The 144,179-nt window shown below is 37.3% G+C and overlaps 3 protein-coding genes across 11 annotated transcripts; 2 read left to right on the top strand and 1 right to left on the bottom strand.

Annotated features, from left to right (window-relative positions):
* The first annotated feature begins 1,534 nt into the window (after positions 1 to 1,534).
* Positions 1,535 to 44,220, top strand: LOC127413372 (myocyte-specific enhancer factor 2A-like). Of its 4 annotated transcripts, none has more exons than XM_051650488.1 (11): positions 1,535 to 1,682; positions 13,677 to 13,862; positions 20,074 to 20,277; positions 34,279 to 34,413; positions 34,933 to 35,095; positions 35,547 to 35,606; positions 40,063 to 40,205; positions 40,555 to 40,578; positions 41,003 to 41,102; positions 41,203 to 41,320; positions 42,543 to 44,220. In XM_051650488.1, exons 2-11 carry the CDS (start codon positions 13,809 to 13,811, stop codon positions 42,868 to 42,870), a joined length of 1,329 nt encoding a protein of 442 aa, XP_051506448.1. In that variant the 5' UTR covers positions 1,535 to 1,682; positions 13,677 to 13,808; the 3' UTR covers positions 42,871 to 44,220. The 4 variants fall into 4 exon arrangements, with proteins under 4 accessions (XP_051506448.1, XP_051506467.1, XP_051506474.1 ...); XM_051650499.1 differs by lacking the exon at positions 1,535 to 1,682 and adding an exon at positions 12,885 to 13,023; XM_051650507.1 differs by lacking the exon at positions 40,555 to 40,578.
* Positions 44,221 to 46,396: 2,176 nt separating this feature from the next.
* Positions 46,397 to 84,550, top strand: mctp2b (multiple C2 domains, transmembrane 2b). Of its 6 annotated transcripts, XM_051650380.1 has the most exons (25): positions 46,397 to 46,584; positions 47,111 to 47,201; positions 47,504 to 47,690; positions 53,924 to 54,467; positions 55,880 to 55,942; positions 57,908 to 58,046; positions 63,457 to 63,599; positions 64,601 to 64,677; positions 64,758 to 64,869; positions 64,985 to 65,017; positions 66,422 to 66,589; positions 67,224 to 67,354; positions 67,445 to 67,631; positions 68,120 to 68,213; positions 68,318 to 68,420; positions 68,531 to 68,633; positions 68,760 to 68,861; positions 70,595 to 70,669; positions 75,397 to 75,516; positions 76,103 to 76,216; positions 77,698 to 77,739; positions 77,820 to 77,929; positions 80,081 to 80,190; positions 80,395 to 80,492; positions 83,416 to 84,550. In XM_051650380.1, the coding sequence occupies exons 4-25, from the start codon at positions 54,009 to 54,011 to the stop codon at positions 83,482 to 83,484; spliced, it is 2,652 nt and encodes an 883-aa protein (XP_051506340.1). In that variant the 5' UTR covers positions 46,397 to 46,584; positions 47,111 to 47,201; positions 47,504 to 47,690; positions 53,924 to 54,008; the 3' UTR covers positions 83,485 to 84,550. The 6 variants fall into 6 exon arrangements, with proteins under 6 accessions (XP_051506340.1, XP_051506331.1, XP_051506359.1 ...); XM_051650371.1 differs by lacking the exon at positions 47,111 to 47,201; XM_051650399.1 differs by lacking the exons at positions 47,111 to 47,201; positions 55,880 to 55,942.
* Positions 84,551 to 107,264: 22,714 nt separating this feature from the next.
* Positions 107,265 to 114,659, bottom strand: LOC127413403 (reticulocalbin-1-like). The gene is made up of 6 exons (XM_051650548.1): positions 114,181 to 114,659; positions 112,001 to 112,194; positions 111,561 to 111,739; positions 109,968 to 110,028; positions 108,927 to 109,126; positions 107,265 to 108,790 (listed from the first exon to the last, which is right to left on the bottom strand). The coding sequence occupies exons 1-6, from the start codon at positions 114,399 to 114,401 to the stop codon at positions 108,683 to 108,685; spliced, it is 963 nt and encodes a 320-aa protein (XP_051506508.1). The 5' UTR covers positions 114,402 to 114,659; the 3' UTR covers positions 107,265 to 108,682.
* Between the last annotated feature and the right edge of the window lie 29,520 nt (positions 114,660 to 144,179).

The following is a 144,179-nucleotide window of genomic DNA, read 5'->3' on the forward strand; positions in this document are numbered from 1 at the left end:
TTGTTATTTTTGCAGTATACACATAACTCTTCACTTATTTGTACAGCACTTTGAGTATGGAGGACCAAACCTGCAGATACATAAATAAATGGAGAAATATAGAATCAAATTCAATGATCAATATTGCATTTGATTTTTGCCATTGATTTTTTTCCACAACCATTTATTTATTTTATTACTTTTGATTGAGTGGCTACATTAATTTTCATTAAATTCTGTATTTATTTCTGAATGTGTTATATTTATTTATTTATGTATGGTTTTATTTTAGCATTATATATAAACAAACAAGAGTGCTGTTATACTGAATATCAGCATGGTTGTATGGCCTCGTATCTACGCCTGAATCACATATTCAGTACAGCAGCACATGATATTTCTAGTTTGATATTGCTGTTATAAAACAGTTCTTTAATCAAGGAGTTAATATCAGGTAACTTTCATTTGAAACACAATATAGCCAGTTGTTTTTTCTATTATTGCTCCACCAGCAAAAATACTGGCTGCATCCGAATTCCCATTCTGTCAAAATATGTACTGAATCAGATGAAGAACCTATTTCTCAACCTTTGATAAGGTACTTTCTGCAGGTGTGCAGGTATATAATATAAATATTACATCCACCATGTTGGCGTTGCCCTTTGAGCTGTTTGTTCTCTGACCTATGACAAACTACCAACAACCATGAAAAAAATTTACTCCAAGGAACAACTCGCTTGGTACAGTACTGATACTCATGCCCAGATGGAATTTTGTATTTTCTGCACTGATTTTTGAGCAAAATCTGTGGAATTCTGCTGAAGAGATATAAACATGCTAAAATATGTTATACAAAGATGAGTGCAGACCACTACACTCATTTGGTAGCTTAAAGCATCAAATTAGCCAATGAATAAATAATAATAATCAAGAAACATTCCGATTCTGCTTAAATCTACTGAGTTGTCTGCAGGGTTCTGCACACACAGATTCCCTCTGGGCCTGCATATGTTTTATAACACTTGAACATTTTTGTTTTCCTCCTAACGTTTCATTAACGTTTGATTACTTATTTTTTAGATTCCATGGCCTTAAGGGATAGGAAAGTGTCCACAAGTTGCACACTTCAGAATCCCAGCAGATGCAGTGGTCATCTGCTTTTTTGCATACTGTGGAATTATACATATTCATCACTTGGAACTTGCATCTCCGATCAGATTAGAGGACTGGAACTGTTTTAGATTTATTTATTTATTTAATTTTCCATATTTCAAATGGAATTTTTTCCATATTTAATTCCTCCATATTTCAGCTACTGCTGAAAAGAGCTCTACACATGCTCAAAAAACAAAATAATAACACCATCATTCTATTATAATTATGTTATTATTATGAATACACTCGAATGCATTAGGCCTGTGTAAAATGGCATGCTATCAGGTGGCTCCTTGACACAAGAGACAGAATCGATAAGTTTATTTGTGAAGTGGGCTGGAAGGTCTTTGAAGGACACTGATATATGAGAGGGAGGAGCTGTGAGCGCTGGCTGGATGATCCTCCTCAGATCTCAGCAGCCCGCACTTAGGAGCCCAGAAATGACACGGGAAAACACGTCATTCCCGTTATTTTAAATCTATTCCTTCAGGTTTACGTTGCTATTTGCGTTTCTGTTTTTCATTTACTCGGAAAGCAAAAGTATGAAGGTAAGTGATGAATTGGTCTGCTCCAGTATAATGTGGTAATACATTTAATGTAACAGTGATACGCTTTTATGAGAATTATATTCTTTCTGGACTTGTTGCAAATATTTTCCAGAGTGTTGATAATCTCACTTAAATTACGCGCAATAGTTTGACGTCATAAAGATACGGCGTTAAATGCTTTAGCTTAGTTAATTATTTCTGTCAGTGATGTAATCCCTATTTTGAAATCACAATGTTGAATGTTGTTGACACTTTGGTTCGAAAAATATACACTTTAGGTGACAATAGAGTGCCAATAAACAAATAAATATTCTTTATATCTTTCTCTGTCAGTGAGCTGGATATTCTGTTTATTGACAATATCACAGGCCAGTTGTCTACTTTTACTGGTTTTTAAACACTTTTAAACTTTTAAAGGGCTACACTTATTTATGCTGTATTTTGTTTAAAGGAATATTCCGGGTTCAATACAAGTTAGGCTCAGTTAACAGCTTTTGTGGCATAATGTTAATTATCACAAAAACAAATTTTGACTTGCCCCTCCTTTTGTTAAAAAAAAAGAAAGAAAAAAAAAAAAAACCTAGGTTCCAATGAGACACTTACAATGGAAGTGAATGGAGCCAATCTGTAAACATTAAAATACTATTTCAAAAGTATAGCCGTAAGACGTAAACAATATGCCTGTTAACATGATTTTAATGTGATAAAATCGCTTACTAAACTTTTCTGTGTAAAGTTATAGCAAATGTTACAACTTCGTTGCCATGATGATGTAATGTCAACAAACCCTAAAGCAACTGTAAAAATGACGATTTAAACGACTTTACAGCTCAAATAATAAGTTGCGTCCCAAACCGCACACTTCTGCACTATTTTACGTCATTTTGTAGTGTAAGTAGTGTGAGTAGTATGTTTACACTGGAAATGTAACAAAAAGAAGTGTACTACCAGTACCTGGATGATGCACTTTTTCAACCATCAAAATGGAGTGTGGACTTAGCGTACATAGCAGAAGGGGCGGAGTTAACGGCAGCGATCTGGCAAAACAATTGTAAATATTGGAGAATATGACAACTAGCGAAACTTCTGTGAAGACAGCACCTTATAAAAGTGAGTTAAACGCTTTACCATCATACCATGCTGTGTGAATATGTATATTATTGAGATATAAATGTTGAACTGAAGGTAAATAGCGCGTTAAGCTAGTGGCACAATGCTTGGGTTTGACACATCACTTCTGTCAGCTGTTAAATGACGAACACTTCCGTGTAGTAAAAAAATGTTAAGTATTCCATTTGGGACGATACTACACTTTGAAAATTCATACACTACATGGCTGAGTGCATGGTACATTTTGTAAGTGCATAGTGTATAGTGTTTCATATGGGACACAGCTATAGACCAATCCTATTGTTTACAAAAATTTCAGAACGTGTGCAGTAAGTGGTGGCAGAAAGCAGATAGACTGTTGTGTTAGATTTGACAGATTAGACGATTAAACGAAAGTACGACACAAAACCATCATAAATACACAAATATTCTTAGCTATACAATTATTGTAATGATTTAATGAGTTAATAAAATATCTGTAATAATGTTCTCTTTATATGTTTGCTGCAAAGAAGTAAGTTGAAATGATCTCCTCAGTCCAGTCAGCTCTGTTGATGGCTTGAAGCCACAGCCCTCCACGAGATCCCTCGAAATCATTTTTCAACAACGGAATCCGTTAAAAGTTTACTGTTTGCGGACGGTTTCTGCCACCACTTCCGTGTGTGACGTAAGCAGTGACGTTGCCAAAGGATTGGTCTATACATGAGTTTTAACAGAAGAATTAATGTAAGTGCTTTTATAAAATTATAAGCTTCACATTTCTGCTTTTAAACCCTCCAAACATTTGTCCCATTCACTTCCACTGTAAATGCCTCACTGAAACTTTGATATTTGCTTTTTTTTAAATAAAAGGACAGATGAGTCGAAGCAATTTTTTGTGGTAATCAACATTATGTCACAAATGCTGTTGATTGAGCTTAACTTGTCTTGAACATTGAATAATCCTTTAAGTCCTGTTGTTTATCTAAGCATTTTATCACTTATATGTTACATAAATAGTACACAATTATATTGAACTATATAGCCTACAATCCCAAAACAAAACATAAGTATACATGTTGCTTTTAAGTTTGTTATTTGAGGAATAACTATACAATACTCAACTTTAAGGTTGAACACTTTTTGCTGTTTCTTGATATTTAAATTTGGGACTTTATCTACTTTTTAATTAGATTTCAGAAAGCGCTTCTCAAAAAGACATGACTGGCTCGTTTAATCAATTGCATGCTCTGCCGTGATCCTGTGATTATTATTTAAACCAGTCCTGTTTTCATGTTCCTGGATGACAGTTTGTTTACCTGTTAAGCTGACCATAATAGCCCACTGTGGTCTGCACTCAGATGTCACATTTTACAGTAATAAGGGTTCATACAGTGAGTCAAAAGATGAGAGTATCAGTCTTGGCCTTCTTTCACAATTTAGTGCATATTTTATAGTCATAAAACTTTGAAAATAAGAAGAAATAATAAATATAACATTGGAGCTTACCAGAACATTCACAATTTGTCAGAAGAGAACAGTCCACTGTTTCATAAGCATGTTGTCCAGCTAAAGTAGGGCCATGTTCTCTTGTACATTGTTAAACCTCTAAGCCAAAGATTATTCAAGTTCTTCAAAGTTATGAAACATGACAAATTAACTTAGAAAGTAATGAGATCAAATTGAGACTTTTGCTTGCATCACATGCTTCTCAGATTCTCAGACCCCCATAATCTCACATGTATCTTCTCTAGAGTTTCAGGAGACAAACTCTCAACAAACTGTTTCGTCTGTGGCTAATTTGTGCTCAAATTTGCCATGATACACCAATCGGCAATCAAAAGTCAGAGTTTCAGTATGAACTAAATTTCTCATCGAACTCTTCCAAGATGAAATTATCTGAGCTATGATATACACATACATTTTACTGCTCTACACTCTTACTGTATTTCAACAATTGTCTCATTTGTGTCTCTTTTTATGTCTCCTAAGGAATTTTAGGAGAAACATCTGAGACATTATCGCATACATAAAACATAAATCTCATGAGCTGTGAAAGACCAACTTCTCAGTGATTAAAATTTTGCTTGTAGCAATACTGTATTGCAAACTAATGCATGATGTTTTCTGTTTTTGTTTTTTTCTGTTTACTGTACATGTAATTTGGCAAAATACCCACAAAGAGCTAAAACCCATTAAACAACCCATTAACAACCCATTACATTTCTTAAACTGTACATTTAACCTAAAGTATCCACTGTGTGTTTACATACTGTAGTTCTATCATAAATGGCCTCTATGGGATTTTTAAGTTCCCCTGCTTCAGAGGAATTAATTGCACACTGCTGTGGCCATCAGCTCTAACAACAGAACCATAAACCCCTGGCTGCCTTCTGTCTGACCACCGCTCTCGCACGTTTGAAACTGTAGATTCACCATCTTTCAAAAATTATACTTGATAAATGAAGAAATCAAATATAATTGTTTCTAAATATTACCTTCCCAATTTGCCCTCCTTCAGACACATTAAGCTTGCTCTTGTGGACTGTAAATGGAAACGTCTACACTTTGCCAAATCAAACTGTACATTAGATTTGAGGAAGGAGCATGAGTGTGCTTTATTAGACTCTCTGTTAAGATTCAGTGATCACGGCCAGACCTGAGGGCTTGAGGGCTGGCGCTCTGCCTCTGGCACTCAACTGCAAATGGCTCTCTGCTTTATTACTTGTAGCCTGTCTGGCAACCGTTAATACAGTTCAGTATAGTGCAGGATTGACTTTGATATAATTCTCTTGTGAACTTCTTGATGCGTATTATGTTAACATGCTGAACAAGATACAGTATAGTTTAGAATTACAAGTAATACGTTGCATTAATTCATGAATTTGATGCATTAAAATTAAGTAATAAACATAATTCTTTTCAGTCATTTGTGAGTATTTGGTTTACAAGCCCACCCAAGAGTCAACAGGAAATCAAGTTTGACATTATTAACTTTACTACATGCCCTGGTCTAACAGTGCATGATTAATCACAGAACATGATTCTAAAAAACAAAACAAAAAAAAACAAAAAATGTGTTCTCATAATCTTTAATCAAAATGTAATAAATGTTCCACCTCTAAAACAACTTCCCTTTTCGGTTGAAGTCACCAAGGTCATTTGGGTTATTGGTTAATGTTAACCAGTTCTCAAATAGCTATTTAGCCATTTGTGAGCAAACAACGTAAAAAATATGCCTTCCAGATGTAAACACACACATTAAATAGACACCAGGGTGATGTATGTGTGCTATCAGGGGTAAATTTTGTATTAGCATATCCATTTACCCCCCAGATAGCACATGTACAGTACATCTCTGAGATGTCTGTTTTAGATCTTTTCAATTCAGATTCTTTTTTCTTTTCTATGGGCCACGATATGTCGGTGCATTCGCCATATTGGATAGGTCAGACCCGTCAGTCAACACATTAATGTAAATTGACAGATACGGTCTGGAAAAGTCAATTGTCTTTTCCAGCCAACTTTCAGATTATCTGATTTTCCATAAACACTGGGCAATATTTTAGATAATATAAAAAATCCTGACTTCACTTCTACAACAGTTTTTTATTTCTTCGTAGCAAACTGCAAATAAAGTCCTCTACAAATTAATATATCATGGCAATACTGAAAATTAGCACCCAGTCAGTCAATTCATTACATTTTGATGAGGCCAATCGGGCTAATCAGCCGAGGAGAGGGATAAATGCAGCCGGATGCGGCAGTTCGAGAGAGAGAGAGCCACACGCAGCTGCCGTGTGTGCATGTGTGTTTGTGTCTTTTTGTTTCAATTAAATATTACTTTGACTGTTAAGCTGGTTCCCACCTCCCCCTTGCCCATTTTAACCCTCTTACATACAAGATGAACTGTTTCCACACAAAAGCAGTTTATGCAGTGGTTTGAGGCTTCTTCTCCATTCATTTACATTCAAACAGCTCTCCTTGCTGACAGTTCCAAGATGACACCGTGGTTGACGTATACAAACCAGCCAAATGAGGCATCTACAGTACATATGTATATCTGTAGCCTATATTATAGCAGGATAACTGAAACGTAGGGAATGCATAAAGGAATGCTAGCATAGCAGGCTATCCGGTTAGCTTGCTAACTGAAAACAGAGAGCAAAACATTTAATTTGACCATTTGTTGCTTTTGACCATTTGTATATCATATGATATGCCATATACTATAGCTTACACAACATAAATTTATGTATTTTTATGTTTACCCTTACAAAAAAATCTAGAATTCTGGCAAACTAGCCACACTTGCCGCAAATTTGGCACTCATTATTGTCACATGCAAATGAGCTTGTGATTCTCCACAAATGTTTGCCAGAAGTTCGCAGCTCTTCATCAGTAGTGACAACAATGGACAATTTGCCTCAAGTTTGCCGTAAAGTTAATTTGCATGTGAAAATGATCAGTGCCGAATTTGCGGCAAGTTTGCATCAAATTTGCCATTAACTAAATTTTTGTAATGGTAAGGATTTACTATCAGTGAATAGAACACCTAGAAAAACTTATTTTAGCCAGTAAAATTGCTTCGGGGACCTAAGGGGACAGAGGGGTGAATCAATTCTTCATGACACCAGTCAGCGTTAATGTAATAAAGGTTTCAGCAGTAATATACCTATAACATTAGTTTTGAAAATGAAACATTACCATTGGGATATGTCGAGGTGGTGTATTTCACCTGCATGGTCTACTTCCACTCTGGTATGGAATGGCTACTTTTGACAATCCAATCAATTCCCGAGGGATAAAATCAAGTCCCACCCTACATTTTTTTCTCATTGCACTTGGAAATACATCACAATGTTGAAGTAAAATGGGTTGTGAATGGCTTTTCATGTTGAGTTTTTTTATTCTGGGATTTTTTGAAGAATAAACTGTTAGAGTAGCAGCATAATTTTCTCTTATAAAATTTTTTCAACCTCTACAATAGTGACCATGTCGAATTAACTCTATCCCTCCATGTTGTTTCATTACTGTAACTGCTATGGGAATTAAATTCCAACATTTTTTAAATTTAGATGGAACTTCTGAAACACATAAAGTACTGTCAGACTGATGACCTTAGAATCTGGTTCACTTCAGTGTGAAAGCCATAGTTCCATTCATACAGAACTTTCACTCCACACAAGTGACAAAAACAGCTGTTCTTTTTACTGGCAGATCACTCTTTTTACCTTGTCCATAATGAGGATCACTGGAGGTATCCTGATCTAATTGCAATTGCCTAAGTCTTCTGCTAATCCTATTCCTCAAGCCAGTCCTCTTCTAGACTTGTTAAGGGTCTTTGGTGTAACTTTTGTCCCTGTAATGGTAGAATTACATAAATTATCACAAATTTGCTTGCGTAGGTTTATGTAGGTAAGAAAAGCATTATTGGTATTTGTGCAAGAAAAAGTGGTTTGAGTATAGGACATTTAATATTTTATATGAGAATGAATTAGTCTTATAGACTTTGCTTGTTCAGAGGGTTGGAGGTTTGTTGTCTTCACTGTTGTTTTATTTAGTGGGTTTAGGTTATTTTGTATGTAGCCTTTCCCATGTGAATGTGGTTCATCTAATTACATTTGTCTTTGTCTAAAATGTTGCTTGTTCAATGCTGATTCATTATTTGTTTTCTATGCAAACAGTGAATTGATATAAGGTCCATAATATACAGTGGTTTCAAGATGATTATAACTAATTCAAAGACAACATGAGAATATAGTGCATTAGTTCTCAGTGTTAGCTTTATGATATCATATGAATCAAACACAGCAGGATGGAGTCAATGGGAGCCATCAGTAGCTCTTAAGTCTGGAACTCAGGGCTCTTTGGTTCTGTGTGCTTTAGTCATAACATAAATAGGAATGCATGACTTGGGCAGAATATTAATGAAAGGAAAAGAAAAAACAAATCTAAAAAATAGATATTCTTGTAGAAATGCTTTAGGTGGGGGAAGCTTAAGATCTTATTAATGATGCTTTCTAAGTGTTCATACTTACCATTTTTAATAGATGATAAATCAAGTGAAAATATCCCATTGATTTACTTTGAAGGAGGGACCTAAACCAGAATTTCATTAGCCCTGTTCACACATGCAACCATGTCGCCTTTAACGTTGGGTTGCCTTTACTGGTAAATGTACCAAATGTGCTGTTCACACATACCATCAATAAGGAAATTTATAGGTAATGATACAACTTCGCATTAAGGAAAATTGCCAGAGCAAAATTTACCAGTATTTTCAAAAGGGTCATGTTCACACATGACCTCTAAACTGGAAATTGTAGGTAATTTTCTGGAAAAGGCTGTATGTGTGAACGCGACTATAGAGACTTCTAGGTGAGCTCTTTTGACTTGGATCAGATAGCAACCACCTAGCAACCAGTCAGAACACCCTAAGAACCACCTAGCACTGCCTAAGCAACCACCCAGATCACCCTAGCAGCCGCATAGCAAAGCCCTGGCAACCACCCACAAATCCTAGCATTGTGTTGGTAAGTTCTGCATGGGCAATCACCATTCACATTGCTTTCATATGTAAAATAAGAAAAAAAAATCTTCAATGTTACAAATAAATTAATTCCATTTAACAAATAAATTAATTTAATGAATAGTTTGTTGGGTTGCGATTTCATCTGAAAATGTATTTCATCTTTGTTGTTGACCACTCCAGTCTGATTGTTCACAGAAGTTTTTCAGGCAGTTGTCATGAATAATGAATAAACCAGTCCAGGATATTGTACAACGAAACCTGGATTATAGATTCAATATATTGATATTTTGTAAAACAAAATAAGCATTTCTGACAGTAATAGCATGAAACAATCTAGTTCAGTTACATCATAATAGAACAACTTATGACATATACAGGTCTCTGTTTGAACAGGAAAAACATGGGTATAATAAAATGGAATAACAACAAAGGAATACAATATAAGAGGCCCCTGAAGTCAGATGTTTTCCCAAACAGTCTTACAGAAAATGGATTTGATTGTGTCAGTCTGCATTTATTGTGGAAAAAATCACATAGCACTTAATTACCAGGCAAACCTAGAAGGTTAGATGCAGTCAGACTCAAGACCACAGGGTACAGTGTCATTGGTATGTTTTTTTTTATTTTATTTTTTATTATTATTTTTTAAATGATTTATGTAAGTGGGCCAGACATGCACTCAGCTCCAGAGCATGGCTATAAGAAAATTATGTCATGTCTATGCGCTATGCAACAATGCAAGTTGTGTTTCTAAGTGAATTGTATTGGTCTGTCTGTACATGTGTTGGAAACATTCATCCATTTGGGTAACTCATTGGAAATAACATTTAAAAAAAATTTTTTTTTTTTTTTTGTTCAGTGCATGGAACACTGCATCTTGTAGATTTTTATGAGAATTTAAATGGGTCAAACACAGTTCAGCTCAATTCAGTGACTTCCCATTTGTTTTTTGTTTTTTTGTTTTTTTAAATCTTTCTAATAATTCCTTTAAACCGATTTGCAAAATATGGAAATCTCTCAGAAATATTTTTACTTCAATTTTAAAAAAGTAGATGTGAAATGCTGCACATGGGACACTTGAGAAACTTGAGAGATAACTTAAATTAATCTATGAATGGAATATTGAAATGGACCATCTGAACAGAATGATTAACTAAAATGAATCAGAATTCTCAACGCAAACTCAAATGCAGCTCTACAGCTTCAACGGAATAGTTCCCAGTCATACACCAAAAATCATTACATTTTTGCATCTGGCAGACACTGAGACTACAGTAACTCAGACACCCACTCTTTACAATTGTAGTGAGCAGAATAGCATCTCAGAATGCACAACACGTCAAACCTTGAGGCGGATGGGCTACAACAGCAGAAGACCACGTTGGGCACTTTATTAGGACCAGTACCTTCATTAGGATAGTGTTCCTAATGAAGTGCTCAGTTAGCGTATGTTTGTCAGTGTATTCCCTGACAATTAAACCCATGACCCAGGTTTTGCTAACATTGCTCTCTACCAGTTGAGCTACTGGAACCATAAAACAGATAACCATCTGTGGCAGAAAACAGTAAAAATTGCATGATATTCATAGGATATAAAATATCGTCACTGTCTGATGAAAAACGGATCTCCAAAAAACTAATTTTTTCAAGAGCATTGAAAAAATATTTTTCTCATAAACAATCTTACATAATACTTGTTAAACAGACAGCCTGATTAAACATATTTTTATTGGTCATTTTGATTCAAACAGTAGGAAGAGGTCATTCGGCACATTCCATCTATGGTAAAAAGTGGAAATTGCCAAACGTGGAGATACGTATTTTTCATTGGATAGCGACGATATGTCAGATGGTTTAAACCATATTTCAGATTGAATATGAAAACAGCTTGCATGTACTGAAAATTATAGGTTTTTGAAGACAATTTGTGCTTTATTAACCTTAGATGCAAACCCTTCTTAACAACTAATGTACCACTATGTGAACTATAAAGATGCAAAACCTTGAAGGCAATAGTTATGTGCATCACGGTTGCTATGACATTCACTCATATATTTGCAAAATGAGTCCCTTGTCTTTTGAATGGTATGTAATTTGTTACACTACAAGGATGTTAATTATGGAAAATGTACAGTCAGTAGGTCATTATCGTAAAATAAACCCAAAATGGCTTACTGTACATTACCCTGCTTATTACAAGGCTACTCACCTGATAAATAAGTAAATGGACATAAAATATTGATTTGAGTTCAAATATGAAAAGAAAGAGGCTGCGGATTGTTTGACATTCAACTAGTACTGCTACAAACTGATCTGAATGTGAACTCAGCGACAGTAGTTCGAAAGTACTTCAGCTGAAATCGGTCTGTGCTGACTGAAATTCTAACCACAGCCCCCAGTGGCCAAAGTTGGAAGTGTTGTTAAACATATGGGAACATTTGAGCTCCAGTTTCCAGGTGAAATGTCCACAGAGTAGTGCCAAAAGCGAGTTATAGGGACCCACTTTATATTAGGTGGCCTTAACTACTATGTACGTAACCATTTGATATAATGTACTTATTATGTACATACATGTTGTTGCATTGTAATTACATTTAAAGTACTTGCATTTAATATAATTTGTAGTTAACTTTACCCCTAACCCAAACCTTACCCCAAAACCTAACTCTAACCCCTAATTCTAACCCTAACCCTACCCTTTCTCCTAAACCTACCCATACCTCAACCTCAATAGCAGCAAATGTGGGAATTTTGCAGGGGGAACTCTACCCCCTATCTCAAACCCCAACCTAAAACCTAACCATCAGTGGATTGAAAATGTAAATTTAGTATGAAAATGTCAGCTCTGGATCATGATTAACATTCGTTTCCATGGGACTAAAATCTGTGTCTTGGAGGTTGTTCATGCAATGTGCAATCTGTTGCGCAAGAGGGAAAGGTGATCACAATTTAAATGAAGCAAAAATGTCTGATGGGGATGGCCTTGGCAGTAATTCATCAGAATGGGGTCGATTTCAGGATACATTAGCTTTGGTAAGCAACATGTCGATTTCCCATGTGATCATGTTGTACAGCTAAGTAAAAAATTGGTTACCTGGGACATCAGTCAAATATATGTTTTTGTGGTCATACAAATATATTTCACCGCACATCACAGATTTTACTGCAGAATCAAGTATTTCAGAGAGCCATGAAATACAGTGTGTTGGTTTGTATGTAGTAGTTGTAGGCTACATATAGGATTGTAAAAATGGTTTAAATGTTGCTGAATTATCTCATACTTGGCAGATTGGACCCTCCCTTTAAACAGGCTTTCCTTTATACTTAGACAGAGTTGATAGATCATATGTAAAGGCATCTCCTTGGTTGCCCTGGTAACCGTGAAGATTAGCAGGAAGGTGTGAAAGTGCAGGAATGAGGGTGTTGTTCCTTTGTCTTCTATCACAGGCAGATATTAAGACTTGCTTCTTCACTGGGGACACCAGACAGGAATTCTGGGACACTTTTCTTTAGTTTTGCGTATAAGGTCCATGTATAGACTTTTATGTTCATTCTTTAGAAGTAGCTCCAAATATAGTTGGTTATAGTCTTACTTTTTCTGGGAAGCATTCCAAGCCAAGAATAAATGCAATCAAAGGAAGACAATTTAATTATTGGATTTTCTCTTGGATGGTTGTATGGTTCTGCTCTGAAAGGAAATGACAGCCTGTGATACAGGTATATATTGAAGTAAGCTCCGGCCTGCCATTGGATGGATTTTTGAAAGATATTATCATTTCATGGCATGTTTTTTTAATTTTTTTAAAGGCATTATGTTGGAGTTTAAGAGCTTTTTTTTTTCATGTTGGCATTTTACAGCACAATGTCAATACCTGATTTTTAGTTAATGTATAGCACACGTATAAGTGTGTTTATGTAGAATTTCCACAATTTAGACTATTTTTTATGATACTTTTGCCATGTATTCCCAGATTACATGTTGTAATTTCAGATTTAAGGATTATGATGGATTACATTCAATAGAAGCTGTATAATTTTGTATTGGGAAATAAGATGGCTTTAAAACATGTTAATGAGAAATAGTGTTACTTGGGAAATTCGCACAGTGACTTTTCCTGCCCCTGTAATCCAGTGGTTTTAGGATAATGCTGCTACTGTGTACACCAGACAGAAAATGAGATTACAAGAGACCTCTCTAAAATGGATGTGTTGAAAAATGTTTGTTTGATTATGCTGTTGTTGTGTCATCACTTACTCTTATTTTTTTTTCCATCTAGGCTGTTTATAATATTCTATTTTTTAAATATTTATGTAAATTCCATACATTTTCATAAGGAGTCTTGCTCAACAACTCCTTACATCTCTTGCAGGTTATGGTGTGGTGAAGAATAAAGAGAGAGAGAGAGTGTTTTGTTACATTGCAATAAAACCAAAACAAAATCTCCCGCAATCACTAAAGAATCAAGAGGATTTGTTTGTCAGAGAAACAAAAGGAAGTGACAATGGGGCGAAAGAAGATCCAGATAACCCGCATAATGGATGAGAGAAACAGACAGGTGAGATAAGGGCATCTGCTTAACTATATTTAAGTAGATGAAAGACCTTGTGATAATCTCACAATACCCAAATATTGGCCTATGAACTGGTCGTCTACCACTAGATATAGATGACATATCAGACGGACCAATTAATCATCTGATATTTGGCCATTGTGAGATTATTGGTTTTAGGAAATAATCATGCATGCTTGGCCAATTAACAGAAGTGTGTCAGTGCCAAAATCTACTGACTGTGCAGAGTGGTGGTGGTGGTAGTGAGCTAAAGCACATAACTGGTAATCAGAAGGTTGCTGGTTCAATCCCCACAGCCACCACCATTGTGTCCTTGAGCAAGGCACTTAACTCCAGGTTGCTCCAGGGGGATTGTCCCTGTAATAAGTAGGTCTGTATGTCGCTTTGGATAAAAGTGTCTGCCAAATGCGTAAATGTACTGACAATCTTGTCAATCAATAAAGCACTTCTTTTTAAAAGTGAATTATGAGTAAATATCATGTTAAATCAACAATATTCAAAATCCCATTGACTAGTATTTAATTTTATTACACAGCTCTCAGGAATACTTAATTCAAATCAGTCAATTGCGCCATCCACCACAGATTCATCAGATCAGTATTTCATCTAGTGCTGTAAGTCGATCAAAAATTTGAATTGCGATTAATCGTAGATTTTGAAAGTGCTGAAATTTGACACTATATATACTTCAAAATGCATTTATTTCCATTTTAGGAAAGAAAACAATATGTAACAATATTATGCTTTATTAACATTTTCCAAACAAAGTGTTCCACACAGTTAATCTAGTCAATGAAATCACTGACGAAAACATTCGTTGACGAAGGGTGTTTTGATTTCGTCAACGATAACGAAGACGAGACAAAAAATGTGCATCATGACGTTAATTAAGCGATTTTATTAAAGCATACTATTGATGAAAATATGAAGAGATAAAAATGATACTGCAAGATATTAACAGTGCAAGATATGAAAAGGAGAAGAAACATCTATAGAATCTGTATATATAAGAAGATATTAGATATAGATTCTCTAACTCATTAATAATTTGGGATTTCTCCACTTGAGCTGCGTGAGTCGAACACAGGCAAAATGAACTGCTTCAAAACGGGGTAAATACCTCATTCAAACGCATCTTATTATACATGATTTTAATCACTATAGTAGCCTCTATCCACAGCATATATGTAATATAATAACTTACATCTGCACAGTGAAGCGAATAAACAGGTGAACTTGAACTAAATGACGCGCTAGTCAGAATATGCGTAATTTGCATTGCATAACTTGCATTGTAAATACACTGTTTCCGTAAGAAATATGCTACACGCAATGTAATATCCTTTCACGGAAAATTAATAAGTCTCTAAAGCATGAAGAATTCAGAGTACAGTAGGCTAACTTCTAAAAAGTAGCTAATAATTCAGTCTGTTCATTATTAGTTTAGGAGCTTAGTATTTTTTCACAACAAGGACAGTAGGCTACAGGTATGTATAGTTACATGTTTGATACATTTTTAAATTAGAAAATGTTTATACATTTTTTCCTAAATGTTTGAATATTTTATTAAAGTTTGGTCTGTTACAGTTTGACACACTTTTCTGTCCATTTTGCACATTGTCATCAACTAAAAGACATTTTAAGACATTTTCATCAAAAGACTAAAATTATGACTAAAACAAAAAACTATGAATAAATTAACACTGCTTCCACAGAATAAAGATAGAAATAGTCAACTGATAAGCAATGCTGCAGCGCTAGCATTTGTGATACAGGTGTACGATTATCAAAAGAGATTATAATATTTTATACACCTGTTTCTCCAGGCATAGGTTAAACAAGCTTTAATATCATGTAATGTGGAAACAAATTCATTTATCGATATTAATTAATAAAGTGAATGTTTATCACTTACTTTGTATATCTCCCTGAGTGTCGACATGTTTGTGTGACATCATGCCCCTGCATCTCGGCGAAATCGGAGTTGAGAATTTCTGCATGAGCCTACAAGTTGTAATTCTGACTTAAAGATGCATTCCATTGCACTTTTCCTAGTAGGAAGTTGTAAAATCCGACTTTCTGAGTTAAATGAATTGCAGCACTACTTTTCAAAACTTGATCCGACACTGAATGCTCAAGCAGCCTAATTTACACTTAGAAAACTCCTGATGTTGCTATAACAATGCAAAAAGCACTTACCAATTGAAAATCAGTCCTCCTTTCCTGTTTAATTAATCAATCACATGGTCATGCAGAACATCTCGTGTTTTTAAATCCATAAGGATCTCTTTCTCAATGGTGATAACGGCAGTGATGACAATCTCACGCTCTTTGCTTTCAAATTATATCACTTAAAGCGTGATTGCGAGAAGGCCTCAACCGGGACATATCCTAAAGATCACACCCACCAAGAACAAATAAATCAATCTGATTGGCTGATGAATCTGACAGTCTGACTGTAGTTGCCCATTCATTTGCACTGCTGAGGGATTCTGTAGAAATTCTGAAGGCCTGATGGGGTGGAGCTCAGACTCACGTGCTGCTTCGGCTTCAGGCTTTGGGCATGTGATTTGTGAAACAGTTGTCACACTTTGTTTGTAAGCATCAAGGAATAAATTCTGACTGAATAAACTTTCTCTATTTGTTTGTAGATTAATTAAGAGTGGAAAGTGATTAAATATACATAGGCAAAAAGGTCAATGAGAATGAAAGGATGAAAAATATTTATTTATTTGGCATGTTAAGCCAGCAGAGAAGGCTTTGCTGACCCTGAGAATTCGCCACTGGTTGTATCTGAGTTTGCTGTCTGAATTGAATACGGCAAGCAAGAAGAAACCAAGAGTTATTGGTTTCACTCTCAATTGAATTGGTTTGTCACAACTGAAGCAACTTACTCTTTCAGTGAATTGGTTGGAGTGATTCTTGACCATCACTGAACCACAAGTCATTACTTTCAGAATGCTTCAGAATGCTTCAGCTAACGGAATTGTTATGTGGAATCAGAACCAATAAATTCCTTACAATTCCGATCTCTAATGTTTATTAAACAACTATATCGGTTTGCCTTTGGCTATCACCTAATGCATTACTATTAATGTAGTTTTTTGCAGTATGGTACTAATCAATTTGTGTGTACCAACTCAAATGCTTTTGCGTACAAAATTTAACTGTACTAGTATAAGAGACCTTTTCAAAGATTCTCTCAGCTTTGTAGATTGTTGGAGCAGTGGGAACAGCCCATACATAATTGACCTGTTCAAATGGTCTCTCAGGAGTTCCCCGTTTTCTTAAACTAGTTTAATGAGTATACAGGGCAGACTCTGGGTCTGTAGTAGTGGGACTAGACTGACCCACCTCCATGTGGCTGCACATAGGAGCTGTTGTTTGGGGCTCTCTCTGGACTACAGTCCCTGTGGTGTGGTCGCAGTAATTAGAGCAGCTCAGGGCTCCACATCTCTCATTAGTCGACTTGGTCAGTATGAGGGCCTGTACAGTCTCTCTCTCTGCCCATCACTCAAAGCAAAACCACAGAGGCAAGCCTGAATTTACCCAGTCTGTCCTGGGATCTAAATCTAAAACACCAACCAGGGCCATAAACCCTATCTTGTCTGGGCACTCTTGTTTGGCAGATTATTTTTGGTATACACAGCGTATTTTTATCAGTGATTTACTCTGATGGTGTTTAGTCATTGATAACCATATGTACATTTCTGGAAAGATTTGTAGTTCTTGTGTAGCTGTGATTTTGTTGGCGAATCATATTTGTACAGTATTTCAATGTCAGCCAAGCCTCTTGGTCACATCGAGCCACATGTATATGATTTCTTCTTTGCCTTCATTTTAAGTGAAAGGATAGGGATAGTATCAAAGGTAATACAGTACCATGGTACTATAATGTGCACTTATTGAGCACTTTATTAGAAGCACTATGGTCCTAATAAAGTGTCGGACGTGGTCTTCTGATGTTGTAGCCCATTCGCCTCAAAGTTCGATGTGTTGTGCATTCTGAGATGCTATTCTGCTCACTACAATTGTACAGAGTGGTTATCTTAGTTACCGTAGCCTTTCTGTCAGCTCGAACCAGTCTGGCCATTCTCCATTGACCTCTCTCACTCGATGTTTTTTGTTTTTGGCACCATTCTGAGTAAACTCTAGAGACTGTTGTGCATGAAATCCCAGGAGATCAACAGTTACAGAAATACTCAAACCAGCCCATCTGGCACCAACAATCATGCCACGGTCGAAATCATTGAGATCAAATTTTTTCCCCATTCTGATGGTTGATGTAAACATTAACTGAAGCTCCTGACCCGTATCTGCAAGATTTTATGCATTGCACTGCTGCCACACGATTGGCTGATTAGATAATTGCAAGAATAAGTAGATGTACAGGTGTTCCTAATAAAGTGCTCAGTTAGAGTACAGTATATATCATATTCACAGTATATCACCATATTCATAAATCATGGTCTTTACATAATATTTAAAGGTCTTACCATGTTACCATGTCTAAACAAACATGGTATTACCATGGTACAATGTAAAAAAAATAAAAACATGGGATATCATAACCATGCAATTGTTTTTTTGTTTTTTTACTTTTGTAGTGCAGGCTCCTCTGGGGAGCTGGTTTTAATGGATCCTAATGTTCATCCATTTAAATTTTTCATTCTTTTGTCCTTGAGCAACTCAGTCCACATCATGAATCACTTGCTTGCAGTATCGTTGAATGAATTGTTATGTTGTCCTGTCTTATTTTCTTATTTAATTATCAAGAAGCACTTATCATTCCTCAGCAGCCCCATGAAGAGTCTGAAACCTATGTTTAGGCTTTTAAAAGTTTTATTTAAAACTGTGACATTGACAACAAACACCAAAAGAGCTTGTTCTCAGTTAGTGTTACATGCACTGCTGTAAGAACCTGGCCCTCAGTGAAGTGCTCAGAATCTTGGGATTCCTCAGGGAGGGGTGATAATTGGCAGGAAACATGAGAAGATCTGGCAACCCTGACAGCTGGGCCCAGCCACACAGTGGAAAATCTAAAGTGTGTCATACTTTAAAGTGGAAAATCAGTTCTTCTGATTCCATTAATGAACAGAAACTTACAAAAAGTACCATTGATGTTTGAAAATGTACCATGGTAATACCATGGTATTCTTTGAAGTATCTTGGAGTACCATGTAAATACGATGTTATATAAATATGGAATATATATGCGCCCACTTGGCTGAATTAACAGAGGTAGTATTTCCCTCTTGTGTCGATTCAGCTTGTTAAATGGATACTGCACATTTTCTGTTTTCAAATATTTTAGTGAATTTGGAGTAAATAAAATTTTCATCAAATTGTATTATATATATATATATATATATATATATATACACTAAAAAAATTGTTTACCTAAAATGTGCTTCATGTGGTAATCATGGCCGTAACCAGTTATGAGTTCACCAAGGTCTGGATGTCGGTAATTTTTTCATATTCAAAAATAAAATTTGAAGCTATAAACAACTGAATGAAAAATCAGTGTTTAAAAACTTCTCCTTTGAGTATCTGCATGTATAATTCAGTTAAGTCAGTTGGATAAATTGTTTAGTGTCAGCTGTGTGTGAAAGAGTTGTGAGTGAGGGTGCGGGTGCAGCCCCTCCCACCCAATACTTAGCATTGTTGGCACTTAAAGCTGATGTTAATTTTTCTGTGTTAAAATGCTTTCTCCTATCTCAGCTTAATATGCAGAGACAACTATTAGTAAAGCATTCATAGGTTAATTTTCTCGAAAACTGTAAGCAGTTTTTCTGTGGCGCTATGAAAATAAACCCGCTTAGACGGACTATCTCTTTGTTTTACCAACGGCAGACCCCCTACTGGTCAAAACACTGCTTACAGTTTTAGAGAAAATTGACCTATGAATGCCTTACTAACAGTTGTCTCTGCATATTGAAAATCAGAAAGCTTTTTTGTAAAAAATTTTGAAATCCATTACTACCCAGCACTTGTTTGTTTTTTTTTTTGGGGGGGGGGGGGGGTTGTATCCCTTTATAATCAGAAGCTATGTCAGTCAACCCAATTTATATGCAATCAGATCTTTGTCAAGTTACTTGAATTCATTAACTGACAGCAATAAAAACAAGGAGAGTATATTCACCTTTAAAAAAGCTATTGTTTTTCTAATATTTTCCCATTTTTGGTTTCTTAGGTAACATTCACAAAGAGGAAGTTTGGTCTGATGAAGAAGGCGTATGAGCTTAGTGTTCTGTGTGACTGTGAAATAGCCCTGATAATCTTCAGCAGCTCTAATAAGCTTTTCCAGTATGCCAGCACGGACATGGACAAGGTCTTGCTCAAGTACACAGAATACAACGAGCCTCACGAGAGTAGAACCAACTCTGACATAGTGGAAGTAAGTGGCTGCACATTCAGGCAGTTTGTAAAGTTCAAAAGCAGAATAATGGATTATGCTTCTAACAAAGTTTTATTACAGCAAAGTTTCAGTTAAGATTCATGATTTGTTCTGATCTAAACATGAAGTGTACAATTTTGGCGCCACTTGCGGCACCAAATGGAATTGCAAATATAATGACTAGAGATTGACTGATATGGGTTTTGGCTGATGCTGATATCCATCGCAGGCTATCCATATGTTATCCAAATGAGAGCAGGGTGGCCGATACAATGCCAAAATATCACACCATTTAATGTAATAGTAAATAACATATACATAGATTGGCTAAAATATTAATTTACTTTTATTTAGCATTATATTTACTAAAATGTTTCACACAAAACTTGAACTTTGTAAAAATAAAAATATGGTTTTAAATGGTAGATAGAAGTTTCTCCTGGCTTATGTTTAGTCCTCCCATTTTAGTAATTGATTGATGCACATAAAGAAATTGTAATACAATAGGAAGAACAACAAATAACAACTGTGCACACAGAAGTCCAGCAATGGCATTTTCTCATAAAAAGACAAACTATTTGTACATACAATTCACAGTGAATATGACATTTACTTATAGCGCAAATTAAGCACTTTTACATTGAAGTTGCTCTATCGCTTTTTGTGGATCCAGCGAGCAGAAATCTCCCTGACAGCTTTTAGTTCCCTTACGACTCAGTACACTTGACATTGCTTATGGGGAGTACCTTCTTATACGACCTAGTTGAAACCTCTCTACAATAACACCAGTATTCTAATATTGGCTATGGTGTTTGAGCCCGCCCATTTTGGTGCGAAGCTGCCTGATGCACAAACACCATTTCCTCAGAATTTCTTCCTTCAAGACAGTAATCATCTCTTGTCTAGAAGCCCTCTACCTTCGCCATCGATCTTCGCGGGAAGACTCTCCGCCCACTCGCCTCTTCTGTTCTACCCGAGGAGCAGGATTACTTTGAGGTGGTCCTCGTGGCGGCACATGCCCCGCAAGCCCCTCGATCTCTCCGAAGCACGTTTTCCAATACACTATGTGCGAGACGAGCTCTAGTCTTCTGAAAGAGCGGCAGCATCCCGCAAATCTGCCCCTTTCTTCCCCGAAGTTCATAATGAACTGTCTAAGTCCCTCTCTGTGTGCTCGCGCATAATCTCTAATGTGGATCACGAGGAAGAAAACGGTTATGTCCAACTACCCCCTGTGGAGGAGGCGGTAGCGGCACACCTCTGTCCAGCGAGTAATAGGCCGTGGAAATCACGCCCCATACATCCTTCCAAACCATATCAACAAATGACCACACTGGCAGGAAAAGCTTACTCAGTGGCAGGACAAGCTGGATCCACACAATGGCGGTGCTCCTAGTATTTCAAGCCAAGCTCCTCAAGCAAATGGGCAAGCAAGGCTTTGATCCAGAGACATTCAAAGAGCTCTGCACCACTACAGACTTAGCGCTGCATACCATGAAAGTCACTGTTCATGGGCAACCTGGCAGTTCTGGATCAACATATATGGCTGACCCTCACAGAAATGAGTGATAGGAAAAAGCCACTCTGTTGGATGCTCCAGTGTCTCCAGCCAGCCTCTTTGGCGGCTCTGTGAATAAGATTTCTGAGTGTTACATCGCATCACAGCAGCAGTCACAGGCTATGAGACACTTTATGCCCAAACAGAGTACATCACAGCCGGCTTGCCCTCGCTCTGTTTTGAGCCAGCGCCCAACTAGAAGCCCCATACCTACTGCCTCACTGGCACCTACATATCAGCATGTGCAGCAAAAGCTCTCCTGATGGGCACAACCCTTTGAAGCGGAAAGCAGAGCCCGCAGTTCCCACCGGAACTGCTCCAAAATAGGCTCGATTAGAGACACAAAACACTGTTCTCCATCTCCCCACTACTGCAATATGCAATAATGCAATAAAAAATGCAGTAAGTGCAAAAAAGAATACAGCACTCGTCGCAAATGCACGAGATGCTCACACATTCTCAGAATGGTATATCAGAATGGTTGCAGAAAATGATTGAACATGGTTATACGATCCACTGTGTTTTACCAGTGAGGTGTTGTGCTGGGGCAAGTTGTCAGGTGGAAAGTGGTGACCACGGATGCTTCCAACACAGGTTGGGGGGCGGTGTGTGATGGACACCTGACTTTCGGCACCTGGACAGGGGCAAAGAAAGCATAGCACATCAACCGCCTAGAGCTATCAGCTGTATTTCTTGCCTTAAAGGCTTTTCAGTCAGAAATAGTGAACTGTCATGTCCTGGTTCGCTCAGACAACATGACAGTTGTGGCAAATATAAACCGCCAAAGCGGAATTCATTCACCGCCACTGTTGAGACTGACACGTCGCCTCCTTCTATGGAGTGAGTGTCATCTCCTCTCTCTGAGAGTGACATATGTCCCAGGCTGCCTGAATTATGGCATGGACCTACTTTCATGCCAAGGGGTGATACAGGGCAAATGGAGACTTCATCCTCAAACTGTATTGAGGATTTGGGAAATATTCGGCAAAGCAGATATCCATCTATTTGCCTCAGTGGAGAATACCCCCTCTGGTACTTGAAGTCCCAAGCCTCGCTGGGAGTGGACGCAATGGCACACAAATGGCCAGCGAAATGCAAATATGCATTTCCACCAGTATGCCTGATTCACTCTGTCATATGCAAAGTCTGAGAGGACAAGGAAACAGTTCTATTAGTTACGCTGCAGTGGACCAACCAGCCATGGTTTCCGGAAATGATAGAGATGCTGTACAGCTCGCCATGGGAAGTACCGCTGAGGAGGGATCTCCTCTCTAAGGCGCAAGGTACAATCTGGCATCCCCAGCCCCAGCTGTGAAATCTGCATGTGTGGGCCCTGGGCAAAGACACAGTAAGCTGCCCCATACACAAAATCAACGCTCAAAGTGTATGTGGCATCTATATGTGTATCACGCACATGAAGCCAGCGCCTCTATAGGCAAGCATGATTTAATCATAAAGTTCCTTAAGAGAGCAAGACGATTAAACCCACCTCAGCCGTCTACAGTACCGACTTGGGACTCCTAAAAGCTCTCGCAGGACCCCCCTTCAAGCCTTTGGACTCTGTTGATTTGCACATGCTCTCCGTTAAGACCGCACTACTGCTGGCTCTGGCCTCAGTAAAACGGGTATGTGAACTGAATGCATTATCAGTCAACAATTCATGTCTGGTGTTTGGCCCTGGTCTTTCAAGAGCCACTGTCAAACCCAGAAAAGGCTATGTACCTAAGATCCTAACCATGCCCTTCAAAGCGCAGGTGGTTCACCTTCAGGCCTGCTTCCCTCTTCCATTTAATTTGGATGAGGAACAATCATTGTATCTGTTATGCCCTGTGCGGGCACTACATGCATACATTGAGCGTACTCACCATTCCAGACTGTCTGATCAGCTCTTTGTATGCTATGGAGGACACACAAAAGGATTGTCCATCTCCAAGCAAAGGCTCTCTCACTGGATTGTCAATACAATTGCCCTGGCTTATGAGTCGCAGGGTAAGACTTGCCTAATTGGTGTTAAAGCACACTCAACTAGAGGCATGGCCTCCTCATGGGCATGGATGAATGGCATGTCCTTACAAGACATATGTTTTGCAGAAAGATGGTCCTCTCAAAACACATTTGCAAGGTTTTACAACCTAGACGTAATGTCTCTTTCTTCAGAAGTCCTCTCTGTTTAGAGCACTTGCTATTCATTGGCCAAATATATATACTTATGCTCCTCCTCTTTTGGAATGAGCTCCCCATCTTCTACACAAACGCCTGCATTAGGCCATTGTAATTTACCATAAGTCACAAGCACTTACATTATAAATAAACTCCCTTCCCGACTGGGTTCATAAGGAGTTAATTCATACTATATGACTATAGTTCATATATTCGATATATAAAGTGCTCCCTTTCTGGCCCAACACGAGGATCACTCACTCTGGCATACTCATGTCGGTTGCCGTCCCGCGAGACTGCGGTGTCATGTTTCCTTCTGGGAGGTTATGTTGTGTAGTGCGGTGTGATGGGATTCTGTTCCCCATATGCAATGTCAAGTGTACTGAGTTGTAAGGGAATGTCTTGGCTATGTACATAACCTCGGTTCCCTGAGATGAAGGGAACGAGACATTGCGAACACTAGCCGCACTACAAGACTTGTAGTTATTGAGGTTCTAGCGATGCGCTCTTTGTTCTCAGTCAGAAATTCTGAGGAAATGGTGTTTGTGCACCTGCTTTTATAGCAGGCAGATTCGCACTAAAACAGGCAGGGCTCAAACACCATAGCCAGTATTAGAATATTGGCGTTATTGTTGAGAGGTTTCAACTAGGTCATATGAGAAGGTAATCCCCATATGCAATGTCTTATTCCCTTCATCTCAGGGAACCGAGGTTATGTACGTTACCGAGGCGTTCACACTGCCTGCATTGGCTGCTTGAAGTTTCACAGACTGACCATCATGCAACATTCGTGGGTCAGAAGGACACAGTTTTGATCCAGGCTATTATAATAGGCACTTCAAAGGAAGATATATGAGCATTTTACAGGAAGACAAGGCTGGATATGTGCAAGTTTTAAGAGGTTTGTGAATTAAATAGTTTTAAACAAGATATCAACATATTTGCAGACGGTAGATGATAGAAGTTTTATTAATACATTATTTGATTTTATCATTAGACAAGACATTTAAAAAGTACAGGGAACTGTGATGAGAGAGGGAGAATGAAACTCGCGAGCACTTTACAGCTGATATGCCGGACGGTTTAAATGAGACTGTTGCACAATTTGTCTATTATTGTTGTATTAAAATGGCACGTAACAACAAAACTAATTGTGATTGGTCATTTACATGTCTCAAACAGCTCCTTCACATGCAAGCAGATGATTCTCGGCGCCGTCGACCAAATGGTAAAATTTATCGGCCAGTACTGATAATTTAAAAATATCAAATATCGGCCGATTTATTGGCCTCTGTGATATATTAGTTGAACACTAATAATGACTGTTTTGTTTTCCCAAAAACTGCCATTTGTCGGTTAGCCCTGCCGCAAAACCCACACCACTTGTTGAGCCAATAATCACATAGTGATCTGGATTCACTGTGAATCTTATGAAGAATGTCTGATTTTATAGGATATCACAGAGCAGCCTTAAATAGATTACACTAATGCATCTAGTACCAGTTGCATCTAGGTATGTAGTCCGCATTAACTATTGCTGTAATATAGTTTACAGCAGTTAACTGTTGTAATTATAGATCACTGTTTTCTCTGAGGCATGCACTCAAATTACATCTTCATCTTAACATACATTTGCTCCATTTACCAGTATATGAAGTCTTAGCCATTTTCATTTACAGTGATGGAAACTGGACATATCATCATAAAGCAATGCACACACAATGCAAAAAGTGTTAGGCATGATGCAAAGTGGATGTTATCACCACAAGGCAAACATTGAAATACAATGAAGCAATAAGGCTGTATAATAAATATAATATAATAAAAAAAAAAATTAAAAAAAATTATGTATTTTTTAACTGTATTTAATTTAACTGTAGGCTATTTACAGTTGTCAAGCAGCGTAGCAACTTGATCCATTCATTTAGAATATGTGGTCACAGGTGTGCGTTTTTGGCTTTTTACTACTTTGTGCAATATTTTCTCGAAATAATGAGATATTATCTCAAAATAATGACTTGTGTGCTGGATTTTTATGTGTGTGATCTTTAGCCATTAAAATGGTGCAGTATTGTTTGAGGGGACTAAACCATTTGGTACGTAATTTAAAACTACACCTTCACCTGTATTCACCCTAATTAACATGTGTTCTTACTTTACTGTGGCTGTAACAAACCTCAGTACTCAATAGAGAGATATTGGGGTATTTCTCGGCAAGCATGTGACATCATTGTCATGGTAACCAGATACATTATAAGCTGATTTGCTAAAAGACTATGATGAAAGTATTGGCAAATCAACATGCAATGGCAAAGAAACAGCTTTCCTTCTCTGTAAACAGAGATTATAAGTAAAAGGACACTGAAGATATTTAATTTCAGTAAGCCTACCAGCTGAAACTGGGACATAATTCAGCCTGATCACACATAAAATTCGGCAAGTGTCTGCCATTTTTTCTTTAGCCTAAATCAGTATACGTTGACTAGATTTGAAAACACTGCCTCCTGAGGCTAAAGCAGTAAGTGTTTCAGAGCATGTAAACAAATGTGACATTTATATCCAGGAGAGGTCACCAGAAGCCAGTTGTAAAATGAATTGTTTTTAGCTGTACAGGGTGTAAAACAGTGAAGAGAAATGCTTATTTTATTTTATCTACCCCCCAACCAAAACCCAAATCTAACCCTAACCATTAGTAGAGACAAAATGCAATGTTAGGGATAAAAATGCAATCACGCTTGTGATTGTATATACAAACATGATTACTTTCTCATTTGAATGGAGATTGAACTGTAGTTTCCCATACAACTGATGCAATGTGCTAACAGTCATGCCATGGGGGAAATTAATTGTTGCTGAGCCGTTCCAAATATGTCAGATGGGAGATTGGGCATGTTAGTGAGTCGGCATACCGTTGCTGATCCTAGGGTAACGGAATGTTCGAAAACAGCATGCTGACTTCCCGTGTGATCATGTTGCATAATTATATATTTTTTAGAGAATTGTCAGGACACCAGGACACACAACATGAAACTGGGGCTGTCCCAGGTCACCCTAGCTGAATGTGGATTGTCCCATTAGAATTTAGAGCCAGAATTATCCATTTTATAAAGGTAGTTAAACTATTCAGCAAAACTAGCTCTAAAGTCTACCAGCTTGTAATGTTGTTATGTTTGTATTTAGGCTATCTGTGGTGGCTACCATTGTTATGCCATACTAATCAAACAATGCAATCTATATGAGATTAACTGAGAATTTTAGTCTTGAAAGTCATATTAAAGGTGCGCTAAGTAACTTTTGTGTTTGTGTCATCTTGGACTTGGACACTGACACCTAGCGGCTTGGATGCATCATTTAAAATCAATAGATTTCAATTTCAGAGGCCATTTTATAAATGTACTAACAGTCTAAACAGTCCAAAACAATTTCAAAACAATATAAAATAAAATAAATATCATTTTCAAATAATAATAATAAAAGTATCGACGACTCCTCCACATGACGTGTGACCTTACCAATGAGCTTACGTCATCCCTCTCATGAGCGCACGTCACAGAGATGTACGGAAGCGAACATTTGTAGTTAAAAAGTATATAAGTATTGTTCCCTATCTGTCACTCACTCAACGTTGTGTCGATGTTGTGACACTAGAGGTCACTCTTGGGAGCCTTTCGTAAGAAAGCAAGCCACCACAGCGGCTCCCCACACTGGTTCTTCTACTTACGGGTTTGAGGCCACGTCGGTTAGCACTGGGGGCAATTTGGGGACATCAATGGGACCACCTCCGCCGGGTATCCCCCCACGGACCTCCCATTTCCCAGCACGCTCGCTTGCCCTGGTCAGGCGCTTGGATGAGACTGCCGGCTCGTCTCAGGGTGAGTTTGACCTCTTGTTCGGAGCCCGGGAAGACGATGAGTTATCGAGCGCAGCATCGGAAAGTGGGCTCGTCAAGTCAGATGCAGAGGCTTCGGCTGTGCTTCCTCCTTCGGGAATGGTTGTCCAGTCTCAGGCCGACGCGGAAATGACGGACATGCTTTCCCGGGCAGCCACGAGCGTCGGGCTAGAATGGAACCTTCCACTCTACCCTGAACCCTCTCGGCTCGACGATTGGTTCCTGGGCTCGGGGCACCGCCCACGGCCACACCCCGCCCCGGTTCCTTTCTTTCCAGAAGTGCATGAGGAGCTGACAAGATCATGGGAGGCACCTTTTACTGCCTGGTCCCGGTCTTTCAGCTCCCCCGCTCTCACTACCCTCGATGGTGGAGCGGCCAGGGGGTATTCGGTGATCCCCCAGGTGGATAAGGCGCTCGCGGTGCACTTGTGTCCACAGAGTACCGCCACCTGGTGCGGGCGCCCGAAGCTCCCATCCAGGGCCTGTAGGTTTATGTGCTGTCACGACAGGTTACCCTCAGGGAAGAGTGGAGACTCCACCCCCAGGTGGTCCAGCTGATTTGGAGTCGATTCGGTCAAGCACAGGTAGACTTGTTTGCTTCCCGGGAATCCTCCCACTGCCCACTTTGGTATGACCTGACCGAGGCACCCCTCGGTATAGATGCGCTGGCACACAGCTGGCCCGTGGACTATGCAAATATGCATTTCCCCCAGTGAGCCTACTTGCACAGGCCCTGTGCAAGGTCAGGGAGGACGAGGAGCAGATCGTCCTAGTAGCACCCTACTGGCCCACCCAGACATGATTCCCGGATCTCACGCTCCTCGCGACAGCCCCCCACCCCCCCAGCGAATTCCCCTGAGGAAGGACCTTCTTTCTCAGGGACGAGGCACCATCTGGCCATCTGGAATCTCCACGTCTGGCCCTTGGATGGGACTCGGAAGACCTAAGTGGCCTACCACCCGCGGGGGTAGACACGATCACTCAGGTTAGGGCTCCCTCTACGAGGCACCTGTATGCCTTGAAGTGGCATCTGTTCGCTAAGTGGTGTTCATCCCGACACGAAGACCCCCAGAGATGCGCAGTCGGATCGGTTATTTCCTTCCTGCAGGAGAGGCTGGAGGGGCAGCTGTCCCCCTCCACCTTGAAGGTGTATGAAGCCGCTATTTCGGCTCATCGTGATGCAGTAGATGGTAAGTACTTGGGGAAGCACGACATGATCATCAAGTTCCTGATAGGCGCTAGGAGGTTGAATCCCTCCAGACCGTGCCTCGTCCCCTCGTGGGACCTCTCTGTAGTCCTTCGGGGTCTACGGGGAGCTCCCTTTGAGCCCTTGGAGTCAGCTGAGCTTAAGGCACTCTCTTTGAAGACTGCCCTCCTGACTGTGCTCACTTCCGTCAAGAGGGTAGGGGACCTGCAGGCGTTCTCTGTCAGCGAATCATGCCTGGAGTTCAGTCCGGGTTACTCTCACGTGATCTTGAGACCCTGACCGGGCTATGTGCCCAAGGTTCCCACGACCCCTTTTAGGGATCAGGTGGTGAAGCTGCAAGTGCTGCCCCAGGAGGAGGCAGACCCAGCCTTGGCGTTGCTGTGTCTGGTGCGAGCTTTACGCATCTATTTGGATCGCACGCAGAGCTTTAGAAGCTCCGAACAACTCTTTGTCTGCTTTGATGGACAGCAGAAAGGAAGCACTGTCTCCAAACAGAGGATCGGCCACTGGGTCATTAGAAACTCCTCCCCCTTCGGGTAGGACCTACCATGGGACCTCTCCACATGACATACTTCCGACAAGACTCAGTAAGACCATGTGACGTATTCCACTCAAAATACCCCCCCCCCCTTAGGTGGGGTGTTGTCTCCGCGGTGTCTTCCCCTTGGGAGGGACACCCCCTGACGTAGACACTTATGGCTCCCAGTCGGTTAACAAGTTCTACTCTTTTTGGGGAGAAAAAAGAGGAAAAGAGGCCTCGGCTTGTCTAGCCTGTCCCTATTGTTGGGCAGTCGACTTGTTCCTGAAGGACCGTTCGACACTCATAAGAGCGTTGGGGGAGGTTACATGATGGCCTGGTGCACTGGCTACGAGGCACAGAGCGGTCTGCCCGTCACGCACCACCAATTCACGTAACACAGTTCATATAGTTGTGGCGTTTTTTATAGGGACCCCTAGTGTCACTACATTGACACAACATCGAGTGAGTGACAGATAGGGAACGTCATGGTTACTTTCGTAACCTCCGTACCCTGATGGAGGGAACGAGACGTTGTGTCCCTCTTGCCACAACGCTGAACTACCCGCTGAAATGGCCGGGACCTGGTCTCGGCTCCTCAGCACAAAACCCGAATGAGTGGTTGCATACCAGCTCCTTTTATACCCGTATGTCCGGGGGAGTGGCATGCAAATTCCACTCGCCAATTCCCATTGGCCTTTTTTTCAAAAAAGCAGAGGTGTTTGGGGCTCCCAAGAGTGACCCCTAGTGTAACTACGTCGACACAATGTCTCGTTCCCTCCATCAGGGAACGGAGTTTACGAAAGTAACCATGACATTTTGTTTCTCAAAATAATCAATCGTTTGCGGATTATTTTGATGCACCCTAAATATGCATTTTGAACCATCAAAAAATGGAGGACATTCACTTGTATTGTTTAGAGGAGGAGGCCTGAAATGAAATCCTAAAAGTCTTCAATTCTGTTTTGGTGAAGAAAGAAACTCAGATACATCTTGGATGGCCTGAGGGTGAGTAAATTATCAGCAAATTTTCATTTTTGGGTGAACTATTCCTTTAAGACAAAGAGCGAATGTGTGTATATTGTAAAGGAATTGAATTAATGTGGTTATCTAGCAAGATTTTGAAGTAGCTTTTTAAAAAATTCACTTGACATTGTCTAAGAAAATGATCTATAAAACACAAAGTAGAGCGTTATCACCTACAGATTAGAAATAGAACATGGTAAGACATATGACTTGTGACTTCTGTTGTGTTTCTAGGTTGTGGCAAGGACAGTGTAATATATTCTTAAAACAAATATTATTAGGTAATAATTTAAAATCAATCTAAATAATTTCTTTATGTCTTTAATTAATTCAGAATTTTGAACAGCATCTCCTAAGAGTCTTTTATAAAAAGACACATTTTTTTATATGTCCTTGTCAGGTCTGTGCTCAAAAAATGAGCCACCAGTTAAAGTTCACCACTAGTTCACCTAAAAATGGAAAATGTACTTTTACTCACTCATTCACTCACCCTTATGTTGTCCAAAACCCATATGCTGTTACTTTTTCTTAGAACATAAAAATAGATATTTTAAGAAGCTCTAGACCATAGAATAACAGTTTATAGTGAGCAGGAGCTTTCAGGATTCAAAAAAGAAAACAATATTAAGCACTATTAAAGGTTCAGTATAAAGACATCATAACAGTAGTTCATATGACTTGTGCACTATATTCCAAGGTTTCTAGGGCCAAACAACTGCTTTTTGTTGTATGGAATAATTTTATGGTATTTTAATAATTATTTTTTTCTGTATGGAAAAGAGCAGTGTTAGGGATCTTGAAGAAAAGATAGTGTTAAGATTCATCTGGTGGAAAAAACACAATGAGGGATGTTCAGCTTGAGGGTAGTAAATAATTGTATGTATTTTCTTTTTGCTAACCAGCTGACACAGTCATGTAATTTTACAGATACATCAATGATGAAAAGCAATTCAAATTATATTTGTCTTTTCTTTGAGACAGCACAAAAAAGAAAGAAAAGAGCACTGAAACAGACAAATTGCTAGCAATGCAGACACAGTGTTTGTCTTGTACTGTGTTAACTTAAAAAACATGTATCTTTCAAAACCAAAAATGATCACATTTTGTGCCTTTATCGCATTTAAAGCCTTTATTCAGAAAATTACTGCATTCAATGCCTTTACTATTTTAAGGGAACAAAGAGGACCATTAAATCTGTGACCTCAACACCCGCTATCCCCCACCCCCACAATGGTCCCCCCCCAATGTTCAAGACATGGTTACGGCCTTGATCAGTAGGACTGAACAATTAATCAAAATAAAATCTAAATCGTGATACGATGTGTGGCGATTATCAAACCGCAATGGCTGTGATTTAATTAAATAAATAAATAGTCTGCACGTGCTGCTTTGCTGTGCTTACTGTATGTGCATACCTCTGTTCTCTGTTGTGATATACTCAAAGCACGCGTGAGGCTAATGAGTCATTGTGTTATATTTATAGTGCTTTAGATTTACTAATTGCACATTTACATAATTCCAAATATGCTTGGCTGCTAAAAATTGCTATCCAAATCTGAATTAACCTCATAACACTGGGTTTTTGTGAACAGAAGAGTGGATGAGAGCATTTCTCTGCATTACAAGGCTAGTGTTAATTCAACCACGAACAGAAATGTCTTCCTTCAGTGTTCCACTAAAATAACTGAAACGCATGCAAGTTAAGAAATAATTACATAAATATGGTACTGTTTTATAAAAAATTAAAAATAAATAATAATGATAATAGTTGTTAATATTATGCAAAAATATATTTCTGTAAATATTCCTTAGGGTTCCAAAAAATAATGATGAAAAGTGGGCTGAGATCCTATTACAAAGTCGACAAAAATAGGTACAGAGTGAACAGACACAATGTGAACATGATGTGAATCTGTTTGGTTATTTTTGTTTGTTGTTGTTTTTTCCTCTCTATGTTTTGCTGTATTTTTTATTAATTTAGTTTGGCCCTTTCTTGAACAGTATTTCTATTAGTGCATCTTTGCTCATGACTTAATTTTTGACTTTTTTTTTTTTAATGTTAATGATCATATCTCAGTTCAAATTGCAATATATTTTTAAAAACAATCGCAATTAGATTTTTTATTTATTTTTTTGCCCCAAAGATCAGTCAAACATTTGGCTGTCTTGGCGAGCACTGCTTCCATTAGCTTACATGAATAAAAATCGCTTATGTGCATAAGGAACTAATGTTTTAATTAAATCTTTTATGCTCTGGTGCCAGGCTAACATACCTTCATATTACTGAATTACATGAATATATTACATGACCATATCACATGAATCTTATATTCTGTTCTACAATATTCTATTATTGCCATTTGATTATGATATCCTGCATTATACATATCCTCATAGGGGTTACTTTGAGATTGTTTGGGTGTGGCATCAGTTATGTCTTGGAAAGTAATGGGTACTAGAATTACTAAATGGCAGAGGCTATTTACACTAAGTGTAAATAGTAACCAAAAGCATCTTCTTTGTACTAAGTGCAAATAGTATTAGATGCTATTTGCACCCTAGTGAAAATAGTGGCAGATACTATTTATACAGCTAATTAAATACTAACATACAGTATAGTTGCATCACTGCAGCATGTTAATTGTATTTATTTATTTAGTGTTTACCTAACCCTCCCATAGACACCCTTCACCAACCCCTACCCCTAAACCTAACCCTAACCTTCCCTTACAAATATTAAACATGGTTTTACTAGAGTAACCTTCACCATGGTATTTTGTGGTAAAATAATAGTAACCATAAAATTAAACATACTAACTATATTAACACCATATTACTGTAGTACTTCCATGGTTAAGTGCATTATAACATGACTTTCGCAAAAACAAAAACAAAAAAACAAAACATGGTTACTACAATACTATTATAGTAAAACCATGGTTAATTTTACCCAGATCAAACCTTTCTCTTAACTCCCCGAACTTCACCGTGACCAAATCGCTGCAAGGAAATCAACCTTTATATTTATTTTTATAAGTAGTATCAAAAGAAAATATTAATAGTGGAGACAGGAAACAGGATGGGAAAAAGTGGGACAAAAGGCAGAATCGAACCTGGTTCGTCTGCACGAAAAAGCACATCCATTCCTTCATTACACTCCACGCCAATGCTGGGGGCACCATTTGTCTTCAGTTTCTGCAAACAGTGGTGCTATGTGGCAGGTGCAATTTACACCTAGTGCAAATAGTCACTCCATTACAGGATGTAATTGACTTGTAATAGTGTGTATAAAAGTGTCTTGTAGTCGTCTTGATGCCAAAATGCAATCTGCTTCAATCTATAGAGTTTATGGGGGCACACTGTGCTTATATACAGTACAAATGTCCCAAACCATTTGAAAGAAAAATCACAAATGTAACTGTTTTCTGCAGTGTTGACCAGTTACAGTACCTAAGCTACAAACTTTACCTTACACATCAAAATAACTTTTTACAAAAATGTTGATGTCGAAAAAACAAACAAAAAAAGTGTCAACTACCTATTAATTTAGTGCTAGTAGGCTACCTTTATATTTGCTGTGCTTGTAGAAATGTAATTCCTGAAGAATGTTATATTTTCATACCCTCATTCTTTGCTGCTCCCTACAGGTGTTGAATAAGAAGGAGCAAAGAGGCTGTGACAGCTCAGATCCAGAGACATCTTACATCCTCACCCCTCACACAGAGGAGAAATATCAGAAGATTAACGAAGAGTTCGACAATATGATGAAAAATCATAAAATTGTAAGCAAAGTGCAAGGCATCCTTTTCTTCTGGGCATCGATTTTTCACCTTAAAACCCTGTCACTCAAATGTTTTCATGTGACATTGCCATAGTTTGGCACAATGTTAATTTCCAGTGGCCTTGGGTAGGCTATTACTTTTCTAAACAATAAGACTCATGAATTTAATCTTACAGATATTAAAATGGGGGCAAAAAACCAAAACACACAAACATAGATTTACATTTACTGAAGAATTATATCCAAGCCATATCTAGACTTAGGGGTGAGCTCTTTTGACTTGGGCCAGTAAGCAACCAGCTAGCAATCACCGAGAAGATCCTAGAAATCACCCAGAACACCTTAGCATCATTGTAGCGAGTTTTGTACGGGAAAGCGACACTTGCATATTCATCATTAAATGTAAAAATCTAGTTTTATTTTTCTGCAACATTTGAAATGATGCTCCTGTTTAACCTCTATCTCTTGACATGTCTCTCATTTTCTTTCTCTCTTTCTCTCTCTTCACTTTCGCCACCAGCCGGTTGCTTTGGGTCAACAGAGTTTCTCTATACCTTTGACTTTGCCCGTCACCAACCCCACTCCTCTCTCCTACAGTACGGACAGTTCACTGGACATTCCAGCATGCCTCAGTGGGGCGAGCATACTGTCCCTCCAAAGCTCTGATAGCACTGGGGTCATGGGTTAGTATCCATACAAACAAAAGGTACCAAAACTTACCATGGTATTACTATAGGATTATATGAATTAACTTGGAGTAGAATATACATACATTACCATGTGAATTCTTATATAAATTTGGTAGTCATCATTATACAGTATATACTGGATCAAAGTACCACTATTTGTTACCGTACACCATAGTAAACCACAGTAATTTTTAGTTTGTACTTCTTATAATTTCCATGATTCCTTATTGTGCTAAAACCAACCAGAGAGTTTATTCTTGGTGAATTTCCCTCATAGTGTTTATGTCTTGGCTCAACTGATTTAGTAGTGTAAAACTATACAGCTTATTAATCAGTTTTATCCATTTTTATATGAAATGCTAATTCATATTAATCCTTGCAGTATGAAGTTCTTGTTTATATGAGTAATCTCTAATCTCATGATTTCATATTTTTTCATGATCAGATGGTTTGCCAAGTTCCTCTGATGTCACACTTCCAAATGGTGTCAATTCCAGTCATGTGGGTAGGTACTTACTGTGAAGATAGTGGGTTAACTTATACAATAAGACTATACAGTCCCTCCAGGATTTTGCGATCGCAAGAATTCTTACAAATTCAACCAATCTCTGATTTTTGGTGCTAGCTTGCAATTTTTTTTATAATTTTATAGATTTATAAAATCTGAGGGAATCCCATCGCTTACCTTCATGTTTGACAGTGGCAAAACAAAAGCTTGAAAAGCCTGAAGCAGCCTCGCAACATGTCCTTTGAAATGCAAAGCTGCCATTGTATAATCTCCATAGTAACAATGTAAGCATCTCCTCCACGTTTTGTGTTCACTATCAAAATGCTTGTCTAAATTTTCATGGGACCGCAGGCAGCACACATACATCACAGCTAGTGTTTAATCTTCACCCTGCATGCTGTGAAGGAGACATAAAACCTGCATTTATACACAGAATCCCTAACATTCACTTCAACTCCCCATTAGTTGTGTAGTAAAATGTGATTAGAATTTGAAGTAATTAATACAGTAGGCTACGAATCTGAAAATGGTAATTTATGCTGAACACTTACAGTATATGCTGAAAATAAATGTTTTTACTGATATACAAAGGTCACTTATACATAAAGTATATTTCATAATATGACAAAAATTGCCATTTTCATATATGTAACATATTTGTTTGAAACACTTGTGCAATTTAAATTTGTACATAAATGCTCAAATATATGAACTATAACGGTATTTGTTTGTATTTGATATATGGCCATATATCAGATTTCAGTATCAGACAATGTAATAATTGCAACAGGCCTAATGAATCCTTATTTGTGTTTTTAGTTTACAGATTTAGTGCACGTCTATTTTAAATTTGGACTAAGACTAAGAAACTAAGAGGCAGAAATTTTTAAAACAAAAATAATTAAGGGTCTTCCAATACCCACAGGTTTCACCTAAATGTATGGTAGCCTATTTTTGTGTAATTCTTTTTTTTTATTATTCTTGCTAACTGCATATTCAGTTATTGTGTGCTAAAATATTACATGTAATTGCATTTACAAAGTAATTAACACAATTACAAAGGTATATACTGATGATTTGTGAGTCTTCACTGCAAAACAACCCCAAAAAATGCTGAAAATTGCATCGCAAAATTTGAGAAAATCTGCAGCAAATTCAGTTATTTTGAGCCGCAAAAATCAGGAAAAGGTGCCGCAAAATCCTGGTGGGACTGCCTATAATGACAAAGTTCAACTAATTTGCCAGTCTATTTAAAGAACAAACATTACAAGTTTGAAAAATGTAAAAATTTACTTCTGTGCTTTCTGAATAGATCTATGAAAGAACATTTTATATTTGAGATAAGATTGCAAAACATCCACAAATCAGTAGAATGTAAATAAAGAGTAAAATGTGTACATTGCAGACAGATTCATGATGAAATAAATACACTTATTACTCATAAATCATCTACAGAATACCAGAGAATATAAGAGATCAAAATTGGGAGGAATCTATTGCCAAGACCTGAGTTAGTTCAGACTTCTCTTTTTAAGGTCTGCTAGTCCTCCGTGCTAATGTAGATAGTATCTCTCTGTGTTAAAGGAATATTCCAGGTTAAAAACAATTTACAGGAATAGTTCCCACAAACATCACAATCCTCTCACCATTTACTCAAAGAATTTTTCATAGATGTATTGTACAGTTGCAATCAAAATTATTCAACCCCCCTGACCAGCAATACATTCTGGTGATGTGAATTAAAACACATCAACTAAAACCTCAGTAAACAGTCAAAGTAAGTTTTTAATACACATTTAAGTGATTTTGAGAACAAAGAGTTCAGTTGACCCAAATTTTAAAATAACAAATAACTAATTCTCTCCACAAATTTCATGTAAAAAATATTCAACCCCCAAAGTCAGTCATTTGTGGAGCATCCTTTATCCTTAATAACAGCAAATGGTTTTTAAAAATGTTTCAGTTAAGTGTTCTCAGGCTTCGGACATCTCACTATTAGAGTTTTTACACATTTCTCATGAGCAAAAGCTTCCAGCTCATTGACATTCTTTGGTTTCTGTGCTGCCACTGCTTCCTTGAAATCCTAACAAAGGTTTGCAATGGGATTTTAATGATGGACTGAAAGGGCCATTTAAGGACATTCAACGACCTATCCCTGAACCAGATTTTGGACAACTTGGATGTATCCTTGGTGTTATTGTCTTGCTGGAAAGTCCAGTGATCACAAGCTTCAATTTACACACTGAAGGCATCACATTTTTCATGCCAAAATAGCCTGATACCTGAAAGAATCCATGGTGTCAGTCACATAGACAGGTTAGCAGTTTCCTGCAGCCGCAAATCTCCCCCATAACAGGACTGACCCACCTACTTGCTTGACTGTGGGGATGGTGTCGTTCTTGTCATCACCTTGTCATCTTACTCCAGACGTACTGCTGACCCATGGGTCTAAAACTCATTTTCAGTTTAGTGTCATATGTCTATAAAACCTTCTTCCAGGACTCCACAGGTCTTTCCTGCTTCTTTCCTATTACTTCTTGAATATTCAAGTCAACATTTCTCTTGGTGAAGTTTTGCTTTCTTCCTCACCACAAGAAGGTTGCTGTTGTACCGTATTTAAAAGATGTACATCGAATGGTGCTGCCAACTTTGTCTATTGGAAATTGAAGTGCCTTGGAAATGTACTTTTATCCATGACCTTTCTTGTGTAATGAAATAATCTTCTCTATTAGCTTTTGAGACAGTTTATTTTTAATTGCATTTTTTGCATAGAAATACATTTTTGCTTACAACGCTAAACTTAAATTTTAAAACTTAAATAAGTGCCACTGCAGACTGATGACTTAATTTTGTTTTAAAACAATTACTTGTGTAGCCTTACATATTTAAGAAACAGCTACATGCAATAGGGGTTGAATAATTATGACATGGCTGTATTTGTAAAAAACTCCTGCTATTTACAAATATTAGGTTATATATTCACACTATGACTTTGAATGTGTCACTCAACTGATATAGATGTAAAGTTTAAAAATTCTGGGTCATCAGAAAAGCTTACCTTTGTAAATCCTTACTGTCTTGGGGGGGTTGAATAATTTTGAATGCAACTGTATATTTATATCAATACAAGTCAATAGGGTCCAGCACTTCTAATCTCCATAAAGGACATAAAAAGGCAGCATAAAGGTAATCCATTTGACTCGTGTGGTTTAATCCATGTCTTCTGAAGAAATATGATCAGTATTGGGTGAGAACAGACCAAAATGTAACTCCTTTTTCACTTTAAATCATGCAATTTGCAGTCTCCTAGGTGCGATCATGATTTGAAGCTCGATTATACTTCCTTGCGCTTGACAAATAAGCAGAGCACGTATACAACTAACCTAGTCTCACAGAATGAACATTACTATAGCTAAATTTTTGCAAACTGACTTTTACGTGCCGAATTCTACATTTTGTTGCAGTTTTCCTCGTGAAATTAATATATGGGTATGTATGTGCATGTGTGTGTGTATGTATGTATATGTATGTATGTGTGTATGTGTGTATGTATGTATGTATGTATGTATGTGTGTGTGTGTGTGTGTGTGTATGTGTATATGTATGTATATGTGTGTGTGTATATATACAGGTATGTATGTATATATATGTATGTATGTATATATGTGTATTCTATATATACTTTTTTCTTTTCAATGTTTATTTTTTATTCAATTTTAATTATTTTTTAAAAGTCTTGTTGCTGTTTTTGTATTGTTGTGTACTGGAAGCTCCTGTCACCAAGACAAATTCCTTGTATGTGTAAGCATACTTGGCAATAAAGCTCATTCTGATTCCGATTCTGATTCTGATTCTGAAATGACGTGGATGCTTCAGAAAATGTGCTTTTCATTTCTCATTTTGTTTTTGTACATTATCGGTTAGGTTTAGGTGTTAGTTAAGAGAAAGGAAGTCTGTTTGTGTCTACCTCTCATTTAATTTTAGATCACTATTGGTTAGGTTTAGGTTAAAGTTTTAGGTTAGGGAGGAACATTTTACTCATTTAAACCTCCATCTAATATTCACCTTTAAAACCTCGTCTGATTACAACACCATACCATTGGTGCCCCCGCTGGACATTTCACTGGTAAACTGCAGCAAAACGTGTAATAAGGCACGTAATATAATTTTGCAAAAATGTTGCCACCACAATCATGTACTGTTCATGAGACCAGGCTGTGTACAGCACGTGTACATGCACAGATCACGAGTTTGCTCCATGTAATCAGTGTCATTAAGAGATTGCTTGAATTTAAATACATCACAAGAAAAATATTCAGTCTTTGAAAAGTCCTAACACCAAATAAAATCAGTAGGGTTACAAAAAGTTTGAACTTTTTGACTACAGCTCACAGTATAAACCCACATAGCTCCAAACATGTGGTAATCTCTACTTTTATTGTGCTTCATTCAGCCAATGGTTTTATCGGTGGGTCTGAAGGAAGCAGTATGGGAAGAGTCATGTCTGTGAAATCTCAAGCGTTGTCTACGGTGGGCCGCAAACCCGATCTGACAGTGCTCATTCCTCCTGTATGCAGGGACATTGTTTCTTCACTGGTGAGAGCTTGCCTGTTCTACCATTACCAACAGAGCTCCAATTTCAACAAAACATTCTGTTACACAAATATGTTGTACAAATTAACCACTTCAGTGAGAAGGATATAGCTGCAGGCAGAGCACCAAAAAGGGGCAGGAGCTCCAAACCGCTAGCAAAGATATAGGGACCCCCTAACCTAACCCTTTCCCTGACCTTAACTGTGAGTGGAAGTAATGCCCATATTTGGAGTAACCCCGCCCCTTCTGAAGTAACCCCACCCTCATTAGAAGATTCCACCCCCATTTGGAGATCTCCGGCCTGTAGCTATACCTACCTGACTTCAGTTTTAAATCTTTCTCTTGCAAGCAGCCAGAGGAAGGAGAGGAGCATTTGGTAAGGGACTTTGATAATGTTTTATTCAAAAGTCTTTTAAAAAATTACTCATTAGCTAAGTCATAAAGAATTTAAGAATATAATTTTATTTCAGTTGCCTAGTCTCTACATGTAAAACAATTAATCTCATCCACATGTTGTGAGGCCCTCTAGTGGTTCAATGACACATTACAGCCAAAGCAAAAACTAAAAGCTTTTATAAATTGCTCAGTTTTCAATAACGTCTATATTTAACTCAGAAGTCTAAAGTGGCAACAAAAGTATTTGGACACAAGTCACACTTAAAAATATATTAATGTCATTGCATTAGATAACAAAATATCAAACCAAGTAGCATGTGTAGGCTACATGCAAATTATGATAGACCTTTTGATGCTAGACCAAACTAACTTCACCTTTATACTTTCATTTTTTCAACTCCCAGTCCAGTCAATCACTGACCACACCGGTGGTTTCCATGGCAACCCCCAGTCTGCCTCCCCAGGACCTTGTGTACTCAGCAATGACCTCATCATTCAGTACAGGTATGTAGCCCACCACACACACATACACAGCACATAGACTTGGCAATTTTTCAGCTGGCAACATTATTCTTTTACAGCTGTGTTTTTCTATTTCTTACAGATTATGAGTTGAACAGTCCAGGCAGTCCCTTACATGGCTTTAGTTCACCAGTGGGTATCACATCAGGGCCTTCATGCCAACATCATCAGCATGGTCAGCCAGGGTTCAGTAATCAGAGGTGAGACAATGAGGAGATATAGAGGAGTGATGTCACATTATGATCTGTAATGAGCATGCATTTCCTTCTATATTTATACATTTACATTATTAAAGAATTAGAGGAATAGTTCACCCTTAAAATGAAAATTAGATCAGTTTACTCACCCTCATGTCATTCGAAAACTGCACATTTTTTCCATGAAACACAAATGGAGCTATTTAGCAGAATGTCCAGGCTGTTCTTTTGCATAGTGGATGGTGGTATATACTTTCAAGCTCCAAAAGTACAGAAATGCACCATATAAGTTGCCAATATGACTCGTGCACTATATTCCAATACCAATCTGAACCAGGAACAGACCAAAAAAGAGGTTTCTCAAATCTCGTTTAAGCACATTCTAACCAGGACATTCTGCTAAACATCTCCCTTTTTGTTCCACGGAGGAACAATAAACATATAGTTTTCCATCGACATGAGGTGTGTAAATTATCACAGAATTTTTATTTAGAAATGAACTATTCCTTTAAAGGAATAGTTCACCCAAAAATGAAAAATCTTAAATCATTTACTCACCCTCATGCCATTCAGATGTGTATGGCTTTCTTTCTTCTGCTGAATACAAACAAAGATTTTTAGAAGAATATCTCAGCTCTGTAAGTCCACACAATGCAAGTGAATGGTGGCCAGAACTTTGAAGGTCCAAAAAGCATAAGAAGGCAGCATAAAAGTAATCCATATGACTTCAGTGCTTAAATCCATATCTTCAGAAGCTATATAAGTGTGTATGAGAACAGATCAATGTTTAAGTCCTTTTTCACTATAAATCTCCACTTTCATATTCAGTTTCACATTCTTCTTCTTTTGTTTTTGGTGATTCGCATTCTTTGTGCATATCGACACCTACTGGGCTGGGAGATGAATTTATAGTAAAAAATTACTTTTTTCTCCATCTGTTATCATATCGCCTCTGAAGATATGGATTTAACCACTGGAGTCTTATGGATTACTTTTTATGCTGCTTTATGTGCTTTTTGGACCTTCAAAGTTCTGGTCACCATTCACATGCATTGTATGGAAAAACAGAGCTGAAAATCTTTGTTTGTATTCAGCAGCATAAAGAAAGTCATACACATATGGGATGGCTTGAGGGTGAGTAAAAGATGAGAGAATTTTCATTTTTGGGTGAACTATACCTTGAAGACACAAATTACATGGTAGTGATGGCCACCTCTTTTTCCAGAGCCACACAGGCCTATGACCCCTCCTGCAGCTCCATCAGCATAAAATCAGAACCCATCTCCCCACCCAGAGAACATGCTGCTCAGTCTGTTTACCCCCCCATCCACACCATGTCTGCGCCGAACTCCAGACATGAAGTGAGTCATTCTCCTACAGAGAGCTTTAGCTCTTCTGGTAGTTCATATGAGTGTAGCGACCGTGAAGACCAGCGGTTGGACTCTCAGTTGGTCACCGCTACCCCAGGACAAGGTAGTAAAACATCACCAGGGACTGTGGACCAGGACAATCCGTCAGTCAAACGCATGCGAACAGACAGCTGTGTGACTTAGGATCATGACCGGCTCAAAATAAAATCTCAAAAAGTCAAGTTTCTGTCAGCATGTGTTACAGATACAGACACTGCAGTTGAATAATGCTTTTTGCAGCAAACAATGTGAAGGTGCATCAATCACAGTGGTGTCTGTGAAAAGGAAATATGAAGTATAAAGAATGTGTGGAGCTATTAATTTGCTCATTGTTTTATTATTCACATTTTTATAGGGTTAAAAGTCTAAATAATGAAGTGTCTGAGGTGATAGCTGCATTATTTGCAGTATAATAGGTTTTGCAAACCAAATGTGTTATTTTTTATCTTTTTTGTCTTTATCTTGTGAGATTTCTCAATCAAAGCCATATAAATATTAAGTGAGACTCGCTATATCCTCTGTAATTCAGTGTAAGAGTGTTGATGCTCTAGTGATCACGTTTTATACCATTAACATTGTACAGAAAACACTTGTACTAAATTTGACAAATTTAACTCAATGAAATCAAGTTGTGACAAAATGTTCTAAAATTGTGTTGCTTTAGTTTTAATTAATTACACTGAACAAGCAGCAAAAGTCCTTTTTTTGTGTGTGTGTGTGTTCCCTTCTTCTACAACTTTGGTGATGTCACCTGAAAAGGAACATTGTTTTAAAAGCAAGTTATTACATTTTGCTGAAAGATTATGGACAACTTTTTCTCCATGGAATAATGCACAATATGAATCATGTACAATAACATCTGGAATGTGTACATATAGGGAAAACGATAGGGTCAGTTTTGAATTTATGTTGACTTTAAATCCCACAGTCTCATTATAAAAACAGACTATAAAAATGTCACATCTCCCTGATCAAAATTAATTTGTGAATTAGATGCCTGGTATAATTTAAACAATGTTAATATTGTAAATACTGTTGTTCTGTTGTTACACAAGCATTTAAAATATACATAGCTTATTTAAATGTCTTTTACAGTGTTTTTATCTTTTATTCAGACTGAATGTGATGGGGACATTGCAAAGGAACAGTGTTCACACCATTGTGTACACTTGGGTTTAAACACTGGCTTTATATTCACTGGTTGTTATGCGACCATGAAGAGCAAACATTGAGCCCACTGTATCCAATTAGAGGTTTTCCAGTACAATATTTTTTTCTTTTTTTTTTTTTCTGCTAATACCAAGTTTTATTTTGCAGCTCTGTTTCTAATGCCAATGTTCTCAAAGGTTTCTCATGCCAGATAAAATCTGTTTTCACAGATGCCAGTACAATATTTGCAACTTGAGAAGCACACAATATATGATGCTTATTGTCAAAGCCCTTTATTGTTTGTATGCCATAATAAGTGAAAATAAACACAATATTACTAACCTCTGTGAATGTCTTTGTCGTTTAGTTGCTTTGGAGTTATTTATTTAATGTAACAATTATCTAGGTCACTCATTTCTGTTGAAAAATGTTTATGGGTATTAAATAGGATGTGAATTGTTTGATGCTGAAAGAATACAGCTTGAGGTCTTTCCCTCATAACCACAGAAGTATGTAGAGCTGACATAGTTCCCCCCATTTTCTCATTCGTTTCACTCTGGTAAACATTACAGGAAAAGTTTTAACTGTATTTTGGTTTCTAGTACTATTCAGTTGTTTTAAACTTATTCAAATGGAATTTTTATGCTGTTTTTATGGTTAATATGATGTCACAATCTGAATAATAATAAAAAAAAATAAAAAAATAAAAAAATTTTTTTTGCAAAAGACAACGCTGTATTTAATTGCAATAATCAATGGATTATGTAAATGTTCCCCAAGAAATGTTTTGCATAATGATGTTGAATCCATTTCTGTCAAAATGCAGTATATACACTGGCGGCCAAAAGTTTGGAACAAATTTTGCTGTTTCTGAAGGAAATTGGTACTTTAATTCACCAAAATGACATTCAACTGATCACAAAGTATAGTCAGGACATTACTGATGTAAAAAACAGCACCATCACTATTTGAAAAAAGTCATTTTTGATCAAATCTAGACAGGCCCCATTTCCAGCAGCCATCACTCCAACACCTTATCCTTGAGTAATCATGCTAAATTGCTAATTTGGTACTAGAAAATCACTTGCCATTATATCAAACACAGTTGAAAGCTATTTGGTTCGTTAAATTAAGCTTAACATTGTCTTTGTGTTTGTTTTTGTGTTGCCACAGTATGCAATAGACTGTCATGTCTTAAGGTCAATATTAGTTCAAAAATGGCAAAAGAGTTTACGTCTTGGTTCCAGATACCACAGGACACCTTCAGAGGTCTTGTGGAGTCCATGCCTCAACGGGTCAGAGCTGTTTTTGCGGCACGAGGGGGACCTGCACGATATTAGGCAGGTGGTTTTTCTGTTGTGGCTGATCGTTGCACTTATTGAAAGTGCAAATCCCCTGGAGCAGCCTGTGCTTATGTGACTTGCTCAATGCACAATAGTGATCGTTCAGGATTTGCACCTTGCGGGATTCCAACCTGCAAACTTACAGTTACTACACTAGATATTTAACCACTTGATTACACCACCCCTATATTTGTCATTCAACCACCAGGGGTCATAAATAGATTGTCATCCTACAAAAAGATCAAATGTGTAATGTTGTGCCCATTGCGAAACTATCAATTAATAAAAAACAATAAAAATTATGTGATTCAGTTTCTTACTGGAGATCACTTCAGTGTGCTGATTTTTTATTTGAACACAGTTTTCCTATTATATGTGACTCTAAAACCTGTGGGACAAGACACACAGGGTTTATGCTCAGCAGAGAGAAAACACAAAGAGTCGGTTAATGAGCTAACCTGAACTGACAACTGGAAAAGAATGAAAAGCAGCCTCCTGATATGTGAAACTGATAATGGATTGCTATCTTTCCATATTACAGCAGCCTTGTCTAATGTTGGCCAAAAAGCGACCTCGCGTCATTGGGCGGCATATACTAACAACTATTTTCAATGAGACACTTAAACTTTCGTCCTCCAGGGGGCTCGTCGCGACTCAGAAAGCCTAATCCTCCATTGAATCGCATTCAAAATCAGGACGTTTTTGTATAATGTGTGAGGTCTATTCACTAAAATAATTTTTTATTTACTCTTTTAATTAGCACATAAAATCCAAATGAAAATCTGTTAATAAATCTCTCTCTCTCTCTCTCTCTCTCTCTCTCTCTCTCTCTCTCTCTCTCTCTCTCTCTCTCTCTATTATTATTATTGTTTTTAAATACCGCCCAATAATCACAAACGACTGTGATTGGTCCATCCTGACCAGAAATGATTAAAGTAACACATCAAAACGCCGTCTATGAGCTACTTCAAAAATACTTTACACCTGAATAGTGACACAGAGAAACTTTAAAAGTCACTAAACTAGAGAAAAAAAACAAAAAACAAATAAAACAAGAACAGGAGAATTATTATTTGTACCCATCCTATCAGACCAATTAAAAATAACTTCCTGGCGACTAAGTTCCGCCCATATATACATTACTAGCTCATAGTAATGCCATTCTACCCACACGCTCTATTTCAGTGACTAAATAGTCTCTGCTATAATTCATCACTCAGGTCTTTCGGCATTACTCGTATCACTCGTGGAGTAGGAAGTACATTACAAGCAGCACTGCTGTGTACACATGAGGTGTTTTCTCTTCGGTCCAAAACGTGAGCGCCACAAAGTACTTTTTGAAAATGGTTTAAACACTGGACTTCAGGTATGAATATTTCTGGTAATTCCTGATAAAGTGATTTATTTAAATAAATGTAATTCAAATGAATTTACTGTTTGATTGGCGACCTGTTGGGTCAGTCCCACAAAAAAATGTGAATGGCGTCGATATTTGTATTAACTTTTATGACACTAAAAGTGGATGGGAAATTAATCGTTGTTTTACCCTTAATCTCTCCATAATCTCCGTCACAGCATTTCATATGACAGACAGATACCCAGTCATATGCACGTGCTTGAATGTTTTTATTTTTCAGAACTGTTGCATTCAATACATTTTTGGTTGTCACTTTGTAGACACTCCTTCTTTGTGAAAGTGAATGGAGTTTCAATCCATTGTATAATGGGAGTGACAATATTTGGCAATTGTTTAAGTGTCACCAGTAAGATAAATTATGCTGGAATGTTGCTCAGTAACCAATATAATAATAATAATAATAATAATAATAATAAATCATAATAATAATAATAAAAAGGTTAAAAAAAATGTAATGTTATTGATCCTTTCACAGAGCAAGATTCCAATGTTCCCATGGTCATGGAAAAATCATGGAAATTCATTGGTCAAAAGTTGTGGGAACCAGATAGATAGATGGATTGAAAGTGAATATATACTATTTGCAAAATACACCATTTACACAATATGCACACTGAATCCACAATCTGTTGCACAAATGATTTTTTTATTGTGCACCATATGTACCCAGAACATTTGTAAACGAGAGAAATAGCTGTGGGTTCTGGCCTTGTTTGCAAAAAGTCAGCAGCTTTTTTTTTTTTTTTTACTGTTATGTTATTCTCTGTATATAAACATAACCATTTGGATAGGAAACCATACAATCTCAGGTGTAAACTGGGCTATGTATTGGTGGATTTGTATATATTGTACATCTTTGTATTGACAGCTGCATGTGGCTCTGGACTTCCTATACTGATGGGATGGAGTCTGACTCGAAATGAATGAAGTTGCAACAAGACTTATAGCCATAGTTTGAAAAAAAAAAAAAGAAAAAAAAAAAGGCTCAAGAAGGAAGTGTGGGAAGAGTGTTATTGAAGCTACTTGGATGCCATTTGGACAGCTCCACCTTAATGGTTAGTGCTAACCTTAACTTTACTGCCAGCTTTATTTGCTTTAAAGTTAATGATTAAATGCAGTTTGAGTAAGTGGTTGTATCAATCGCTTAATTTAGCTAATGTAGATGTGGCTATTGTGTTTTTACTGGTGTAGTCCCCAAGAGATCCTGTTTTCAAGATCCTGATTTTAAATGTTATTTGGTGTAAATTAATGTTAAAGGAATAGTTCACCCAAAAATGATAATTCTCTTATGATTTACCCACCCTTATGCCATCCCAGATGTGTAAGACTTTCTTTCTTCTGCTGAACACAAACAAGATTTTTAGAAAAATATCTCCGCTCTGTAGGTCCATACAATGCAAGTGAATGGTGGCCTGAGATTTGAAGCCCCAAAAATCCCATTAAGGAAACATAAAAGTAATCAATAAGACTCCAGTGGTTAAATCTACAAACAAGTTGTAGATAATTTTGGGGTGAACTATCCCTTTAAGTTCTGCTGCAAAGCCATCATGGCTTAGTTTTGACTTGACATGTGAGCTCATACTCTGTAGCTTTAAAACTCAAAAATTTACCCAAAAAAAACCACTTAATCTTGAGGTCATGTTCTCAGTTTTTAAACCCTTAAGAGGATTATGCAGCTATTGCCTTTCGGAAATAATAATAATAATAATAATAATAATAATAATAATAATTATAAGATTAATAAATAAATCATAAATAAATAACAATAATAGCAACAATAAGTTTTATTATTGTTATTTTACATAAAAATAAAAACAAATAAAAATAAATACTAAAATTATTTTAAACTAAATTATTTAATAATATAACAAAGTATTTACTGTATATAATTTTTGAATAATAATTGTATTAAATATGATGATTATAATAATAATAATAATAATAATAGTAATACAAACTTATTGTTATTGTTATCATTATTAAAAGTAATAATAATAATAATAATAAGAAACAAATAAGAAAAATTGCAAACAGCAATTGCAAGATTGCCAGAGATTGTTGTACGTAGTTGGCAGAGCTTCTCCTCTCATAAAACTAGATCTCTCTTTTTTTCCTCTTTTGTTTACACACACACACAGCTTAAAGTATTACTTTTCAACATGTTATACTCTCTATAGTTTCTCTCTGCATTTGTGCATTAAACATGTTCCACATTTGGTTCTTGGACTACAAATGTCATGGCTGTTTTCTGTGCTAACATTGATACTCTGAAAATGATCATTGGCTAGCTAGTTGTAATGATATTCATGACATTTGGTTTCCTTAACAACACAATTCTTTTGAGTGTGAAAGTGGTGGAAGTTTTCTGGACATGACATAAGAGAATGTGCAAGTACCAATTTAGCACATTCACCGCCATGATGTTAGTGTTTGTGGGTGGTTGGTTAGTGGTTGTTTACTGACCCAAGTCAAAAGAGCCAATCCCCAAGTCTATAATATTCTGTTTGCTAGATATGGCTTGGGTCCTGCCTTCAATATACGTCAATGGATTTTTTTCCCCCGCCACATTGAAAAAAGGGACAGCAGCTCTATTGAAAATAGTTCGCTAAACCAGTACACTTAAATTCAACTTAATACATTTATGTTTGAGATGAGAACATAATTATATTGTGTAAAGTCCAAGTGATATTCAACACAGTCATCAAAAAGTGATATGATCGCATTGCTATGAAGTGGATTCAGACTTCTAATGGATGGTGTTCACTCAACGTGAATTTAGCTTGCTCATTTTACTTATTTAAAATGAGCTAATGCAACACAATTCTTAAGCAATTGGTCTCAAATTTATTTCATTATGACAAATCCATCTATGTTCACTTAATCCAATTTTGTTGGGACTAAGTGAGTAATATGTGTCATCAATGTATGGCAGGGGATTTCCAGTTCCCAGCATGCTTTGCATGGGACTAGATTGGGAGAGTACATTTTAAAAATAAGTGTTATATTAATGTATTTGTATGCAAAATGAAACATGTAGGTGTTAAGGCCCAGATATACTTCATACGAAATCAAAGAATGAACGGGTGTGATGTCATTTAGAACAAAATCCAAAAAGGTGTTTCTTCGGTGGTTGTAACAGCTCATCTGAGCGAACTTTTAGGAAAACATCTAACTGGTTACTGAACACCTTCTTGACGTGGAGGCAACTGAGATTCATCCTCTGCCACCCGGATTGAGGCGATTCACTACGCCACCACGAGGACTTATATCGCATTGGCAATTGGGCATTCCAAATTGGGGAGAAAAAAAACACCTACTTTACAGTAGTATCAGTGTCATCATAAATGACAATATCAGAGTGTAACCAGCACATATTATAGCCGTGTATAGCATGTTAGCGCAGTAGCACCATGAATTCAGAATGTAAACAAGTCAAATGAAACATTTTCTACTGCATATATATATTACTTTAAATCACCATTGAGTGGTTAAAACTGCTTTTATGACCTCATGCTAATTCTACTCGTAGAATGAGGCATAAAGTCATTGATAACACATTTTTAAGGTTTTACATGTAGTGTTCTCATATTTAAATGCTCCTCTAAATGCCTCCCACAGCAGTGTGACTGGTGTCTGAATGTTAGGGATGGGGAGTCGACTCCAAAAGATTCGATTCCTCGACTCTTGAGTCGTCCTAGAATCTGTGTCGACTATGATACAGGAATCGATTCTTTTGTTCGACCCCGTAACTTTACGGACAGGACTTTGTGAGTGGCTCAAATTAATGAATTAGTGTTCTTAAAAACCAAGCACATCCTCTACAAATACCTGTTGGCTGGTGGGACACTCATTCATCATGTGCATTTGAGTGAGAGAGAATTGCGTGCGTGCAAAAGAGAGAGAGGATATTTGACAGTTTTGAAAACTTTTGATACTTTGTGTAGTATTATATCAATGCAATGGACAGTGTTTGGAGAAGTGGATTGACAAAGAAATAAATGATTTCTGACCGAGACTGTTTCTTTTTTATTTTCCCTCATAAAATTGGATATGAGCAGCAGCAGGTAATAACACTGTTACTGGTCATTTTAAGGTAAAGTTATGCAATGTCTCTAAATTAGAATAATGTAAAAAAAAAAAAAAATTTAGTTTATGTCTTCATGTCATACATTTGAAAAACTCTTAAGAGAAACTAAAAACTACATTTAGTGTGCGATAAAGACTGCACTCTTCACAGGGCCATCGCCAGAACATATGGAATAAGAAACACTATTATCTTAATGAATGGGTAAGCTAGTGATACTTTTCAAAGCAATAACCACACCAAAATATCTTAAGTAAACCCACTGCTAGTTAATGTGTTGAGGTCGAGACTGTTGAGTTTAAAAAATATTTTTCATGTACCATACTGTACTGTACATACTGAAATGGTCCAAATTAATAATTTTCTTATTTTATTACGTCTCCATACTATGCTTATAGATAATTATTGAAGTGAATCGGGCAAGAATATATGCGCAATTTGTTTAATCATCAGTATGGAAGCCATGTAGAGTCAGCTTCTCCTGTCCCACTAAAAGTTAGGGTTATGATTTGGGTAGGAGAAACTGACCAGGAGTTGTAGAACTTTATCATGGAGCAGTAAACGGATGCAATAAGAAGTGGATTGAGCGAGCTATTTACGAGTGAAAATTAATTATGATTTTTATAATTCCATTGATTGTTAGTTGGGAAGGCACTGCCAACTGCCCACTAATGGCCACCCCTGGGGATGGCCCTGAATTTTGACACACAATCTTCGTCTCCATCGGCTGCAGTCGGAAATCGGAGTTGACTCCAAAAGCTCAAAATCGAACACCCCTACTGAATGTTTGCAAGTTTAGAACTTCTTTTTTACCCCTGAACAAAGAATGAAGAAGAAAAATAATTTAATGTTCAGTTGTTTAGAAAAGTAACTGCAAACCATTCTCTTCATATCATTAATTTCTTTAAGAACAGTGTGGCATGATTTAAATGTCAAAGTTCAATACTATGGTTGGGTTTGTTCAAATCTCTAACCCTAATGAGCAGTGATGCTTGCCTTATCAAACACCACAAAATAATCTGTGCTGAATCCTTGTGTCTGTGTTCCGCAAATCAGCACTTGTGTGTAAAAAAGCCTTGGTGTGTAGCTGTTAAGCCAGGCTTTTCTGCCAAACAAATATAGGGGATAAACATGTAATCACCCAGAAGACATTTGAGGAGCACCTATGAATTACACCCATAATATGTTAGGCCTGTTTAAAACAAATTAATACATGAATTTGGAGAGAGTTCAGTCCTTAGATGACCCTGTAAACCTGGGGCTATGCTGCAGATTTAAAGGAGTCTCAACTTGTTTGTTCTTTAACTCAATACACAAATTCAATACATTAACTTAAGCACAGACAATGTTTTGCCACTGATTAATGATTATGTTTCTGTGCCATTGTTTTAGAGTACTCCAACAACCTATGTACTGTATCTTAAGGCAGTTTATTGTGCTGTATTTATGCAAAGAAATCTGGTGATGTCATAAAGTATACATTATATTTTCTTCTGGTTATAACACACTTGTCTCAATTGACTTTAACCTGTTTACACTAGCAAGCCATTGCATGTAATCCTGGAAAAATGTTCCTTCTTGTTTCACATAAACTGATTTTCATATGTACAGTACAAAAAATAAAAAAATAAAAAAAAGAAAGAGTTTTGGAACATGCTTACCCAAGCTGTAAATAGCTTGTCCAGGCTGGTTTAGATGGTTAAGCGTACCAGGGCTGGTAGAGCCCTGACTGAGCTGGTTTACCATCTTGGTCAAAGGCCCTGCAGGAAAAACCAAAAGTCATACCAACTTAAGGTGGTCAAGCAGGTTTTTTGGAATATGGAACTGGTTTGTTGCTGGTTTAAGATGGTCTGCCAGCATAGCTAGTAATTCAGTTTGTCAACCACTTAAACAATCTTGGCTATAAACCAATATTAAATTCCAAAACACACCTACCACCTTAAAGTCAACATGAAATGGGATTCACAATAAGGTTTCAGTTAGCCAGTAATAACAGTTTGTTTTACCGTTAAATTTGTCTTAACATCCAACAAATTCAAACATTGTCGGACACCATGTCTGGTGAAAATATTAACACAATGTGTCAGCAACCCTTTTAGCTGATTCCATAAATGTACACTGTGATGCCATGCCAATGGTAACAGTGCTTCGCTGGCACGGAGGTTTAAACTTTCTCAAGTCCTAATACACGACTATAGCGCGTTATGTACTGCACACTGGCAAAAGCAGCCTTTTGTAGGACAAGACTTGATTTAATCAATTGAAAATTGATTGGATTGTGAAAAGCAGTCTCAAAATGGTGGTTGGGCTTGGTGACATCAGCTAAAAAAGTCATTTCAGACATTAGCTATGAAGTTGTTTCAGAGGCTGCGCAAGTAACATTTTGATTACAAAGTCAAAAAGAGACGAATTCACTAAACAGTTGCGGCACTTTTGCATTTGGTATTTCTTCTCAAAAGTTTTCTATTCACTTACAACCCACAATCTGTTTTAAGCAGACGCAAACATGCCTCCATTCTTTGTAAATCAGTCTCGTCATAGATTGCACTTCATCTTCAAAATGACGTTTAATATTGTGCTATTATTGCCTGAGGAAAGCAGGCAGTACCTTAATTTTTTTTTTTTTTTAATTAATGTATATTATCTATCGATCATGGCAGCAGTAATTCATCAAATAATGATCAAATGATGTAGAAGATCATTATAACCTGGCAAGCAAACTTTTGATAATTAGTTAAAGAGATAATTTAGGTGTCTGAAGCACAGAGTGATCCTGTACAGTGCCAGTTTGTGATTATCTGCTGCATTCTCTGCTATATAGCGCTTTAAACTATCCCTGTTCTTGTTATCATTTCTTAAGCACAGATTTTGTGGGCACGTTTGCGCCATTGCCTGATCAGCATATTTCCTTTAATGAATCGGGTGCTAATCCAGCACAAAGAGCACATGCAAATAAACAGTGCTTTCACCAGGTGCAGTTCATTCTTAGTGAATTCCCCCCACAGTGTTTTTCTTTCAAAGTAGTGTGTACTGATTAATCATTTACATGACAATTACAATCATTCTTGGAAATACATGACCAGGAACATGTATTAAGAAAGTAAATTGTTGACTTAAGCTGATTTTAGCCTGCTTTCATCTTACCATTGCCATTTTTGTGTTCAAAAGTTTTTGTATTAATTTACTGTCTAAATGTCCTTGCAGGTCTTGGCCACAAGCCAGCTCTAGAGAGAGGCTTTTATGAGCGACTTATGAAATTCTCCTAAACGCACACTCATACGCACTTCTCATGGAAGACAAAAAATCGATGATTAGCACCCTGCGGCAAAAAGCCAAACTCTTTCGTTACTCGCGGGTGGGCAGTGACAAAAACCCCAACAAGCCAGAAGTGAGGGAGGAGCGCTTGCTGGACCAGCGAATGGGCGATTCTGTATTGGACGTCCTGCAGAGGACTCGGACATCCACCCTCAAAAGCCCCTCCCACAAGCAGCAAGCTGATGTCCGGCCTTCCTCTGCCTGCTACAGCAGCCCATCCACCCCCCTCAACCTAACACTGACAAAGAGGGGGGGCGGCACTGGGCTCGCTGATTCGCTGACCATGCTGGTGGACTCGACGGGCTGGCCGTCGCAGGACTCAGTCACAGATGGCCTGTATGAGAAGCAGAACTTCTCAGAGGCTACAGAAGAGATGGAGCAGGTGCTGCAGATGAGGGACACACAATTGCCTTCATCAGAGAGCTTGACAGAGGTAATGTGTGCTGGTGATGAGGTTTTAGTTGGGTTAATCATCAAAGCCGTTGAAGAGGAAGTGATCTGTTCTGTTGTTTTTTTATGGCCACTTTCTCTTAAGGTTGCATTACACAAACTTGTTTTGCATTGAATTTCTTTTTCTATTGGTATTGCAAATTTTTATTTCCTCCGTTATGTTGAATTCTTACATTTGTGTGTTGTCAAATGTCTTTCACAAGTTGAATGAAATGTCGAAATCACATAGTGTCACAACTGCATGCTTAGTTTCAACATTAATGCATTGTAATGTAAATCAGAGAAATAATTAATGTGAAGTTAGACTCAAACAATGCAAATTAGGTAGATAGTGCCAGCATTTTTGCAGTTTTTTCTTCTGTTTCGCCTGCTTGCTTCCAGGGAAGATAGCAAAGCATCACTCCTATTGTGTAATGCAGTTCCTCTGAACATTAGCAAGTCATCGCTGCAGGAACTTGTCATACCATTTCTAAAACCATAGAATTAGGTAATCCACATTTAGAGCAAGCTGGTGCTTCTCCATTTGTTTAAACTACAAATGATTGCTCGCGCTACCTGTACAGTACTCTAATTCCATACAAAAATAAACAGGCAAATATGGATCTTTCACACTTAGGTGGAGGTGGAAGTTTTGTTAGAGGTACTGTTATGTAAGGTTGCTTTCTTTTGCTTTGGTGATCTTCCTCTTTTATTTTAGAAGAGTATTTTATGATGTTTCAAATGGGTACTGCTTGTGGATGCTGTGTGTGAATATTTGAATATACTGTATATGGGGTGAGTAAACTACTAAGAATTTAAAGTGACTCAAACAATTTAATCACATTGGAAGTTTGACTTTGGGTTTGCAGTAAGGAAGAGAAAGCCTTACACCTCTCTGCTTACCTTTAATTGTCAAAGAAAATGATCCTTAAAAGCATTTTACACTAAATAGAGTACACAGTAAACACTTACAGTAGTTAAAGGCTTAACGGGTGCTAAACTGTATGCATAAGTTTGTAGCCACACCTTAGGTGAATAGTCATGTTAACCAGGGCTGTTTTTGTTTTTTGATGTTTCATAGCAGTGGAAAGTCAAATTCCTCAGGTTCTTTGTAATTAGTCATGTGGCTTTTTCTTCTTTCCTGAAGCGAAGGAATTTTTTAATAAAGATATTAAGGCCAGTGATCTTCAGTGCTATTCTAGAAATATGTAACATAAAATTAGAAGTAAAAATAGCAAAGTACAGCCATCCAGTATAATAAACAGTTCAAAGCTTATTGGCCCTATTAATTGCAAGTGACAAACTGTGGATACATGAGGAAATATGCCAGTCTAGTTGTTTGTGAATTATTGGCTTCTCTGATCATATCTAAAAGATAATTTCACGCTTCTCTTTGTGTTTGTTTCTGGACCGCAGAAGCCGCACTTCAACAGAAATGGTTCAGATATATTTGCCATACATGACAGTGACCATAATAATGTAAGTTTTAACATGTTAGATGTGTTTGTGTGTACTGTATATGTGTGTGCGTTCCAGTCTACTATTAAATGTGATCATAGGATTTTTAGAAGGGTACATGAAGCGGACATAGTACTTCAAATGCCCCTGAAATGGACCACTCTGTTCTCCATGGCATTTTTTGTCTTAATCTGACATTGAAGGCTCAAGGTTTGCTTCCAGAACATGCCACTTTCGAACAGAGAACATCATTTTCACAATAGACTTTACTTACAGAAAGGTCCTTCCATGGTTTATGGTGCTCCCTACTATTTGATGAAGTGCATGGTAGATGGGTAATAACATGTTTATTAATATTTTATTCATCCTCTGTATTTTCAGTTACAAATGTATATTTAAAATTATATAGAGTAGGGTAGTCTAAAACCACACTGAAAATCAGATCTTTTTTATTTAAATCTGGAAATAAACAAGAGTTTAGATACTGCACTATTTTTAGTCTCTAATCAAATTAGCAAATATGTGTCACTGGCCATGTTAACTCCTTTTTACAGATGTTCTTTAGAACATTTTTAAATCATGCTGGATTTAAATTACATTTTTCATTGCAGTTGTTATGCTGCTTGTATAATTATTAATGAAAACGTACATTAAATTTGTAAAGAATGCGAAAAATAAGCATTTTCAGTAGTGAACTTTTGGACCCCACTGAATGTATATACGAAATTGTATATTTTAGGTCCTGTATATCATCACCATTTCTTTTTTTGTCATATTTTTCACCATTTTTAATCAACTTTTTGCACCTGACTTAAAGGGAAAGTTAATCTAAAAAGGAAAATTATCTCATAATTTACTCACCCTCATGCCATTCCAGATGTGTATGACTTACTTTCTTCTGCAGAACACAAATTATAATTTTTAGAAGAATATCTCAGCTCTGTAGGTCCATACAATGCAAGCGAATGGGTGCCAAAATTTCTACGCTCCAAAAAGCACAAAGGCATCATAAAAGTAATCCATAAGACTAGTGGTTAAATCCATACCTTCAGAAGCGATTTTATAAGTGTGGGTGAGAAGCAGATCAGTATTATAGTCAATTTTTACAATAAATTCTCCTCCCTGCTCAGTCAGTCTCCACTTTCACTTTCATATTCTTTTTCTTGTGTTTTTGGTGATGCACATTCTTCATGCATACGCCTCCTACTGGGCAGGGAGAATAATTTCTAGCAAAAATAGTCTTAAATATTGATCTGTTTCTCACCCACACCTATAATATAACTTCTGAAGATATGGATTTAACCACTGGAGTCTTATGGATTACTTTTATGCTGCCTTTATGTGCTTTTTTGGACCTTCAAAGTTCTGGCCACCATTTACTTGCATTGTATGGACCTACAGAGCTAAAATATTGTTCTAAAAATATTTGTTTATGTTCTGCTGTTGAAAGAAAGTCATACACATCTGGGATGGCATAAGGGTGAGTAAATGATGAGAAAATTTTCATTTTTAGGTGAACTATCCCTTTAAAATAGTCCTGCAGTGTGACAGATTAATTTTTAAAAGTTCAGATAGTCCGAATAAAGATCTCATTTTATTCGCCAGTAACGTGAGGTACTGAAATTTACCTTGGTTGCATTTGGCATCTGCTCAAAGATGGACAAAGTAACAAAAAATACAAAGACGTGCAGACATTATAATGCATAGTATAACTATTACAATATACAATCTATATGTGTGCATGTGGTCTTTCGGTTAATATGAGGTCCTAAAATCTTCATGTTTAATAAATGTAAAAAAGCTTTTTGAAATAGATTGAGTAGCGCATGTCACACCACAGGACACTACTGTCATTGCTTGAAATTTTACACCATCTTCTTTCTGATGTAGTCTTCAGATGGCACAATCAAAAGCTCATCTGAAAGCTTGTATTGTGAGAAAGAAGGCAGAAAATGTATTTAACTTTTTTTTTTTTTTTTGGACCAGATTCTCCAAAATGAAGGGAGATCTCTGATGGGATCAGAGACACCTGGAGTGAGTGAGAATCAGAGGGAAGATCAGAAAATGTACCTGCTCACTATATGTCTAAAAGAGGGACGTGGACTGGTCATTAGAGACCGCTGTGGTAGGTGTCAAATGTTTGTATATAAACACGCCGCACCCTGAAGCTCTACACACATCCTAAATTATATTTACAATCAATAGTCATTATATTTTTGCTTATTTATCAATGTAAACTCATAAGGTAAATATTGAGCTGAAGCTATTGTAGCCCAGCCAAAACATATGATTATAGTACAGATGCATCAAGGTGAAGGGTGTAATTTTCTCTGTTATACTTGCTCATATCCCAGTATAATAAGACAACTACTGTATAAAGTAGGCCATAAGTAGGTTGACTTCCTGGAAAGCACTTTCATAACATTGTTCTGGGCTTTGTTTCCAGACAAAAATGGATCTTCACTTTTTAGAGCGTTTTCTATAGGTTACGGACGTTGCTTTTACCAAAATTCCACTTAACATGAATGCGCAAGAACGCACTTTAAGTGCTACTTTAGTGTTGTCTGTTTGTGAAGCGCTAAATTGTCACCTACAATCGCTTGCCATTGTAACTTCATTTGTAGTTTTTTGCATAAATATAAATACTTGGAATTTACCTCGCTAAATAAATATTTAAAGTTATTTATTTATTTATTCATTTATTTTTTCTCCCCTTTTTCTCCCCAATTTGGAATGCCCAATTCCCTATGCACTCTAAGTCCTCGTGGTGGCGTAGTGACTCGCCTCAATCTGGGTGTCTGAGACCGTCAACCCGCCATCTTATCACGTGGCTTGTTGAGCGCGTTACCGCGAGACATAGCGCGTGTGGAGGCTTCACGCCATCCACCGCGGCATCCACGCACAACTCACCATGTGCCCCACCGAGAGCGAACCACATTATAGCGACCACGAGGAGGTTACCCCATGTGATTCTACCCTCCCTAGCAACCGGGCCAGTTTGGTTGCTTAGGAGACCTGGCTGGAGTCACTCAGCTCGTCCTGGGATTCGAACTCGCGAACTCCAGGGGTGGTAGTCTTAAAGATATTTTCTTAAGTATTCATCCTAATTATCTACATAATTAAACATTATTTTGTGCAGAATGATCTATTACGTTTAGACAATACATTTTCACATTCATCTGCATTTGCAATGTTTAGTATTCGCCAAGCTAAAGTGCATGCTTCCAGGGTCAGTGGAAACATGAAGACAATAATTTATTTTTGATAATATACAGTATTTTCAAGTACCATTTAAGTTACGATACTTTTGGAAATGCAGCCCTGTTTTTTTTAAGTGTTGCGCATGTCAGCTTGACTCAACCAAAGACAACCAATGAGTTTGGTGGTTGGACTACCTGTTTGTCCAGACAAAAGAAGGGGGTTGCGGGGCAGAAGGGGCGGTAGGAGTATTTGAAAAACCTTTTTGGAAACAATCATTAGTGCTTGCTAAGAAACCTCTAACACTAAACTTCCATGCATATCTCGTCCAGACATGAATGATACCTCAAATCATGTGGCTTCTTGAGGAGAGGTGTGTTATTACTTTTCTAAGAAATCTGACATTTTATTTTCACCTGGCGAACGATAAAACAGGCGAAAAATACCATAGACTTACATTGAAAGAAGGACCCGAGCCATATCTAGGGACCAGAATATCATAGAGACTTGGAAGGGCTCTTTTGACTGCTCAGAAAACCCTTAAAAAAAAACATCTAGCAACCCCTTAAAACCCTAGCAACTGCATGGCAACATGTTAACAAACAGGTGCCACACTAGCTGAGTTTTCTGCCAATTTTTAGGTGTGAGCTTCATTTACATAATCACTGGCCAGGTGGAGGAAAACTAGTGGTGAGTACCTACCGACAGTGGTACGAGGAGAGACAAACCACAAACTGGCAACAGTATGTTTGGCACCCAAGGCTCATCGATGCACAAGGGCAACAAAGGCTATCCCGTCTAGTCTGAACTGACAGAAGGTTTACTGTGGCACAGGTCACAGAAATTTTTAATGATGGTTACGGTAGGAATGTGTCACAACACACAGTGCACCGCATCCTGCTGCGTATGGGGCTGCGTAGCCGCAGACTGGTCAGAGTTCCCATGATGACCCCTGTCCACCATTGAAAGTGCCTACAGTGGGCACGCGAGCATCGGAACTGGATCTTGGAGCAGTGGAAGAAGGTCGCCTGGTCCGATGAGTCCCGTTTTCTTTTACATCACGTGGACGGCAGTGTACGTGTGCGCCATTTACCTGGGGAAGTGATGGCACTAGGATGCACTGTGGGAAGACGACAAGCCGGTGGAGGGAGTGTGATGCTCTGGGCAATGTTCTGCTGGGAAACCCTGGGTCCGGTCATTGATGTGGACGTCAGTTTGACACGTGCCACCTACCTAAACATTGTTGCTGACCAGGTACACCCCTTCATAGCAATGGTATTCCCTGATCGTAGTGGCCACTTTCAGCAGGATAATGCACCCTGTGCCCGGGAATGGTTTGAGGAACATGATGAAGAGTTCAAGGTGTTTCCCTGGCCTCCAAATTCCCCAGACCTCAATCCGATTGACCATCTGTGGGATGTGCTAGATCAACAAGTTTGATCCACAGCGGCTCCACCTCGCAACTTACTGGACTTGAAGAATTTGCTGCTAATGTCTTGGTGCCAGATACCACAGGACACCTTCAGGGGTCTTGTAGAGTCCATGAATCGGCAGGTCAGCGCTGTTTTGGTGGCACGCAGATGACCAACAGCATTTTAGGCAGGCGGTCATAATGTTTTGGTTTATCTGTGTATATTAAAATTATTTAAAATATTTATAGATTTTTTAGAATTTTATTTATCATTTCTATTATAGATATAGCATTTTGAGAATTAACAATAAGAATTGCGTTACGTACTTAAATAATAATTAATTATGACTGGTCAATCACGTATTCTTGTATAAGATTGTTTATCTGTAATACATATTTACAGAAATATTTATTGTCTATCTATTTCATGTAAGAAGTTTAGTTAGCCAGTCATTATTGCAAAATAAACCCGTCCAAGGTGATTGTCCATTGTGTCTTATTTAACTGTCTATTAATATAGATTTATAAATGTTCACACGAGTAATAAGCAACTGTTATGAGTACGTTCTTACCCTACGATTCCTGCTCGAGAATTGCCAAGCCATATTGTCCGCAACCCCACAAATTTGGTCTCGTCCTTACCTTTCACCGCTACTACTTCTGCTTCTTTCCATGTTCAACCTCAAATGATAAGGCATCCACAACTGCTGCCATGAAATACTGATTGTTGTTCATTAGTATTGTCTATGTTTGCACGGTGCTCTTGCTCTTATTTCGGCGAGCTTTAGGTTGGGGCGTGATAGTTAAGCATTGAGAAATGTCTAAGGCAGTCATTTGACACGTATCCTCCGTTCTTAATCAGTGCGTGTGAAAGGCCCACCGACCGAGGAAGGCAAGATCAGCAACAACAGTCGCTAAGTGTGGCACTCCCTACCCAAATGAAGTTATTCCGAGTCTGTTGATGTTTTACTGGCTTTAACAACAGCAAATCAACACCCTAGAAACCACTCGGAACACCCTAGCATTGTTGCGGCGAGTTTTGTACAGGCACGCATCATACATTTTCTTCATAAAATGTAAAAATGAGTAAAATCAACCTTAAGCCAGTGTTTCTATCCTATAAATTAACTTAATCACTCTGTGATCACTCTTGTGTCAGTTAACACTGCAGTAACAGCAGAATGTGTTCATTGTTTTCATACTTTTGCCAACATTCCTCCCAGCACATTCAAACCTGTCTGTGGACACACCTGTACAAAAGCAAGACACACCTAGATCCTCTAAAGTGCACTATTTACTTTTACGTAAAACATGAGAGACTCATTTAAGACATGTTAAAATAGTCAGACAGGAAATAAGCAGATGGGATCTAGGATGTGCATTGGTAAATGTAATTGTCCTACGTTTTTGCTGTTTATTGTGTCTGTATTGCATCATTGCTACATGGCCCATTGAACATCCTCTTTTCCTGCTGACGAGTCTGAGCATTTTGTTGTTACTGAACTTCATGATTTGTGGTCCGGTACAGTCATACTGCTGGCCTGTTTAGTGTCTGGTTGTTCAGAGTAATCCTGCCACATGCTCTGATGTCCACTGTTCTTTCTGTTTTTATAGTTTAAAAAAATACAGTTATAAATACTGTATGAGGATACTGTTACGGATCTCTTTCATTCATTTGTTTATTGCTTGTTTTCATAGGTGTGTCTTTTATGTAATAAAGCATCTTGTGGTTTTACTGTCAACATTTGTGTAATACAGACAGCGTTTGCATACATGCCTTTTATTGTTGATCATTCAAATATTATTGTGGCATTTTAATATGTGAGTGACAAATGGTCAAATGAGGAAACAATTGAGGACAGGACTTGCTCTGACTTAAATTAAAACTAAATGCTGCACTCTGCTGGTGCAATGGGGTTATTTTGTAAATCCGAGCCATTTAAAAAAAAAAAGTTTTTATACATAAACACATTCTTTACTGAAAAAAATTTACTTGAGGCATAAATGATTTACACTGAAATTCCTTCTGCTCATGTTTCATGAGTAAGGCCCAATATTCCCAATAATACAGCTTAACTGAAGTCTCTTTTTTATGTTAAAGCAAATATAAACAGTAGCATGTTAAAACTTTTGTATTTTTTTTTTAAATAAAAGCGCTTTCAGGAAGCGTGCGGGTTTGCAGTCATGCATTGGTGCTGCATTGAAATATCAACCACATCCGTGTCAGGGATAAACCCACAAACATGACTAAAGTGACTGACTCAACAGCACATTTTTAGCATCTAAATAAAGGGTATTCAGAGTTCACTTAAGGGTTATCAGTTTTGTCCACTGTGCTTTATTTTAAAATCATCTCAAATCTGAATATTTACATATTTAGAGCATTTACGCCTTCATGGACTATACTATACTGAAGCTCAGAAATATTTGCAGGTGGTAAATTAAAAGAATATGTTGGGTTCAGTTCATTCCATTATCATTTTGTGGTATAATGTTGATTACCATAAGTTTACGCTCATTTTAAATGTTTTTAGAGTGTTTCAAGTTAATTTCTAAAAGATCATATATTAAATTTAGTCTTTCAATTAATATGAGCTCATAAAAAGTGCATGTATAATAATTATAAAGATGATGACTTAATTTAGACAACTTAACTGCTGAAATAATACACATTGTTTTAATTAAGAAAGAGTAAGGGCTTCACATTTTTACCATGTTTACTTCCATTGTAAGTGTATTACTGTAAATGCAATTATTTTTTTTATTTTTTTAATTACTGAGGGATGTTGAAATTATTTTCTGTGGTAATCAATTTATTTTCCACAAATGCTGACAATAGATATTTACTTGTGCAATTTACTTGTGTTTTGCATTGTAGATATTTACAATGCAAAACATTTCTTTAAAGATACTGTTATCTCCCTAGGCACAAGTGATCCATATGTGAAATTCAAACTGGATGGGAAGACTTTATATAAAAGTAAAGTGGTGTATAAGAATCTCAACCCTACATGGAATGAGTCCTTCTCCTTCCCAATCCGCAACCTGGACCAGAAACTCTTCATCAAGGTACACATATTTTTTTGTTATAGTTTAGATACTGTATGTATTAGATTTTACATTTGTTTTGATACCCTTTATACACCAGTCAGCCACAATATTAAAACCACTTGCCTAATATTGTGTAGGTCCCCCTCGTGCTGCCAAAACAGCACCAACCCACATCTCAGAATAGCATTCTGAAATGCTATTTTTCTTACCACAATTGTACAGAGCGGTAATCTGAGTTACTGTAGACTTTGTCAGTTTGAACCAGTCTGGCCATTCTCTGTTGTCATCTCACAACAACAAGGTATTTCCATCCACAAAACTGCCACTCACTGGATGTTTTTTATTTCTGGCACCAGTCGGAGTCAATTCTAGAGACTGCTGTGTGTGAAAATCCCAGGAGATCAGCAGTTACAGAAATACTCAAACCAGCTCATCTGGCACCAACAATAATTCCACACTCCAAATCACTGAGATCACATTTTTTCCCCATTCTGATGGTTGATGTGAACATTATCTGAAGATTCTGATCCGTCTCTGCATGATTTTATGCATTGCACTGCTACCTCATGATTGGCTGATTAGATAATCACATAGATGATTGTTGGTGCCATTCGGGCTGGTTTGAGTATTTCTGTAACTGCTGATCTTCTGGGATTTTCATGCACAACAGTCTCTAGAATTTACTCAGAATGGTGCCAAAAACAAACATCCAGTGAGCGGCAGTTCTGCGGAAGGAAATGCCATGTTGATGAGAGAGGTCAACAGAGAATGGCCAGACTGGTTCAAACTGACAAAGTCTACGGTAACTCAGATAACTGCTCTGTACAATTGTGGTGAGAAGAATATCATCTCAGAATGCGAGATGCGTGTTGGTGCTGTTTTGGCGGCATGAGGGGGACCTACACAATATTAGGCAAGTGGTTTTAACGTTATTGCTGATCGGTGTATGATATTTGATGTGATGCTTCTAATGATTAATCTAGATATAGATACATAAAAAATCATGTCCATTAATTCAGGTTTACGATCGAGATCTGACAACAGATGACTTCATGGGGTCCTGCGGTATTGTCCTCAGTAAACTAGAACTTGAAAAGTAGGTCAATTTGAAATCATTGTGTTCAATATCAAATCAAGAGTGTGGTTTCTGATGCTTTTGTTATTTCTATTCTATAGGACCAGTGAGATGGTGCTACCACTCGATGACCCCAACAGCCTGGAGGATGATATGGGTGTCATAGTAATTGATATCTGTTTATCTGTGAGAGATGGCATAAACAAAAAACATGTGAGAAACTTGAAGAAATTAAGGACTTTCTTTGGCAAGCTAACAACTACTAACTCTACTAAATAAATTTCATGCTGCTTACTGTATGTTCTCATTTTCTGTTTCCATTGTGAAGAGGTGGGTGCAGAAGAAAAGAAAAAGCTTTACGGTGAGAAGGATTAGATCATTTATACCTCTAATCTCTTACTAATTGTTTGTTCATTCTTGAGTAGTTATGTCAGAGCTCACTCACAATTTATTAAAGTACTTCCTGTTATAAATTAAGTTCAGTCTAATCCATAAACAATGAGACTGACTTCTGTTTTCCTGTTTGTGTTCATCTGGGCACAATCTGTATGTTAAAGGTGAAGTGAAGTGCCAGAAACAAAAAACATCCAGACATCGCAGTTCTGCTGACATTAATGAGAGAGGTCAACAGAGAATGGCCAGTCTGGTTCTGGTAACTTGGATTAGCACTCTGTAAAAGTGTAGTAAGCTGAATAGCATCTCAGAATGCACAACATGTCAAACCTTGAGGCGAATGGGCTACAACAGTAGAAGACCATGTCGGTTTCCATTTATGTCAGCCAAAAACAGAAACCTGAGGCTGCAGGGGGCACAGGCTCACTAAAACTGGACAGTTAACAACTGGAAAACCTAGCCTGGTCTGATGAATCTGTATTTCTGCTGAGGTACACAGATGGTAGGCCCACTGCAGCCTCAGCTTTCTGTTCTTGGCTGACAGAAGTGGAACCTGACATGGTCTTCTGCTGTTGTAGCCCGTCTGCCTCAAGGTTCGACGTGTTGGGCATTCTGACATGCTATTCTGCTCATTAAATACTGTACAGAGTGGTTATCTGAGCTACCGTAGCCTTTCTGACAGCTCAAACCAGTCTGGCCATTCTCTGTTCACCTCTCTCATCAACAAGGTGTTTCCGTCTGCAGAACTGCCGCTCACTGGAATTTTGTATTTTTTTTGGCACCATTCTGAGTAAACTCTAGAGACTGTTGTGCCAGAAAATCCCAGGAGATCAGCAGTTACATAATATTCAAACAAACCCGTCCAGCACCAACAATCATGCCACTGTCGAAATCACTGAGATAAAATTTTTCCCCATTCTGATTGTTGATGTAAACATTAACTGAAGCTCCTGACCCATATCTACATGATTTTATACATTGCACTGCTGCCACACAATAAGTAGGTGTACAGGTGTTCCTAATAAAGTAATACTCACTGGTGAGTGAATATACTGTATGTATATTTAACGTGAAATGTTATATTACACTTTAAAGGTAATATAATCTGATTACTTTTAGATTATTGCATTAAGTGTATATTATTAAGTACCAATTTACCAATTGTAATTGGTAATTTATTCTAATCTAAGTACTTGATTTTGTAATCTGATTACATAATACAGATTACATGTTGTCCATTGCTATACAGCACTGTGTACATTAATGTAAATAAGAGAACGAAGAAAATTCACTTGCACTTTTTCCCATGAAATATAGTGTCAAAACTGTCTATCCTTGATATTGCATGTTGATGTTCTTTATTGTTTCTCAGGGAAGTACAACAGAGCATAACAGACGTCTTGCAGAGTCTCTGAAGAAGAGTCAGCTGTGGACTGGTGTCTTCACCATCACCCTGATTGAGGGGAGGGACTTACCAGTGGACGGACTGGGGGACGTGTTTGTTCGCTTCAAACTTGGCGATCAGAAATATAAAAGCAAGGTGCAGTACTTACTGAGGACCATCAGTAAGATTTGTTCAGGTCTTTAGCAATGTAGTAACTAACAACTGACCAGGTTTGGAATTTACTTCATTCTAGATGTTTGATTTTTACATTTTCTGAAGAAAATGTGAATGATACTTGCCCATGCAAAAGTCGCCGCCATGATTCTAGGGTGTTGCCAGGTGGTTGGTAGGGTGTTCTGGTCTAGGGTTTTTTTTTTTCTAGAGTTGCATACTGGCCCAAGTCAAAAGAGTCCACCCCCAAATCAAGATATTCTAATCCTTAGATATTACTCAGGATCCTCCTTCAATGCAAGATCTTCAATGTAAGATTAAACTATTTTTTTCACCCGTTTTATCATCTGCAAGGTGAAATTCATTTTTGATTCCTTAGAAAAGTAATAGAACACCTCCTTTCAACAAGCAACACAATTTGAACTATTATTCATGTTCATAGTTCAAACAGTGAGGGTTGTATACAGGATTCGTTTAAATCCCAACCCCAAGGTTGAGCAATAGTAATAGTGATGCTTGCCTTTGCAAACACCACTAATGATACATTTTAATGGTGAAAAATTGAGTAACCACTCTGTTTTTGTGGCATTAAGGCTGAAACTTTGCCTTATCTTCACAGAGCCAGGTTAAGAAGGCCAACACACAGTGGAGAGAAAGGTTTGACTTCAACCAGTTCCCTGATGGATCAAGTCTTCTGGAGATTGAAGTCGTGGGGAAAGAGGGACGGAGATATGAGGACTGTTACGGACAGTGAGTTTGCATGTTTTGTTAATGACTCCACAGGTCAACTCAAAACAAGAGTTTCTCAGTTTCTTTGTTCAAATATCTTCCTGGTTACAGGTGTGAGGTGGACTTGTCAGGGTTGCCGTTGAACGAGGCCACTCTGTTTACGCCTGAGCTGGACCTGAGCCGAGGCAGAGTGGTGTTCCTCGTCACTCCAACTCCCTGCAATGGAGTTTCTATCACGGATCTCGTTGCACCTCCACTGGAAGAGCCTCACGAAAGAGACAATATGTTGGTTAAATATGTATGTTTACAACCCTCTCACTTCCATTGCCTGGGAATGTAATAATAACATACTGCATGCTACGTAGTATATATATTGTGTACTATTTTACTGCTATATACAGTACTATGCAATAGTAAATTTATAGCATACATAGAATAGTTTCATGATTAAATCTATTTTTATTTTATTTTTATTTCCTGACTTTTGGCAAATTGATTACATTTACAAAGTAAATGTTTAGATTGCAATATTGCTGTTCTGTTATATTCATCATTCATACATTGTGTTATACAGTTCCCCGTGTAGTGTGCTTTGTTTGTGCACTGCACATTTCGGTAAACATAGTAGGTCAGTCAGGTATTCTGCATGCAGAAAATGTGCATACTATGAACAGTACTTTATTTCTAGTTTGAGTAGTATACCATTCCAAGTATGGTAGTATACCATTATGAAGTGTGCTTCTAAATATCATAGTTCCTTAAATTATATTCTTTTTATCTTGGCAGGGTTTCAAGAACTCCTTGAAAGACATGAGAGATGTTGGTCTTCTTCAGGTTAAAGTGATCAAGGCCACTGACCTCATGGCTGCTGATCTGAATGGTGATTTTATTTGTTATTTACACAAAGACTGTAGATCCTTCAATAATTGAAGCCATGAGTGTCAGTCATCAGTCATATTCACTTAGTTTTCTTTGTGTTATTAGGAAAGAGCGATCCATTTTGCATCTTGGAATTGGGAAACAACAGGCTGCAGACCCACACAATATACAAAACCCTCAACCCTGAGTGGAATAAAGTCTTTACTTTGTCAGTATCACCATAACTTTACATTTTTATCATCAATATCAGCGTAATCAACATTTATGTATATCAAGGTTAATGGTGCTGACCTCTATTCTGTGTCTTGTTATTAACAGACCAGTAAAGGACATTCATGAAGTTCTGGAAGTGACTGTGTTTGATGAGGATGGAGACAAACCTCCAGACTTCTTGGGGAAGGTGGCCATTCCTTTACTCTCTGTAAGTATAGAACATTTATATTGCACAGCTTTAGTCTTATAATGGAGAGCAATAATGTGAGAATGTTTTAATTGCTTGGCATATACATAGTATTTTCTAATTGTAATATATTTCTCTCGGCATCAGATACATAATGGGCAGCAGGTTGCTTGTCCTCTGAGGAAAGAGAATTTGGGAGGACTATCTAAAGGAACCATATTACTGGAGCTTGAAGTTATCTTCAATTCTGTAAGTCTTATATAGATCAGTACAGACTCTTAGTACTTTGTCCAATCAAGCATAACAGGGGTCAAACCGCTGTGTATTTTTTAAACTGTTGACCTCAGGTACAGAGAGAGAGAACTTGATGAATGGTCTTTTCTATATACACCGATGAGCCAAAACATTATGACCACTCACAGGCGAAGCGAATAATGTTGATCATCTCCCAACAAGGCCACATGTCAAGGTCTGGGTAGATTAGATGGTAAGAAAACAATCAGTTCTCGTAATCAACATATTGAATGCAGGAGAAATGGGCAGGAGTAAAGACCTGAGCGACTTTGACAAGGGTACATTTTTATGGCCAGACGACTGGGTCAGAGCATCTCTGAAACAGCAAGGCTTGTGCCACCTACCTAAACATCATTGCTGACCAGGTACACACCTTCATGCCAATGGTATTCCCTGATGGCAGTGGCCTCTTTCAGCGGGATAATGTGCCCTGCCACACTGCACACATTGTTTGGGAATGGTTTGAGGAACATGATGAAGAGTTCAAGGTGTTGCACTGGCCTCCAAATTCCCCAGATCTGAATCCGATTGAGCATCTATGGGATGTGCTGGACCAACAAGTCCGATCCACGGCAGCTCCACCTCACAACTTACAGGACTTGAAGGATCTTCTGCAAATGTCTTGGTGTCAGATACACAAGGACACCTTCAGGGGTCTTGTAGAGTCCATGCCTCAGCAGGTTGGCGCTGTTTTCAAGTACTCTTTTAATGTTTTGTTTTATTACTGTAGCGCACTTAACGTCATTAATACAGCATATATTCATATAACACACACACACACACATACACACATTTATAAATTAGGGCTGCATAATTAATTCAATTAAAATCGCGGTATGACATTATTTAACCGCAAAGGGCTACGGCGATTTAATTAAATTAATAGATAAATCAATCTGTTCGCTTCAAAGTCTATGCACGCTGCTCTATCCTGTCTGTATTGTATACAAGTATTATTACAGTGTATTCAGACCAGTTCTGTGCTTCACAACTCCATCTCATGCTCAGAGTAACAGATGTGATCCATTCGGTTCTGTGTGCTGAGTGTGTCATTTTTAAAGCACTCCAGATTCACTTTAATTTCACTTTTGCATACTTCCAAGTATGTTTGACCACTACATGTTAATATACAAATACAAATAATTCACCCCATGGCATTTATGTACAGTGGAGGAGATGTTAATATGAGGAGCACATTATAGTGAGGAGTATATTGCTTAATTTATATATTTGTTTTCTGTGGGTGAAGAGGAAAAACAGGGAAAAGTAATTTAGGAAACCCATGATTATGATCATTTTTAAAAGCTAAGCTTTATTAAACAAATGTCTCAGTGTAATACTTTAATACTAAGTAATAATGCACTCAATGTGATGCATAAAACCAAAACATGCACTACATCACCAAAATCCAGAGGATTAGATCCACTACGTCATCCACAACAGTCTGCAGCGAGGACCCTCTCGCTGTTTTGGCAGTACACAGAGGACCAACAGCATGTTAGGCAGGTGGTCATAATGTTTTTGGCTCATCGGTGTATGTACTGCAACATATCAAATATCTAAGCCTATCAAATATTTTACAGATTTGTAAAATATTTGATATTCTTAGATATTTGATACATTTTTTTTTATGTAGCAAATCCACTCTTAAATGTTTTGTGGGTTCCTATTAACAATGTCATCTTTAGGTCAAAGCAAGTATCAGGACCTTCACACCTAGAGAACAGAAGTTTCTTGAGGACAATGCCAAATTTTCTAAGAAGGTACGACATTCAGTTGTGTTATAGCTTAAGACCATGATTGTGTTAGTATAGTATAGTATGGGATAGTGTAGTACAGTATATTATTACACGGCTCTCTGGAATACTCTATTCTGATTGGTCAACGACACCATCTAGCCGCATATCCGAGTATTAAAGGGATAGTTAACCCAAAAATGAAAAATGGCTCATCATTTACTCACCCTCATGCCATCCCAGATGTGTATGACTTTCTTTTTTTTCTGCTGAACACAAATGAAGATTTTTAGAATAATATATCAGCTCTGTAGGTCCTCACAATTCAAGTAAATGGTGGCCAGATCTTTTGAAGCTCCAAATCACATAAAGGCAGCATAAGAGTCATTCTACGAAACGGGTGCCATTTCCACTTTGCAGTTTTCAAAATTTTCATTAAGAATAAATTTTTTTTTTTTAACTTACAACTTGAAAGATATGTTAATCCTCCAAAAAACATATTTTCCCACCTCAGGCACAAAATCCTTATTAATATTATCCTTTTTATTCAGGCAAGGGAGCCTTTCTTGTACCACCCCGTTACGGACAATATGTACGCCATTAGAGTAGTAAAACAAGAAATAGATTTTTAAAATCTAATGTTTTCCTAATAGTAAAATTTCCCTTTTTTGGAAACCATCAATAGAAAGTCTGTCATTTAATAAAAAAAAAATTGTATTCTTAGATTTTTAATCTTGAAATATGAATTCGACATTTCAATGGCCTCATTGTTTGTACTGAAAAACGAATTCACTTAAAAAATACAAATAAAGTTACATTTATTTGATTAGTCCACACAACAAGAACATCATTCAACATTAATTTATGTAACATTTCCTTTCCTTTCCATAAAATGTTAACAGTATGACCCTGTGACGGGGTGGCAACTGATGTGGCGGGGTGGTTCACTGTGACAGGGTGGTATGGACAAAGTGTTTCTCTATATGATCTGCTGGTTTTAAACTTGATAAAACTGGGGGAGAGGAAACATTGAAATTGGAGATGTAATGGAAAACTTTGGTCATGCTCTGAAAAACTGAAAAGAGCATCATAACAGTGACTGGGAGAGTCGCATCCACACATCCCTCTGGATTTCCATGTGGCGGGATGTCACAGGCTGTGGTGCTTGAATGATTTCGAGCACATCATCAAAGAGATACCACAGGAAGTCATCTCTTGGAGGCCAGAAGATCCTGTTGGCACCAACACGGTGCATACATTTTACAAGGGCATGTGTTTCATCTGGATCACAGTATAAAGGTCATTGTCGTATTTAAGCACGCACCACTTCCCAATGAGATCTCCACTTTCCCAAGCAATTGCTTCTGTTGGCATCTTTTGGGCTGTCTTGTTAAAAAATGAAATGCTGTGTGGTGAAGCACTGACATCTCAGCTGCTTTTGCGTGGAGCACATGCAACTAACTTCCCGGTAAAGGATTTCTCCTGGAGTGAATGTGACCACTTGGTGGGTTTTCATTGTGGATGGCACTGGTGGAATCTGGCCTGGCATCTTTTCCATTGTCTGCTCCACTGCTTCAGATGCTACATAAAACAACTTAACAGTTGTAGATGTTTCTGTGAGGGCCTTATATAGCTCATGGGCATCGGGTATGTCGTGGCTGTTGGTCACCAGCTTGTCCGCTGTTCTTTTCAAGGTTCCCCCAACACCGTCAGGGGCCCCCTTGCCATGGCTTGCCTCAAAAAAGTTCTATGTTCCACCTCGTCTTACGAGCTCTGTTCTGAAAAGGAAGAAATTCCCTTTCTGTTTGTATTGGGTACATGGTCCATCACTCAGAAAGTGTAGAACAGATACATGTGGGTATGTGGCTTGTAGATAATTCAGCACCGGATTCATGTGTTCCCATATAGCTGGGGAGCTTTTGTGTTTGGAGGGTGACACTGTGCTAAAACAGATGGGCTCTTTTCACCACCTATGTACAAAACACCAGTGTGCAGAATAGCTTGTTGGTGCGAGGAGCCAAAGTGGACAGCTTGAATCTGAGCTGTATTTGCATGTGTAATTTTCAGAGAAGTCAATCTGGGTCACTGCCTCCATTTTTGACAGGTTCTTTTTCAACTCTCTGCAGTAGGAGTACTGTTGATTTATGTTGAATGTGTGTCTTTTGAATTTATGAAGAAGAGTGTGGAATAACTCCACAAGATTGTCTTGTGTGTCCTCCATTGTTTTCTTCACTGTGATCTTAACAGTGGTATGACCCTCCCTCGCATCTTCCATTGCTTTCTCTGCTGTGGCCCATTGAGTGAATGCAACCTTTGCTGAGCCATCAAATCTGGAGAGCTGAACAGTCTTGTCTTTGCATTCCTCGCACTCATCATACATGCACATTTTCCTGGAGGTGTCACAGGTTATCATTTTAGTCAAACTCTCGAGATCTGAAGTATCTGTGAGCCTCAAATTATGCAGCTTCTCAACGATAAATCTGAGATTTTCATGGATCTTGCACATGTGTTCCGTTCAGAGAGAGTAGGATGTACAACCCAAAATGGGTGAAGCTTACAGAAAAGGGAGTATGATATGTTGTTTGTGTTTTCAGTGAGAAATATTTTGTGAAGATTTTTCATTGTGTCAACCAGAAACCTTTTCTGCTTCTTCACCTTGTTTCTGGTAATTGTTTGTTTTTGTCCAGTCGTTATCCGACTGTTGTCATCTCGGGTGAAGAACGTTTTGACTTTGGACTTGAAAGCAGCAATGAATCTGTTTGTGGGATTTCTGTTGGTGGAACAGAGGTCTTCACTCTGAACATTGCGACGCTTCTTTGAAAATCCGAGGGCATTTTCGGCAAATCCTTATAGCCTGTACTTCTTCACAATCCTCCCCGCTGTTACCTTTGCTATTAGTTGTTTTTCTTTTTCTTTTCTTGCTTTACAGTACTTATTCTTTATGTCTTCAAACAAGGCTTCATGATAGAGTATTGTTTTTCTGATTTTGGAACTTACTCTGCCTGTCTTAGTTAATTCATTTATTTTTGAACGAGGAGAGTCATTCTTATTTAAGCGCTTATATCTTTTTCTGTATTTGTCAGCGCGTTTTCTTTCCTTCTCTAGAGATTTCTTTAGTTTTTCAATTTCTTTGCGTAGTGTATCCCTGTTCTTCCTGGAAATTCGCTTTCCTCTATGTTGCCTGAAACAAAACAAAAATCTACTGGTAATTTAGGGGTTTAAGTCATGTACACCATATGTAAAAACAATTACTCATCAATGATAGGCCTGCTTCTTATTCTTTACATGTGTCCATTTATTTATAATCCTAACTGCGCACTACCCTGACCTTGATGATCCTAACTGTTGCTTTGACTGTTGGACAGGATCTGGACTCAGAGGAAAGGTGTCCAGACTGTGCTTCCTAGCCTCTGCTTTCTCTTTTCTCTTCTTGTTCTGCTTCCTTCACTTTTTACGCAGCTGACGCTTCCCTCGCTCACTTAGATCACTAATCTTCTTCTGTTTTCCTTGCACTACATCCCGTCTCCATCTCTGACGCTCACTCTCTAGATATTTTTGCCTACTCTCAGGATCAGCATCCCGACATGCACGGCATCGCCGTTGTCTCTCAGCAGGGCTTAATGGAGCCATGATGGAGACAGATCTATCTGCAAATGTTATAAAATGTAACATTCTTCATTAAACACCGAGAGTGAGTGAGTGAGTAAGTTAACGGAAAATAAATTGATTAGCCTATATTAGAATCCTTGATTTCACACATCCTCACATTCAAACGGGAAGCAAAACCACCCCATCACATCCCTTACCACCACATCACAATAAAACATGTGACGGGGTGGTATGTGATGGGGTGGTAAATTTCATGCCAAAATGGCCGCAGATCTCACACGTGGTCAAGTTCCTCACCTAGCTTAAATGCATTCAATCTGAAATATAATTTTCTTTGCATTAATAATGTAAATTTTTTTATAAAAAACAGTTTTCCATATCTATTTTGCATGATGGGGTGGTTGGTTTGAGCTTGACGGACCCTGCCTAACATGAAAAAGCAACAAATAAACAATGTAAAAGAATGTCAGTACTTGCCTGCTTTTGTTCTTGGTGGCTACAAGGCTCAAATGATGTCACTTCCGCTTTGTGATGTCATTTAAAGCAACAGTACCTTATTTATAGATAAAACAATTAGTGTGACGGGGTTGTAAGTCAAACTGAGGGACGCACACAAATCATAAAATATTTACAAAAAAATAAGGTTTATTTTGAATAAATATATTTTATGTAAACAGGGACACACATATAATCCTGAAAATAATAAATGTTTGAAAAAAATATATAACTTATTTGGTGATATTTTAGATGCAAATGTCATGTTGGTCAACATGGACATGTGAAATTGGCTATGTACTAATGAAAATTGATTTAAAATAGTATGTTACTCTTTAAGAATAGTATTTTTTATCATATATCATGTTAACAAGAACACTTGAATTAATAACTTTAAGCTTTGGAAACACACTTTGGGACATTTTTTGTGCCTTATGCATCTCATCAAATGTTGCGGACACAAATGGCATCCGTTTCATAGAATGACTCATAAAAGTAATCCATAAGACTCACTTACATATGGTACAGTATGACTACTGCAATTGTCTGTATCTTTAATAAAATCTAAGCACTGAAAACTTTCAATGAATACATAAATAAATAGCTGTTGTTTACTGGTAATTGCTGCTAACTAAGCTTGATACCAACAGGTTCTTGCCAGGAACGTTCTTCGTGTGAGGAACCTTTATCGTGCTGTGTGCCGCTTTAACCAGTTTATCAAAAGCTGTTTCCAGTGGGAAAGTGTGCAAAGGAGTATCATAGCATTTCTGGTAAGCGTTATCTTGCTGCCATTACCCTAACTGGTCAAATCCAGCCTGAGTGCTTTAGGCCATTTAACTTCCCAGTCATAGCTACATCAAAAAGACATAACTGAGTTTATCTTCAAGAATCTATGATTATCTATTTGTCTATTTCTGTTACACTTTCAGTGGGTTTCCTATATGACTTTGAAAAATATCAAATCTGTGTCAAGTTAGTTACATTCAGTTGTTCCATATAACAAAGGTCTTTTATAGAAACATTATAGTCTCAACTTATCTCAAATTTGCATTTATGGACTCTTGAAACATGAAATAAATAATTGCCCTATTTACTTTGTTAATGCATATTCTTTGTCTTATTCTGCACAACTGCATGTTTATTACAAATGTAAAAAATTGTCTTCATAATCTTTTATCAAAATGTAATAACTTGCTCATCTACAAATACACCTGATTACGGATGTAAAATTGATTGTGAATGTTGTTTTCATGTTAACTAAGAGAACATTTCAAATTATGTAAATATATGATCTGTCAGCCTGCATTAGACCAAAATTCAGTGTTTATAAACCCAAGTCCATGTGTTCTCCTGTAGGTTTTTGTACTTACAGTGTGGTACTGGGAGTTCTACATGCTGCCTCTCTACATGGTTCTGCTCATTGCATGGAATTATCTGCAAATCGCCTCTGACAGAGTCAGCAAAGATCTAGTGGGTGACTTTAGTGTTAAAATCACATTTTGATAGCAGCTTAGATTAGCAACTTGTTGCATAGTAGTAAATTGCCTTTCGTAGAATAAAAGAAGAGTGGACAGCTACAGTTGGGAATTTGGTTATTGTTTAAGTGGTTTGATGATGTCTGTAAAAATAAGCAAGTATTTTAATAAATACTACCAGCCAAAAATTGAGACACAGTTGACTTTTTGTTTTATGATCTTAAAATCTATTTTTGTTTTATTCAAATGCATATGCTTAAAGGGATATTTCACCCAAAAATTTAATTATTTACTCACCCTCATTATTATTTAATTTTCCCCAAAAATGAAATAATTTACTCACAGTCATGCCATCCCAGATATTTATGACTTACTTTCTTCTGCAGAACACAAACAAAGATTTTTAGAAGAATATTTCAGCTCTGTAGGTCCATTCAGTGTAAGTAAATGGTGGTCAGAACTTTGAAGCTTAAAATCACATAAAAGCATTATAAAAGTAATCCATATGGCTCAGTGGTTAAATCTAAGTGATTCAGAAGCGATTATAATAGGTGTGGATAAGAAACATATAATATTTAAGTCCTTTTTTTTTACTACAAATCTCCACTTTCACTTTCATTTTTTACATTCTTTCACATTCTGAAAGTGAAAGATTGATCTGTTTCTCACTTAAAGGGATTGCATCACTTCAAAAGACATATATTAAGCCACTTGAGTCGTATGGATTACTTTTATGTTGCCTTCATGAGATATTTAGAGCTTCATAGGTCTGGCTACCATTCACTTGCACTGAAAGGACTTACAGGGCTGAGATATTCTTCTAAAAATCTTTATTTTCAGCAGAAGAAAGTGAGTCATAAACATCTGGGATGGCATGAGTTTTTTTTTTTTTTTTTTTTTGAAACCAGGCAAGTTACTTGAGAACAAAATTCTTATTTTCAATAACAGCCTGGCTGAGGGTGAGTAAATGATGAGAGAATTTTCATTTTTGGGTGAACTATCCCTTTAAATGTTTGAAAGTAGTTTTGTAGATAAATATAAATAATTCCTGAATGAATTTTTTACTAAACTAAATTTTGATTAAAAAAATCTAAATGGATGAGTTGGACAAGAGAGTGATGGAAAAGCAGCCAAAAGGTTTACAACATACACAAGAACTCCTTCAATACTGTTTAAAATGAAACTGGATGGCACCTCATAACGTTGGTTGAGAGAATGACCAGAGTTTGCAGAGCTGTCATCGTGTTTTGGTCATAACAGAATTATCATATTTTAATCATATTTTGAATGAAAAAAGTGTTCATTCAAAGTTTTGATGACTTTACTGTTATTAAAAAAATATTAAAATTAAAATAAAATTGTAATAATCAACAATGAGCTGTGTTTAGAATTTTAACTGGTATTGTAAGTACTAGATAAGGTGGATAATGTTTATTTAAGGATATTAAAACCCGAAATAAAACCTTTCCTTGGCAGGACACCATGGAGCTATATGAAGATGAGGATGAGGATGAAAAGGTGTAATACTCTCTACATAGTAAGTATAACATTCTAGATTCAAGGTCTTTCCTTCTGACTTAAACCGTCTCTTGTTGTAGGAATCTGAAAAGAAAGGTCTGATGGAGAAAATCCACATGGTTCAGGAGATTGTCATTGCAGTTCAGAACCTTCTGGAGGAGATTGCATGCTTCGGTGAAAGAATAAAGAAGTATGCATATAATTTTCACCTCTTCCATTACTGTAAGCTACATACACAGTCATCTTTAAAGGAATAGTTCACCCTTAAAAATGACAATTCTGTCATCAATTATCAGGGTTGGGAGGGTTACTTTTGAAATGTATTCCACTACAGATTACAGAATACATGCTGTAAAATGTCATTTGTAACATATTCCGTTAGATTACTCAAGGTCAGTAACGTATTCTAAATACTTTGGATTACTTCTTCAGCACTGGTAGATTTTTTTCGCTTGTTTTGACTATAAAAACTCTGCCAGTACAGTAAGACAAAATACACATGATAAAAATACATTCTCTGAAAAACCTAAATATCTTATACAGTGTTGTTTCTAAAACAAGATTAATCAAATTGATCTTGTTTTAAGAATTTTTAGATATTTTTACAGGAAAACAATACAAAAATTATTATCAAGAATATGATTTTTGCCCTAATATCAAAGGTCTTACTAGAAAAAAAGAAATTATGATCCAACGTGAATTTTCTTGTTAAAAAAATATGATCGTGCCTGGTAACATGTGTATGTAAAATGGCTAGAAATAGTATTTTAGCTTAGCGTAAAGCTGACAATTCACACAAGGTTTATTTCTATTTCTTCTACTCCAAACTTACTTCAAACGTACTTCTCTGTCTGCTCGTATGAATGTAACACATCACAGGAAAGTGTTTCACCGCTGTTCAAATGCACTTTGGATATATTTGTATAAATGTTTTCCATCTGAAAGGACTAAATATTAAATGAAACAAATGACAATAAAATGCAAAGTAATCTCTTCAGTAATCAAAATACTTTTTGAATGTAACTGAGTTCTAATTACCAATGATTTAAATTGTAACTAATGGAATACAGTTACTTATATTTTGTATTTTAAATACGTAATCCCGTTACATGTATTCCGTTACTCCCCAACCCTGTCAATTATGCACCCTTGTGTCGTTCCAAACCCAATTTAATTATAATTAAACAGTCCTGTTGGCTGAATTCAATATAGTGGCATTAGACAGTGACTCACTTTGGTGCTTAATTAAGCACCCAAAAGTGTCATAAAAGGCACAATCTCACGGCATTATGCCCCATGCCACTGAAGCGTCTTTCACAATGCAGTTTGTTGTAAATTTCTGTTTCAAATAGACTATTGGGGTGCAAATAGCCACGCTGTGTGGCAGGTGTTATTACGCAATAGTCACTCCATTAAATTCATTATGGCTAACTGTGAATAGTGAATGGCATCAGTAACTGAAATCTATTGTCTTTGAATTATGCTTCATCCATGCTCCTAGGTGTCAGTGTAAGCCCAAGACGACATATTCAAAAAATGTGTTTCAAGTTGTTTTTCACTCTCACATCAAATCAAATAATTGTTAAAATATGTAAACAGTGCTGAATCCAATATGGTGGCGACATTGATAACATCAAATTTCATTGGTCCTTGCTCTTTATTATGCATTAAAGTGAGTCACTGTCTATTGCTATTGTATTGAATTCAGTAAATAGGAATGGATCATATTATCATTAAATTACACTATATGACAAAAAGTATGTGGACACCCTCTTCTAATTAACAGCATTGTCATACTAGAACAGAAAAGGGCCCTCCCCAAACAGAAGCAATAAAGTTGAAAGCACACATTCTCTAAAATGTAATTGTAAAGTTTAACATTTATATTTTTCCTTACAGGATTTACTGGAATAGCCAAACCTGTTCATTAGACAGGGGTGTCCACATACTTTTGCCATTTAGTGTATTCCTTGTTCCACAGAATATAGAAAGTCATATGGGTTTGGAACAACTTTAGAGTGAGAAAAAATAGCATAATTGTTCCAAGTATTTAACCCAGGTTCATGCACGAGTAGAACCTTTTAATCCATGAGTCAGAAGATAGTGTTCAGACACTGACAAGAATGAAAGGATGTATTTTCATTTTGAAGTGCCATCTGTCCGTGAAATTGGCACATTACCATTGATCCAGAAGCTAGCGTCAGAATATTTAGACTTAGACATTTTGCCTGTGTTTTGACTGAATGAACTCTGTTGGCAAGGTGATGTCCTCAAATAGACTATCATTTAAGGGTGCTCATTTTAAAGTTGAAGCTGTAACATCTCTGTCTTTACCCTCCAGTACATTTAACTGGTCAGTGCCTTTCCTGTCAAATCTGGCCTTCATGGTTCTCATCATAGCCACAGTCATCACGTACTTCATTCCAATACGCTACATTATTTTACTATGGGGTAAGATCACAAAAACTGTGTTACATTTTAAAATGTATTTGTTTCCTGAAATTATCAGTAAACCATTACAGAAACAAGAAATTTTACATTGGTTTTAATGTTGTGTTGTGGTACACATTTGTTTTAAATTTGCTTCGAGTTCAGTGAAAGTGTTATTGGTTCGAGATTGATCCGTGCTTGGTCTTATTTATGTTTGTTTTTTAGGTATACATAAATTCACAAAGAAACTACGGAATCCATACGCCATTGATAACAGTGAGGTTATGGACTTCCTCTCCAGAGTGCCTTCAGATGTCCAAATGGTAACAACCACATAATTTACTTAAAGTTTTTTATGGATTCAATTCAGGCGTGGTTGGGTGATACTGTAGATACAGATTTCAGTTTTCTAAAATCTCATCATGTAATGTTTTCTGTATGGATGAGACCATTGGCCTATTTTCTTTACAGTGAATTGACAACAAAAGCATACTGGTATAATGGAAAGGAGTGCAATGTAATGTCCACTTAAAAAATAAATGAATACATTGCAAAAATCATTTATCTTTTAATTAATTTTATTTAATCACTCATTATACATTTGCACATATAGAGTGAAATTCTTTTTTTTCCACATATCCCAGCTAAGCTGGGGTCAGAGTGCAGGGTCAGCCATGATACAGATATTTTATCAGGTAAAATATCTAAACATCCCTAAAACAATGTACATTTACCATAATATATTAAGACTTGATATTCAGATAAATATTTCACCAAAATATAATGAGGTTTGTTTAAAACAAGAACAAAAGGTTTGTCAATGGGGTAAAAAACAACAACTTTAAGTTTTCAGTTTGAATTAAGTTTAGTTTTAAGTCAAATTGATTGTTCTCACTGAATTTTGTTAGACTTCTGAAAGCAAGTTTTATAATATCTTGTCATTTTGCTTCTCTAGTAAATGTACTGAATCTTGTTTTAAGGATGTTTCTATACAGTGGCAAGAAAAAGTATGTGAACCCTTTGGAATTAGCTGGTTTTCTGCATTAATTGGTCATAAAATGTAATCTCACCTTCATTAAAGTCACAAGTATATAGACAAACACAATGTGCTTAAGCTAACAACACACATACATTATAATCTTTTATGTCTTTATAGAACACATCCTTTTAAACATTCACAGTGCTGTGGATAAAGTAATAACTGGTCGATCCTGGGGCCTGGGTAGCTCAGCGAGTATTGACATTGACTACCACCCCTGGAGTCGCGAGTTCGAATCCAGGGTGTGCTGAGTGACTCCAGCCAGGTCTCCTAAGCAACCAAATTTACCTGGTTGCAAGGGAAGGTAGAGTCACATGGGGTAATCTCCTCGCGGTCGCGATAATTGGTTCTCGCTCTCAATGGGGCGCGTGGTAAGTTGTGCGTGGATCGCGGAGAGTAGCATGAGCCTCCACATGCTGTGAGTCTCCGCGGTGTCATGCACAAAGAGCCACGTGATAAGATGCACGGATTGACAGTCTCAGAAGCGGAGGCAACTGAGACTTGTCCTCCGCCACCCGGATTGAGTTGAGTAACTGCGCCACGACGAGGACCTACTAAGTAGTGGGAATTAGGAGAAAAAGGGATAAAAAAATAAATAAAAAAAACTGGTCGATCCTCCTTTGACAGCAATAATCTCAATCGAGTGTTTCCGGTCGATATTCGGAAGGAATTTTGTGCCATTCTTTCTTACAGAACTGCTTCAGCTCAGCCAAATTTTTAGGATATCTGGTGTGAATGGCTCTCTTGAGGTCATTCCACAGCATCTCTGTTGGGATAAGGTCTGGGCTCTGACCGGGCCACTCCAAAAGGTGGATTTATTTAAGCCATTCTGTAGTGGATTTACTTCAATGTTTAGGGTCATTGTCATGCTGCATCACCCAACTTCTACTGAGTGTCAGCTGGCACACAGTCACTCTGACATTATCCTGTAGGAAATCTTGATAAACTTGGGAATTAATTTTTCCCTCGATGATGGTGAGTGGTCCAGGCCCCGAATCTGCAAAGCAGCCCCAAATCATGATGCTCCCAAAACATTTTCCCAGTAGTGTTTTGGAGTGTTAAGGTGGTCTTTGGCAAACTTCAGGCTTGCAGCAATGTTTTTTTGTTGGAAAGCAGCGGCTTCCTTCGTGGTGTCCTGCCATGGACACCATGTCTCTTCAATGTTTTCCGTATAGTAGACTCATGAACAGAGATGTTAACCAGTTCCAATGATTCTTTCAGTCTTTAGCTGTCACTCTAGGGTTCTTTTTTTTTTTTTTTTTTACCTCATTGAGCATTCTGCTGTTTGCCCTTTGAGTCAACTTTTAGGGAGAGTAGCCACAGCACTAAATCTTCTCCATTTATAGAAAATTTGTCTTACTGTGAATAGATAAATATTTAAGCTTGTCAAGCTTGTCATAACTTTGTATCTCTTTCCAGCTTTATGCAAAGCAACAATTCTTGATTGTAGGTCTTCTTAGATCTCTTTTTTTTTTTTTTTTTGCAGCAGTTGCTTCTTGTGAATAGCAAACTCAAAAAACAGACAAACAAAAAACTCAATTATTTGAATGCTTTTTATAAGTCAAAGTAGCCCTAACCCACACCTCCAATCTCATTTTATTAATTGGATGCTGGGTTTGCCAACTCCTGACTCTAATTAGCATTTGTTGACTTCATTAGCTCAGGGGTTCACATACTTTTTCTAACCTACACTGTGAATGTTTGAATTATGTATTCAGTATGCACAAGACAATACAATAATTTGTGTGTTACAGATTGTGTTTGTTCATTATTGTAATTTAGATGAAGATCAAACCAGATTTTGGTTAAATTTATACATAAATGCAGGTAATTCCAAAGGGTTTTTTTTTTATTAGTTTTTATTTATTTATTTTTTTTGCAGTGTGGCACTTTTGACAAATATGTTTAAAAAGATTTACACTTAGATGAACATTAGATGGAGACTCCAGTGCCCTAAAAAAAAAAGCTGTTTTTGTTTTTCTACAATAAGGTGGGTTACCCCATCAAGGTGACAGCCATGTTGTGATCACATGACTAGTCATGACTTTAAATTCTTTCAATGATTTAATGCAAACTTAATTTGAACTGACCTCAAATGCTATCTGGTATGGTTAGGTAGACAAATAATGAAACATATCGCAGCTTTGCCTTGCTAATTTTAGTAATTTGTCTGAGCCTCATATTATGACTGAATCTTCTTCATTCAGGCACAGTACACAGAGCTGAGCAGCTGTAGTGTACACAGTCCTTCCAGGAGAAGGAGGGCATCTCCCTAGACACTAGAATGAGAACGGCTGGTCTCCTGAGAACATTCTGTGTGAAAAAACTTTGGAGTTGCATTGGAAGAACATATCGGAATTGTTCAGAACTTTACAAAAAGTGGATTGCAGCTGATCTACTTATTTTAGTGCAAAGTAGATTCTGTTTTAGTGAATAGATTTCATTCCTGCTGATGGTCCAAATATCATGAGATGGTTCTGGCATTACCACTGGGCCTTGCTCTAGGAAGGTGCTCCTGAAATAGATACGTATTATAAACATTCTATACAGAGTTAGCTCTAGTCAGCCTTTTGCATTCAGGGATGAAGAAATGTGACTAAGATAAATGGAATAGTTAAAGCCACCTTGGAATAGAGTCGTCATACACTGGGCCTTAAACATTCATCTACTGTATATATTGGCAGTGCCTGAATGTCACATGTAAGAGTGCAATACTGTAATGCTTTGCTATTTTAGATATCTCTTTATGCATCTATTTTGTCTCAAAGTTTTATTATTTGTACTTGTAAAATGTTTTTTTCAAGGATAATACCAGTTTGTACAGTCTCATTTTATGGGAGACACTTATTTTTGTTGAATGCATATGAATATGAAATTGCGCTCATAGTGTAACATAAGATATTTGTATGTGGTTTAGTTTTCATACTCCTTTTTATTTTCTAAAGACATGGTTTTACAAATCTTTTTAATCTATTTAAATTGCAGAGGAAAAAACATTCACAATACTAATGTTTGAACATCAGTAGACGAAAAGTTCCTTTGACAAACTTTTGGTAAATTATACTTATTTCCAACTACACTCCTCTTACAGTTGATCTTTTTTGTGCAATATAAGGTTATAGATACATAGTTTTATAACTCAAGAGTGGTAATTGTAGAAAAGAGAAAATGCACATTGTACTTTTTTAATTAATATTTTCCAGTGTTCCAAATCTCTTTATTAGATGGATATTGTTCTGTAAGTAGAGACGGAAGAGTAGTTTCTTGTTGATATTGTGTTCAGTTTGCACAATGCAAACAAGCAATCATGATCATTTCACAGTAAACATCTTTTCTATTTGATGACAGAGATGCTTTGGTGTTTATTTCGCATATGATCTTCTAACAGATAAAGCACAATCAATGCTACATATATATCTCTTAGGATTTCAATGGAATGTATGCAACATAGAATGTGGAAACAAAGATTCTAACATTCCAAAGCAGCATATTAATTGCTTTGAGAATATTCAGCCACATAGTGGCAGTGTTTTCCATCTATAGGACCCCATTCTGCAGTAATCCAGTCTACCATTGAGAGTTCAGCTTTGGGAAACAGCAAAACAATTTCTGTATTCTTCACATCTGAGTACGTCCTCCGTGAAAATACCCTTACAAAAAAGTACTGTATCAGTACTATAATTCAGTGATGGTACTAGATGGTAAAACCATGGTACTGTAAGGTACTCAAACAAATGCTAGTTCCAGAGTACTTTTTGGTACTTTTTTTTATTTCAGTGAATGCATGATTTGAATGAGACTGTGGGTGCTAAATACATTTCTAAACTATTCAGCCAAATGTGTCTAAATAAAACATTGACTAATTTCAGATGATGATGGGGCCACAGCTCGTAATTAAAGTGCTGTCTACATTTACATTTAGTCATTAAGCAGACACTTTTATCCAAAGCGACTTACAGATGAGGAACCGTAAGCAATTTGTCGTTCAAAAGTCAACAATATCTGCAGTATATGCGACGGGACCACCAGGCGCTGCTCGTTCATTGACCCCAGAAAGTGAGTTGGGACATAGACCTGGAGGAGTGAATTGAAGTAAGAGGGTGCTGTTGAACAGTGTTGCTTTAGTTAGTTTTAATTAAGTAAATTGAACCAGCAACAAAAATCTTTTTTTTTTTTTGTGTGTGTGTGTGTGTGTGATATTTTGGTCCCCATTCAAAGTCTATGGGTAAAGTTACAGAACTGACCACAACCTCTTGGACAATGAGACAGCCACCATCCCAGCACACTTTAGCTACATTTAAAATGCATCTCCAGAGCTTGTTTTAAGTTGAAATAATTAAGACAGCACTGCATCGCAACACTCTTATTATAGCAGTTTTACTCATTGTCTTCCTGCTAATGTGAAGGCAAGAAGCCAAAACTCCTTATCGAGCTATCAAATACAAGGGGTTCAAACCTAAATGTAGTTCTTTCACCCCTTAGAGTAATATATTATATTGTGTGCTAATTGGCTGACTTTACATCACGTAGTTGGAATGTCTCAGAACTATTTTGGGTTTAAAACACTCCCATCCATTTGATTAATGAGAGGGCTTCTCTGCCTCAGACAGAGCTGTGAGGCAAAGAGTCTGAAATAGTCTTTCCTTTATTCTCACCAGTCATGTGCAAATGAGTTTCTGGTCTAAACAGGACACAGTCTTAGACAAGAGTTAGACCAGACTGACAAGCTTCTGTGGTTGCAGTTTTAAGAAATTTGAATTTACCTACTTAAAATTTACTGTATTAAAATCTACTGTATGTAGAACCTGGTGATATCTTTTAAAAAAACTAACATAGGGCAAAAAAATTAATCAGCACAAATGTTTGGAATGTTACAAGATGCTACACCAAGACACACATGTACACACCAAAATAATATCTGAGATAATGAAAAAAGATCTTTTAAAAATCTGTTGTTTAAAAAAAAAAAAAAATTATGACTTAAGTGGTAATAACCAGGCCCAGATGGAATCTGCGGACTTTATTTCACATTGTCTGCAATTGTTTTGGGGGGAAAATCTGCAGAATTCAGGGAAAGAGATTTAAACATGTTAAATTGTGTTAAATGGATCAGAGAGTACTTCACTCTTATCAGTAGCTGAAAGCATAATCAAATTAGTCAAAATATATAATATCGAACACATAAGAACACATGTATGTTTCTCATTTGTAAGTCGCTTTGGATTAAAGTAAATGTAAATGTAAGGAGCAAAGCATGTTTGGAGTTCCAATTCTCTGAAAATCTGCTGAGATTTCTGTGTGCACAGATTCTGTGTGGGGGTCTGTCTGGTGATAATATATTTCCCTTACACCTTGAATACATGTGACAAAACACATCTAAATCATTTTCAATAAGGGTTTTAACATGTTTAACAAATATGATTATTTTATGTATTTTTTTTAATCTTGAATATCACAATGATTTCTGGGGATTGTAACATTTGATTTTTGACAACATGAACTAACCTTGCCATGTCATCAAAAGGTCAATAACTGACCTTGACATACAGTCATTTGGGTCTACAGGAGTCCTCTCTGTGGTGTCATTTTCTGTTGGCGGTGGTTTTCTTATCCACACTGACTTTGATTTGACAGAAACACATTATACACACTACCGGTCAAAAGTTTTGAAACACTTGACTGAAATGTTTCTCATGATCTTAAAAATCTTTTGATCTGAAGGCGTATGCTTAAATGTTTGAAATTAGTTTTGTAGACAGTAATTTAATTGTGCCACCATATTAATTTATTTCATTGCAAAACTAACATTTATTTAAAAAAAAACAAATTTTTTTTTTTTAAATGGATGACTTGGACCAACTAATAAAGAAAAGCAGCCAATAAGTGCCCAACATAGATGGGAACTCCTCAATACTGTTTAAAAATCATCCCAGGGTGATACCTCAAGAAGTTGAGAAAATGTCAAGAGTACATGTCTTCAAATTCTAGGCAAAGTGTGACTACTTTGAAGATGCTAAAATCTAACACAGTTTGTTTAGTCACAACATAATTCCCATAGTCCCATTTATGTTATTCTATAGTTTTGATGACTTTACTATTATTCTAAAATGTGAAAAAAAAAATTATATAATAAAGAATGAGTAAGTGTTTTAAAACTTTTGACCGGTAGTGTATATACAGTATATATATATATATATTTTCCACTAAGAAAGTTTGATGCCAGCCAACCAGGGCTGGATGTAGGCATGGGCATGGGTGGGCTGAGCCCACCCAAACGTGAGTCTTGCCCACCCAGTCAAACAATTGGCAAACATGGTATTAAGTTTTTATTTATTTTTTTACGATTTGTGCATTGGTTAAAAGTAATTTGGGGTAGGCTATGTGTTGCAAACATTGAGGGTGGGCTGTAGACCAAAATAGCACCAGAATAGCCACTGGCCAAAAGCAATGACACAATCAAGAGGCGGCTGCTAAAAACCATAGAGTCAGAGATGTCACGGCGGTCACGTGAGCGATTATGGTAATAAGAGATATTTTTGTGCAATGCATAGGTTTTTAGTGTACATAAAAAGCCTGATGGTGTCTCAGTGATGTGGCATCTTTAACACAGACTCCCTCTTCCTGCGTATCAAACATCTCCCTCTCCCTCCACCTCAGCTCCCCCAAAATCGTGCAGCCGGTACTCTCGCGGCTCGAGGCATTTATACTTGACGTGCACCGCAGCTGCACTGTTCTCCAAATGATAGACGACAGTGCAGAGAAAATATCAGCTACAGTAATCCAGCAGGAAACCGCAGCGAAGAAGAGCTTTGATGAACTTTACATTTACCTAGCCAGGTATTATAATAATAGTTCATGATCGCTGGTCATATGCAAGAGGTGAACAAAACAAAAACACTTAAGTACCCTTAGGTTATTTACACTGTCCATCAGTGGCTAAACTCAAGCACTTCTATTTGTTACAGATAGTGTTTTATATTTTATAGCCAAGATAAGTTCTACATTTAAAATATTTGTATAAACTCCAATTACATTTAAAACACGTTAAAATAATTATATAATATAAAAAAATATATAATTTAATATAAAATGAACAAGAGCTGTTCAGTTAATGAAACCAAATTTACTGTATTGTTTACTGGATGTAAGTAGGATGGATGGATGTTTTTTTTTTGTTTTTTTTGTTTTTTGGCACATTCTGAGTAAACTCTAGAGACTGTTGTACGTGAAAATTCCAGGAGATCAGCAGTTACAGAAATATTTAACAATCAGGCCACGGTCGAAATCACTGAGATCATATTTTTCCCCATTCTGATGGTTGATGTGAACATTAACTGAAACTCCTGACCCATATCTGCATGAGTTTATGCATTGCACTGCTGCCACATGATTGGCTGATTAAATAATCGGCCAATAATAATAAATAAATAATGAATAAGTAGGTGTACAGGTGTTCCTAATAAAGTTCTAAGTGAGTGTATATATATACATTTATATAAACTAATATTTTAAAGGTGCACTCAGTAATTTTTTCCTCACTAAAAAAGTTTAACTAATGTAAATCATGACCACTCACATTATAATGAAGACTCCAGTCATATCAGTAATCATATAAAAGCTGTTTTATTATATGTGGAGAGGGTCCACACATGGGGGCTGCCATGTTAGAATCACATGACTAGCTGAATACTACTTTCTTAATCTCAGTCACCATCCTGTTATTTCACAGTTTCACTCATTGATTAAAATAATCACAGCTGACTGTGAATACTAAAATCCTACACTGGCATCTGAAACTGAAAACTATTGATTTCAAATGATGCTGCATCCAAGTCACTAGGTGTCAGTGTAAGTCCAAGATGACACAAACACAAAAGTTACTGAGTGCAGCTTTACATCAAAACTGCTCCATTGTTTATTTTTGTTTAAAAATAATAACAAAAGTTGTCAAACTTTCTTTTCTTCATTGTAACATTTGATTTTTGACAACATGACCTAACCTTGCCATGTCATCAAAAGGTTAATAACTGACCTTGGCATATATATATATATATATATATATATATATATATATATATATATACAGGTGCATCTCAATAAATTAGAATGTCGTGGAAAAGTTCATTTATTTCAGTAATTCAACTCAAATTGTGAAACTCGTGTATTAAATAAATTCAATGCACACAGACTGAAGTAGTTTAAGTCTTTGGTTCTTTTAATTGTGATGATTTTGGCTCACATTTAACAAAAACCCACCAATTCACTATCTCAAAAAATTAGAATACATCATAAGACCAATAAAAAAACACTTTTAGTGAATTGTTGGCCTTCTGGAAAGTATGTTCATTTACTGTATATGTACTCAATACTTGGTAGGGGCTCCTTCTGCTTTAATTACTGCCTCAATTCGGCGTGGCATGGAGGTGATCAGTTTGTGGCACTGCTGAGGTGGTATGGAAGCCCAGGTTTCTTTGACAGTGGCCTTCAGCTCATCTGCATTTTTTGGTCTCTTGTTTCTCATTTTCCTCTTGACAATACCCCATAGATTCTCTATGGGGTTCAGGTCTGGGGAGTCAAGCACACCAACACCATGGTCATTTAACCAACTTTTGGTGCTTTTGGCCGTGTGGGCAGGTGCCAAATCCTGCTGGAAAATGAAATCAGCATCTTTAAAAAGCTGGTCAGCAGAAGGAAGCATGAAGTGCTCCAAAATGTCTTGGTAAACGGGTGCAGTGACTTTGGTTTTCAAAAAACACAATGGACCAACACCAGCAGATGACATTGCACCCCAAATCATCACAGACTGTGGAAACTTAACACTGGACTTCAAGCAACTTGGGCTATGGGCTTCTCCACCCTTCCTCCAGACTCTAGGACCTTGGTTTCCAAATGAAATACAAAACTTGCTCTCATCTGAAAAGAGGACTTTGGACCACTGGGCAACAGTCCAGTTCTTCTTCTCCTTAGCTCAGGTAAGACGCCTCTGACGTTGTCTGTGGTTCAGGAGTGGCTTAACAAGAGGAATACAACAACTGTAGCCAAATTCCTTGACACGTCTGTGTGTGGTGGCTCTTGATGCCTTGACCCCAGCCTCAGTCCATTCCTTGTGAAGTTCACCCAAATTCTTGAATCGATTTTGCTTGACAATTCTCATAAGGCTGTGGTTCTCTCGGTTGGTTGTGCATCTTTTTCTTCCACACTTTTTCCTTCCACTCAACTTTCTGTTAACATGCTTGGATACAGCACTCTGTGAACAGCCAGCTTCTTTGGCAATGAATGTTTGTGGCTTACCCTCCTTGTGAAGGGTATCAATGATTGTCTTCTGGACAACTGTCAGATCAGCAGTCTTCCCCATGATTGTGCAGCCTAGTGAACCAAACTGAGAGACCATTTTGAAGGCTCAGGAAACCTTTGCAAGTGTTTTGAGTTGATTAGCTGATTGGCATGTCACCATATTCTAATTTTTTGAGATAGTGAATTGGTGGGTTTTTGTTAAATGTGAGCCAAAATCATCACAATTAAAAGAACCAAAGACTTAAACTACTTCAGTCTGTGTGCATTTAATTTATTTAATACACGAGTTTCACAATTTGAGTTGAATTACTGAAATAAATGAACTTTTCCATGACATTCTAATTTATTGAGATGCACCTGTATATATAAAAGGGGAATGTGTTTTTGATTGGCCAGTGGTATATATATATATATATATATATATATACACACAACCTAGAATTTTGTTTACTTTAATCCCCACAAATAAATATGAAAATGAATTTTAATTCAGAAAGTGAAAACATGTTAATCACAGAAAAGCTGTGTCATTGTACAGTATGTATGAAATAAATTTTTTATGTAATTTGAACACACACACACACACACACAAAGAGTGTCACATCACTGACCTACAGTATACTACAGCAGTGCTCACTAGGCAGCATCTTTCCCTACACAGCGTAGATGAACAGCATATCTCGTCATCATCATCATGAACCACTGGCCAATCAAAAACCATGGCCCATTGGATCACCAAGAGCACAGAATTAGAAATGTCAAAGTCATTGCCTGGACAGTTGTCTGAAACATCACTATCGTGTGAGGGGCAGCAACTTTGGACAGGCTGGAGGTCAATAGTTACACTCATTAAATTTTTGATCTTTTTGAACATGATTAGTCTGATCTAACTATGAAATAGAGTAAAGTTTTGTATAGAGAGTAAGTTGACCTTTAGTTTGTTTTTCTCATAATAAACATTAACCCTCAGATGGACTTACGGGTCAATTTGACCTGTTTAAACATTTAACACTGATTTACATCAACTTAACTTTAAGTTTTCTTCCTGAAACTTCATGACATCCTCCACAGAGGTGATCTGAACCTGGCAATGTAATTTTGTTAAATTTCATACAGTATATTTCAGGGGTTGGCAACCTTTTTGACATGGAGTGCCATTTTTTACTTTCCTGGTTTGAGTCCACTTGTGAACATTTTTCTATTTTGCATTTTTCTCATTTAATTGTTTATTTTTCATTACAAATTATATTATCAGCATAACAGTTTGAGTGAAAAATTTGTGCAAAATGCGATGATTATGATATGATCATGACCTGCATGTGCATTTTCACAAAGTGTCTTGTGAAAGTGCTTTAATGAAAGAAATCCTGTGTTTTTGTACAAAATGAGTTAACACAGTTAGTCACAAATTTGCTTATTTACTGATACTGATCACGAAATTGTGTGGAATCTTAAATATTTCTTATATTATGTCAAACATTTTTCACGCAAGTCACGCAAAGGGGAAATCGCTAGTATGCAAGCAACAGCAAGAGAGGAGCAGGCTATTTTATTTATATGAAGTTTTTCGCACCTGCATTCCAATCTACATCTTGATGTAATCCTTCCTCGTGATCTCGCAGTGTGTTTTCAAGAATGGGAGGCTAAACAAAAAGTTAAAATGTGACGAGACTGCAGTTTACCCAACAGACTCATGCAGCGCGTGCAAGCCATTTGTGCATCTTTGCTTCTCAGTATAAGTGGGTAAGATCAAAGAGGTCTCCTGAAGGACAGTCCTGTGTCCTCTTCCAGCACTCACACATACACAACAAATTCATTTTAATAAACTACACCACAGTCTACTCCTCTCTCGCTGTTGCTGGTGTGCCAGTGTTGGCACGCGTGCCATAGGTTGCTGACCCCTGCTTTATATTTATAAACAAAGCTACAAAAAAGTACCTAATAAATAACAATTTGACCCGGATCATATAAAAGCTTACGAGAAAGCTGTAAAATAGTAGAAAAGTCAAAATGTTATTATAAGTACACTCATACTCCCGCCACGGGGCCGCCACGTTATGCAGAACGGGCCACAAAATGGCGCCACGATATGCCGAAGGGGGCAGCGATATGCAGATATCTTCACATAAAACATGAGTGACAGCGATTTGATGCACATACACAGAGGCTGCAAGTTTGCTGTCGAATTCAATATCGTTTTAACTACCCCGTCCTTTAATAACAGCCTCTTTACAAAGTCTGCATTATATTTTACAGATTTACAAAACAATCCATGCTTAAATGTCCCGCTGAACTGTTACAGTCAGACTGAAATGATCAGGGACCTTCTTAAAAATAAACTACAGCTGCTCTTTGTTGCAATCCTTCTGAAAGATATGCACAGCAGCAGAGGCAGTACACTGCCAGGAACAGCAAAAGGTTTGACAGACTTGCCCACATTTTCCTCTTATCATTAGTTCTCATGGTGTTAGGAGCAACAGTGTCTATCCCGCTTCCTCCTTGACTGGGTGGCACAAGTTTCTGAATGCCAGTCCACTAAACTATTCTAGCTAAGAATGTGAGGGGTGAAGGTATGTGTGAACTGCAAAGCAAGAGAAAGTGAAGCAAAGGGGTTTTCTTACTATTTGTTTTCCAAGCCTGATAAGTCAAGTATAGGAACTGAAATTATAACACAAACTAGGGAAAGATTCCATCTGCTGTCTGCATAAGAGGAGACTTCCATCGCGGCCCCTAAAGAGCCTTGAAACAGCCTCCTTTCTCCTGTTTCCTCACAAGACACACTGAGCAGCAGATGGGGCTTCATTCCCTGAGGAGCAGGGGGGAGGGCATTGGGAGAGAGGGTGGCCCAAACACCTACTGCATTCCCTTCCTCTCCTCTTCCTTTCTCCAAGCCAAAGGAATCTAGGCCAGACACAGAGAAGAAAGAGGGAGAAGAGAGAGAGAGAGAGTGTGTAATGGACAAGGCTTTTTCAGGGCATTGTGGGAGTTAAGGTATTATGCCAGAGGCAGACTGATCTTTGCAGGCCTACTCACAGTAATGCACATGTAATTGAATTTGACAATCAGACAACCAATAATTTTATTTAAGTATACCTGATAACTGTATCCCTTAATGTACAAAGCAGAGAAGGGCTACCCTACTGCTTTCACTGATTCTATGCAAACTATTCAACATAATATACATAAAATTTCCATAGTTTCAGATAGTGTGCCCATTGAGGTGGCACAGCCATGTCCTAAATGGAGGGCTAGATGTGGATTTGGGGTCTCATGGTCTTCACTATTCCGTGCATTTCTGTGAAGTCCACTGGACTGTAGGATGTCCCATTTGTCATTTAATGGTTCGGAAGGGTGCTCAAACAGTAAGTTACCAATTTTCAGCAGTAATGTTCCCTCAATATGCCCTTTTGTAAAGTCTGTACTGAAGTGAACATCACAGAGCACTACAACTCAATATTGTAAGACAGCATTTTGTCACCAAAGTGAAATCAAATGATTTCAAAGGCTGTGAGGGTGCAAAAGCTGTTTAAAATTGCCAGTGCAAATCTGATTAGGAATTTCTGTGAATTAGGATGCAGAGTTTTGTTTTGCACCAGCCTTTTATTGTGGTATCATCTATTTAAGATTTACCCACCAATAAATGGCACATATAAACGTGAATTGTGGCTAGTCATTTAACATGTCATTCAAACAACCTTTTCTTGTCTTAATTGAGAGGTTTTTGGACATAATAACCCACAAAGGGAACCAGACATTATGCTGATGGTCGAACGTGTGGTTTAACAAAACTAAAATGTCCATATTACGTTGCTGAATGCCCTATAAAGAATGGAGACACACGCGTGACAACTACCTGAACATAAAGCCAACCTTCTCCTACTCAAAACCTCCTGATTTTCATTCCACTTACATTTCCTGGCAGGATATTGATACCAGTTAAACTTAGAGAGTATTTGGATTAACCTCTTAAATTTCAGGCCAGTGACCAATCATTTGAAGTGGAGTGTTCTTGCGTCACTCCATTTAATATTTGACAGAACATTCCTGTGATGTGTTCTGTGCCTCAGAAACAGATAATCCAATGCACTTTAATTATAAAGCACCAGCCTTTGGTCTTTGCTTCTCAGTATAAGTGGGTAAGATCAAAGAGGTCTCCTGAAGGACAGTCCTGTGTCCTCTTCCAGCACTCACACATACACAACAAATTCATTTTAATAAACTACACCACAGGCACTACTATAAATTTTGGTAAGATGAAAGACTTGCATTTACATAATATCTGTTAAAATGACTAAGAATACAACTTCGGAGCTGGACTTGTCCTGCACCGTTTGTGCTAAGATTATGAATGCAACCTGAAATCATGCAGCTTGATGAGGAGAGGTCTGCTAATCAGTACATCCTAGCAACGTCCTAGCAACCACCCTTTTGTGCACCCTCTCCGTGTTTTTATAATGTCTCCAGCTGAATGCTTTTGCATGTGCTCTTCCTGCGAATGCCGCTGGGGGAGAAATGGGTAAGCCTGTGCATAAATGCAAGCAATGGACTCTGCACTTTCTTGCCCTATTAGCCCTTAAGGGATAGTTCACCCAAAAATGAAAATCCCAGATTTGTAAGACTTTCTTTATCTGCTGAACACTAACAAAGATTTTTAGAAGAATATATCAGCTCAGTAGGTCCTCACAATGCAAGTGAATGGGTACCAAAATTTTGAAACTTCAAAAGGACATAAAGGCCGCATAAAAGTAAATCCTACGACTCCAGTGGTTAAATCCATGTTTTCAGATGCGATATGATAGGTGTGGGTGAGAAATCTCTGTAAATCTCTACTTTCTCTATCTATAAATCTCTATCTCTACTTCTTCTTTTGTTTGTGGTGATTTGCATTCTTTGTGTATATTGCCACCTACTGGACAGGGAGGAGAATTTGAAGTAAAAAAAATGACAATGATCAAAATATTGATCTGTTTCTCACCCACACCTATCATTTTGCTTCTGAAGATATATATTTAACCACTAGAGTCTTATGGATTACTTTTATGCTGCCTTTATGTGCATTTTGGAGCTTTAAAAGCTGAAATATTCTTCTAAAAAAAGATATTTGTGTTCAGCAGAAGAAAGAAAGTAATATCTGGGATGGCATGAGGGTAAGTAAATGATGAGAAATTTTTAATTTTTGGGTGAACTATCACTTTATGTTGCTGCTAACAAGCAGGGTCTTATATTTACATTAATGGAGAAAATGTTCTTCTTTCCAGATACCAAAAATACTTCCAAAACTATACTGTGGTATAGATGAACACTTATAGACAGAATAGACATGAGGGACCACGTATCCCCCCAAATATATTGAATTAAGCAGTCAATCAATATGCTTTACAAAGACCGGTTCTTCAAATGTTATCATTGCTGGGCATTTGCTGCTACCATGAGACTAGGTTGCATTAGGGGTAGGATGAGGGGTAAGGTTGCTGCAGGACTACAAATAAACACAGGAGGGAGAATCAAAAACATTAACAATTTTGTGTAGGGGAAGACTAAATGTATCACCAATATAATTTCAATGGATTCAACCCTAAATATATGACATCATAGAAACATGCTCACCTTGTACTGTCTAAAACATGACTAAAACATAAACATTGGGTCTTTCAAGTTACACTTTTCTCACCAAGTAGATATTGTAATCCACAACAAGGGTGCCGCCATTGAGTTCAGTGTGAGTGTTTCACTTGTGTGAATGTTTTTGATGTCTCTGCATCTTCTTTACAGAAGTGTGAACTGAAATGTTTATATAACATGTTCAAAAACCCATGTCTCTATACATTAATGAAGGCTGCTCATCAGTAGTAGATTTCTGTATCATACAATCATATAAAATGACAAGAAGTGCCCCAAACTGACATGGGAGGAACATAGAAATCTTGTCTAATATATCATGTATGATGAGGTTCTTTGTCACATTCGAAATCCTGATGATGAAAGTTACTGCAGCATGCACAAGCATGTTTTAAACCATACAGATCATTAGCAGCAGAGCAGGATGCAGAGCTCTTAACAGTGTCTTTAATGTCACTGAAGCATACAGATGCTTTGTTCTCCTCACACCCCTTCATCAGCCTAATGTCGTCTGTGCCCTCATTTTTTTTTTTTTTTGTCCCTAAGCTTTGGCACGAAAAGGCACTGGATAGATGAGGTCATGTTTCACTCATTTAGCCTAAAAATGAAGGCTATGTAATAGAGAGTGTGGAATAGAAGAAGTTTTTGGGTACAAATTATTTGAGTGGGAAAAAAGGCCAATTTTAGTAGTCTCTTTATTTAAATTCACAGGACCTTTGTAAAAAGAAAAGTGAATTAGCCAGGCTAGTGCTTTGTTTCCAATTTGATACTGTTGTTTCCTTTCCTCTCAGAAAAGATGTTTTGGGGATGTGATGAAATATCTTAATGGGTAAGATATTCATCAACATCTATGTAGAGTTGTTTATGCATAACATGTACTCTTTTTACATTTTGTGATTACATTTAGTAATTTAGCAGATGCTTTTATCCAAAGTGACTTACAAAATGAGGAAGATAATTTGTCATACAAAAGCCAATATCAATATCCGCAGTATCGCACTGCCAAGCTCTAATCGTAACTGGACAGAAGAAAGAAACAGACACAAAGAGATTTTTTTTTATCAAGATTTTAAGTATACATTTATATCAATGTATAAAGTATATATTTTAGGTGCTAAAACTAGTCCATTTTAAATAACCTTGCAGTGTGACAGATCAATCCATCTCACAATTGCCTGCTTGCCTGTTATTCTCTACATTCATGGTTAATTATTAAAAAAATAATGCTAAATGCAAATAATAAAATGCAACTAACCATAGTATACAATGCACAGGTAGGATAACACAAAAGGCTTTTTAGATTTTAAAAGGGAGAAGAAAATGCTTCATGCTCCATTCCCTAAACCCTACAGATGATCCGGCTATAGAAAATGGAAGGATTGATGGATGAATGGATGGATGGAATGAAGGATGAATAGATGGATGGATGGATGAATGGATGGATGGATGGATAGGTGGGTGGGTGGATGGATAGGCGAATGGATAGATAGACGAATGGATGAATGAGTAGATGGCTGGATGGAAGAAAATGCTTCCCATATCTTTTATTGTTGACTCCAAAGGTTGTGGGTTCAATAAAACTCTACAATATTTTGATGCAAATTCAGCAAAATGAGGCAGATGCCAACATGGACAGGTTGCATACCTTCATCCATGAAAACCATGAACAAAACTTCAATAAAACACAACCAAGGGTCCATTAATAAAGGTTCACTTGCAAAAAGGATAAACGTGGTTTGTGTTGATCACGTGTTTTGTGCAGTAAATTACTGACTGCCTAGAGCATGAAACCATCAAAATTCAAGAGACATTTAGAAACCAAACATTCACACTATAAACACAAGCCTATGTCAGGTTACAGTTTATGGTAGTATTTATAATTTTAAATGTTTGATTTTAAAGATGCATTCAGTAAATTTTTCCTCATTAAAAAAGATTAACTCCTAAAGACATTAATTGTAATTTTGCAATATATGTAGGAAATCATGACTCACATTCAAATGAAGACTCCAGTCATATCAGTAACCTTAAAAAAGCTGTTTTATTCTACATGGAGAGGGTCCACACATGGGGGCTGCCATGCTAGAATCACATGACCAGCCAAATACTACTTGCTTAATCTCAGTAACCATCCTATTATTTGACAATTTCACTCATTGATTAAAGTAGTCATAGCTGACTGTGAATACTACATTTCTACAATGGCATCTGAAACTGAAAACTATTGATTTTAAATTATGCTGCATCCAAGTCACTAGGTGTCAGTGTAAGTCCAAGATGACACATAAAGTGTGGCAGGTGTGACAGGTGTGGAGTGAAGCAGAGCTTTGTGCAGAGTCGGGAGCTGCAAATAGGCTGTTGACCCGCCGAAGTGATTGCCTATAGGTTCTCCGACCTGCCCATTCCCCACACGTGTGACTCTCCCTTTGGGCTCCTGCAAGCCAGTAGTCACACACATTATTTTTGACAGGCTTAAAGTGATAGTTCAGTCAAAAATGAAAATTCTTACATAAATTACTCAGCCTCATCATGCCATCCTAGATATGTATAGATACAGTCGGCAATGAAGCCCTTCCCACTCATGGGGGAAAGCAGAGCCCTGTTAACATAGTTCCCTCACGACTCAGTACACTTGACATTGTGTTCATTAACGCATATAGGGAGTGACTTCTTACACAGCACAGTCTCTACAATAATACCAATATTCTAATATTGGCTATGGTGTTTGAGCCCCACCTGTTTTGGCGAGAAGCTGTCTACTATAAAGCAGGTGCACAAACCATTTCTTCAGAATTTCTTCCTTCAAGACAATGATAATTTCTTGTCTAGAAGCCCTCTACCCTTTGCCGTTAATATGCATGAGTCAGCGGACGGAATCTTCATGGCTACGAGAAGACTCTCCGCTCCCCTGCAGTGCTCTGGCGAACATCACTCTGCCTCGCCACTTGACACTTCGCTGGTGAACAGGCCTCAGCATCCTGATTCCCCACAGTGCTTCGGCAGGTGTTGTGTATCCTTACAAAGAAAATTCATATTGTATATTGTGTGAAATATAAATATATATTTATTCATATATTTATATATCTAAAAGAGTTGCTTACGTGTTTGCGTCTTTTTAAAGATGTCATTCCGTAAGTGTTCCTTGTGTGAGATGCACATCCCGCCATCAGATCAGAATATATATTTATTTATATATTTATATATCTAAAAGAGTTGCTTACGTGTTCGCGTCTTTTTAAAGATGTCATTCCGTAAGTGTTCCTTGTGCGAGAGGCACATCCTGCCATCAGATCAGCATGAGATCTGCATTCACTGTCTGGGCTGCCCCCACGCAGAGTCAGCTCTCATGGAGACAGATTGCCCTCACTGCGAGGGCTAAAGATGATTCGCTCGCAAATCGCCCTCGTTCTGAGGGATGATTCAGCCTCACGCACCCTCCCACCTGCCTCTTCTGTGATACCCGAGGATTCACACGAGGAGGCACAGCAGGGCCGCGAGTTCGAGCAGGATGAATATGAGGTGGTCGTCATGCCGGCACATGGCCCGCGAGCCCCTCAATCTCCATGTGACATGTCTTTGTCGATTTGTTATGTTCGAGACGAGCTCTGGCCCTCTGAAAGAGCATGCGGCCTCGTCTTGTACAGTGGTTCTGACGCTGGGGATGATAATGACGATGTCATGGAAGAGCAAGGCTTCGATCTAGAGAAATTCTAAAGCTTCACACCACTACAGACTTAGCGCTGCGTGCCATGAAAGTCACTGCACAGGCCATCGGCAAGTCCATGGGCAACCTGGTAGTTCTGGACCGACATGTGTGATAAGGAAAAAGCCAATCTGTTGGGTGCTCCAGTGTCTCCAGCCGGCCTTTTTGGAGGCTCTGTAAGTTTGCTGAGCGTTACATCACGACTCAGCAACAATCACAGGCTATGAAACACTTTATGCCAAAACGGTACATCAAGGCCGGTTCACCCTCGCTCTGTTTCAACCCACGGCTGACTAAAAGCCCCATACCTGCTGCCTCAGAGCCGGCACCTGCCGCCACCGAGCCACCGTTGAGCCATATCGGAAGCAGCAGTACCAGCGCCCACCTCATGCCAGCGGAACAACCCCCCCACGTGTGGCAAATGCGCTCCTGACGGGCACAGCCCTTTGTAGCGGAAAGCAGAGCCCACGGTTCCCTCATGTCTGCACTGGTTTGCGTTGATAGATCTGAAGGATGCGTACTTTCATATCCAAATTGTATGACATTACAGGATGTTTTTGAGATTTGCATTTGAGGGAACCACGTATCAATTCAAAGTCCTGACCTACGGACTGTCTCTGGCTCCTCACATATTCACAAAGTGCATCGATGCGGTCCTTGCCCCTCTGAAACTGAGCAGCGTGCGGATCTTGAACTACCTCGGCGATTGGCTGTTACTGGCACAATCAGAGACCAGCACAGAGACTTATTGTTTTAACATCTAAACAGCTTGGGCCTCAATGTGAACTGGGCGAAGAGCACGCACTCCCCCAGCCAACAAATCTCCTTTTTGGGAGTCTGCCTCAAATCCACGAGCGGGAGCATGCACCTCACGAGCGAGTGCGTTCAGGCCATTCTACAGTGTCTGTTTCAGTTCAAACTGGGGAGAACACTTCCACTGAAGCTGTTTCAAATTAGGTCCATTAATTCCAGTAGGTCTCTTACACAAGACCTCTTCAGTGCTGGCTCAAGGGCCGTGTCAGACATGCTTGGCACCATCCCGCCAGTATAGCTGTTTTAGCACCTTGGACAGCTCCTGCCTTTTACCAGCGAGATGTCGCACTGGGGCAGATTGTCAGGTAGAAAGTGGTAACGTCTCTTTCTTCACAAGTCCTCTCTGTTTAGAGTGCTTGCTATTTCATTGGCCAAATATATACTTATGCTCCTCCCTTTTAGGACGAGCTCCCCATATTTTTACACAACCGCCTGCATTCAGGCCGTTGTAATTTACTATAAGTCACAAGCACTTACATTATAAATAAACTCCCTTCCCGACTAGGTTCATGATGGAGTTAATTCACATTATATGACTATAGTTCATATATTCATTCTGAGTGCTCCCCTCCTGGCCCAACACGAAAGTCACTCACTGTGGCATACTCATGTCAGTCGCCGTCCCACAAGATTGCAGTGTCATGTTTCCTTTCTGGGAGGTTATGTCGTGTAGTGCGGCGTGATGGGATTCTGTTCCCCATATGAGGTTATAAATGCAATGTCAAGGATCGTAAGGGAACGTCTCGGTTACATACGTAACATCATTTCCATGAGATCCTTGTTCTTATTTTGAGGAAATGGTGTTTGTGCCCCTGCTTTATAGTGGACAGTTTCACGCCAAAACAGGTGGGGCTCAAACACCATAGTCAATATTAGGATATCGGCATTATTGTAGAGAGGTTTCAACTAGGTCTTGTAAGAAGGCACTCCCCATATGCATTAATAAACGCAATGTCTTGTTCCCTTCGTCTCAGGGAACCGAGGTTACGTATGTAACCAAGACATTACTCATTCACTCCTATGAGAAAAACGGGGAGATATATCCGATAGATTTGGCTATTTTAACAATGAAAACCATGATGAAAAGCTGTTGTGTGGTTTTGTACACTTCAGAGAAAGCATAAAAACCCAGAAATGATTTTTTATCACATTCCAACCGACACAAATAGATGCCGAAAACAGCCAAATCTTTTGGATATTCTCCCCATTTTTCTCATTGGAATGAATTAGTAATTATTTTAACGGGGCTTCGCTTTCCCCCATTCTAAACCATGCCCCCAGTGTATGACGCGTTGCCGACTGTATCGAGAGCGGTGTCCGAAATCGTTCACTCATTCACTATTTCCTATATAGTGAATGGCAGTTGCGTGTACAATATCTCAGCAGTGAGTGAATGAAATGAGTGAGTAAATTCAGATGCTGAAGTATACACCGAGCGTTGGAGCTCTAGGGTTGCCGCAGAAACAACATCACATATTAACTTTTAAAATACTTGGGCCTTACTTGTTATTCTTATTAAATAATATATTAATACAACAAATCTTCATTCTGTCATTTTTAATATATATGTTAATATAAAGAGTAAACACATTTTATCAAATGTACATTATTTTATTTATTTGTTATACTTTAGTATCTTTAAACTGGGTAGCTTTTCTCATCCGCCCATAAACAACACCAAAGTTATCATAACCTACATGTTATAACCGAATATTTAAATCATCCACAGAATTATAATTTCCACTGTGTGTAGTCTCCTGAGTTATAATAATATCACCTCAGTGAATTATTTAGTAAATAAATATTTCTTCAGCTTAATGGCAAAATTCTGTATAAAATTTACATGAAGAGTACATTTTAAAATGTACAGTATATGTATGTTTTACCTCTGTATATGTTATTATGTTAATCAAGTAATGATTTGTCAAAAAGTAATTTAATACATTCAGCATGAAATAAAAATTTGCAGGAGTGAAGGAAGCAGTAAACTTCCTGCTCGTACGTCTTCCCCGTGGTGGATTATGGGCAATTAACCAACGTCGAGTGTATATCTAATGTACAATCGAAATTAGAGTGCATTGTGGGTAAGAATGAGTGAACAAAAGTAGGGAACGAGTGGCTCACTCACCATTTGGACACCACTACAAAATGGCGAACACCCGAAATAGTGCACTATATAGTGGATAGGGGGCGGTTTCGGACAAAGCTTACGACTTTCTTTCTTCTGCTGAACACAAACAAAGATTTTTAGAAGAATATTTCAGCTCTGTAGATCCATAAAATGCAAGTAAATTGGTACCAACATTTTTGAGCTCCAAAAGCAAATAAAAGCAGTATTAAACTAGTCCATATGACTCCAGTGGTTAAATCCATATCTTCAGAAGTGATATAATAGGTGTGGTTGAGAAACTGATCAATATTTTAGTTCTTTTTTTATTATCAATCTCCACTTTCACTTTTGTCTGTGACTCACACTTTTTAAAAGTGTTGCAATTAAATGCACAGTGACCTCATCAGTGCTAAGCTTGTAGACAGTTCCAATTACCAAAATATATGCTAAGTGCTTTTCAATGACTTTTAAAAGAGATACTTGTTAATGTTATACCTGTTTTAGGACTAAACAAGCTAAAAAAAAAATTTAAAAAAGAGATTCAAAAAATGGTCAATGCAGTCAAAGAACTAACATGGAACTTTGTTGGGTTAGACTAAATTCATCTTCACAGGTTCGCCTGCCCGTATAATCCTTGAGTAAAGGGTAAACGTATGTGGCTTGCTGTCTGCAAAGAAGAGGCTCGAGGATGAGGCTTGAATTAAGCTCTACATTTTTCTTAATATATGGAGGAAGCTATAGAGCAGGCACTCTTAAAAAGATTGAGGATGGAGATTGGGAGGTGGAGGGATGCTGGAAAGACTGTCGCTAGAGTTAGGTAAGTGGCGGATTATACACCCTGCAGCCTGCAGGTTGATTTTCAGATTAGATGAGCAAGCTCCTCCCGAACTTTACTTTAAGAACTCTATTTAGATCAGGAAACTTAGACCTGTAGAGATTATAAAATAACCACTATATTTAAAGTCTAGTGTTAATATCCCAAATACATGGGGAGTAATTTACAAAGGTAACTTCTTATATTTCATCTGCAGCTGCAGGAATACCTCAATAAACACAGGATGCCTTAGAGAGTTTGTGTGTGTGTGTGTGTGTGACAGTGCCCTCTGGTGCCCTGAAAGGCTGTGATATTTCAGACGTCTCCCCTGCTGTGTGCCTTAATGCCTGGGGGGCACAGGGACACTGGAGCCCCTGGCAGCTGGAGCGAAGAGAGACTCAGATGGGGCATGTAAAAGCAGTCACTCAGGGACAAGGGGCAGAGGAGAAGACAGAGAGATAAGAAAAGGTAAAACACCTTGAGAGGAAACTGCCAAAGAGGAAAAGCAAGAGAATTCCCCAGAGATAACTGACACATAACATAAACATATTAAAAGACAGCTGCAATCTGAATATCAGGATATATACACTGAGTTCACATAATGCAAATATCTATGTGACCCATATTTGGCACTGGAGATAGATACAAAAAATTATGTAAGACAAGCTGTTCACCTAACCGTGTATCTATTTAAAAAAAAAAAAAAAAAAAAAGTATTTGGAGTCTTAAAGCACACTTAAAAACTTATGAACAGATATTATCTTCATTTTGAACAGATATTGTTATATCATTTAAAACCTAATAAATAAATAAATAAATAAATAAAATAAAATAAAATACTTTTGCAAAATGTTTTGCTTTAAAGGAATAGTTCACCCAAAAAAGAAAATTCTCTCATCATTTACTCACCCTCATGCCATCCCAGATGTGTATGACTTTCTCTCATCTGCTGAACCCCCCCAATAAAACAGAGATTTTTAGAAGAATATCTCAGCTCTGTAGGTCCTCACAATGCAAGTTAATGGTGACTAAAACATGAAATCTCCAAAAGTACATAAAGGCAGCATAAAAGTAATCCATAAGGCTCCACTGGTTAAATCCATTTCTTCAGAAGTGATATGATAGGTGTGGGTGAGAAGATCATCAATATTTAAGTCCTTTTTTACAATAAATTCTACTCACTTCCTAGTAGGTGGCGATATGCATGAAGAATGTGAATCCGCAAAAACAAAAGAAGAAGAATGTGAAAGTGAAAGTGGAGATTTATAGTGAAAAAAGACTTAAATATTGATCTGTTTCTCACCCACATTTATCATATTGCTTCTGAAGACATGGATTAAAACACTGGAGTCTTATGGATGAACTTCATGCTGCCTTTATGTGCTTTTTGAGCTTCAAAATTTTGGTACCCATTCACTTGCATTGCATGGATCTACAGAGCTTAAATTTCTTCTAAAAATCTTCATTTGTGTTCAGCAGAAGAAAGAAAGTCATACATATCTTAGATTGAATGAGGGTGAGTAAATGACAGTTTTCATTTTTGGGTAAACTATCCCTTTAAAGGTGTATTTTTGCTGTTTTTATTTATAATAATTCCAATAATCTACAATGACATTTAATATATTTGATTAGTGTGCTTAAGTGTACAAAAATTCTTTGGAGCCACTGTATGTTAACATTATGTGAGAGATTGGATCAGAAAATGCCAGGTCTTCAGGGTGGAACTGATTCCACCCCCTCCATGTCTCTTAGGAAAGAGAAAGGCACAAGACAAATAAGGATCCACAAGGCTGTATTGGTATTTGTTGCAAAGTCCTAAAGGAGTCCTGGAAATCTGCAGGGACAGATGACATAAACTTAACCTCATTTACAAACACAGGCACAGATGTTTTTTGTGCTGCCACATCTACTTTCCGAACTGACAGATGTAATATAGACATAATAAACTCTGCAATTTAATTAATTCCCTGCAATACATTTCATAATAGCCTAGAGAATTAAAAGAATCGGAAAAGGAAAACATGTTAGGTGTAATGTAACATTTTAACTGATCTTTAGCATTTTTTTAAACATGTAAATAATATACCTGTCTTTTATTGTTATGATTTATGAACTTTTAAGAATAGTACAGTTTAGAAAGACAGGAACATTTTATAGAAGGAGCATTAAGCATGAATGCACAGCTTTTATATATCCTGAGAAAAATGCATTGCCAACTTCACAACAGCTCCAACATTTACAGACATCTTAATACATTGAAACTAATGAATGGTTAGGTTGAAAGTAAAATTATCAAAATCTCAACTCATTTAAATTGCGATTCATGCCCTGTTCATGTCAGTTTAGTGTACATAAAATGTCACATGTGAAAACAGAGGTAATTTCTGCTCAGGGCTCAAACCTGAGCCAACTGCAATATTCCATTGGGGGAAAAAAACAGTGCAATTTGTAAACAGTATCTACTTACCCTTCAGGCAGTGGGTTAGAAACCACAGTTAACAACATGACTGTCAGTTCAACCAGTAATCCTTATATTAACTGGCTTAATCACTCTGACAAATACTGTATCTCCACCAAATTGTTATTGTGTTCTGTTGTGCATTTTATCTTGCAGTGTAAGGATGCTTGACATAACAGTATCTCCAGCCCTGAAAACAAGAAGTCAAATAGAGTCAGTCTCACCAGAAGTAAACAGATGGAGCTGCAGTTATGCCTGGAGTGCTAGGTGCTCAGTTGGATTCAGTTCTCTTTAATGCAGGAAATAAAGCACCAAATAGAAAAAACAGAGAAACAATGAGGGCGAAATAGTTGTAGAAATGCTTTTTGCAATCAACATTGATTTCAAATCTCAAAACGCTCTGACCTCAGTCATTCAAGAGTGTGAGAGTTAGAAAACAATTATATAGCAATGCATTTCTTCACTAAATGCTATTCACACACCATACACAACTACACCCTCTTTTTGACAATGTTAGAAATATTGAGTATAAATAGACATAACAGTAAAGTACATAACATTGCCCTTTCAAACAAACACATCAGAGCACACTTCCTATGATATCAAAGAACGAACGTGTGTGATGTAATTTAGAACAAATCTGGCCAAACGAAGGTGTTTTGGCATTTTTTTCAGTGGTTCGTAACAGCTCGCCAGGGCAAACTTTCAGGAAAACTTCTTACCAGCTTCTAAACACCTTACAGCCATTGGTCCACATCATCAGTAGGTGTGACTTGGAGCACGAATGAATCCCTACTAGATATTGAGATTCACACATGAAAAATAAAACCGGCTAAACAAAGAACCATTTAGTTAAATGTTTTTTTATTTACACATCTTCAGTGTCTGGTCAACTTTAGAGGGTAATAACTGTCAATAAGAACCACTCATTGATGGATAGCAATGATCAACAGCTGTAATGAACACAGTCTGATGGGGCAATTGAACCTAAACATTTGGTAGAGGCCTGACTGCTTAGTTTCTGATTAGAAATGTCAATGTAGTTTCCATAAACCACCATTCTCCATTCTGCAGAATATCTAGTGTGCACTAAAGTCCCAACAAATGCCTTGAAATCAGTTTTTAAATTGGAAACTCGCTTCTTCATTACACTTAAATCTGACTGATTTGTATTAAAATGTCTAAAATAATCAGAAAGAAAAATCAGAGACAATTTCACAAGTTCCATGAAATATTTATTTGCAAAGTAACACAAAGAAGTACATTTTGGCTCTAATGAAAAGATTTTATTGCGTTTTGTTGGCAGACAATCAAACATCCACATTTTACCTCCTTCCTCTTTCTCCAGCAGGTTTATCACAAGATGGTGCCATTAAAATAATAATAATAATAATAATAATAATATTAAAAAAAAAAGCATTTCAAAATGGAAAAAGCTTGCAATTAACAAGGAAGATAAATGAATTCATGCAATCCTCTGTGGATAAGATAAAACAACAAGACCTTAATGAAAAAGTATAGTATAATTTAACATTATACTGTATTAGTACATAAAAATGAAGACTAAGAAGGTTTTTATCATCTGGGTCACAGTGGAACATCTTGTCTAGGACTAGGTTATCAATTTAATAAAGACATCTTTAAAGTGACTAGGTTTCTCAGTTACGACAATACATAAGAACTTTTAAGGGGCACTAGTAGAATTGGTTCAGATAAAGGACTGACACCAGGGTTAAGATCAAAACCCTTGTGAAGACAAACAGATCCATATTTTGGCAATGTACAAAAGTACAGGAATTAATAGATTTTGAAAAGAGATGCCAAGGATTTCTCACCATTAGCCAAGTGATGAAACTACTTGAATGAGTGGTAAAACATCTTACATAAAACAACAACCAAATGCAACCTTTCTTTTGGAGTTTTATCAGATATTAGACAAAAATAAACTACACATGCAAAAGTCAAAAGACATAAAGTTCATTAAAAGCAGCATCTGAGGCAGTTGTGTTTCAAGAACATGTACGGTGAAAACAAATAAGAATCATTACAGTCCAGCACTGGGAACATCAGAAAACGTATATGATTACCTATAGTGTAGATGTATGTACAGTGTAGTGCAATTACACATATATACACATCTAATAACTGTATAACAACACTGACTTGCTGTAATAAAAGCATTATAGTATTAAAATTAAATTTCTAAATAAATAGAATTAGTATCTCGTGATTGTTCCAATATACTGACACCAGAAAAAAACAGGAACAACTTGTACAAGCTTCAACCTATGAATGTTTTAAAAAAGTGAAAATGTACAAGTTAAAAGGCTCAGCTTAAGCTAAAGTAATCTGTAGCAGCTCATTCAGTCAAGACAAGAATAGTCTCTTGGCCACCCACAAAAGGATCATAGAGTATAGGTGAAAATCCTAAGTTTGCACTTGGGACCATAGCCATCTATATTTCAGACTCTCAATGGCAATAATTCCTATGTCCGTTCTGTGAGGTAGAGCTGCAATAGATCAGTCAGTATGTGAATCAGTGTCATGGCTTCTGTTTTTGTTTTTCCAAAAGGAGGGAATGGATGCCATAGAGATTCAGGTCAGGATGCCTGCGTTCCCATTAGGCCACAATGTCCAGTAGAGTCCCACACCTTTTATTGGATTCATAGCTCATCATGGTTCCTGGTGAGGTCTTCACCATAGTTTGTGGCCTGGCTGCCTACAAACATGTTCCAGTTCTCAAGAATTTCTTCTTTGGTAAGCATCTGGTCCTGGTGAATAAAATATGACAAAATGACTAATTTGTTTATAAGGGTTTTTGTTCTCTACATAATTTGGATTGGATCAAAATAAGGTTATTTATTGAAATACCAAGTACACGTGTGTTCTTGGACAGACGGTCCTCACCTTGTCTGTGTCTGACTCATACACCAAATGCCTGGCCTCTGCCTGTGCATGGTCATAGTCCTGTGGGAGGATCCAGTGGCGAATCTCCTCTAGGTCCATCTTCCCATCTTTATTCAGATCTCTAAAATCTGAAAACTGATCTCGCTCAGTCCTTACCCAGTCTGGTTCTGGACCGCCATCTTCGTGAGCAAACATGTCTGCTGTAAAATAGCAAGAAATTTTTTTTATTGCGTTTTGCACAATATATAGATATATAGATGTGGTAAGGTCTCTAACTTTCTGCTCAAGGAGGAAGCGAGGGCCGGGTAAATGTTCAACACAAGTCTTTTATTTTACACACTTTCTCGGCTAACACAACAAGGTTTGCTTTTCAGCACAACACAAAACCCAGAGAACACTCTGCTGTCTGTCTGTCTGTCTGTCTGTCTGTCCCTCCCTCCGGACTGGACTGCTCTTTTATATCCCTCTCAGCTCTCATTGCAGACACAAACAGCTGTTAAGAGATAATTTCCCACAGGTGTCAATCCTTCCCGTTCTTCCTCTCGTGGCCTCACTCTCCAGAAATGTCGCTCGGCCACGCCCCCATCACCACAACAGGTTTGGAATAACATGAGGCAAGTAGAATATTCATTTTTTAGGTGAACTATTATTTTGATCAACAACAAAGCCTCCAAAATCCATCAAAGTCAAATCTGAGAGCATCTTGTGTTTTAAGTTCTATTCTGCAGGAAATCATATCTGTTTGCTGGATAAAATCTAAAAAGCTTTGTAGAAAAGAACATTTCTGGTAATGAATGCCAACCTTAGAAATCTATTTGGACTACACCAGACAAAAATAGCTATTTTTTTTCTCTTGGATTAAATAACAGTCTACTAGCTAAATATGGCTTTTCTCAAGAGAGAAAAAACAAATAATTCATTCCAAATTTGGACATGGAAACAGAACATCTTCCAAATCATTTGTTTGGAAATGACACATTCAAAATATGCCAGCATGTTAGGTAACGTATATACAATAGTCCAAATAACAGATGAACCTACCAATGTATTCATCCTCATCTACGTGACCATCTCCATTCTTGTCAATGTCCTCCAGAGTTTCCTGGCAGAAGGCAAAGAATATAACTTAAACTGCAATTAAATTAAATCTGCTAAAGTAATAACTTTGTATTCTATTCGAATATTGTAGAACACTTCACTGAGACAAAAACAAATGCTATGATTTTTTTTCTTTGAGAACACAAGCAAATTTTCTCAATTCATATTCTTTAATTAGTCTTAATAAGCAGTGTTACTATGGTTGATATCATCACCCATTCATGCTATGTAAATTACAGGACCTAAATATTTTAAAATAATATTGTAAAATAAATACTCTAAGCAAGGGGTAATCTACAGTCAGACAGGGTGGTCAGGACCCTGACGTGGAGCGGAAGGGTCTTACATCACCCTGAAAGGGTTTATTTTGCAATAGTGAAAGGCTAACTGTACATTATCTAGCTTACTGCATGGCTATTTACCAAATAACTAATTAAATTAATATGAAATACTGATCGTGGTTGAAATTACTTTAGGTGAGCAGTGTTAATCTCGGCAATGAAATCAGTTTTGATTTTGTCAACGATAACGAAAAAGAGCACATCATGCTGATAATTAAACAATTTTATTAAAGCATAGTGTTGACTAAAATATGAGAAAAAAATAGCACTTCAAGATATTAACAATGCTAGAAATAAACAGAGAAGAGAAACATCTGTTTATAGAATAAAATATTAGATATGGATTCATCTGATCCAATAATTCAGTATGTTGAGGATTTCCCCGCTTGAGCTGCTTGAGTTGAACGCAAATGCAATGCAAATTAAATGCAATATCCTAAACAGAATAAACACAGAACATTAATAACAGTCTCTAAAGCATCAAGAATTCAGAATACAGTAGGCTAACTTCTAAAGAGTAGCTTACACCTCAATATATTAATTATATTCAATTATATGCAGTTGTACAGTATTTTGCATGTAGCATCTGTTTTAAATTGATACATGTTTAAATTAAGAAAATGTTTATAAATTTTTTCTAAATGTTTGAATATTTGATTAAAGTTTGGTCTGTTACAGTTTGACAAACGTTTTTGTCATTTTGCACATTATCGTCGACTAAAAGATATTTTCGTTGACTAAAATGTTATGCCATTGTAGTCAGAGAAAAACTGATAAAAATTAATTAATACAATATGACGAATAATTGACTAATTTTAAAGGACATTTTCATCAAAAAACTAAAACTATGACTAAAACAAAAAACTATGCAAAAATTAACACTGTATGTGAGAAGAAATGGACCACTGGACACGAAATATTAATTTGAGTTGAAATTATTTCACTAGTTTGCTTGTAAACATCACCGAATGATACAGGAAAAAGGAGAGATGACTCGCAATACCCGGATGACCGGTTAAACCTTATCCCAGGATATGCAGTCATCATTCCGAAATATCAGACCGCTAGATGGCGCAATTATTCTGATTGACCAATCAGAATAAATTATTGCAGAGAGCCGTGAAATATGCTACACACAAATGATGGATAAGATTATTGTTTAAATGAAATTTTCTGTGCAAATAATTACACTTACAAGGACCACAATATCCTTCATGTGATCAAACTCCTCTGGGTGGAGGAAAGCAGTAAACTCCTCTCGCTCTGCGGCTAAGTCGCTGTTTAGATCTGCAGCCTTAAACCTGCGCTCATCTCGTGGAAGCATCTTCTTAAAGCTGAATTGGTCAGTTGCATCTTCAAACTCTTCTGGATTGGCTGTGAAAAGAGGTGAGGTCACATCAGAACACAGAACTTAATGATGATTTGTAATTTACAAATCTTCTGCAGAACTCAGAAGATTGAGTCGTACAGCGTCATTGTACCTAAGTCAGTTAATTTGAGTTGCTTTTCATGTATTTATAAGCTTGTTAGTCCTTATTAGAAAACAAGAGCTCAATTCCAGGTTAAAGAAGTCCTTCACAAACATTTAATCAATATTAAAACTTCTGATGGGTCCGGAACAGTTCTGTGACTCACCTAGATAGTAACCGTAGGTTGCTTGCTTATATTCTTCCCATGAGATCTTGTTGTCTTTGTTCAGGTCGTAGTCAGACCAGACCTTTGCAACGTTCTCGTAGACGTAACGCTTCTGTACTCTCTTGATCCAGGCCTTGAGTTCATCCATAGCAATATATCCATCAACATTGCTGTCAATACGATCAACTATTTTCCTAAAGATGTCAAGTGTATAGAAAGAAACAGTACGTTTTAGTAGCTATTAATTGTTAATAAAATGCTCACCTCTTTTCACAGCCAACTAAAGCCTGGATCTCAAATAGCACAAAGGGCAGCCTTCTCAACACATTTCTAGCTTTTCAGCCCTACCAGGGTGCATTTCATGCAAACATATCCAGGACATATTTCACCCTTATATAAAATTAGGGATGCATCGATGTATTTGGCTTCCGATATTTATCAGCCAGTTATTGACCAGAAAACCATCTGCATATCGGTAATAAGCATGAAAACGGTGATATGAAAAACTGATGGTTTATTTATAATTAATTAGTAACACACTGTGAATTCAAATGCACAAACCAGAAATTACAATATGTAGAAGGGTTGGCACTCCTAGGAACATGAAATATTTCATTTGTATACTTTCTTGTTCTCACGTTAATGCGAAAAAAAAAAAAGCGCCATAAATGGACGTGACAGTTATGAAAGCAGCACTTACCTATAAGCTACATGATGAGGGAAACAATCCAAAACGCTTTGAAACCAGCAGACTTTGACTTCCGAGATATCGGAAATTAGATATATTGGAAATTATTTATTGTTAGAACAGTAAAAACTTTTGTGTACCTCTTTATACATTTTTTAAGCATTCCTATGTAAAACAGTGATCTGTTGACAAAATAATGCGAAGTGGCAGAATATTGGTATCATTATCGGCTGACGTTTTTTTTTTTTTGTTAAAATCGGTAGCGGCCAAAAATGTTTATATTGTTGTATCCTAAATAAAATGTTAAAAATTATCATTACTCTAAATCTAATAAGATTTTTACCACTGTAAAACATACTTTTATTACAGTAAAAATGTATGTAATGCAATTACTTTTTAATTTAATCAAACATTTAAGTCAGACAAATGCTACCATAATGTGCACATTTTGGGGTGTAAATAGTCCCTCCATTTTCACATAACAGTAAAGAAAATGAGGGAATAAAGGGTGTGCTTAATTGTCATGAAATCTAAAAAAAAACTTAATGGCCCTAAAATGGCTTTAATTTCTTTAAGCAAAATACAATTACTTTTTTTTTTTTTTTTTTTTTTGGTTTTGCGTTGAAATATGACCGGACATGTTACTGACATTTTTTTCACATTTCATAAGTTTCACCCACCAGACAAATCAGAGACTTGAGAGCAGCAAACATATTTTTATCCCTGATGCCACGTTGTGATGCGAGGTGAGCCCTCCCACTCAGGGCACTCTAAAGGCAGATATGTGGGGTGAGCACCAAGCCTCATGCCTACGCCCAGAAACAAGATAAGCTCTGATCTCCAAAAACCAAATATACAGTAGCTGACACGTATATGCTCACTTTCATAATCTATACAGGACTACTGACAGTCAGGCTTCTGTTCTGCCACCCATGGCATTCATTCTAATGTAATTTGCTTGGAAACTTGCTTCATTCAATTATTATAAGAAGAAAGAAAGAGGCATTCACACACCCTACATCTAATGCACCGTTATAGTACACAGCCTTGACACTTCTACCTGCTGTGAAAGTTAAAAAATGACCCTGGAACACGTACATAAGCAATTAACACATTCAATAATAAGAGGCTCACTTTTAAACTGTAAAAGCAGCTTTGGGAAAGAAACGTCCTTATATCCTTGACTCTTTTTCAAAGCCATAAGTTCGCATACTATTTTGGGGGTTTTAATAATAGTAGTAGCAATAATAAGAATAATAAGAATAATAATAAGAATTTTGTACAGATGGAGCAATTTCTAGTCGCTAAAATGTAGTATTAGATCTCAGTTTAACTAGAAAAGTCTTTGTTTACATGGAGATTTGCATGGTTTTTCTGTGATTTGTATGCCCTTTTCAGGCCGGAAAATCACATTTGAACAATTCTCGATATTTCCAGTAATTCCACGAAGGTTGGAACCCTGTCTTTTGATAGAACAAAACACAAATCTTACCCTAATCTGGCTTTGCTTTCCTCTGGGGTGAGTTGATCAAATGTGGTGGCCTCCTCTTTGCCCAGAAAGGCCTCATGATCGTACTGATAGCTCTGGTTATCTTCGTGGGGTTGTCTGCTCAATATAGGTTCATGGTGAACCCTTTCTTTTCTAATAGTGGGTTTTCCATACACAATACACGTGTACAGCCACAAAATACAAAAATACACCGACACGTCCATGCCTAGAGAAAAGCAATCCCAACGCAGAAAGAGTTTTGAACTGGCATAAAGTTAAACAACTGTTTGATCCAGCTAATTCCTTTGTAGAACACTGACAGAATCACGCGTTACAATCGCAGACGATTCCGTTGGCACGGAAAAGCGTTACAAATTGTTACAATGTATCAACTCAAAGCAAAACAATTCCAAGACATCAGAGTACAAGTCAGTTCTTTTCGTTTTCGTTTCAAACATACCCGGCGGATCACCAAAGGCTACAACCAAACCCCGAATGCATGTGTTTCGACGCACAGCCAATCACGTCTTCGCTAATTAATATCGGCTATTGTTAGAAGCTCTGCTATTGGCCAATGGGTTGTTTGTAACTCGAGATGGGCGTGCACGCCACGTCGCAAGATGACACGCAGAAGTGACTGCTGTTGCTTGCCATTTGCCAATGCCAAATATTCCTGAAGACTTGTAATCAGAGCAGAGGCCACAGTAAACATTTAATTGTGAAAAAATCCAAACAAGAGCCGTGATCTTACCAGGTTTGGCCCAGTTGTATTTCTCAATAATCAGCTAATAAAGCATAAAGTTACTATATTTAAATAATGTTTTAAATATGACAAGTTTTTTATATTTTCTAAACGATTCTAGGGTGTTGCTCTGCGGTTGCTAGGTGTTGATAAGGTCTTCTGAGTGATTAAGTGCATTGCAATACAGTGTTCTTGGTGGTTAAAGGAAAAGTTAACAATAAAATAAAATAATAATAATAATAATAATAATAAATCCCTCATCATTTACTCACCCTCATGTCATCCCAGATATGTATGAATTTCTTTCTTCTGCAGAACACAAAGATTTTAGAAGAATATCTCATCTCTGTAGGTCCATACAATGCAAGTGAATGGTGACCAAAACTTTGAAGCTCTGAAAAGCACATACAGGCAGCGTAAAAGTAATCCAAAAGACTCTAGTGGTTTAATCTATGTCTTCTGAAGTGATCCAATCAGTTTTGGGTGAGAACCGACCAAAATGTTACAATTTTCTTTACTGTACACCTTTCCATTGCAGTCTCTAGGCACTATCATGATTTCAAGCTCGATTACACCTCCTAATGCTTAACATATGCGCAGAGCACTACATGGCACTAGGATGTGTAATTGAGCTTGAAATCATGATAACCAAGGAGATTGCTGATGTCAAGATTTATAGTGAAAAATGAGTAACATTTTGGTCTGTTCTCACCCAAAACCGATTGGATCGTTTCAGAAGACATGGATTAATTTTATGCTGCCTTTATGTGCTTTTTAGAGCCATTTCACTTGCATTGTATGGACCTAAAGAGCTGAGATATTCTTCTAAAAACTTTTGTGTTCTGAAGAAAAAAGAAGGTCATACACATCTGGGATGGCTTGAGGATGAGTAAATGATGAGAGAATTTAAAATTTTGGGTGAACCATTCTTTAATGGGTGGTTGTAAGAAGAGTCCACCCCCAAGCCTCTAGGAAATTCTGGTTTTAGAAATGGCTTGAAATCCCTCCTTTAATGTACTGTAAATATGTCCAGTTGTATTGTCCTCCAGGCAAAAATTGTAAGTCTGATTACTGATTACTGAAAAATAATAGCACACCTCTCCCTTACAATCCACATGATTTGAAGTATCCTTCAAGAAGCATAAACAGTGCTGGGTAATTATATTTAGAGTCAAATCATTTTTATTTGTATAGAGCTTTTCAAAACACACATCATTTCAAAGCAGCTTTACAGAAAATTATGCTTCAACAGAAAAAAGCTTTAATATAGAACTGTTTTTGAGTCATAGCAGTGCGGTTTAAAAAAATACATGATTGTAAATTGTGCCTTAAGATAAATAATAGAAAATAATTATATTTATATTTAGACCCCCAGTGAGCAAGCTTAAGGCGACTGTGGCAAGGAACACAAAACTCCATAAGATGTTGGTTAAAGGAGAAAAATAACCTTGGGGGAAACCAGGCTCACTGTGGGGGCCAGTTCCCCTCTGGCTAAACAGCATGAATATAATGCCAATATTAGTTATTTATGTGTAGTATACGTCAAGATTTAAAATGAGTAAACTAAGTAAGTGTTAGGGGCCAATGTTTAAACAAAAAGATATTGTATTTACTGTAAGATTAATGACTAAAGTCTTAGAATTTACATTCTTAATTAACTGCGGAAGTGCAAACAGATGCATTGTCTATTGTTATTTGGCTGATAAAGGTTGCAATTAATTTATTATTTACATATTCCATTTTAAGAGTGTAGTCCATCCTTTGACCGAGGTGATGCAGGAAAAGGTCTGTAAGGTGCACTGCAGTTCGATTGCAAGCTTGTGGCAGATTAATTTTGAGTCCATCTTAAGTCCAAGTTTCAGGCAGTGTCCAATGAAGTATCCCATGTCTGACATTTGGTGCTGGTGTTCATCCTCTGTGAAGTCCATCATGGTAGACTGAAATGATATCTGGCTGGCACAGGCTGCAGTTAGTCATCATCACTCAGCAACACGTAGTAGTGGGAGCCAGACATCAGGAAGGACTGGAGTCAGACATCATGCATGACCAGAGCTGGACCTGTTAGGCTCTGGTAACCTTAGGATACATAAGACACAGGATACTTAAGACAGGGAAACAAATAGAATAATATTAGCATAGATGCCATTCACTTTAAAACAGGATTATAGTATATGAGAAATGTTTCCATTTCCGGCAGACCTAACTAATGCAGCAGAGTTGATAGATAAATTAGGTGTATGCCTGGATGAAAAGATGAGTCTTTAGCCTAGATTTAAACTGAGAGTGTGTGTCTGAGTCCTGAACCATCTTCGGAAGACTATTCCAAAGTTTAGGAGCCAAATAGGAAAAGTATCTACCTCCTTTTGGTGGCATGATAGCATGATAGAAGATCACATAAGTATTGTGGAGCTAGACCATTCAAGGCTTTGTAAGTAGTTAAAAGTATTTTAAAATGAATACAAAATTTAACCAGGTAGCCAATGTAGTGATGCTAAGATTGGGCTGATATGATCTAATTTCTAGGTTCTAGTCAGCACTCTAGCTTCTGCATTTTTAACTAACTGAAGGTTGTTTATGGAACCTGCAGGACATCCTCCCAGTAATGCATTACAATAATCTAGTCTTGAGGTCATGAATGCATAAATTAGATTTTCGGCATTAGAAACAGAGAGGATGTGTTGTATCTTAGTAATTTCTGAGATGGAAGAATGCTGTTCTACAAACACTGGAAATGTGGTTTTCAAATGACAGATTGCTATAGAATATAACACCTAAGTTCTTCGCTGTAGAAGACGACGTGACAGTACATCCATCGAGAGTCAAATTATATTTTAGCGTCTTATTTTTAGAGGTTTTTGGTCCAATAAATAGTACCTCTTTTTTGTCGGAATTGAGTAGAAGGATATTTCTAGCCATCCAATCTTTGATATCATTGATACACTCTGCTAACTTATCATCAGCATAACAGTGAAAACTAATTCTACGGTTCCTGATAATGTCTCCCAGGGGAAGCATATATAAGGAGAAAATGAGAGGCCCTAAAACTGATCCCTGAAGTACTCCATACTTAACTTTAGTTTGATCTGACAATTCCTCATTTACACATACAAAGTGGTAGTAGTTGGAAAAATAGTACCTAAACCAAGCTAATGCCTGTCTACAAATGCCAACATAATTCTCGAGCTTATCCAAGAGAATTTCTTGATCTATGTTGTTGAAAGAAGCACTAAGATCTAAAAGTAATAGAAGAGAAATGCAGCTGCGATCAGATGATAAGAGCAAGTCATTTGAAACTCTGATAATTGCAGTCTCTGTACTGTGTTGGGGACTAAATCCAGACTGAAATATTTATAAATACCATTTTTTGATAAAAATGAACATAGTTGGGAGGACACTACCTTTTCTAGTATTTTTGACATAAATGGTAGATTTGAAATCGGTCTATAATTAGCCAACACTACAGGATCAAGCTGTGGTTTCTTGATAAGCGGTTTAAAAACTGCCATCTTAAATTTTCTTGGGACATGCCCTAAGGATAATGAGGAGTTAATAATATTAATAAGAGGTTCTGAGATTACAGGAAACACTTCTTTTAATAGCTTGGTCGGTATTGAATCTAACATATATGTTGCTGATTTTGATGTTTTGATAAGTTTGTTTAGCTCTTCCTGTCTTATGACAGCAAAGGATTGAATTTGCTTTTGGGGAATAATATGAGACACTGTCTTCAGATGTGCTTTTGCAGACAGTTGCATAATTCCAATTTTGTTTCTGATGATTTCAATTTTATCAGTAAAGAAATTAAGTCATTACTACTGTGCTGCGATAATATATATGTTTCAGTCGAAGCTTTGTTCCTTACTAATTTATCCACAGTGCTGAATAAACACCTAGGATTATTGTGGTTATTTTCAATGAGTTTGCTAAAATATGCAGACCAGGCAGCTTTTAGAGCTTTTCTGTAGCTTGAGACTATTATTCCATGCACCATGAAAGACCTCTAATTTTGTACTCTTCCACTTGCATGTTTATGCAATAGCTCCATGAATTCAGAATGTAAACAAGACAAATTAAACATTTTCTACCACTTGTATATTACTTTAAATTATTGAGTGGTTAAAACAGCTTCTTTTACTGACCTCATGTGAATTCTACTCATAGAACGAGGCATAAAGTCATTGATAACACATTTTAATGTTTTTGCATGTAGCATTCTCATATTTAAATGCTCCTCTAAACGATCCCACAGAGGTGTGGCGGGTGTCAGAATGTTCGCAAACAGTATACTGTTGCTCAGCTGTTTAGAACATCTTTTTGACTCTGGACGAAGAACAAGGAAGAACTACGGAAGTATATCGGGACCTTTATGGTATAAAGGATCCTAGATAGTGTGACATTTTATAAACCGTAGATGGTTGTAGATGGAAATAGCCAATAGTTGGCTGACATCTTGAACGAGCCTTGGGCGATAGAACCTCCTCCTCCTGAAGAACCTCTGGCTAGCAAACCATAGATCAGTCCAGATTCAGAAACAGTATTGTAGTCCAGATTATAAAAGCATTAAATAATTTATGTACTACATAATACAAAGCAAAGATATACCTCTGTTATGAATAGCCTTTATGTAGTCCTATACTTGCAAAAATCAGGACACTTCTTATGACATATCAGATTATTGTGTCCAAAACCTTAAAAATGCTGTCTGCGGATAGGAAGGCATCAGTGTGCCTCAGATGCCATAGACTTAAACCAGTTGTCTTAGAGGTACCTAGCGGATATTGTGGTCAACAGATGTCCCACTGAGATCCAAATATTGTAGTACAATTAAAGATTGTCCTAGTACTGTGGCCATGAATGTTGTTTTAATGCAAAAAATTAGCAAAGTTGTTAAGTAATGCTTTGGAATAAAGGTTTGAAAAAGTTATGAATGAATAAAGAAATGTGTTACTTGTGAGAGAGAATGTTTGAACTTGTGATCATGCTGTACTCGGATGGTCACTTTATCGACAAACGCCAATCCTGACACAGTTCTTTACATTATTTTACTGCATTGCATCTGCACAATGTATTTGTTAAAACATTTTCTGCATCATCAGACCTCCTTTCCTCATTGTCTGGCATAAAGTCTATAAAGTTAAGCATCATTATGTATTAAACTATTTAGAGGACTGTGTCAGATACAAGTATGTTTCCTTAATCTCAACAAATTGAGCTGATTTAAATTGACCAAGCAAATATAATTTAAATACATTAACAATTCATTACTCAAATAAAAGGCCACATTCCTTAGGCTAATTTCTTAATGGAAAGCTGTGGCTCTCAGCTTATGTCATAAAGATGGCATGTGTTAGCGTATTATGCAAATAATAAATGGCATAATTTATGTTGTCCTCTTTGCAGAGGGGAATTAGCAATGACACTGTCAGCAAGTCATTCCCACACTAAATCACATGAGCTGATGCAAATTTAGAGCATATGGAAATATTCATGTGAATAATTCATATGAAAATATTTGCCTATTTTCTATTTTAACAAAAAACCACTTTGGCACTTGTCATAGATGTTTAGGTTGGAGTTAGAGCCTGGCAGAAAGCACTATTGAAAAAAAATATAATTTTTTAACCTACTGAATATCCATAAAAAAATACCATGTTACCGATAAATGTAATACATGATAAGCTTGACATAATCTCAGTCTGATACAAGACTTATCTCACTGCCAATTAGAAGATGGTCAGCCAGTATCATAAAGTAAAGCTAAAGGAACTGCAGAAGCACACTGATGTCTCCATTTACTGCTTGTCCAATCCCCCACTGGTTTCGTACTGTATCTGTTGTGTCTCCTTAATTCAATGTTGATGCCCTGAATGAAGAGAAAACAGTACAGGACATACTGTATACTAGCCCATCACAACTCTCAGTGGATAACACGCCAATTTACAGTTGAAGTCAGAGGTTTACATACACCTTAGTCAAATACATTTAAATTCAGTTTTTCACAATTCCTGACATTTAATTGTAGAAAACATTCCCTGTTTTTGGTCAGTTAGGATCACTATTTTAAGAATGTGAAATGTCAGAATAATAGTAGTAAGAATGAGTTATTTCAGCTTTTATTTCTTTAGTGGTTAAAAAATTAGTTTTAATGACTTCAACCTAAGTGTATGTAAACTTCTGACTTCAACTGTAGCATTGCACACATACAATACAAAGTACTGTCTTCTATTCTAAATAGTTGATGCATATTAATTTTCACTGTATTATACTGTATATATACACTGGCAGCCAAAAGTTTGGAATAATGTACAGATTTTGCTGTTTCGGAAGGAAATTTGGTTACTTTAATTCACCAAAGAGGCATTCAACTGATCACAATGTATAGTCAGGACATTACTGATGTAAAAAACAGCACCATCACTATTTGAAGAAAGTCATTTTTGACCAAATCTAGACAGGCCCCATTTCCAGCAGCCATCACTCCAACACCTTATCCTTGAGTAATCATGCTAAAGTACTAATTTGGTACCAGAAAAATCACTTGCCATTATATCAAACACAGCTGAAAGCTATTTGGTTTTTAAGAAGTTCTGAACATTTTTATTTTTTTTTTTTAAATTGTAAAAGTAATTTTTCACATTATTAATGTCCTGACTATACATTGTGATCAGTTGAATGCCACTTTGGTGAATAAAAGTACCAATTTCTTTCCATATGAGCAAAATCTGTTCATTATTCCAAACTTTTGGCCGCCAGTGTATATATACAGTTGTGTTCAAAAGTTTGCATACCCTGGCAGAAATTGTGAAATTTTGGCATTGATTTTAAAAATATGACTGATCATGCAAAAAAAAGCGATCATATGAAGCCATTTATTATCACATAATTGTTTGGCTCCTTTTTAAATCATAATGGTAACAGAAATCACCCAAATGGCTCTGATCAAAAGTTTACATACCCTTGGATGTTTGGCCTTGTTACAGACACACAAGGTGACACACAGGTTTAAATGGCAATTAAAGGTTAATTTCCCACACCTGTAGCTTTTTAAATTGCAATTAGTGTCTGTGTATAAATAGTCAATGAGTTTGTTAGCTCTCACGTGGATGCATTGAGCAGGCTAGATACTGAGCCATGGGGAGCAGAAAAGAACTGTCAAAAGACTTGCGTAACAAGGTAATGGAACTTTATAAAGATGGAAAAGGATATAAAAAGATATCCAAAGCCTTGAAAATGCCAGTCAGTACTGTTCAATCACTTATTAAGAAGTGTAAAATTCGGGGATCTCTTGATACCAAGCCAAGGTCAGGTAGACCAAGAAAGATTTCAGCCACAACTGCCAGAAGAATTGTTCGGGATACAAAGAAAAACCCATAGGTAACCTCAGGAGAAATACAGGCTGCTTTGTAAAAAGACGGTGTAGTTGTTTCAAGGAGCACAATAAGATGATACTTGAACAAAAATTAGCTGCATGGTCGAGTTGCCAGAAAGAAGTCACAACCATAAGTGCTATATATATATATATATAATATACACACACCACACACACACACACACACACAACAGTTAGTTCCGGTCCACGAATCTGATTGGACGAGAGACGTTCCATGAGCACTGATGGTCTGACACCATCAGCATTCGGACGGTTCACTCTGTGTGTATCACTCTGCTTGTGTTTGTGCCGTTCTAAACTAAAGTGTAAGTAAGAGCAGTGCATATGTGTTAAGAGCTACTGTTTGTCTTTATTTGACATTACATATGTTAGCCAGCAGGTGGTGTCAAAAGATAATTTTTGTGTGTAATATGAGCCAGTTGGTGATGTGAAGTGAATCTGCGTCAGCCACATTTTTTTCCTCCCAATTTGGAATGCCCAGTTCCCAATGCTTTTAAGTCCTCGTGGCAGTCTGGGTGGCAGAGGACAAATCCCAGTTGCCTCCGCGACTGAGACCGTCAACCCGTGTATCTTATCATGTGGCTTGTTGAGCGTGTTGGCACAGAGACACAGCGCGTGTGGAGGCTTCACGCCATCCGGCACATCAACCATGCTCAACTCACCACGCGCCCCACCGAGAACGAACCACATTATAGCGACCATGAGGAGGTTTTACCCTCCCTAGCAACCGCGCCAATTTGGTTGCTTAGGAGACCTGGCTGGAGTCACTCTTCGCCCTGGGATTTGAACTAGCGAAGTAGCAAACTCCAGGGGTGATAACCAGCGTCTTTACCACTGAGCTACCCAGGCCCCCGTCAGCCACTGTTTACATACAACAGTGCTCTGTGATCGGTACTACACCACTAAAGCTAGGAAATAGCTTTAAACAGCTTTAAACGAACAACTTCAGCATTACAGCTCATCACAGCTGAGAGACACAACAGACTGATTGATTACAGAACTCAAGGCGCTTACCTCTTACTGGAGTTTCCACATTGGATACACACTGTTTAAAATGGCAGAGGACATTGCGGTTTCTATAGTGATCGACTCTTGCGTACCAGCTACCACGAAATAGATAGGAATACCCCTGCTTGGATGGCTATTTTACCACTGAGAAAGCTGATCTTCAGAAAGCTGACAGCATCTCTTCTTGGGAGTGGCAACAGGTGATCCCACACACTCCGTGTCTCTCTCTCTCTCTCACACACACACACACACACACACACACACACACACACACACACACACACACACACACATACTTGTTTATCCAATAACTTGTTAGAAACAGCACAAGCCATGATAATATTTCTGAAGTGAAATTTTTGAATTACTAACGGAGGCTTGGACACATCACTTGGTCTGAACCAGCAACGGCAGATTCTGATCCATTGCGTAAGAAAGTAGTTCCATTCACAAATGCGTTTTTATGACCGTACTCAGTTTTTCCTAATTTTTAAAAATGTACTTGTTCATTGAACTGTTGTATATAAGCAATATCACACTCACAATCGTGCTATATGGCCCTAAATCAGCACTGCTGTGATTAAATTAATTCTAGACTCGAAATAGCACTTAATGAAATCTAATGAAATTTAGTTTAGGTAGGTAGCTATCAAGCCAAAAAACATGATCAACTGCTTACCACTTCTTCACTTATGCCACATTACAACGTCTGTGCCATCTTTTCAGTGTATAGATGGCTCTATATTTGTACACTTTTACATTGCAACAGCAGCTCCAAATTTTCAAGGCAGAAGCTCCATATTTTAATCTGAAGTGGCAGCAAAAATGGATTTACACAGAAATCGCAATAGTAGGAAAAAGTGTATCACATGCTTAAAAGTTTAAGGATTATTCTCGTGCACCAGACTGATCACACTTTAAAGGGGTAATTGTAGCGAAGACGCCGGGGCAGTGATGATCCATTTGCAGTTTAATAAAAGTATAAACAGAACAACAAAGTAGCAAATCAAAGGGTAAACAAAAAGCAGGCAAGGGTTCGGTACACAGGAACAGTCCAAGAAAGACAAACCAAGTAAATCTGAGAGACAGAGGGGTAATCCAGTAAATAGGCAATAGGTCCAAAAACACACAAGCAGGCTGGGAAAACAGTAATGGTAAATAACGCTCAGAATGGCAGACTAGGCAGAACAAGACTTTGCACGTGTAAACAGGGAACTTAAATAGACAGAGATAATGTGAAACAGGTTGGTGTGTAATCAGTCTGAGCGGAGCGTTATGGGAAATGTAGTTTGTGAAGGAAGGGTTAGTATTAGCGACCTCTGGCGGCGTTCAGGAGAGATAGCAGGCGCTACCGGTGTAACAGTCATGACATGAGGAATCAAATTTTCCTGGATCTTTTGACATATAAGAGGTCATTTTACTATAAAAATATACTGTAAGTTTCAGAACTGAAAACGTCCTCCTTAATAGAAAAAGAGCATTTATTTAAGCCAAGCTGCAAAAATGGCTCGTTTGGAATTTGTGGAACTTGTGATGTCACAAGGACCAAATACATCTGCATATGCAATGCCTATTTTTCCATCATTTCACCCTTGGCCCCACCCACTGGTCAGTCAGTCAGTCACACAGGTGAAAAGGATAGATGGGCCTGTCATGGAAGATTCATCCAAAGTGGACTTACACAGGACAGTTGAAGTTTTTTTTAACTTGACAATGTCTAAAAATTCAGTGCTCCTGTAAACTTTTAAAATGTGAAAGAATGTGAAAGTGAAAGTGGAGATTGATTGTAAAAAAGGACTTAAATATTGATCTGTTTCTTACCCACACCTATTATATCACTTCTGAAGATATGGATTAACCACTGGAGTCATATGAATTAATTTTATGTTTCCTTTATGTGATTTTTGGAGCTTCAAATGTCTGCTCACCATTCACTTGCATTGTAAGGACTTACAGAGCTGAGATATTCTTCTAAAAATCTTTGTTTGTGTTCTGCAGAAGAAAGAAAGTCAAACACATCTGGGATGCCATGAGGGTGAGTAAATGATGAAATAATGTACATTTTTGGGTGAACTAACATTTTAATGATGATTGACTAGAAGAATAATCTTGCTCACAAAATATGCTCTCTAGTACTTCAAATTGCAAGTAATTGTTGTGCTGCCATGCTTAACACAGAAAACCAGGAGCAAGCCTAGCCAATGGAGAACTAGTGTAGTAATTACATTGTGCTATTCTCTTAACCATTGATCTGTAGTCTTTCATGTACAGGATGTGAGCGGCAGCTGCGTGTCCACTCTCTGTGCCTCTGTTAAAAAGTCTTCTGAAATGAAGAGTATCAGTGGGGAAAATAGTATGTACAATACCATATTATGAAGATAAATGTTCCTGAGCGAATGAACATTGGGAAAGGTTTTAAAATGTGTTTTATGCACAATATACCTTTTACGGATACCTAGCTCTACATGACCAGTTTTTTGCAATTATTCAAGATAAGTATCTACAGCAAGCATTATGTGCTATGTTGAATGAGCTGGGAATGGATGAAGAAGCACTGGGCCTATCATGAGGTAACTTCTCAAGGCAATGTCTGCATTAAGAAGGACTTTCCATAATAGGAATGACTGCCACCATTTGGCAGATGTAGAGAAACATTCTCTGGGTAACACTTCTCTTTTTTTAACAATATATATATTTTTTTAAAGTCACTCATGACATCTGCAATTTTGCCACATTCAGATTTGTCCTTTGCAAAGATGATTACTGATGGCCATGCACAGACAGTTTGAGAGGCAGTGTCTCAAACTGAGAAAAAGGGCATCCCCTAGAATAGATAAAGCTTTTAACTTATTGTTATATAGAATAGTATTGTCTAAATACAGTATATATTATCATTCTAAATATATAACTAATGTAGAATAATGTATATATCTGTACTTATTTTCGTATTCTGTATACTAATATTAATAACTTAAAATATGCTTTACTTTCAAACACAAAGTTATACATTACTATACATTACTGCAAAAAAAGAGCCTCTTACTATTTGATGCAGCGTGATCCAGCAGATGGAAATTACTTCAATAAATCAGATGATTCATAGAAGGAATAACAACTTTAATCTGTAAAAAAAAATAATAAATTAATAAAAATGAAATAATGAATACTGAGAATAAATGCTATAATACCGAAAATAAATGTTTGATTATAAATGTTAAGTAGATATATCCTAAGGATATACCCAAGGACTAAGTACTGGAATAAACCTAACGACACAAAGTCTTGTCTTTGTCTAATGGTATGGAAAAGATTTAACGTACAGAATGAGTCGAGATGAGGCCTCAGAGTTGGAGAGGTTATAAATGATTTCAAGCATAATATCAATATGCAAAAATATAAACTATAGAAAAGACTATCCACATGCATCACTGTTCATCATGTATTAATTGCTTTGATGCTGTGGATAAAAAGCATCTGCAAAATGGTCTCTAACATATATACATACAGTACATACTATATGTAAAATGTGTAATAAATATATTTTTTCCATAAAAAAAAAAAATATTGGCTGTTGTATATATAGCAGGGAAATAAATTTACAGCGCATATTATGGTTACTACAGGGATGCTTGCGCATCAGCATTAGACGCTGTAAATGTCCCACCCCTTACTGAAATGGAAAATATGGTTGGCTAGCAAATATCCAGTTGAGTCTGAAATTAACGTTCTGATTTGTCGATCAGCTTAGTCTGACTGTCTGGCTTGCATGTGCCATCAGTTGCGCTCCTGCTTCCATAGCTCATTGTGCATTCAGAGAGAATCACTGTACACTTTAAAAAAGAAACCCCACACAATTCACTCAACGGTGCTGCGGCATCACGTTCGTAGATTGAAAAAGTTATGGGTCAAAAGCATGCTTCTGTCGGTCATACGTGCCATCACTTATTTTAGGTGGGCATATGCAAAATCTTAAGAAAGATAATTGGGCATACGGCGTATGCCTGCATATGCCTTATACACTACTGACCTTAGCCCAGGAGGGCAAAAGGGCAGTGGCTTGGGCCACTGAGCCACCCCCCGTGCATGTCCCTGCTTACTGACATCGTTTAGTAGCTTTTTGGCTGCACATTCTTTGTATTTCTCGTGGCTCTAAGATGTTGGCTTCATCATAACAATTTTTTTAAATCAAACAGTCCTTGGGGTTGTTTTCAGTTCCAGACCCAAAGGGCCCCATTACTCATCTCATCAGAAGAGGTGTTAATTCCATAGTTTGGCTCCCAGCAGGAATGTTTCATTAATTAAAATAGCCTACATAAACATGGATCTTGTGTGTAATAAAACATGGCATTGTCCAGATGATTCATTTGAGAAATTACACAAATTACAATGATTTGTAACACGAATGATAAACCGCAAGGCTGAGCCAGTTGTGTGGACTGTTAAATGAACAATATGGTTTTAAAACTGGGCAATAAGAAATATTTCATAAGGGCAAGGGCGAAGTCACTAAGGTAAATGACATACTTTCATAAAAAATACAGTGAACAGAAAGTTAATAGGAAGTTGTTTATTTTCTTGTGACCTAATGAATTTCCACTCATCAATAATTTATTGCCTATGTTAATGCAATGACGTTAGAAACGCTTTTAGACAACTTAATAGTGCCACAGACAGATTGATTTACTCTAAACCTTACTAATAAGTGACAGTCATACAATTTTAACTTTCTTGTTTTATTGATTTATCTTCTTTTAAATTTTAATTTATTTATAATTGCTTATATCCTCATTTAGGTTACAAGATAAGAGAGTTTACATCATTTTGGCTTATCTGTACAGAGTGGTTATCTGAGTTACCGTAGACTTTGTCAGTTCAAACCAGTCTGGCCATTCTCTGTTGACCTCTCTCACCAACAAGGTATTTCCATCCACAAAACTGCCGCTCACTGGATGTTTTTTGTTTTTGGCACCATTCGGAGTAATTCCTAGAGACAGTTGTGCCTGAAAATCCCAGAAGATCAGCAGTTCCAGAAATACTCAAACCAGCCCATCTGGCACCAACAATCATGCCGCAGTCCAAATCACTGAGATCACATTTTTCCCCACTCTGATGGTTGATGTGAACATTATCTGAAGCTCCTGACCTGTATCTGCAAGATTTTTTGCACTGCACTGCTGCCACACGTTTGGCTGATTAGATAATCGCATGGATGATTGTTGGTGCCAGACGGGCCGGTTTGAGTATTTCTGTAACTGCTGATCTCCTGGGATTTTCACGTACAACAGTCTCTAGGGTTTACTCAGAATGGTGCCAAAAACAAAAAACATCCAGAGAGGGGCAGTTCTACGGACGGAAACAACTTGTTGATGAGAGAGATCAACAGAGAATGGCCAGACTGGTTTGAACTGACAAAGTCTACGGTAACGCAGATAACCGCTCTGTACAATTGTGGTGAGAAGAATATCATCTCAGAATGCTATTCTGAGATGCTGGTTGCCACTGTTTTGGCGGCACGAGGGAGACCTACACAATATTAGGTAGGTTGTTTTAATGTTGTGGCTGATTGGTGTATATTCAAACATTAGAGCTAAACTGATACATACTTAAACGACAACCATGTGTAAATGCACTTCTTCAATAAATAAATAAATAAATCGGTTTTCTCACTTTATTTTCACTACTCTGATTTACTCTTGGAATTTGCTATTGTGGTGGTACTGCTAATATTGTTGGCTCCTGTACGAGAAATTGCTTGTGTTTTTCCTCATTTTGTAAGTCACTTTCGACAAAAGTACCTGCAAAATGATTAATTGCAAATGTATATAGAAATATGTTATGGATAGGCCTACAAGAGATGTGCCCAAACCTTATTCGGAAAGACACAAATAATGACTTAAAAATATCTATATATCTATATATAATTCTACAGAATAATAGAAAAAATATTAGTTAGAATGATTTTCCAACAACAAGCACAAGGATAAAGCGATATTGTAAATAAACATACACTATATTGCCAAAAGTATTCGCTCACCCATCCAAATAATTGAATTCAGGTGTTCCAATCACTTCCATGGCCACAGGTGTATAAAATGAAGCACCTAGGCATGCAGACTGCTTCTACAAACATTTGTGAAAGAATGGGCCGCTCTCAGGAGCTCAGTGAATTCTAGCGTGGTGCTGTGATAGGATGCCACCAGTGCAACAAGTCCAGTCGTGAAATTTCCTCACTACTAATATTCCACAGTCAACTGTCAGTGGTATTATAGCAAAGTGGAAGCGATTGGGAATGACAGCAACTTAATGACAGCCACATAAAATGACAGAGCGGGGTCAGCGGATGCTGAGGCGCATAGTGCGCAGAGGTCGCCAACTTTCTGCAGAGTCAATCGCTACAGACCTCCAAAGTTCATGTGGCCTTCAGATTAGCTCAAGAACAGTGTGTAGAGAGCTTCATGGAATGGGTTTCCATGGCCGAGCAGCTGCATCCAAGCCATACATCACCAAGTGCAATGCAAAGCGTCGGATGCAGTGGTGTAAAGCATGCCGCCACTGGACTCTAGAGCAGTGGAGACGCGTTCTCTGGAGTGACGAATCACGCTTCTCCATCTGGCAATCTGATGGACGAGTCTGGGTTTGGCGGTTGCCAGGAGAACGGTACTTGTCTGACTGCATTGTGCCAACTGTGAAGTTTGGTGGAGGGGGGATTATGGTGTGGGGTTGTTTTTCAGGAGCTGGGCTTGGCCCCTTAGTTCCAGTGAAAGGAACTCTGAATGCTTCAGCATACCAAGAGATTTTGGACAATTCCATGCTCCCAACTTTGTGGAAACAGTTTGGGGATGGCCCCTTCCTGTTCCAACATGACTGCGCACCAGTGCACAAAGCAAGGTCCATAAAGACATGGATGAGCGAGTTTGGTGTGGAAGAACTTGACTGGCCTGCACAGAGTCCTGACCTCAACCCGATAGAGCACCTTTGGGATGAATTAGAGTGAAGACTGCGAGCCAGGCCTTCTCATCCAACATCAGTGTCTGACCTCACAAATGCGCTTCTGGAAGAATGGTCAAAAATTCCCATAAACACACTCCAAAACCTTGTGGAAAGCCTTCCCAGAAGAGTTGAAGCTGTTATAGCTGCAAAGGGTGGGCCGACATCATATTAAACCCTATGGATTAAGAATGGGATGTCACTTAAGTTCATATGCGTCTAAAGGCAGATGAGCGAATACTTTTGGCAATATAGTGTACCTAAAATGACAATGCAACGGTGAGATTGTAAAGTCAACATGACTAAAGTTTATGAAAAAAACTTTATAAATGAAAACTTTATGAGTGGCCACATTGCAGTCTCTATTTGTTGTGCACGTTTTAGCTTGTCAAGAGTTATATCACCTAAGATACTATATCATACACATTGTCCACTTTTTTTAAAGTGTATGCTACTGTTTAAAACCTTCAGAGTGAGATACAAGAACATGCATCTGTATCTCACTCGCTCCGAAAGCAGGTGAGCATGCCGTTTGTGATGTGAGGGAGGGGTAAAATGATTTCTTTCTAAAAAAAGTGAACACAAGTCATCTGCAAAGAACAAGCATGAACTGCAGGGCTGTGTATGGCTGGGTTATCTTTGCAAAGATTTAGCTGACGATATAAAATGAAGCAATATTGTGAATATAGTAAGGATTTTAATGAGCTTTTTATTTGGTCCCTTGATTTCCTAAAGAGTATCAGACAAATTTAACAATCCTTCGGGGTTGAACAATTAATCAAAGTGACATCGAATTTGTGATAGTCATATGAGATTATTAAAGGAATAGTTTACCTAAAAATGAAAACTTGCTGATAATTTACTCACCCTCAGGCCATCCAAGATGTATCTGAGTTTCTTTCTTCATCAAAACAGAATTTAAGACTTTTAGGATTTCAATGCAAGTGAATGTCCTCCATTTTTTTACAGTCCAAAATGCATATTTAGGGTGCATCAAAATAATCCACACGACTCCAGTCGACAAATAAAAGTCGTCTGAATGCAAACGACTGATTATTTTGAGAAACAAAACAATACTTATAAACTTTTTAACTACAAATTTTCACTTCCGTACATGTCTGTGATGTGCGCTCATGAGAGGGATGACATAAGCTCGTTGGTAAGGTCAGGCGTCATGTGGAGGAGGAGTCAGGAAGCACGTCATTGTTTACATTGTTTTTTTTTATTTTTTATTATTATTTGGAAATTATTTTTTTAATATAATATATATATATATATTGTTTTTAAATTGTTTTGGACTGTTTTGGTTTGTGAACAGCACAAGTTTCTCTTGTAAACATGACTCCTCCTCCACGTGACGCGTGACCTTACCAACGAGCTTACGTCATCCCTCTCATGAGCGCACATCACAGAGATGTACAGAAGTGAACATTTGTAGTTAAAAAGTATTTAAGTATTGTTTTGCGTCTAAAAATAATCAGTCGTTTGCATTCAGAAGAACTTTATTTCACGTGGATTATTTTGATGCACCCTAAATATGCATTTTGGACCGTCAAAAAATGGAGGATATTCACTTGCATTGTTTAAAGAAGGAGGCCTGAAATGAAATCCTAAAACTCTTAAATTCTGTTTTGATGAAGAAAGAAACTCAGATACATCTTGGATGGCCTGAGGGTGAGTAAATTATCAGCAAATTTTCATTTTGGGTGAACTATTCCTTTAAACCGCAGAAGGCTGTGATTAATTTAAATTATAGCCTATGTGCGGTTCTACATGCATAATAATAATAATAATAATAATAATAATAATAATAATAATAATAATAATAAATGAATAAATAATAATAAAAGAAGAAATGATTTTATAAATTATATAAGGCATACTTGCTATATGGAAATTTAGTTTTGACGCACTTCCGGTTTAAGCCCACCCCCAAACAGTCATATCCGAATACAAATATGGATAATTTGCCATTGCAACAGATACAGATACAGATCATTCTTTCGCTGCACACCCCTGTTTGTGTGCATGAGCATATGATTGTTAGGTTCAAGTATCACACACTCATAATCTCCTTTTATCCAAGCGTTTAAAACAAAAATAACTATTATCCAAAAAAAAATCAGTGAGGTCTTAAACATTTGATCTGAGAAGGACAAGACTTGACATAATCAGGGGGTAACAGCACATTTTTGAAAATCTGGAAGTGGCACAAGATGCAAAAATGATTGAGAGAACAAAAGCAAGCAACATGTGCTTTTGTACGGAGAGAGTGCATATAACCATCAAGCTTGGACTGAAACACAGATGCATCTCTCCAGAGTCAGCCAACTGGGACGCCTCATGAGAACTCTTAAACTTTACAGTCTTTTTGCAAAAACAAACAGACACGCACTTTCTCACCCAATCTGGGTGATCTGGATTCAGGTACAAATACAATTTGCAATTGTTTTTCCTTTCACACATAATTACAAAATCAAAGTAGATTTTCTGATTAAAATATGGGTGGTGCTTCTAAGCGGAGGCTAGGGTGGTTTGTCAAAAGAGCCACCCTCAAGTGTCAATGCTATTCTGGTCTCTAAATATGGCTTGGATCACTCCTTCATTGCAAGTCTATGGGATTATTTTCACCTGCTTTATCATCCACCGGGGAGCAAATATCATACATCCGATCACTTAGAAAAGTAACAGCAGAGCACACAAAATGTGTTCAAATCCCTGACCCTAAGTATGAGAAATAGTAAAAGTGATGCTTGCTTTAAATTGGCACCATCGCAGTAAGAATCAAGAATTTCACCAAAAACATAAGCCCCCTTTTGCATCCTTGTCTCGCCTTTCACTTTAACTCATCCCCCGCGGCCTCTGGAACGTTCCAGGAATGTCATATGATTAATAGCTTATTAGTGCACATTAAAAAGGGTCTACAGAGCCTGTAGTTCTGCCACTGCAAAGGTCACAGTCAGCAAAATGGGTAATCTGTCTTTCAGATTTGCCAGTAATCTAATGCATAAATCAGGGCTAGAGGCGACCAGAGTCTAACACAATAATCATATGAATTCTGACCTCAACAACACAAGACATCAACACTTGTATAAACTGGCTGGTGCAAAACTTCTGTATGCTTTAGCTTATTATGATGCACGTAATGGAAGCAGTTAAAAACTTGGACCAGTAATCAAAAGGCTACAGATTCGAACACAGCTAGGAGCAATCCATGATTTCAATCATCACTGTAATCTCAGCCTTATAAAGAAAGCCCATGGACTGCTCGCAGTCAGTTCAATGACAGACTGATGCATACTGCAGACAAAAACAACATGATCACACAGAAAATTGACATGTTGCAACCAAATTTTCTGGTACCTTGACATCGACCCCAAGCGCCATCTTCCATTAGACATCATTGAATCAATCAAATGTGTTTACCTTTATCCTGTGGCATTGCTGATAGCACATTGCACGAGCAGCCTCAGAGACACCAGTTCTGGTCCTGCAGGAAGTAACCACGTTCATATAAACAATGCACCATAGTCTTGATATGAGGAGATTATGAGTGTGTGATACTTGAACCTAACAATCATGTGCTCATGCACACAAACAGGAAGTTATGTATCCATAAGGGGTGTGCAGCGAAAGAATGATCTGTATCTGTATCTGTTGCAATGGCAAATTATCCATATTTGTATTCGGATATGACCGTTTGGAGGTGGGCTTAAACCGAAAGTGCGTCAAAACTAAATTTCCATATAGCAAGTATGCCTTATATAATTTATAAAATCATTTCTTCTTTTATTATTATTTATTCATTTATTTATTTTTATTATTATTATTATTATTATTATTATTGCATGTAGAACCGCACATAGGCTATAATTTAAATTAATCACAGCCTTTTGCGGTTTAAAGGAATAGTTTACCCAAAAATGAAAATTTGCTGATAATTTACTCACTCTCAGGCCATCCAAGATGTATCTGAGTTGAAAGAAGAAGACTTGGAATATGACGCATGAGTCCCATGGATTACTTTTTTGATACTTTTCGGTCTTGTTTTATACTTTAGGGGAGTCTTCATTAAAAAAAATTAGCTTCTACTAGCTTCTCTAGTAGGGCTGCACTTCTGGTATCTGCAGCTGTGGAAGACCACAGACAGCTGCTTGCATTGGCTGGCCCTTTCCTGCTCTCATCAAGAGAAAGGAATGACAAACTCAACTGGCTCATGCACCTGACGGTTCCAAAGCCACAGCCAAGACTTTCAATGTTCCAACTCACAGCACAAGAGGTTGCCGCACTGTTTTAAAATGTGTCCAAATATGTGAATTTCTCTCACAGATGCTCACAGATACACTTCGCTATGGACTGTCACCATCCACTATGTAGTGTATAAATATGTGAAGGCTGACAGAGATCAGGCTGTGTGTGGCCATGCAGGACTGCAGGAAGAGAGAGAGCTAGCAAGGGAGAGAGAATGAAAGAGACAGAGAGACAGGCTGGGAGACAGATGGATGAGGCTTCGGTGTGGGCACAGAACAGACGGGGCTGGCACAGCCTGACATAACCGTGAGAACAGGTACAGCTGCGGTGTGCATATTGGAAAGCACTGCTCAACCTCTACCACAGCAATCATACACCCACATAGGTATAAAAGCAGGCACAAAGGGTCATTCACAGGTCAGATCAGGTTCAGATGTGCAGATAGAAGAGCACAGAAACTTTCAGATTCAGTCAGTAATGGCCACTGTGACTTCTATGCTAGCATTTAGGTGTTAAACACATGCTATAGATTTCAGGATTTGAAATTGTGACAAGGAGGAGGGCGTGGCCAGGCCGTGAGAGTGCACGGCCGGCGCTGAGTCAGCTGACCAGCGGGAGAGTGAGATTAATGGGAGCCGGAGACGCCAGTATGTGTGTGCGTCTTTGTTTTATGTTGTTTTAAGTTTAATTTCTGTCATTAAAGTTACGTTGACTGTTCTGCTGGTTCCCGCCTCCTAATGTACCCATTACAGAAATGTTTGGCGACAGTGATTTTGCCAAGTAGGACGTATAGGCTCAGCCTCAGACCACCCACGAATTCAGTAAAAGTCAATGTCTTGGCAGATGATATATCCTCAAGAACAGAGGACCATTTATATGAACCCCTGTGGTGAAGGCAGCAGGAAACTTGCTCAGTGCATTAAGGCTGTAAGGTGAGTATAAATACAGAACAATATAAAGACCCTCATCATGCATTAATAACTTTAATTCAACAATTATTTCTCCCTTCCATAAAGGTGTTTCATGGACAAAAAGGGTTTCCAGGGTTTCGCGTGGGGTATTTGTTTGCAAAGCATGTAGCTGTTTTAAACGTGTATGTTTTTGCTTTGAATTATACTTTTTTTTTTTTTTTTTTCTAGTTTGCAGAAGCTCTTTTAACAGGGGGAGACTTGAATTTCTCATGCACGGAGGCCAATAGTGCACGCATATGTGAATACATCGGTCAACGTGTGCTGAATGAATCAGGTTGTTATTATTATTATTATTATTTTAATGGGAATTATGAATTATGCATGTAATGACACATGTATAATTGATTCCTTTTCACAGAAGTCCTAGTTGACTACTGCTTAGCTTGTGGAAATTGATATCCCTATACACCGGACAAAGTAGACACTTGGGTATGTTAAGCTGAGTTTTATTTTCTACTTGATTTTTACAACATGAAATTATATTTTAAATTTGCATTTAAATATCAAATTATTTATAGACATGTGATGTAAATGTCATTTTCAGACTGAATGTGACCGCTGGCCATGTTTGCAGGCAGTTTTCATTTGTCTGGGATGCCAAGGCCCTGTGTAGACTTTGTTTTTTTTGTGTTTAAACTCCAGTTATTTTTGCATTTTATGTCTTTTCAATATACACGTGAATAAAACTTTAACACAGAATAAGTTGCTCTCTTTTTATTCAATTCAGCAGTGCAACTACTCCCATGAGTATCCTTTTTTTTTTTTTTTTTTTTTTAACTAAATGTGCAAATTATAATTCGTCTTATTATTATTCATTATAATCCGTTCACCAACCATTACATATTGCACACAAAACGGTCATCACTTTCTCTGTCTGGCAAGCTCTATCTGCTTGGCTGACTATATACAACTTCCGTGAACACAGTGTATTGTTTTTTGTTTTAGTTTTTTGGTACAGGGTTGACACACTGAGAATTTTTTGAGGAAAACAAAACAAAAGATTTTACTAGGAAAGCACTAAATTTGGCAAAGTTTGCCTTAGTTAGCGGCATACAATCTTTGAATGATACTCAGTTTTGTTTTAGACACTTAGTTGCAAGCAATGCTAGGAAAATTAGGAAAAAGTGGAAAAAAAGAAAATGTTATTGAGATGCATGTAAAGAGAGATAGCTGCTTTCAACTTGTCACAAATCTCGCCAGACTGGCCATTCCATTTCATTCCATAGTGGAGTTAAAGCCAGTCTTCAGCAGTGACAGGCTTTGGGTTTAATCGCTTGTTAAATTGTTCAGAGTGAGTTTCACTTTAGATGAAAACACACAGCAATTTAAGCTTGCACTTAAAGTCAGTAACAGTTGAGTGAATGTCAGTTATACCTGAAATATCGAGAAGGATGAAAACATATCACAGATATCCTGCATATTATTGGGAAATGTCTTTTCTATAAAAAGAAATAAAACAATTTGTTATCTAATGCATACAGACACAATGTACAGGTCCAGCCATACAGGATAACATTCTGCACAAAAACAGGAGTGAGAGTGATTATGAATAAGATGTTAATTAGAATAACAACAAATAGAACTACAACATTAATGGGTAAACATTCAAAATCGAAGCAACATTCACTGATATATCATTAACAGTGTTGGGTAGATTACTTTAGAATTGCAATCCTGTACTGATTACAAATTACGTTACAAAAATCGGTAATGTAATCTCTTCGATGATTTTTTTTAGGTAATCTAATCTGACTATTGTTGGATTACTTTTGAATGACCTAACTCTTGTTTATTTGATGTTGCGTGCATTTAAGTAGGATAATCTAAGGATAAACTTAAACTATTGTCTTCCAGGTTGTATTTGGATTAATCCCCCAGTTCTTGAGAACAACCTTTTTTTTTTTTTTGTCCAGACTTCCAGAATGAATCATTAGTAAGTGTCACTGGATATGACGTAGTATTTTACAGCTATCCATCAGCAGTGTTTAGTAACTTGAATAATTATTCGTAATGAGAAGGCATTGTCTAACATATATCAGCAGTAGGCTGATTTTGAACGAAAAATGTACAAGATTTTAAAAAGAAGAATTAGCGGGATCAATAAATCATGAACAATTGAATGCTGTTGCCTGATTAATATGTCATTTTGTAATCCATCAAAAAGTAACTGTAATCTGATTATGAGTATTTTGAAATTTAATCTGATTACAAGTACTTGGTTTATAAATCTGATTATATATAGCACTGATCATTAATAATATGAAATAGGCCTTTATATATAGGATATAACGCTTTACCATTCAGTTGTTCATGTACTTTCAAACATTAATAGCCTATATATGAAAATATATTAATAAAACTTTTATTTAATTTGTAACTATTTGAATAGTAGTTAATAATACAGAATCCAGAAAACAAGAAGAACGACAGAGAACTAAAAACTATATTTTTTAAGTGTCTGTACGTTAAGTAAAACAAAAAGCAAAAGAAGTAGTATGAGGGATTTCTGTAATAAAATAAGCACCAGCTCGAGCTCAATTATAGTGTGATGCATAAGAGACACTCTTGCCATAACTGCACAAATGTCTGGTAATGTGCTCACTGGAGGAGAAAATTAAGATAAAGCTCTCCAGTGGCCCTGACATTTCCCTGTGCTACTGGGAATCAACCCATCCCATTCTTTAATCATCTCTGTTTGATCAGATACTTACTGTTTCGGATAGGAGACTGTCTTACTTCAGTCATTTGCCCTCTTAGTTCATATAAGTTTACAATTAGGTAATAATCCATGCGTGCTGGGAAACATTTTGCTGAACATCATACCCACTGTCTGTCTGCCTGTCTTAGATAGATAGATAGATAAAGCAACATTTAGAAATGCATGAATGTTATTGCATATGGTAACAAACTATCAAATCATGTTCGATGCAAACAAAGGATGCTTGACTTTTACTTTAATTTTATTTTTTAGCCATTTTGCAATTACTTTTACCATGGTCTCCAGGTGATTTTTATTGGATGCATTAAGTCAGTTCCACTGAGGTTTATATAGGTGTCCTAGCACAGAAAAAAAAGGTGAAGTTATTTATTAAATATGGACATGTTCCAGGTTCAACAATTTTTTTAAATCTTGATTTTAATCAATATATTATTTTACAATTAAAAACAAACTTGATTAAATGTTTTGCTTGAAAAGTGTAATTGTACTGCCAATTGGTTTGATGTTATGCTATACTATAATGCAATGATAAGTGTGTTTTAAGCATCCAGGTGTTTTAGGGCAGGGCCGTATCAAGGTAATCTGGGCCCCCTGACTGTACATTGCTCTGGGCCCCTTCCCTATTAAAAAATACAGTTTAGAATTTGTTATGGGGCCCTCTGGACCTTTGGGCCCCTAGAATCGTTACCACCTTTCACCCCACTAGCTATAACCCTGTTTTAGGGTCACTGTATGTTTAGAATGGCAACATCTCTGTTCACTTTTTTGGCCATTTCAAATACTAATAGCCTGATTGCAAAGAAACAATACTGAAATTTCTTTTTTTGTTGTTGTTGGTTTTATGGAATTCAATTATGGACATTGGTTCCACATAATGAAAATGAGCTTCCTTCATATGAAATGAAAATGTAAGCTCTACTTATATGTTTTGTGTTGCATAAACCCAAAGGAATTAAGTTAATCACATTTAAATTAGGTCCGTCCAAATTACTCAATCACATTGGCACATTATAGATATCTTTTTTTCTTTATCTTTTTCAGAATGTCAAGGAAGTACTGCTGAGTATTTACTGATCATCAGTCAGTCTGTATACTGATGATCCTTCAGTACTGCTTCCTGACAAAGCAATATACACATGTAGTTTAGTACTATACAATGCTACAAATCACTCATCCTCGACCTAACCATTAGCTTCACTCTTCTCCACAATGGTAACCTCTGAAAAATACCCACTATGACAGAATATTCTCTAAATCCCAACATAACAGAAAATTAAACATTTACAAGTCTCCTACTTCTTTCATTTTGTGTAGAAATACATTAAAATTAAAATAAAATTCAAAATTTTCTCTCTCAATCCAGTCTCATGCAAAGCATGTTGGGAAATGTAAATCCCCTGTCCCGTTTCAGAAATACTTTGATGCTACAAATCTTTTTCACATAGTCCCAACACAATTGGATTAAGTAAACATAGTTGGATTGTACACAATGAAATTAAGTTGATACCGAATGCTAAAGAATTGTTGGATTAACTCAATTTAATTAAGTAATTGGAGAAAGCAGACAAATTATGTTGAGTGAACTCTCCGTTAAAAGTCTGAATTTCATATCAATGTAATCATATCAATTTTTTATGACTGTGTTGAATTTTACTTGGACTTTACACAATATAATTATGTTCTCATCTCAAACATAAATGTATTAGGTTTATTTTAAGTGTACTGGTTTAGTATATTCAATAGAGCTGCTTTCCATTTTTTTTTTCTTTTTTTTTTTCAGTGTATGTGTATATCAGTGTATATAAAATGCTGAACTCATACATTTCTCATTTTTGTTTATGACGAAATAAAGAGGCATCACAACACATGAGTCCACTGGAATTATGGAGCTGTTCTACCACATGCTGATAATTTAAATGAATATAAATCTATTAATAATTCAAATGTAATTTGATTGCAGAATAACCAAACAGCCTAATGATATCATAAACTGATAATGTGCAATACTGTCTGAATCTGACCTGGCCAAGTCAGTGCATGCAAAAGTTGCCTTATTACATCCAAATGCTTGTACATTATATATATATAAGCATAATGGATAGTGTTATAGAAACATGAAGTCCGGAGATTTACAGTAGGCTTATAGTGGTTGTTAGATTTAGGCATTTTTTTTTTTTTTATAAATTATATAGTTTCGCGACTGATACTATGATTACATGAGTAAACCTACATTTAGACTATGCTTGTAGCCTAATTCAAAAGAAAACAAGATGAAATTAAACACCTGTTCGCTCTCCCAAATAGCCTACCTACTAATAGATGTCAATCTATTATTCTGTCATTTCAACACATGTAAGGTTTGATTTTTTTTATTTAAGAAACCACCAGAGGGCGCACTAACACAACATCAAAAAAGAGACAGAATCAAGTTCGTCTTGGCATAGCACGCCACACGAAAATAAATAGACCCTCAAACTTGGGTTTGTATCTGTTTATATATATATATATATATATATATATATATATATATAAAGAGTTCTGCATATTTATATAATAGTTATCTGAAATATACTTATTTTAGGCTAGTATAAATCTATAAGGGTTTATTGTAGGCTACATTCACAATTCAGCATTTAAGGGAATTTCTTTCTTTCTTTCTCTACTGATGGTGTCACAAAGTGTATTCTCACACCTTACATAGTAAAGTATACAATGGAAATATTCCTGTGAACACATCTAATTTGATTATACATTAAAATGACCTTTGGGAAAACAACTCTTACGCCTAAGGAGTAAAATGTAAATGACTGTCAAACATCACAATATTAAAGTATACTACACTGTTATTTGTTGTGCCATAAGACACGACAGTAACTGTTCATATGCAGTTTGGGCCACTGTATTATCTGTGGCCGATAGTTTCCTTTCTTTCTGTATATGGACCTGTTAGAGTCAAAATTATGCCATCAAGCTAATGTATTGTGACTGCCACTGGCACCTGCGACAGAGCCTTACAGCTGTTCCTGAATCAATAGATGTCAAAGTAGTATTAGGACAGTTGTGACAGACATCGTAAACCCCTGCCTCCCACTCAGTACAGATTGGCAAATGTGCTTCTGTTCTCAAGACTGGGGGATTAATCCAAATACAAACTTCATTACACCCCATACCGTCTATCTGTGGCCGGAGCAAGGTACATCTGCTTGGGCCTCAGGGAGTGGTTCAAGCAAAGATCAAACACAGCCAAGAGCAGATGGTACAGTGACAGGTCAAGAAGGACTTCATTGCATGCATTGTAATGCTGTCCAGTCCAGTGTCAAAGGAGTGAGATTCAAAATAAGGTGATCTTAAATAGATTATGAGAGGCAAGTTTATAAACACACATTAAATTCATCTCCAAGAACAAAAAATGACTGGGTATAATTATTGTCTAAGAAAAGACAGCAAAAAGGGTGAAAAACATACAGTATCTGGAAACTTAAACCTCATGTGCAGTATATAAATAGCACTTATTTTATGGAAAAATTGCTTGTGCTATTTTTTATTTTATTTTTTTGGCTCAATCGTCAGCATTTGTGGCATAATGTTGATTACCAAAAACAAAAAAAAAAAACAAAAAAAATGTTTGACTCAGAGTTTGATTTGTCGAAAAATCTGTGTTACAGTGAGGCACTTTCAATGAAAGTGAATGGGGCCAATCTGCAAACGTTTAAATACTCACTCTTTTAAAATTATGCCCACAAGACATAAACAATATGTGTGTTAACATGATTTTAGTGTAATAAAATCACTCACTAACCTTTTCTGTGTAAAGTTATAGCCAATTTTACAACAGAAGAATTAATGTATGTGTTTTTTTTGTTGTTTTTTTTTTAATCCCCATTTCTCCCCAATTTGGAATGCCCAATTCCCACTACTTAGTAGGTCCTCGTGGTGGCGCAGTTACTCACCTCAATCCGGGTGGCAGAGAACAAGTCTCCGCTTATGAGACAGTCAATCCGCGCATCTTATCACGTGACTCGTTGTGCATGACACCGTGGAGACTCACAGCATGTGGAGCCTCATGCTACTCTCCGCGATCCACGCACAACTTAGCACTCGCCCCATTGAGAGCAAGAACCACTAATCGCGACCACGAGGTGGTTACCCCATGTGACTCTACACTCCCTAGCAACCGGGCCAATTTGTTTGCTTAGGAGACCTGGCTGGAGTCACTCAGCACTCCCTGGATTTGAACTCGCAACTCCAGGTGTGGTAGTCAGCATCAATACTCGCTGAGCTACCCAGGCCCCTCCTAATGTATGTGTTTTTATAAAATTATAAGATTCACATTTCCACCTTTAAATCTTCCAAAAATTGGCCCCATTCACTTCCATTGTTAGTGCCTCACTGTAATCTTGATTTTTGCTTTTTTTTTTTTTTTTTTTTTTTGTGGTAATCAACATTATGCCACAACTGCTGCTGATTGAGCTTAACTTGTATTGAACCAGGAGTATTCCTTTAAATCGTCATTTACCGGGATGACAGGGTTTGTGGCGTTACCTTGTCAGTGCAACAAAGTTGTATAATTGCATATAACCTTACACAGAAAAGTGATTTTATCACACTAAAGTTATGTTAGCACGCATATTGTTTACGTCTAGTGGCTATACTTTTGAAACAGTGAGTATATGAATGTTTACGGATTGGCCCCATTTACTTCCATTGTATGTGCCTCACTGTGACCCAGATTTTTGCTTTTTTTTTAAAGAAAAGGAGGGACAAGTCAAAATAAATTTTTGTAGTAATCAACATAATAACACAAATGCTGTCGACTGAGCTTAACTTGTATAGGACCCTGAATTTTTCTTTAAGTGTCCAAATACTTTTTGGGGCCACTGTAGAGCACTAAATATTTTGATGGAAACTGAAAATTGTATATTTTTACAAGAAAAAACAAACATGCAACAACAGGATGCTAATTTTAGTCTGTGCATACTACACAAGTTTACAAAACACATCACAACCTACTAAAGGTTGTTGGTTCAGTCCTCACAGCCACCACCATTGTGTCCTTGAGCAAGGCACTTAACTCCAGGTTGCTCCAGGGGGATTGTCCCTGTAATAAGGGCACTGTAAGTCGCTTTGGATAAAAGCGTCTGCCAAATGCATAAATGTAAAATGTAAATGTAAATGTAGATCTATAGATCTATTGTCAGATTCCACACGTCTGCTGTATTTCTCAATTTGGAGTCAATGCTGAATTCTGAACTAGAAAATGCATGATTTTCCATCACAAAAGTTGATATCTAGACCCATTTACTGAAAAGTCAACAACACACACTTTCACTGAAATGAGATTCTCAGAATAAGACAGCTGTTTGCTGAATTGACATGACAAGTCTGAATCTGCCCGGTCCACAAATTGAGACCAAAACAACAACACATAATAAATGCAGCAGAAAAGCATTTCATCATTTACATATTCTGCATCATGATTCATTGATAGTTTGCATTCTCATTAAAATGAGAAACACTTTTGCAAAATATGAGAAGATGAGGCCTATTCCCCATTCCCTTTTGCATCACTTTTAGGCCTATTGAAGGGTGGAATTTCCACCCAGCAATCAGTTCGATTATCTTAAAAGTACACACTGCATGATAGAATGCATTAAACAGACGTAAGATGGGATGAGTGGGGTCTCTCCCGAGTCTATTTTCCGGACGGTTTGCTGTTGTTATTGCCTGATTTAGTGTGAGCTGTCGAACAAGGAAGGGGTTAGCAACACAGGATCTATTCAAACGTATCACTAGGATCTGCGCTGAGTATGTCACGTTAGGTGCTTCTTGGGTTTTGCCCATGCCTTTGCCCCGAGCGAGAATATGCTATGTTGCACGCCTTAATGACCCTTTTTGAGCATGTGGTAGCCTACATTTAAATGTGCACACTCTTGT

The sequence above is a fragment of the Myxocyprinus asiaticus genome, chromosome 2 (genome assembly GCF_019703515.2).
Source record: "Myxocyprinus asiaticus isolate MX2 ecotype Aquarium Trade chromosome 2, UBuf_Myxa_2, whole genome shotgun sequence".
Taxonomy (NCBI): Eukaryota; Metazoa; Chordata; class Actinopteri; order Cypriniformes; family Catostomidae; genus Myxocyprinus; species Myxocyprinus asiaticus.

Excerpts from the sequence above, each read along its gene's own strand:
- LOC127413372 (XM_051650488.1), top strand. The coding sequence starts at position 13,809 with ATGGGGCGAAAGAAGATCCAGATAACCCGCATAATGGATGAGAGAAAC. Across the intron at positions 13,863-20,073 it reads TGGATGAGAGAAACAGACAG|GTAACATTCACAAAGAGGAA; the intron begins GTGAGATAAGGG and ends TTGGTTTCTTAG. Across the intron at positions 40,206-40,554 it reads GGGACATTGTTTCTTCACTG|CCAGAGGAAGGAGAGGAGCA; the intron begins GTGAGAGCTTGC and ends TCTTGCAAGCAG.
- mctp2b (XM_051650380.1), top strand. The coding sequence starts at position 54,009 with ATGGAAGACAAAAAATCGATGATTAGCACCCTGCGGCAAAAAGCCAAA. Across the intron at positions 55,943-57,907 it reads ATGACAGTGACCATAATAAT|ATTCTCCAAAATGAAGGGAG; the intron begins GTAAGTTTTAAC and ends TTTTTGGACCAG. Across the intron at positions 77,740-77,819 it reads ATGAGGATGAGGATGAAAAG|GAATCTGAAAAGAAAGGTCT; the intron begins GTGTAATACTCT and ends CTCTTGTTGTAG.
- LOC127413403 (XM_051650548.1), bottom strand. The coding sequence starts at position 114,401 with ATGGACGTGTCGGTGTATTTTTGTATTTTGTGGCTGTACACGTGTATT. Across the intron at positions 112,195-114,180 it reads GAAAGCAAAGCCAGATTAGG|GAAAATAGTTGATCGTATTG; the intron begins GTAAGATTTGTG and ends TGACATCTTTAG. Across the intron at positions 111,740-112,000 it reads AACCTACGGTTACTATCTAG|CCAATCCAGAAGAGTTTGAA; the intron begins GTGAGTCACAGA and ends CTCTTTTCACAG.